Raw genomic sequence first — 144,179 nt, forward strand, 5'->3', positions numbered from 1 at the left:
TATGCGAGGCCGGCCGTTGAGGCCGAGTGGTTCTAGGCGCTTCAGTCCTGAACCGCGCAGTTGCTACGGTCGCAGGTTCGAATCCTGCCTCGGGCATGGATGTGTGTGATGTCCTTAGGTTAGTTACGTTTAAGTAGTCCTAAGTCTAGGGGACTGATGACCTCAGATGTTAAGTCCCATAGTGCTCAGAGCCATTTTGCGAGCATGTAAATGAGGGGAGTTCTGTTTCTTTTAGTCATTTCCACATACGTTCGAGAAGCAAGTCTTTTTTTATTTTTTTGTGGAGAGTCTTTCCCCTTTTATCTCCCCTTACTAAAATCCCTGTGATTTGCTGGTTCTACACCCGGACTAACGAACTCTGTCGCATTTTTTGGTGGCAGCCTATACAGTCAGCCTCTGAATGTGTGCCTTTACCCGGCTGGAATGTCACTGGTGGATGCAAGCCGGTCCACATGGATAGGCTCTCTTGGAAGGAACTGAAAAGTCTCCTACATTAAACGTAGTTTGTCATTTTCAAGACTTACTTTCGATGCAACTATATTTACTAAAAGGTAGCTGTGAAATATGGAAACTGATTATATAGCAGTCAATTTCCATTCACAGCCAACGTGCTTACACTGCCGGAAAAAATCAGCACACGCTTTTAGAGGTTCCCAATTCACTCAAGATTTATTGTTGCAACAGTGCATATGGAGTCCATGAAATGATTGCATTTACAGATCAATACGAAAAGCTGTTCTGATGTACAGGGTATTCAACCATGCAGAAACATCCATATTAGTACGTGGTATAGCCTCCTTGGACGACAATGCAGGCGATCACTCTGGAATCTAGTCGATCGTACAGGTGGTGAATACTGTCCTGCGATACGTTATGCCATGTTTACTCGATCTGTTCACGTAGTTCTATAACAGGTATTGGTTGACGAGTCACACGAGTCGCTTCTCGTCCCAGTATATGCCACACGTGCTCGATTGGAGACAAGTCTAGAAATCGTGCTGGTCAGCGAAGTTGCTCCACGTCTTGCAGGGCACGTTGCGTTTCACAGACAGTGCGCGGGCGAGCATTATCCTTTTGGTACAACAAATCACCTTCCTCTTGCAAGAACGGCAAACGAACGCGACTAACAACATTCTGCACCTACGGAGCACTGGTTAGAGTCCCCTCCAGAAACATCAAAGATCAAAGAGTGTTGTAACTTATCGCACCACAAACCATAAGGCCTTGGATGGGGCCGATGTGTTTTGGACAAATACGCTTTTCGAGATAGCACTCACCAGGTCTACATCGCACGTGTAAACGTCCATCACTTACGTGCAGGCAGAATCTCGTTTCGTCGTTGAAGACCACGGCGCGCCATTCCATCTTCAAAGTGATCCTCCAACGACACCAGTCGAGTTGTGGACGTAGATGTTGTGGCATGAGTGGAAGACGGAATAGAGGTGTGCATGACCATAGCCGCACTACTAATAACCGGTTCGACAGTTCGTGTGGACACGTCTGCGCTCAGAAGCCCTTTTATCTGTGCTGTGGTAGCTCTTCGATCTTGGCGAGCGTCTATGCTGCGTGAAGCAGCTCGGCCAACTTGTGTGGCAATTCTCCGAAAAGACCCTCCGGTCACAAGGAAGGCAAAAATTTCACCCACTCAAATCAGCTCAGATGGCTGTAGGAAGCACGATTGCTTCTCTGTGGCACGGTTTCCTGCTTGCTTCAGACGTTTGCACCACACTGACCCTTCTGGCCGTGAGTGTTCCCCATTAAGCGCTCTGTTAGCTAACCCAATACGCTATCTGCTGGCGGACGACGCTGAAACCATTACCAGTACATCGACTATCCTCCAGGAGGCAGATAATACCATCAAATCAAAATCAACGTCGCCTTTCCAGGTGTACTAATTTTTTTCCAGCAGTGTATAAAGACAAACACTTCCACTAAAATGTTTCTGGTAGCGGGATCACGGGCTCCATGACGCTCCCCCCACTCCTTTCGGTCCAGGGGCACGTGCTCTTATTCTAGCTTTCTGTGTTTTATTGTTCTGGGTCTATCAATGGTGTAGCACTCCTGCTGTAATGTAAATAACCTCGACATATTGCCTGGACATTCATATGATCCTTCCATAACACAGTACACAGTCACCAGCACTGGCGGTGCATGTATGTAGATTGCGTTATCGGCCATCCATTTTGACGTAGGCTATGCCTCTTATTTCAGAGTGGTTTTAGGAGAAATGCGCGGATCGCAGTCTCATTCTGCGTTAACCAGTCTACATTGTGTTTGCTTCAATTACTATTACAATTAGGCATATGGGTTGCATTATGTGCATGGAATTTCGTTCTTAATAACACTAGCAGACTTGTTTGAGGATGTGTGTGGCTTATTAATCAACCATTTTTGTAGCCACAAGCATGTTGTAGCGTCCCAGCTAACATTCCACCAGCTTTTCAAACGACGTGACCATCACAGCTTTACCCGTTGTGTTGTTGTGGTCTTCAGTCCTGAGACTGGTTTGATGCAGCTCTCCATGCTACTCTATCCTATGCAAGCTCCTTCATCTCGCGGTACCTACTGCAGCCTACATCCTTCTGAATCTGCTTGGTATATTCATCTCTTGGTCTCCTTCTACGATTTTTACCCTCCACGCTGCCCTCCAGTACTAAATTGGTGATCCCTTGATGCCTCAGAACATGTCCTACCAACCGATCCCAAGTTGTGCCACAAACTCCTCTTCTCCCCAATTCTATTCAATACCTCCTCATTAGTTATGTGATCTTTACCCGTAAATGTAAATTAAAATGCGAAAAAAAAATCAAAATCTTAAACCTGTGAAATTGTCTCGCGCTATGTTCGAGACAGAGAGCTTTGGCAAGATGCGCTGCTGTTAGCCGATTCTTCCTAGAGGAACTGCTACATATAGCTCAGGCTTTCAGAGTTGCAGATACTACAGACAAACAGCTGCAAGACAAAGTGTCCCAATCATTCACTGATAAGCCAAAACAGAAAACAGTATGATCACTGTCCACCCCATGACTGAAGCCGACTGGTGGCGATTTGGGCACATTACGCATTACGAAAAGTATATAAGCAGAGCAGAGACGAACAGGGAATAACTGTAGTGACAATATGAGCCGCAAATTGGAAAATGCGCTGGCATAAGCGACTTTGACAAAGGGTAGATTGTTAAAGACTGGCACCTGTCATAGTCATCTACGGAAAGTGATTGAAGGATGGTGAAATCACCAGTAGGCATCAAGGTGTTGGACGTTCATACCTCACTACAGAATGTGGAACTCGGAGGCTTGCCTACTCCCATAAGGAGGGTAGGTGCCGACCTGTGACAAATGTGACGATGGAGTTCAATACTGGCGCAGCACAAGTGTTTCAGAGTACACTGTTCAGCACCCGTTGTCAAACAGTGGACTTTGCATCAGACAGCTCGTACAAGTTCCCATTTGACCCACTGACACTGTTAATTACGAAGACAATGGGCATGGGATCATCGAGATTGGACCACGGATCAATGGAAATGTGTTGACTGGTCAGGAGACACACATTTCTTGTTACAGTAGGTTGATGGTCGTGTCCAGATACACCATCATCCAGGTCAATGGCTGCTTCAGACATGCGCCACACCATGGATACAGCAGACTGATTGGGGCAGTACCATGCTATGGAGGACATTCATACGGACTTCTAATGGGACCTTTGCTAATAATCAAAGGCACCATGACAGCTGTGGTCAACATGAACATTCAGGACCATCTGGAATCCTTCATACTTCGTCTTCTCTGATGGACATGGCATGTTCCAGCAGGATAACTGTCATCTGTGTTACAAGGCTCGAATCATACTACAGTGAGTTGAGGATGATGACAGTGAACCCATGCTTCTGTTGATGATCATCATCGTCATATGCCGCGTGCCATTCTCGTGAAGCAAGGGTAACGGGGGGGGGGGGGGGGGGGCGGGGAGCAAAGGCTGTGCCCATATTAGTCAATGCAGTAAAGTCCGCTTCCCCTATACAGCACTTTAGGGTTGAGGTTGGACAGTTCACAAAACTGCAAAACCTGTGTAACACTGGTGTCAGTATCAGTGAGGATGGTGGGCAGAGTTCCACCGAGGGCTGCCCTGATGTTGGCATATATGACACTCATAACGAAAATATTCTGAATTGAAGGTGGCACACCACAAACTTCACAGAGTGGTGTATCCTCTTGCTGGAGGAGGAAACTGTGTTAAAAGAGCCTATTCTATGCGCAGCCTGGTGAGCAGCACTTCCTTCCATTAGTGAGGTTGTGAAAAGTCTGTCATGCCTCTGTGGTTGATTTCAGTGACTACAATCTGTTTTCTGCCACTTTCAGTACTTACATTTCCATTCTGACAAATGATTTGTCTGTCAGATAATGAGATGACTGCTTGGAAGGGGATGGTACAGCGATGTACAACACCCTCCTGGCATGCTTCCTTGGCTGCTATCCCAATGAACCCAGGTACCCAGCAGAAGACCATCTTCTTGCCATGCTGTTGGAGCCACTGTAAGGAGCCATGGATGAGATGAAAAAACTGGTCAACTGCATACGTTTGGTGAACCACTTTCAGTGCACTGAGTGAGTCAGAACAGACAAGAAACCTTGTACTGTGATGCCTATGAACCCACTCCAGTGCCGTCTTACTGCCATATAACTCTGCATCATAATTTGTAAATACTCCAGAAGGAGACTTTGAAAACCCTATCAGGGAAAACTGAGCAACTGAACGCATTCTCCTGCTGGAATCCAACTGTATAAACAACTATTAAAATGTGATACGCATTTAAAATTGAAGGAAACAGAGATGTGCCCATATTAGTAATGCTGTAATCGGGAGCACACGTTTTCTTGTACTGTATCAAGCTTAAAATCACTTTGAACCTCTAAAGGTGCCAAGGCGGCAATTTCTTCCATCTCTGACTATGTATTTAGAGGTCTGATATATCCAGATCCTTCAGATAATCAGCAGTATGTATCCCACATGGCTTGGTCACATAGGGCCGTTTGCTCAACAGCTGCTAAAAGTTGCGTTGGAATACGGCACTAAACGCCAATTACAAGTAAATGCTGAGATTTTCTTGAGGTAAGAAATACAGGCTGATCCACAAACTACGCTGCCATAATCAATTTGTGATATGTAAATGCACTATTAAACTGCAGAGAGTGGGACCTGTCAGCTCCACATGCCTTTACACTTACGCATTTCAATAATAAGAAGGTCAATAATTAGAAGCTCTTTCATGTGAGGCAGCCAGGTTAATTTGGAGTCAAATAGCAGGCTCAGAGGCCTTAAAATGTAAAATATCATCTCCCACTGTGAGCTCTTATTGGTTAAAACTTCGACGACCACCCCGTATATGAGAGAAACAATTTGTCTAACGGTTTAAATGCCCTACTATCATATTTAAATCTAACTGCGAGAAAGAAAACAAAACTACACATTTTTCACAGCACCATATTTTTTTCTCGTAGTCGATTTTAACAGAATACGTCTACATTATTGTTTAAAAAAGTACACCACTAGCCATTAAAATTGCTACACCAAGAAGAAATGCAGATGATAAACGGGTATTCATTGGCCAAATATATTATACTAGAACTTACATTTAATTACATTTTCACGCAGTTTGGGTGCATAGATCCTGAGAAATCAGTACCCAGAACACGACACCACAGTTCATCAAGAGTGGTGACTGGCGTATTGTGACGAGCCAGTTGTTCGGCCACCATCAACCAGACGTTTCCAATTGGTGAGAGATCTGGAGAATGTGCTGGCCAGGGCAGCAGTCGAACATTTTCTGTATCCAGAAAGGCCCGTACAGGACCTGCAACACGCGGTCGTGCATTATCCTGCTGAAATGTAGGGTTTCGCAGGAATCGAATGAAGGGTAGAGCCACAGGTCGTAAAACATCTTAAATATAACGTCCACTGTTCAAAGTGCCGTCAATGCGAACAAGATGTGACCGAGAAGTGTAACCAATGGCACCCCATACCATCACGCCGGGTGATACGCCAGTATAGCGATGACGAATACACGCTTCCAAAGTACGTTCACCGCGATGTTGCCAAACACGGATGCGACCATCATGATGCTGTAAACAGAACCTGATTTCATCCGAAAAAATGACGGTTTGCCATTCGTGCACCCAGGTTCGTCGTTGAGTACACCATCGCAGGCGCTCCTGTCTGTGATGCAGCGTCAAGGGTAACCGCAGCCATGGTCTCTGAGCTGATAGTCCATGTTGGTGCAAACGTCATCGAACTGTTCGTCCAGATTGTTGTTGTCTTGCAAACGTCCCCATCTGTTGACTCAGGGATCGAGACGTGGCTGCACCTTCCGTTACAGCCATGCGGATAAGATGCCTGTCATCTCGACTGCTAGTGATACGAGGCCGTTGGGATCCAGCACGGCGTTCAGTATTACCCTCCTGAACCCACCGATTCCATATTCTGCTAACAGTCATTGGATCTCGACCAACGCGAACAGCAATGTCGCGATACGATAAACCGCAATCGCGAAAGGCTACAATCCGACCTTTATCAAAGTCGGAAACGTGATGGTACGCATTTCTTCTCCTTACACGAGGCATCACAACAACGTTTCACCAGGCAACACCGGTCAACTGCTGTTTGTGTATGAGAAATCGGTTGGAAACTGACGTCATGTCAGCACGTTGTAGGTGTCGCCACCGGCGCCAACCTTGTGTGAATGTTCTGAAAAGCTAATCGTTTGCATATCACAGCATCTTCTTCCTGTCGGTTAAATTTCGCGTCTGTAGCACGTCATCTTCGTGGTGTAGCAATTTTAATAGCCAGTAGTGTATTTCGGGTTCCCTGATTAACATAAAGACTGAAAAAAGAATGTAAAATAAAAACATGAAATAAACATTGTATTTCAGTCGATCCCCAAATGGGGATCATGGCACATATCACTCTATTTTTAAGTTTTCTTTTATTTTTGTGCCATACAAAGCATTCCATGTGGAATCCCACATTGCATACAGATCACTGCTTCTCTGCATTTTCCGCAAATTCTGCATTTTCTTTGTTTCCCAAATGTCTTGGGTTCAATCACGTGTCCAGTTAGAGAAGTCCTTAGTTTAAGTTGTACACATGACGTGGATGTTTACGGGTAAATGGATGCCCTGACCGTTTTGGATCAGTAGCAGCGGATGATTGAGGAAGATATGCACTTGCCACGATGTTTCCGAATTGGAATAGGGGAATATTTTTATTCGTCAGGCAATAGATTTGGGAAACGCACATGATCCACTGTTTGAATCCAGAACTCACTGGTTTCCCATGAAAACTGTTTTACATAATGGTGTCTGTAATACTGAAACGTTTGCTCGTCAATCCTCCAGCTATCAGAGAGAACCTGAAATTTCATGGATTCTTATTCAGCAAGTCCATCATGGTACGAATTTTGAAAACTTTATCTTGTTTGTCAGCTGAGACTATGTTCAGACGTGTGTTATCACTGAGGTGAAGGTAACACTTGATTTCCAGGTATCTGTTGCGGCTCATACACTATTGTACACATCTTATATCAGTGTTCTCATCACCATTCAAATATAATTGTTTCTTTGGCAGACCACGGTCTCCAGTGAGGAGCAGTTGGTTGGTTGGTTTGGGGGAAGGAGACCAGACAGTGTGGTCATCGGTCTCATCGGATTAGGGAAGGATGGGGAAGGAAGTCGGCCGTGCCCTTTCAGAGGAACCATCCCGGCATTTACCTGGAGTGATTTAGGGAAATCACGGAAAACCTAAATCTGGATGGCCGGACGCGGGATTGAACCGTCGTCCTCCCGAATGCGAGTCCAGTGTCTAACCACTGCGCCACCTCGCTCGGTATGAGGAGCAGTATATCAAAGAACTTTTTTATGCATTCAAAGGATAACTCAAAGCTGTGATTATTCTTCTGTGTAACATATCGGACACTTTCACCAGCAGTCAAGTTCAGTACTTGTCCATCAAAAAATTAGCTTTCATTTTCTTCTTGTGATGGTCTGCATTTTCCTCGTTCTCCCTTTGTTCATTAGCATGAACTTACAAGGTACCTGGCACATCAGCTGGAAGAGTATCTACCAATATATTCTTCCCAACATAGGACTTGTCATCTACGCGATCTGGAGGGAGCTTCACAATGTCAATGGTCTCATTTACTTCACCCTCGTCATACAAGAAGCCAAGATATTGGGGTCATTTACAGTTTCTTCAATTTCCCTTATAGACAGTGCTTTATAGCCACTCATTGTACCTGAGGAGAAAAGAAAAGCAAAATGTTTTAGGCAGTACCTGCCATGAGCCCAAAATGGGGATCAAAATTCAGAGAACCCTCCTGAGAAAATAAAATTAGACTCGGAAATAAATAACCGATAAACATCTTCTAAGGTCATTACAGAACATGTCAGTACACATGTGTTGAAAATTATTTATACAATAATTTAACTTATGCTGTTTTGAAAATGTTCAACTCTTGTAACTCTGAAAAATTTTACTTCTTCACACAAATAATCCCATAAAATTCACTTGTTTAACAACAACTGATTAATAATAAGGACACAAGTTTGCAAAGATCTAGACGACTATGCAATATAGTAACAAATGCTGACAAAATAATTACAAACACAAAATTTCTGTTACAAAGACAAGTCGCCAAATGGGAATCATGGCAATGAATGGGTTAAATTCTCCAAGGGTAGTGCTGTCAGTAGCAGGGCTGCCTACGGCGTGCCAAACTTTATACGTGCAGGGCGTGCGGGCCACATGCAGGGCAAGACCTGGCCTGTCTCGACTTTGCTCGGTCCTTCTCGGAAACATCCAGAAGAGCATGATAGTTCTTGAGTAATGTGGTGTGGCTTTTTCGGTCGGCACGACTCTCTTCAGCTCGGCAGAATCATAGTATCAGCAATTTTTACCCTTCGCTATTTGTTCATGGTATGGAGGACATTCACAGGTCCAGTTGCTGTTTGCACAAAAAGAGGCAATCTAGTCATCTATCGGAACAAGCATTTAAAAATGAATGGCAGTGACAGAAGAGAGGGATGAGAATTCTCGATCTATATTATGTAGTTGTATAGGCGATGGGTACCGTGAATTTGCCTTGAAACATTACAGTACCATGCAAAAAGAATTTAAATATTAGTTGACAATGAAAGAGCAAAAAATTACAACGATCGATAGGCGGGACTCATAGTTCTGTACATCAAGAAACACGTTGTGCTTATTTTTCAGGCTTGGAGCACGTGATGAAATTGATGGTATAAAAGGTAAATTTCTGATGTCACACGTATCATTCCATTGTCAGTTGCAACAGTTTTCGATGGAACTGAACGAAGTATATGGAGCCTTTGTATATTATTGCAAAGTACATTGATTAAATAGCATGCCAGGAACAAATTCTTGATTTAAAACTCGCTATTATTGAGTTTATGAAGGAAAAAGGAATGTAGGGACGAAAATTAGAATATCCGGACTGGATCGCGCAGACCTTGCGTTTTAAGTGGACTTGACTGCACACTGCCCATAGTAAGACACTGCAAGCTGAGAAACATCTTCTTTGATGGTGGTGCATTAAAAAAGAAAATGGCGCTGTAGAAGGGACACATTCTGACAAAGACAATCCAGTTCCCTAAGCTCACTGGCGTTAAAGAAAACGGAAGATTTAAAGAGTTCATTGTTGGCTTGAAAGGTATTACTCAGATAGTTTCCCAAACGTTTCACACCTGTTTTCGAGCTGTTTTCAATACTGTTTCCCGTTTCAGTTGAAAACACCCCTTTGCATGTGCAGATGTAACTGACATATCTACAATATTATTCCCATTTTAAAGACAAATCCCTTTAGCATTAAAACTATAGAAGAATTCTTCATTGCTTCCCTCAGGCAATGTGTCCACGACTCCATAATGAGGTTACAAAGTGTTACAATATATCAATCAACATGTATACTGAAGAGCCAAAGAAACTGGTACACCTACCTAATATCGTGTAGGTCCCCACGAACACCCAGAAGTGCCATAACACAACGTGGCACGGACTCGACTAAATGTCTGAAGTACTACTGGAGGGAACTGACAACATGAATCCTGCAGGGGTGTCCATAAATCCGTAAGAGTATGAGGGGGTGGAGATCTCTTCTGTACAGCACGTTGCAAGGCATCCTAGATATGCTCAATAATGTTCAACTCATTGGAGTTCGGTGGCCAGTGGAAGCGTTTAAACTCAGAAGTGTGTTCCTGGAGCCACTATGTAGCAATTCTGAACGTGTGGGGTGTCGCATTGTCCTGCTGGAATTGCCCAGGTCCGTCGGAAAGCTCAATGGACATGAATGGATGCAGATGATCAAACAGGATGCTTACGTAGATGTCACCTGTCAGAGTCGTATCTAGATGTATTAGGGGTCCCATATCATTCCAACTGCACATCCCTCACACCATTACAGAGCTTCCATCAGCTTGAACAGTCTGCTGCTGACCTGCAGGGTCTATGAATTCATGAGGTTGTCTCCATACCCGTACATGTCTATCCGCTGGATACAATTTGAAGCGTGACACGTCTGGCCAGGCAATATGTTTCCAGTCATCAACAGTCCAATGTCACTGTCGACGGACCCAGGCGAGGCATAAAGCTTTGTGTCACGCAGTCATCAAGAGTACACGCGTGGGCTTTTGGCTCCGAAAGCCCATGTCAATGATGTTTCACTGAATGGTTGGCATGCTGATACTTGTTGATGGTCCAGCATTGAAATCTGTAGCAATTTGTGGAAGGGTTGCACTTCTGTTCAAAAATGGCTCTGAGCACTATGGGACTCAACATCTGAGGTCATCAGTCCCCTAGAACTTAGAACTACTTAAACCTAACTAACCTAAGGACATCACACACATCCATGCCCGAGGCAGGATTCGAACCTGCGACCGTAGCGGTCACGCGGTTCCAAACTGAAGCGCCTCGAACCGCACGGCCACACCGACCGGCAGGTTGCACTTCTGTCATGTTGAACGATCTCTTCAGTCATTGTTGGTCCTGTTCTTGCAGGATCTTTTTCCGGCCGCAGCAATGTCAGAGACCTGATGTTTTACAAGTGTCCTGATGTTCACAGTTCACTCGTGAATGGTCATACAGGAAAATCCCCATTTCATTGGTACCTCGGCGATGCTGTGTCCCATCGCTCGTGTCCTGACTATAACACCATGTTGAAATTCACTTAAATCTTGATAAGCTGCCATTGTGGCAGCAGTAACTGATCTAACAACCGTGCCAGACAGTTCTTGTCTTATATAGGCGTAGCTGACCGCAGTGCCGTATTCTGCCTGTTTACATATCTCTGTATTTGATTATGCATGCCTGTACCAGTTTCTTTGGCACTTCAGCGTGTGTATGTGTGCGTGTGTGTGTGTGTGTGTGTGTGTGTGTGTGTGTGTGTGTGTGTGTGTGTGTGTGTGTGTTGGGGGGGGGGAGGGAGAGCGTGTGTGTGTGAGAGAGAGAGGGAGAGAGAGAGAGAGAGACAGCACATTCCATTCTGGCACACTTTTAATATCAAATTAACTAATTAATTAAATTGATCAATTAATTACCCTCCCAATCTCCCTCCCACACCTGGAAAAAAGGAAGGAAATTCAAATTTTCCTGGTAAATTCGATTTTTTGTGGTAAATTTGAATGCTAATGACACTGAATTGCAGAGGACACACTAATAATTGTAATAATAATAATAATAATAAATTCATTATTTATAAAAATTCAGTTTGATTATCGCTGGTGCAGAAAGATATAGGGTACTCTCTTAGGACTCCATCAGGAACCAAAAATGAGTTTAGTGCTCTAGTCCTGTCATACAAGATGTAACAGATAGTTGACAAGAACAGATTTTTTAACGACTGAGAGAATACTTATGGGAAATACAGCCTATTCCATGCTTTTGTACTGGATTTTCACATCAAGAATCAGCAAGTAACGATACTTTATCAAAATGAAAATGCGTGTAGTCTCCAATTTCTTCTGTCTTCCAAAATAGCTCACTTGAAAGGGAGGAATCTACATTTTGTGTGAGACATTCGAGGTGTATGGACAACATCCCTGTCTTGGATTAGGTAAAGTGGATTTTTAAACTAGGGAGTCTATGTTAGAGTTTGAATTACAGTTATAGCTCTACAGCCAAACTGCACCTAGCTGTCTCGCAGTGTACTAGAAGTTAGCGACATTGGCAGGCATGGTCACGAGGGCTTGGTTGACTGGAAGTCACAGCTAAGCATGTTGCAACTGGAAAGGAACAAAGAAGGGCTCCAGCCAGTCAGCCCTTCACATACATAGCACACACGTTAGATGGCACTGGACTAGACTGGAGGTGACTGGTCAGTTTTTTAGTCTTGAGAAGCTGTGTTCCAGTAAGTGGCGATGTATTTCCCATGTTACTGTTGGCTAGTATATGACATGCATCTTGTTAATAGATACAACTGTGTTTCATTCCCCAGTGCTGTCGCCACACGACTCCTACATATAGGGAGTATGGATTTGTAGCAGCACTCTCTTCTCCATAACGACCGCTCCCTTCCCGACAACCTCAGTAAGGCCAACCACTTCGCTTCCCACCTTTCCGAGGTCTTCTCCATCCCTGATGATCCCCACTTTGATTATTCTCTTTTCCCCACCATCATGGAATGCGCTGATACCTCGGTCACTCCACTTGCCCCTAGTCTCCAGTACTTGGGGCAGTTGCCACCCTCTGACATCAACACTCCAATCACAGCACAAGACATTAAACTTATCCTCCGGTCAAAACGCAACACGGCCCCTGGTCATGACTGTGTCCCCTACCGCCACCTTAGACAAAGTCCCTTCTCCTTCCTGACAGTCCTTGCCAATCTCTATAACGTCATCCTCTCTACCAGCTTCTATCCCAACCTGTGTAAGACTCCCGCGTCCTCTTATTCCTCAAACCCAATAAACCCCCTCCCCTCATCTCCATCTTCGAATCCATCCTCTCCTTTCGTATCCATCAGCACCTTAATCAACACCACCACCCCCCCTTACCCAATGTGGCTTCCGACCCTCCTTCTTCATCGAAGACCAACTCCTTAACCTCATCGACCTTCTCTCCCTCCAGCTTAACTCCCGTCGCTCCCCCATTTTTGTTTCCCTCGACCTCCAAAATGCCTACGACCACATATGGCATCCCGGTCTCCTCTTTAAACTCCAAACCTATTAACTGCCTATCAGTTTTGTCCGTCTGGTCACTTCCTTCCTCTCACGCCGTCCTTCTTATGTCACAGTCCACAACATCAACTCCCGTATCTTTTAGCCCACTGCTGGCATCCTCCAGGGCTCCGTCCTCTCTCCTCTCCTCTATCTCCTGTACACCAGCGATATGCCCGTGCCATCCTCACCTGTCCACCTTCTCCAATATGCTGATGACACCGCCTTCCTGCCTCTCTCTCCCACCCTTCAACGATCCCAATGTACCCTCCAAACCCTCCTTGACCCACTCACCACTTGGTGTAACCAATGGTTCCTTCGTCTCAACCCCTCCAACACCCATGCAATCATCATAGGCCGCGCCACCTGCTCCTTCCGTCTCCATGACTTCTACCTTACCATTTACGGTCGTCCCATCCAGCCCAGCTCCACCCTGAGATACCTAGGCCTCACCTTCGACCATCAGCTCACCTGGACCCCTCACTTCCTGACCATCCAGCAGAAAGCCTATTCCCGCCTCCACCTCCTGAAACTCCTATCTGGCCAGACATGGGGATTGCATCCTTCCACCATCCTCCACAACTACAAATCCCTCATCCATCCTATCCTCTGGTATGCCAGCGTTGCCTGTATCTCCGCACCCACCCACTTTTACAAGGTCCTCCAACTCCTCAAACGCCATGTGCTCCCCCTTGCCTTCTGTATCCGCCTCCCTTCCCCCACATGACTCCTGTATGACCTCATCCCCTTCCCCCACGTCAACATCTCCGCATCCTTTACACTGTCCGCAGGCTTGATCCCCCCCACCTCCTGGTTTCCTCCTTCCCCTCCACCCCCACCCATTGCCGCGCCTCTATCGCTGTATCTGTCCCTCTCTCCACCTCCATACCCTCCATCTCCATCATCAGGGCAATTTTCAGCACCTCCCCCGCCCAGATGTTGAACTTCGCTGTGACATCTACCTTTCCTTCCTACTGTAACCTGACCTTGATCCCCCCTCCCCAGGGCCCCCTTTTTCCTCTCTCCTCCTTCCCCCAGAGTGGATTTTTCCTGAGTCCCTGAGTCCCTGCACCCCCTCCTCGACTGCTTCCCTCCCACGTTCTTCCCTACCAGGTCCTCTTCAGTGCGCCTCTCGCCAGTCTCCCCCAACTCCTCCTTTCCCTCCCTTCTTCCTTTCTCCCTCCTCTCCTCCCCTCCCTCCCTTCTTCACTCCACCCCCTCTCCATCCCTCCTTCTTCCCTCCTCCTTCGTCTCTACGCCCCTGGCAGATCCTCTCTGTTTGCTGATCGTCATCAGTGCACTACGTCAGTGTTGTGTTTGGTGCTGTTCTCCTGTGCATCAAGAGCTGTGGTTTTAATTGTGTGTTGGACTTATACATAGTGTTATTGTCAGTGATATGACTAATGACTTTCGGCTGAAGAGCAGCGCATATGCTGCTGCCAGCCTGCCCCAGATGGGGCACTGAAATACAATAAAGGAAAAAACAAAAAATAGCAGCACTGGGACAGTGGGTACTGTCCTAATATTGTTATTCATCCTTACATCCCTCCCAGCAGCTATTTACTTGTTAACTGGCACGAACCTACTCCCCTGCACTTAAGTGATAGTTTGCTGTCCTATTGTTACTCATCATTCCCACATGTTGTTGTTGTGGTCTTCAGTCCTGAGACTGGTTTGTTGCAGCTCTCCATGCTACTCTATCCTGTGCAGGCTTCTTCATCTCCCAGTACTTACTGCAACCTACATCCTTCTGAATCTGCTTAGTGTATTCATCTCTTGGTTTCCCTCTACGATTTTTACCCTCCACGCTGCCCTCCAATGCTAAATTTGTGATTCCTTGATGCCTCAGAACATGCCCTACCAACCGGTCCCTTCTTCTTGTCAAGTTGTGCCACTAACTCCTCTTCTCCCCTATTCTATTCAATACTTCCTCATTAGTTATGTGATCTACCCATCTAATCTTCAGCATTCTTCTGTAGCACCACGTTTCGAAAGCTTCTATTCTCTTCTTGTCCATACTATTTATCGTCCATGTTCCACTTCCATACATGGCTACACTCCATATAAATACTTTCAGAAACGACTTCCTGACACTTAAACCTATACTCGATGTTAACAAATTCCTCTTCTTCAGAAACGCTTTCCTTGCCATTGCCAGTCTACATTTTATATCCTCTCTACTTCGACCATCATGTTATTTTGCTCCCCAAATAGCAAAACTCCTTTACTACTTTAAGTGTCTCATTTCCTAATCTAATTCCCTCAGTATCACACGACTTAATTCGACTACATTCCATGATCCTCGTTTTGCTTTTGTTGATGTTCATCTTATACCCTCCTTTCAAGACACTGTCCATTCCGTTCAACTGCTCTTCCAAGTCCTTTGCTGTTTCTGACAGAATTACAATGTCATCGGCGAACCTCAAAGTTGTTATTTCTTCCCCATGGATTTTAATACCTACTCCGAATTTTTCTTTTTTTCTCCTTTACTGCTTGCTCAATATAGAGATTAAATAACATCGGGGAGAGGCTACAACCCTGTCTCACTCCCTTCCCAACCACTGCTTCCCTTTCATGCCCCTCGACTCTTATAACTGCCATCTGGTTTCTGTAAAAATTGTAAATAGCCTTTCGCTCCCTGTGTTTTACCCCTGCCACCTTCAGAATTTGAAAGAGAGTATTCCAATCAACATTGTCAAAATCTTTCTCTAAGTCTACAAATGCTAGAAACGTAGGTTTGCCTTACCTTAATCTTTCTTCTAAGATAAGTGGTAAGGTCAGTATTGCCTCACGTGTTCCAGTATTTCCACGGAATCCAAACTGAACTTCCCCGAGATCGGCTTCTACTAGTTTTTCCATTCGTCTGTAAAGAATTCGTGTTAGTATTTTGCAGCTGTGGCTTATTAAACTGATTGTTCGGTAATTTTCACATCTGTCAACACCTGCTTTCTTTGGGATTGGAATTATTATATTCTTCTTGAAGTCTGAGGGTATTTCGCCTGTCTCATACATCTTGCTCACCAGACGGTAGAGTTTTGTCAGGACTGGCTCTCCCAAGGCCGTCAGTAGTTCCAATGGAATGTTGTCTACTCCGGGGGCCTTGTTTCGACTCAGGTCTTTCAGTGCTCTGTCAAACTCTTCACGCGGTATCGGATCTCCCATTTCATCTTCATCTACATCCTCTTCCATTTACATAATATTGTCTTCAAGTACATCGCCCTTGTATAGACCCTCTATATACTCCTTCCACCTTTCTGCTTTCACTTCTTTGCTTAGAACTGGGTTCCCATCTGAGCTCTTGATGTTCATACAAGTGGTTCTCTTATCTCCAAAGGTCTCTTTAATTTTCCTGTAGGCAGTATCTATCTTACCCCTAGTGAGATAAGCCACTACATCCTTACATTTGTCCTCTAGCCATGCCTGCTTAGCCATTTTGCACTTCCTGTCGATCTAATTTTTGAGACGTTTGTATTCCTTTTTGCCTGCTTCATTTACTGCAGTTTTATATTTTCACCTTTCATCAATTAAATTCAATATTTCTTCTGTTACCCAAGGATTTCTACGAGCCCTCCTCTTTTTACCTACTTGATCGTCTGCTGCCTTCACAACTTCATCCCTCAGAGCTATCCATTCTTCTTCTACTGTATTTCTTTCCCCCATTCCTGTCAATTGTTCCCTTATGCTCTCGCTGAAACTCTCTATAACCTCTGGTTTAGTCAGTTTATCAAAGTCCCATCTCCTTAAATTCCCACCTTTTTGCAGGTTCTTCAGTTTTAATCTACAGTTCATAACCAATAGATTGTGGTCAGAGTCCACATCTGCCCCTGGAAATGTCTTACAATTTAAAACCTAGTTCCTAAATCTCTGTTGTAAATAGGCTGTTTAAGTTTTTATGTTGGTAACTCCACGTAGCGCTCTGTATGAAAATCACTGACTGTGCTGTATGCAGTCTGTGACTGGTTTGCATTTTTGGAATATTCGCTATTGTACTGTTGGGCAGTTGGATGTGAACAGCGCGTAGCGTTGGGCAGTTGGAGATGAGTCGCCAGCAGTGGTGGATGTGGAGAGAGAGAGAGAGAGAGAGAGATGCCAGAGTTTTGAGAGGTTACTATAAGCGGCCGATCTGGACGTGTGTACGCCTGAAAAAGGAAATTTGTAAAGATGGAGGTCGAACATTATTAAGGTAAATACATTGTTTGTTCTCTATCAAAATCTTTCATTTGCTAACTATGCCTATCAGTAGTTAGTGCCTTCGGTAGTTAGAATCTTTTATTTAGCTGTCAGTATTGGCGCTCACTGTATTGCAGTAGTTCGAGTAGCGAAGATTTTGTGAGGTAAGTGATTCATGAAAGGTATAGGTTATTGTTTGTCAGGGGCATTCTTTTGTAGGGATTATTGAAAGTCGGATAGCGTTGCGCTAAAAATATTGTGTGTCATTTTAGTGATAATCATAATAAGTAAAGAGAGAAGTGTCTGAGTACATTCAGTTTTGCTCAGCTGTTAGAAAATCAAATAACGTAAGAGGTTTTCCAGCACTATCATTTTTAATTTTTTCTAAGGGGACGTTTCATATGTCGACCATTAGCCGAGGATACCTCACTGGCATCTTCTGATTTTTTCTTGTGGTTTGAGTAATTAGTGTAGTTATTGTTTATCGCTAGCGCGTAATTGTAGAGAGAATTTCCTTTGTAGTTGTAGTTTTTCATTGTTGTACTGTGAAACAGGTGGCACGCATGTAGATTTGCACCTAGTATTTCGCAGCCGTGCTTGCAATTAATTAGATATTATTTTCAGTGCTATGTTAATGTGTTTTCTTATTTTGCTCTTCAAATTGTGCCTTTCTGTGTTATCGTGTGAAATATTTTCATAATTATGGCGTGTGAAAAACGTAACACTAGGCTGCAAAATAAATTGAGAAATGACAGTGAAGACGAGAGTAGTGTGTTAGCGCCACCGTGTAATGAATTAACAAATATTCAGAATAGTAATTCGGTAATTGTGCATAGGGAAATGGACCAGGCAATAAGTAATGGTGTAGACAGTGAAACAGCTAGTGAACAGGGTAGTATTGTCGATCGATCGGTCGTCAACAGCTCGCCCCAGGAACCCGAAATGACAGGACATAATCTTGCAAATTCCGTAGATTCAGGTTTTGCGTCCTCACCTTCTTCTCAATTAAGTCCAGACACATTTTCTGCTTTTCAAAATGCGAATGCTGCCGGTGGAAATGTACTGCCGAACATCACAGAGGAACAGGTTCCAGACAGTACTACATTATTATTGCAATTAATGTAACAAATGAAACAAAATCAAAAACAAATGGAACAAAATCAGATACAAACACAACAACAGCTTCAGAAGTTAGACACCACGCTTGAACAAACACGTGAACGTTTAGCTGCTGCGTTACTTAAAATCGAATCGAAATGTCAAAAAGGTTGTAATCACGTAAAAACACCAATTTGTGAGCATTTTCAGCCTATTTTTTCGCGTCATGAAAATGCATTACAGAATCATGAAGCAGCTATAAAAAGAACTGCAAACTATTGTTCATGAAAATCATGACACCTTGCAAGCTAAAATTGACTCAGTTGCATGTACCAATTCGGTTACGCAACTTGCAAAAACTCAGGACACAGTAGACGCTCTAAAACTTGGTTCAGAAAAACACACGGAGGAAATCAGTTCATTATCGTAGAAAGTAGCCGAACTTTCGGATCAGTTCACTGATTTATCTACAATGGTAGATGATCTGAGTCCGCAGCTCGTGGTCTCGCGGTAGCGTTCTCGCTTCCCGAGCACGGGGTCCCGGGTTCGATTCCCGGCGGGGTCAGGGATTTTCTCTGCCTCGTGATGACTGGGTGTTGTGTGCTGTCCTTAGGTTAGTTAGGTTTAAGTAGTTCTAAGTTCTAGGGGACTGATGACCATAGATGTTAAGTCCCATAGTGCTCAGAGCCATTTGATGATCTGAATGACACAAGACCGATAGCCATCACTGACACATAAAGGCGGGTCCACACAGCGCGTCGTGCCGCGCCGCGCAGTTTTCCGGCTGTTGTCGGTACATCAAAGGAAGTGGCGCTCAGTTTAGACGGGGCTTCGGCTCGCTCCATCTTCAGACCATGCGCGAGCTCCAACTGGAACGGCTCACTCCTCTCTGTTATACAAGAATTACATATTTCAGAGGAGACTCGCGCTCCAACACGGGAAGAGGGACATAGAAACACGGAAACGCCACAAAATAATAACACAGGGCATTTCGGAAATTATGAAAGAAACTGGCAATGTGCACCGAATTTTGAGATGGAACCACCGACACGACATAACAATGACCGATATGCGACTCGCCGCCATGATGATTCTGACTATAAGCTGTTCATTACTACACGTAAATTCAAAACATTTAAGAATTCTGGCAACGACATTCATCCACAAGCGTGGCTTCATCAATTCTCTCATTGTTTTCCTCCCAACTGGTCATCAGAGCACAGATTGGAATTTATGTGTGGGTATTTGGAAAATGAACCTGCTGTAAGAATGTGTATGGTCATTTGCGATTGTCGCACGGAAGGAGAATTTTATCCTGCCTTCCTCTCAGCATATTGGTCTCAAGCTACTCAATGATGAAACACTTTGAACAATCTGAATTTTCCAATCTTGTCAAATATTTCGAAGACATGTTGCACAAGAATCAGTACCTGTCAAACCCATACAGCCCCTCAGAACTCGTCCGCATTTGCTTAATCAAATTGCCTGAACATTTACGACATATTATTTTGGCAGGACGTCGCAAAGACGACATTGAAGTTTTTCAGGGACTCTTACAAGAATTGGAAATTGACACTGACAATCGCAGGACGCGAAACCAGGGGAACAACAATCACAGGTCACATCCGTCACAATACCGTGACGACAAAAATAATAACTGGACACGACAAGGCTATTCTTACAACGCAAATCGTAACCAAAACAGACTCCACCCGTATGACAACCGTTGGCAGAATAATAATAATTACAGGGAAATATCACCTCTCCGCAGTAATTACTATAACAGAGACAATCAGAGAAACAGACAATATGGGAACCAGAATAATTATTATCAAGGGAGACAGAATAACTTCAGACGCAACGGTCCACCACGCAGTTACGACTCGGAGAAATTCTCTACCACGTGACCGACAAGAAAGAAATTACAGAAACTACTGACATGACGACAGACGATATAATCTTAACAATAGACCAGACTTTAATCAGAACTGATGGACACACATCCAGATCATCTGCTTAAAGTAACCTCTCAAAACTCCGGCATCTCTCTCTCCACATCCACCACTGTTGGCGGCTCACCTCCAACTGCCCAACGCTATGCGCTGTCCACATCCAACTGCCCAACAGTACAATAGCGAATATTCCAACAATGCAAACTAGCCACAGACTGCACACAGCACAGTCAGTGATTTTTATACAGAGCGCTACGTGGAGTTACCAGCATAAAAACTTAAACAGCCTACTTACAGGCTATAGGCTAGACTGGCTTTAGCAACTCTCCAGTGCTTTACTAATAGTGAAAATATCCTCTCTACATCCAGCAGTTATTGACAAAACTGGCTAGAGCTATTCTCTAGCACTCAATCAATAGGAGCGACCCCTCTCCAACTCCTATGCTTCACAGCCAGAGGAAAAAAAATTAATTGTCCCAGTGATTTTTGAATTACCCGCCAGTAGCAGGAGGAGGGGAGATAGACTGCCCCAGTATTCTGGGTCGGCCATCTTGTATTGTGACAGCATAATCAGATGGCGAAATAAAGAGAGAAACCTACATCCTCCCAAACCAGCAAAATGCATATTGTATCATTACTATTATTATTATTGTTTCTTCTGCAAATGGTTCAAATGGCTCTAAGCACTATGGGACTTAACATCTGAGACCATCAGCCTCCTACACTTAGAAGTACTGAAACCGAACTAACCTAAGGACATCACACACATCCATGCCCGAGGCAGGATTCGAATCTGAGACCGTAGCAGCAGTGCAGTTCCGGACTGAAGTGCCTAGAACTTCTCGGCCACCGCGGCCGGCACTTTCTTCTACAATGTAATGCAGTTGCATTTGAATTTACCAAGAAGATTTCAATTTTCTGCCTATTCTGAATTTCCTGCTATTTTTCCAGATGGGGGAGGAATGGTGGGAGGGAGTAATTAATTGATCAATTTAATTAATTTAGTCAGTTAATTTGATATCAAAAGTGTGCCAAAACGACCTTTGCTCCACTTCTTGTGTGAAATGCGTTTTTTCGATTATGAAACTAGATAAGTCACGATTACGTAGGAACCTGAGTGCGAAAACATATTAAATTATCTGTCTGTCCATATACTGAGTGTTTGTACCAGATAAAAATTATAATATGTCTTCAGTGTGCCAAAAGCAATTAAATAATATGGCAAATTTGTTTTGCTTTTTATCTATGCTACTGTGAAATGTGAAACTATATCATATGTAGTGTGACTGCGTTGTCATTCAAATGTAGTGTGTGCACAGTTTTCCCCTCCTCACACTCATACAGCATGGTGTGGTAATGGGGGAAATGTGCCAGCCAGGCTGAGCACTATGACACTTGCGCCAGGGCACGGCTCATGAACCAAATTCTTGGGCACCCTTGGATATAGTCAAAAGCAGAAACAATTGGTCTATCTGTAATCCAAAATGAATCTGACTCAAAAATGATTGTGACAAGACTAATAGTGGTTGCTGGACTAATAATAGTATGTTTTGACGTATCACCTGACACATCCGTTTTAAAGTCTTTCGAACATAGCCTAAACTCTGTAGCAGGAAATACTCTGAGAATAGAGTAGCAGATAATAGTGACTTTGACCCAGATAAATCACCTGGGGAAACATACATGTAATGTGAATGGCTATTAGGATGAACTGCCTTGTGAGGTAACACCGAATACATTATCTGACAACTCCTTTGAACAATTATTTGATGTATCACAAAACCAGCCCCTGCCCTGACATCATAAACATGGTAGGCAGCCTGCCTAAGGATCCCCCGATAAAGCCCATAGTCAAGCCAGAGTCCCACTACCTGCCAAGTATATCAATGTGAAGAAACAAATACAGCAGAAGTCCAAAATTACAACAAAGTTGAATGCCGCACAATGTAATCGAGAATCATCAGCAAAGAACAGCATGGTCTAAAATGATTGTGCCCTGCCAAATGGCGAACTATGTCACTTGTGTGACATCAATGGCGACACCCTTCTCATACAGTCTCACAGGCTTATGTGACCAGCAGAAGCGTCCAACAGGCGCGACAGGTCCATGCAACAAACACAACCGCCGTTGTAGCTATAGAAGCATCCTACGTTGGCGACAACCGTTTTAAAGTTGCTTGTCGTCTGCTATAATTGGTGACATTCAAATTCAAATGTGTCTGAATCTTGTCACTACAGCATGTGTGACAGTGACACCTACAAGTCTTCTCAGCAAAGCACTTGAGAGGGCATCCTGGCTGCTATGAAAAACTTATCATCTGATTTTAACAATACCATTAGGTGCATAAATTTTCTTCTTTCGCCTCTTACAACTTGGTATCTTCGCTCGATGATGGATTAAATTTCTTTTAGTTATTCACCATAGTTCCTGAGCTGCATAAAACTATGTACATGGCTCCAAGAACTTTTTAGGGAAAACGATTGTAGGAACTTTGCATATGGTTCATTTTAGGTCACAAATTTCTGCATAGTAAATTTAGCTAACATATCGAAATTTTGAAACTTCCTGGCAGATTAAAACTGTGTGCCGGACCGAGACTCGAACTCGGGACCTTTGCCTTTTGCGGGCAAGTGCTCTACCAACTGAGCTACCCAAGCACGACTCACGCCCCGTCCTCACAGCTTTACTTCTGCCAGTACCTCATCTCCTACCTTCCAAACTTAACAGAAGCTCTCCTGCGAACCTTGCAGAACTAGCACTCCTGAAAGAAAGGATATTGCGGAGACATGGCTTAGCCACAGCCTGGGGGATGTTTCCAGAATGAGATTTTCACTCTGCAGCGGAGTGTGCGCTGATATGAAACTTCCTGGCAGATTAAAACTCTGTGCCGGACCGAGACTCGAACTCGGGACATTTGCCTTTTGCGGGCAAGTGCTCTACCAACTGAGCTACCCAAGCATGACTCACGCCCCGTCCTCACAGCTTTACTTCTGCCAGTACCTCCTCTCCAACCTTCCAAACTTACTGGCAGAAGTAGAGCTGTGAGGACGGGGCGTGAGTCGTGCTTGGGTAGCTCAGTTGGTAGAGCACTTTCCCGTGAAAGGCAAAGGTCCCGAGTTCGAGTCTCGATCCGGCACACAGTTTTAATCCTCCAGGAAGTTTCATATCAGCGCACACTCCGCTGCAGATAGAAAATCTCATTATCTAAATTTTATTTAAAGTTGAGATCAGAATTATATCTCTCTCAGTTCTGGAGAGTTTGGTTGTTATATCTGGCGAACAGGTCAGGCATGGCGCTCCCTATTCTGTCCCTGCACATCAGGAATCGTGGGGTTGTGAAAATCATCATATTTCGCAAACGGTTCAAGATAAAGAAATGATCACAATCAAAGAGGCACATATTTCAACTATGATTAACACTTGAAACGTTTTGTTCAAATGTTTGAGCGGAGCAGGAAAGGACTCCCAATAAACTATACAATTGGTTTTTGTCCACATTTTCACAGCTGACCAAAGTGTGGGAAATGAACAAATAGGGTATAAAATTGACCAACATGAGTTCTAGTTTTGCAAAAAAAAAGTTAATTATTTGGAAGTAACCAGGGTAATTAAAAAACTTAGTCAGCTGAGGGAACATTGAAATGTTTCATGAACAGCCACTGCTAGCTATTTAAATGAAGTGTCAAAAAGTTCATTTCTTCAAGGCCTAGCTATTTTGTGCACAAAAAAATACATTAGGGTGATATTTAACTGTCAAAAAGGCTTCCTTCGAATCATATAATAAATTTAGGACATTTTGAGAACAGAAGACACTTGCAACACAAAGTAGGTTTCAATGGTTTCAATAAGATCATTCTTTCTGAATTAAACTTGGGGAAAAAAAAAAAAGAAAGAAAGAAAGAAAGAAAGAAAAAGAAAAGATATCTGCCAATATTTAGTGGAATTACTTGTCTAAAAGTAAGAAATAAAACAGTTTAGGCAACTATTTTACATCCCTTTGAATGACATTCTAAGTCATGTACAGTAAATTAGGTGTATCAAATGTGTCTCTAATCTATTTTATTCCCCACTTTTAGACAAATTACTTCAGAAAACGTTTGACCTTTTTCTTCAAAAAAAAATTTTCTGTTTCATTTATGCAGACTATTTAGATTAACAGAAACACTTGGCATTAACATTGATTGCTGATGAATTGTGTTCCCAAAAATCAAAGATCAGTTAGATTTCTTTGTTGTTCACTGTGTTTTATTAGGAATTTAATGTGTGTGATGTATTGGGATAAGTGCATATACACTTATTGATAATAATGTCCTATGTTAGATAACGTACTTTGAGATTCTGGGTAATTCTGTGTAAAGAGTGTAGAGAAAATTATGTAGACACAACAGGTGATAGGATTGCATTTCAGGTAGTTTAAATTTAAGTAGTTGCTGCATCCAAACCTGGGATGAACAATGAAGTAGATTAATAGTCAAAAATGCTAGTACAAAACTACAGACCCCACTTTGCTACAGCGAGTCATTTTATCCCTTCTTACAGTCATATTCATTCTTCGGTACTTATTGGTCACATAAGAAACACTCGTTTTCAGTTCATTGATGAGATAGTCAAACATATCAGTGCTCATCCTTGTATATTCTTTATATGTAAATTGAAGATGGAGAGGGCAAGTAAGGAAAGGGAAGGGAAGAGAGGGGATCACTATTGTCACCTGCTTCGGGCATTACGCGGAATCGGCAGTGACGAGTGAAAAGGTGTACCGGGCCGGGATTCAAACCTGGGATCTCCTGCGTACTAGGCAGGTGTTGTAGCCAATGCGCCATCCAGGACTCAGCATTATTGCAACAGTGTAGACTGTCTTGGCACGCCTCACAGCCAATACACATTCCCATTGAGAGATATCTGTTGCCTTACTCTCGAGCTACAACTTTCTGCCCTTTATGTGTGCCATTTTATAGAAACATATCTAAAAACAAAGATGATGTGACTTACCGAATGAAAGCGCTGGCAGGTCGATAGACACACAAACAAACACAAACACACACACAAAATTCAAGCTTTCGCAACAAACTGTTGCGCTTTCGTTCGGTAAGTCACATCATCTTTGTTTTTAGATATATTTTTCCCACATGGAATGTTTCCCTCTATTATATTTTATAGAAACAGCTTGACAGCTCTAGAAGCCACCTTCAGCAGGAGTTTTTCACTCACACACAGAACACCAGGGCATGTTGAGCACTGTCAGTCGCTTCTGTTGCTTACGTAGGCCGCAGCCTTAGGGCCAACATGCAAAGCTAAAGCTCTTATTCTATGTTAACCAGTCACACCTAACCCAATATAACGTTTCCTAAGTTGGCTCCTATCAGTCAAACACAGCAAAGGACCTGTGAGGTGACACAAACATCTTTCTGGAGATGACACACAACACTGACTATTCTTATATTTTATTATTTTTTTAATTAAATTTATGTTGACATATTAATTTGTAATGTAGCACAGTGTCTATGTTAGGTTGGAGGGTGATAGTTTCCTTGTAATGTGGCCATGCCAGGAAATGCAACATCATGAGAAACTACCATACAATTCATGCAGCATGAATTAAATTATCCCATCAGGCATGTATAATGTCTGCATGCTATATCCTGTGCTGCGATTGACGTGTATTAACTGAACACACATACTTTGAATCAATTACTCATCATGGCATAATCTTCTGGGGATAATTCAACAAATGTCACCAGGCAACTAGTGTGGCAAAAGAAAATAAATAACATCATGTGTTTCACACTGCTGGAAGTATCATGTCAGCCACTGCTAAAAGTTTTTGGAAATACTATCCATTCCATCACTGTACCTTATGTCTTTATTTTCTTACACAAAAAGAAATATACATTTGAAACTTTATTTTCAGCTCAACTACAACACTTATTACAGAGAGAATTTTAAACTTCATACACAGCATTTAAAACTCTATGCCCAAACTCCAGAGTATATGAGGTTAAAAACTTACAATGAACTAAATTTCAGGAACAACTCTTTGTTGCTATAGTGGAAAAGTGTGGTTTTTGAGATTTCATGTACCATAACTCACATTGTGAGTATTGTGTATCGTTTTCAGTAACTGAGTAAATCTTGACATCACAAAACAAATGATTTGAAAATTGTACGTAATGGTTTGACTAAATCGCACCTCGAAATATTAAATACTTTTAATATAATACTTCAATCATGACAAGGTGATATTCCCTCTGGTAGTATATAAATTGTTTTAATCATTTAGTGGTCTGGTCTACATTAAACATTTCATCATTTTCACAGCATTTCCAACAGACTCACTCTCTAACTATAAGCGAAATGAAGAAATCACAAAAAAATAATACGTTTTCTTAATTACTCTGCTGCACATATCTAATGACATTGTTTTGATTAAAATGCCACATTTCCATATTTTCCTCATTCTGCTATTCCTTCATCTATATGATCATAATACCACTTGAATAAGTTAAGTGTTAAAGTGAAACTTGTCAATGATTTTTATTATTATTATTATTATTATTATTATTATTATTATGACACGATTTTTTTGTGTAGTTGACATCTTGCTCTTCAACACCCTGCTAAAACAATTAGAGAGGAGTGTCCTCAAAGCTGAATAACACTCATCTTGGCATCAGTTAAAATTAAAGGGAAAAGGGGGTGGGGAGAGTATTTTCCCACATAATTCACCCTTGTCAGAATACAAAACTTGTCTCATTTCAAAACTTACAAAATCCTTATTAATTATATTTCTGCATTCATCATTAAGACAGTTGAGCAACCAGCAAGAACATTCTGTGGAGCTTATTTAAATGACATTCCACACAGTTACAGAACATCAGAACATCTGCCAACAAATTAAAAGACCACATGGCAATACTGAACACTGAACTACATTTTTTTTCTTTTTTTTTCCCCAAAAATTAACACCTCAGGGAACAGTTTGTGATTCAAACCATAACTAAGTATGCGACATTTTCTCTGAGACACACTTTACCTATGTAAAATGGGAAATCATTGTTCCAAACTACTGACAAGATTAAGCAGCTGTCTATGAACTACATGAGCTTAAGTAACCACAGTTCTCCTTGTTTGGACATAATACATTCTCACAGCCATGGCGTCAAAGAAGTAAAAAAGACGTTTTGTTCCAAAATTCTGAATCGAATCGTCTACTTACCATAATTATCTACACAGTGTATGCAAACATATATGTCTGTTCTTCATTCAAAGATGCCAGCAATGTAAGTAATACAGTGCACATCCTCCATTTGTTGCTATTACAGCATGTCATTTTCAGGGACAGCTTCTAACTAACTATAATACGTTGAACTGGGAATTTTTTCTACAGTCTCTCAAGCATTCACAGTTAAAATTATATACATGTAAGTGGATCCTAAAATCAGTATTCCAAGACAAGACACCAATGGTCAGAAATATGTATCTTGAAGTATGAGGTCTTGAATGAGCAACAAGTGTGAGGCACATGTAGGTAACTACTTATGTTTTATAACAAACAACTGTCTGCATCAGTGTGGTAGTACTACTTTGAAAGATCTGTTTACCACTATTTGTAGCAGTTCATGACTGGTTCTCGAGATGTGGCATTACTCATTACAGGCATGCAGCAACTGACAGGCACATATTTATTGTATGGTAGAGCAAAAGGAGAAATGTACAAAGAAATGTTTTATAATAGGTATCATCAAAATTGGAAAAAATAATTAATGCTGTGGATAGAAACTGTGTCATTCAACCACAGTGGACTGGCCAAGATTCTCAACATGGAATTTTTCACTCAGGGGGATTTGGGATACCAGTACTGGATTGTGAGAGAGACAATTGACCAATAAGCCCAAACAAGATGTTGTTTTCAACTATCAAAATCCATGCATCACTCTCATCTCAGATTATCAGCAATGATTCTCTATAAATGTAATTTTAGAAGATCAACAGGACATCATTACCTGTTGCCCCGTTTGGATGGTGCACATACCTGGTGTTCCTTTGACATGTGCTGCCACAGCTGGAGACTGCACCTTTGTCATTAGTGAGAGGTGTGATTTCCACATGGCTGTGTTCCATTTCGGTGTTAATGTTGCATTCTACTTGCTTTTTTACTGTACAGATATGTGAATCTATAGATATCATAAAAGTGTATGTATGTACGAGGCCTGTTCAGAAAGTAAGCTCCGATTGATTGCCAAATTGAAACCACAGTGAACATCAGAAATGTTTTACTTGTAACAATTAGCTACACCTTTCAGCTACTTCTCTACGTAGTCGCCGTTCTGACTTAGACTTTTGTCATAGCGTTGTACCAACTTTTCAATAGCCTCATCATAGAAGGCAGCCGCCAGTGCTTTCCGCCAATTCTCCACGCTGGCCTACACCTCGTTGTCTGTGTCAAAATGTTGTCTTCAAAGACAGCGGTTCATGTGACCAGAGATGAAACTCAGGGGGAGACAATTGCGGACTGTATTGTGGGTAATCTCACATTTCCATTTGAAAACGATGCAGGAGCATCTTCATTGCCCCTGCAGAATGCAGCTGAGAATTGTCTTGAAGAAGAAACAGCACGACAGTTATGTAATGTTAGCTGCATAGCTTCAGGCGAAATTTCTCACCAGGCCCTCGTACTTGGCGGCAGACACTATTTTCTAGACATCTTTACGCACTCACTGCGAGCTCAGAAATGAGAAGAGCGACGTGATGCTAACTGGGGTTATACTAGAGACACTACCCAACACATCTGTGCAAAGCTTTATCGGATTTTCATAGTCGTTTCCATTTCGCGACCGATCGGAGCTTACTTTCTGAACGCCCCTCGTATGTATGTATGAATGAATGCAGTATGTTTGCAAGTTCCACATCCCCTCCTACATCACTTTTTTTTTTGGTGGGGGGGGGGGGATGGGGGGAGGCATGCAGTTGGATGGTAGTATAAACTGGGATAGACAGGGTTCAATGTTGATATTAGGTTGGCTTTTGCTGGAGAGAATGGTGGCAAAGAAGTGTTTGCATTGCAGGTGTCAGGAGAACGAGAGTAGGCCTTGGACAAGTGCAACATGATTAAATTTGGGTTTAACGCTAAAGATAAGGCATTTGGTTAGGACTGGTGCTCAGGATTTTGGTGGAAAGGATTCACTCTGGATTTAGTGGAGTGTTGGTAGGTGACAGTTATGAAGGAATCATAAATAAATTAGCAAGGTCTGTTTTATAAATAAGTGGAATATATTGTTAGGAAATCATCCAGTGTGGTCACATTCTGATGAAAAAGTGAAAGACTTCTGGGTTATATAAACATAGATTACGGTAAATCTTACTACAAAACAATAATGTAGGACTTAAACATGGAAGTAGGACAAAAAAAGAAAAATTTGTCGGTTTGAAACTTTGGGTAAAACTGCAGAAATGACACATGTTAAATGTTTATTGAATTTGCGAAGAACAGCAGCATATTAACACTTAACATATTCACCCAGAAGAAAACAAACTTGACAAGGGCCAAATGGAATAAAAATTAAATTGATTTTGTGTTGTTGAACAATAAAGATATACAGGATATAACAACTTTAAACAAATTTACATTTACATATGTATTCTGGAAGACACTGCACGAGAACTGAGTCACCTTCTTTCCAAGTATTCACATCTAATTTTCCAGTGTAAGGGCTATACTGCCCTGTTACATTCCTAGTGACATTTTTCTGAATTTACTCCATGTGTATGGTAATGCCTGCTGGTAAAGACTCCGAATGCCATCATATTGTACGCAGTTTCCTTTATAGATGGACCGTACATTCCTAGTACCTTTCCAACATACGTAATTTCTTCCATTTGCCTTTCCTGTAAATGATTTTGTGTTATTGTCCCAGTTCACATTAATTCTTAATATTACCTCTAAATACTTGGCCAATGTGAAATGCTCAAGATGTTTAACACTAACCTTATAATTGGATTATTTCTCTTTCTCATAGGCATTAAGTTGTATTCTCCACATTTAAAAGCTACAGTTCATTACATGTAGTGGAAATTTTGTCCAAATCATTTTGCACTTCCTTATCACCCATCAACAATAGTTTCCTGTAGATTACAGCATCATTAATGAACAATTGTACTGTGTTGCTGGCCCTGCCTGGTAAATTGTTTACACATATTGAGAACATTAGAGGCTCTGTTATGTTTCTTTGGGGCACACTCATCATTACTTTCATTTTTTCAACATTCTGCATAGGTGTAACATGCTGAATTCTGTTAGTGTAATATTCATCGGTCTGATATTATTATTATTATTTCTTTACTTTCTCAGACGTTAAGTCCGGTTAAAAATGGAAAGTGACGCGGACCTTGATCAAGCGTCACTTCCTTTTAACTGTACGGAATATGTTATATTGCATTTAGGAACTTTCGGGTAATTGAACATGTATGAATAATTACAGATTTCTGTAGTTGTATATATGAGTTTGGATGTAGCTGTATTGCATTGATGTACTGGTGGATATTGTGTGGTATGACTCCTGTAGTTGATAGTATAATTGGTATAATGTCAACTTTATCCTGATGCCACATGTCCTTGACTTCCTCAGCCAGTTGGATGTATTTTTCAATTTTTTCTCCTGTTTTCTTTTGTATATTTGTTGTATTGGGTATGGATATTTCGATTAGTTGTGTTAATTTCTTCTTTTTATTGGTGAGTATGATGTCAGGTTTGTTATGTGGTGTTGTTTTATCTGTTATAATGGTTCTGTTCCAGTATAATTTGTATTCATCATTCTCCAGTACATTTTGTGGTGCATACTTGTATGTGGGAACGTGTTGTTTTATAAGTTTATGTTGTAAGGCAAGCTGTTGATGTATTATTTTTGCTACATTGTCATGTCTTCTGGGGTATTCCGTATTTGCTAGTTTTGTACATCCGCTTGTGATGTGATCTACTGTTTCTATTTGTTGTTTGCAAAGTGTGCATTTATCTGTTGTGATATTGGGATCTTTAATAATATGCTTACTGTAATATCTGGTGTTTATTGTTTGATCCTGTATTGCAATCATGAATCCTTCCGTCTCACTGTATATATTGCCTTTTCTTAGCCATGTGTTGGATGCGTCTTGATCGATGTGTGGCTGTGTTAGATGATACGGGTGCTTGCCATGTAGTGCCTTCCCCTTCCAATTTACTTTCTTCGTATTTGTTGATGTTATGTGATCTAAAGGGTTGTAGAAGTGGTTATGAAATTGCAGTGGTGTAGCCAATGTATTTATATGAGTGATTGCTTTGTGTATTTTGCTAGTTTCTGCTCGTTCTAGAATTTTCTTAAATTGTCTACCTGTCCATAATGTAGGTTTTTTATGTCGATGAATCCCCTTCCTCCTTCCTTTCTGCTTAATGTGAATCTGTCTGTTGCTGAATGTATGTGATGTATTCTATATTTGTGGCATTGTGAACGTGTAAGTGTATTTAGTGCTTCTAGGTCTGTGTTACTCCATTTCACTACTCCAAATGAGTAGGTCAATATTGGTATAGCATAAGTATTTATAGCTTTTGTCTTGTTTCTTGCTGTCAATTCTGTTTTCAGTATTTTCGTTAGTCTTTGTCTATATTTTTCTTTTAGTTCTTCTTTAATATTTGTATTATCTATTCCTATCTTTTGTCTGTGTCCTAGGTATTTATAGGCATCTGTTTTTTCCATCGCTTCTATGGAGTCACTGTGGTTATTCAATATGTAATCTTCTTGTTTAGTGTGTTTTCCCTTGATTATGCTATTTTTCTTACATTTGTCTGTTCCAAAAGCCATATTTATATCATTGCTGAATACTTCTGTTATCTTTAGTAATTGGTTGAGTTGTTGATTGGTTGCTGCCAGTAGTTTTAGATCATCCATGTATAGCAAATGTGTGATTTTGTGTGGGTATGTTCCAGTAATATTATATCCATAATTTGTATTATTTAGCATGTTGGATAGTGGGTTCAGAGCAAGACAGAACCAGAAAGGACTTAATGAGTCTCCTTGGTATATTCCACGCTTAATCTGTATTGGCTGTGATGTGATATTATCTGAATTTGTTTGGATATTAAGTGTGGTTTTCCAGTTTTTCATTACTATGTTTAGAAACTGTATCAATTTAGGATCTACTTTGTATATTTCCAATATCTGTAGTAACCATGAGTGGAGTACACTATCAAAAGCTTTTTGGTAATCAATGTATGCATAGTGTAGCGACCTTTGTTTAGTTTTAGCTTGATATGTCACCTCTGCATCTATTATCAGTTGCTCTTTACATCCTCGTGCTCCTTTGCAGCAGCCTTTTTGTTCTTCATTTATAATTTTGTTCTGTGTTGTATGTGTCATTAATTTCTGTGTAATGACTGAAGTTAATATTTTGTAGATTGTTGGTAGGCATGTTATGGGGCGATATTTAGCTGGGTTTGCTGTGTCTGCTTGATCTTTAGGTTTCAGATAAGTTATTCCATGTGTAAGTGTATCAGGTAATATGTATGGGTCTGCAATGTTACTGTTAAATAATTTAGTTAGATGTGAATGTGTTGAGGTGAACTTCTTTAGCCAGAAATTTGCTATTTTATCATTTCCAGGGGCTTTCCAATTGTGCGTAGAATTAATTGCTCGGGTGACTTCATGTTGCAAAATTATCACTTCAGGCATTTGTGGTATCATCTTCTATGAGTCTGTTTCTGCTTGTATCCACCGTGCATGCCTGTTATGTTGTACCGGGTTTGACCATATGTTGCTCCAGAAGTGTTCCATGTCTGTTATGTTTGGTGGATTGTCTATTTTTATGTGTGTGTTATCTATTGTCTGGTAAAATTTCTTTTGGTTTGTGTTGAATGTTTGGTTTTGTTTCCTTCTATTTTCACTTATTATTATTATTATTATTATTATTATTATTATTTTGTACATTTCTGCAACTACTGAAACGATACAGGATTTGGGATGGACATAATTAAAGCAAAGGTGTTTTTCGTTGCAGCGGATTCTTCTCACGAAATTCCAATCACCAACTTGCAAAAATGCAAAAATATTTTGTTGACACCGGTCTACATAGGGAGAAATGATCACCGTGATGAAATAAGGGAAATCAGAGCTCATACAGAAAGACATAGGTGTTCGTTCTTTCCACACGCTATACGAGATTAGGATAATAGAGAATTGTGAAGGTGGTTCGATGAACCCTCTGCCAGGCACTTAAATGTGAGTTGCAGAGTATTGACGTAGATGTAGATGTAGACTGATTTCAAGCAAACTTGGTACACATATTACCTACTACTTGGGAAGTATAGTTTGGAATATCAACAATTATGAAAAGGACAGATTGACACTCACCATAAAAATGACACAATGAGTTGCAAACAGACAAAACCAGTTGTCCAAAGTCTAGCCTCCAGTGACAGATATTCCTAGAGCACTCCAGGGCAGCACCCTCCCAATAATATCCATCACATGAAAGGTCGCAGTATGTACGAAAAGTGTATCACAAACTGGCTCATTTAATTTTTGTATACCACGAGCCCCTGAACGCGAATGATAAATGCTTCTAGAATGGGTAGACTATCTGCCCCTGAAAGCGAATAATGAATGATTTTTGAATTGGTTGACTGTCTGACTCTCGGTGAACTGTCCCAGCAGTATAAAAGCAGACAATGGACGTGTGTGGAAGAGTGGAGGTACTCAAGGGTCGGGTGGTGGAAGTGCATTGTGTAGGTATGCTTGGGACAGCATCTGTGCAAAGCAGGCGAAGTTAACAAGTAGTCCTGTGCCTGTGGTAGTACTTTAGTTGTTCCATTGTGAATCAGATTGTTTGAAAGAGTGACAGTAACTAATGTGCTAGTTTTCTGCTTAAAATGAATTGTGTAAACAGTGTTTTTACTAGTGGTAGTAAACACTGTATTTAGGTGTAAGAAAGAAATAGCTGGGTGCCTTGGGATCATTGAGGACAATTGTAGCAATGATTACTCAACAACCAAGAAAGCAGTTGGACTTCAGGAACTTCTCAATAATGACCAAAAGTCTCTCTTTCGGCTTGAGTTTTTCAATAAGGTCCTGTCTCACTGACATTTTGTTTAATCAGCTTCAATGTAGAGATATTGATAATGTGAAAGCTCTTAAGAACGTCTCTGATTTTAAGTCAGCAATACAACTGACAAGAAATTCTCTTGATCTCAATCATCATTGGGGTAACAGGAATAGAAGTGAAGAAATTGTCAGCCAAAAACACTTCCCTTTTGTAGACTCACGTAAAAATGTTGGAAAGGAAGTCTGCGATCTTGTTGTGGCTAACACTGATGAGCGTTTTGCATTTAGCAGTCACCTGTCAGTAGCTATTATTCCAGTCCAGTACTCTGTAGAAAATACACTTTCTAATGTGAATAATTTTAATGAGCTTGTAATTCAGCACTTTGCTGAAAGGAAGGAGGGGAGAATGCACTTCATCTACAGATCCATTAATTAAAGTAAGAACATCGTTTTAATTTTATTCTGTATATTACTGTCTTGCCTGCAGAAAATATTAAGAACTACATTTGTGTGTCAATTTTTATATTTTGGTATCAGAGTAAAAAATTGTGTTAGATGAAGGTTTAAATATGTCACTTGCTAATACATTAAATGCTATATTTTCCCTGTTCCAGAAATATTCTGAAGAGATGAAAGATTGCATCAGCGGCCACTATTAGCCTTCCACATCAAAGATACCAACCACTTCCTTCTCTAGCTCTCTACCACTCCCACCCCTTTACCTCCTGGAATCCCACTCGTCATTCCCTACATATCAAAATCCCTAATACCTATGGTCTTGCCACTTTTGAACACTACGTCTCCCAGTGTCCTTCAGATTCCAAACCCACAACCTCATTTCTCATACACCTTACTAACTTTATCGTAACACAGCTACTTCTCCTTTGAAGGGAGGGTAAACAAACAAATTGTATTTCAGCCATGGGCACTACTATGCCATCTTCTTTATGGAACATCTAGTGGAAACTTTCCTAGCCTCCCAAAACTCCAAATGCCTGGTCTGGTTACAGTTCACTGATGATATCATCACAATCTGAACTCAGGGCCAAGACATCTTATTCACATTCCTTCACAACCTCAACACCTACTCTCTGATCTGCTTTCCTCCTCCTCCTCTCCAATAGCTCCCTTCATACGTCCATCCACTTTATACCCACCAAGAACCAGCTGTAGCTGCATTTCAACAGCTTCCATGTGTATCTGCAGTTACAAAAACTCCCTTGCCCAGTATGCTGAATGTCTCACAAAGGCCTTTCATAGACAGGCACTATCCCCCACACCTAGCCTGCAAACAGATTTCCTGAGCCATACCCCCACACACCCCTAATGTTCTCACCTCCCCCAACAACCAGCTACACTGAAGCACCTCCTTCGGCACCCAATACCGCTCAGACTGGAACTGAACCACATCTTTCATCAAGTCTTTGCGCTGAAATGAGAATTCTCCTACACCAGATCCTTCCCATCCCTCCTGAAGTGGTGTTCCATTGCCTACCCAAGCATCACACCCTAGTCCATATCTATCCCACCCAGTCCCAGACACTGTAGAAGATCAGGGTGCAAGACTTGTCCAATCCACCCAACCAGCACTTCCTATTTCTGTCCTGTCACAGTCTTGTCATCCTATACCATCAGAGGCTTTGCCACCAATTAAAGTAGCCATCTCATATACCAGTTCTGCTGCAATCATTGGACCAATCAGCTGTCCACCAGAATGAATAGCCACTGCCAAACTGTGGTCAACAGTAAAGTGGACCACCCTATGGCACAACATCCAGCTGAACGTAACATGCTTGATTTCAATGTCTGCTTCACACAACTCGGGCCATCTGGATCCGCCCCTCCACCACGAGATTTTCATAACCCCGCAGATGGTAGCTATCATCATAGCATATTCTCTGCTCCCAAAAGTATCCCAGTCTCGACCTACAATAACTTACTGCCCCACACCCTCCACCCAAAAGCTTCTGCCCCTCTGTCCTATCACTTCCTCACAATTCACATCCCATAAGCCTCATTGTTCTCCAGTCTCTGCTAATGCACCCACCAACTTTACCCCTCTCTGCTCCTTTCCTTTTCAGCTCTGTTTCCCCCTTAGCCCGGCAACTTTGCCCTGCCACCTTCTAGTCCCTGCATGCTCCACCAGGCGGTGGTCTTCTGTCCGCCCATCCACACCTGCTATCCCTCCCCCTTCCCTGCCACACACCAGATTGCTGCTTTCATTCAATGCAACAGTTGCAGTCTGGCCAGAGATAGTGGTCATGTATGGCATGAGGTGTGCCTGCTTTTGTGCATGTGTGTGCATTTTCCTCTTTTCTAAAGAAGGCTTTGGCCAAAAGCTGTGTGTAATAGTCTTTCCTTTGTGTCTGTCTGCTACTCAGTGTGTCATGTTTAGGGTCAGTAGAAATCTGTCCTTTTCAGAAGTGTTGTTACTATCTGGAAATAAATACTGTGGGGGTAAAGAACCAGAAGCATAGAGAGAATGGTGGGAGCAGCAAATGGACTGGCAGAGGGGTGAGGAGGAGGAGATGGACAGAGACGGGGAGGAGATGGATAGATATGGAGAGAAGGAGATAAACATTTACATACATACTCCACAAGCCTCTGTCTGATGCATGGCAGAGGTTACACTGTACCACTTCTAGTCATTTCCTTTCCTGCTCCACTCGCAGATAGCCCTAATTTCTCATATCTTATCTTCATGGTCCTTATGTTAAATGTATGTTGGCAGCAATATAATCACTCTGGAATCAGCATCAAATTCTGGTTCTCTAAATTCTCACAGGTATTCCTCAAAAAGAACTCCGCCTTCCCTCCAGGGATTTGCATTGGAGTTCCCAAAGCATCTCCGAAACACTTGGATGTTGTTTGAAGCTACTGATAACAAATCTAACAGCCTGCCTTTGAATTGCTTTGATGTCTTCCTTCAATCACGCCTTGTATGGATCCCAAACACTTCAAACACTTGAGCAGTACTCAGTAATAGGTCATATCAGGATCCTATATGAGGTGTGTGCTTGTTCCCATCCACTCAGGGAGGAGTAGACGGGACAGAGAGGGAGGGGGGGAGGAGAGGAGGAGGAGGAGGAGGAGGAGGAGGTGGTGGTATACAAACAGAGGGCAAATGATGATGAGGAGCTGGGAAAGGACAAGGAGGAGATGGGAAGAGAGGGGAAAGGACAAGGAGGGGATGGGAAGAGAGGGGAAAGGACAAGATGAACTAATAGAAAACTGAATTAAACCCACACCGGGGCTGTGCCGTGTACTCAGTTACTAATTAAGAAAGTGTGACAATACTTTGTGTGTCATTGTAATGGATACATTGAGACTGGCATTCATTACTTTGACCAGTAGTAGTAGTAGTAGATGTCGTCGGACTTCTGCCATTTTTTAAATTTGACCTAAAGTTTTGCATAACTTGCATTTTTAAAGTGTGATGACAGAGTTGTCACCAGCTTTTTGAATGAACTGATATTGCACACAACTGGAGCTCTAGCCCATTCCAAAGAAATTCAATGTGCTTAATATTGGGTTCTGATCAAGCATGACCAACAAACTGACCTAATTTTCTTCAAATAATTCAATGATCCTTGGTTTGTGCCTCAAAGGATTATCATGCTCATATGGGAGGGTCTAATTCTGAGTTCTCTGCACTCCATTCATCCTCCTGATCAGCACCACAATCATAAAAACCGAGTATTTCACCTCTCTGATATTTCTATGAAATTATTCTGCAATATCTGTCAAGTATGTTAAGCAACTGGTTTATATGGTGCGGATTTCAGCTCACTGGTGTCTTTCAGAAAATTTCTTATATCTGCTTAGGCAACAATTGGGTTTAGTGCTTCCCTGATATTTACACTTCACAATAACATTGCTAATGGTATACAGGTAGGTAAAGCTCTGCATTCTGGCCCTATACAGGCCAATCAGGCCCGGCCAACCGCTGTGTCATCCTCCGCCAATGGAGTCATTAGACATGGTAGAGGGGGCAGGTGGTCAGGACACCCATCACCCTGTTGTTGAGGCGTTCCTTGACTGTGGAGCTGCTACTAATCATGATACAACTATGGAGGTGGATTTGCTAATTTAATTTCTAGGATATCTCACTGATGAAATGTCTGAGCTTGAAGGATCTTCCAGAAAAGAACTACTTCAAAATTCCTAATATCTCTCCAATGAGTCATTTTGACAAAAATATGTCTATAACATTGGTGATACTATGCCTGCAACATAGCACGTAGTTCTTGTAACAGTACATTCAATGTAGTGTCCTCGGGCCTGGCTGCATGGGGTACAACAGAGAGAGAGAGAGAGAGAGAGAGAGTGTGTGGTTTTAATCATCAGGGACGTTCTGATGCAGTTTCCAAGTGACACTGACAAGGTTTCTCATCCAGCTAGTGATTCCCTGTTCCTGCTTCCTTAGCCTCTATCTTCTGCTGTCTTACTTTCATTGACTATATAAATATAAACTTAAAACACAACTTCCCATTCTGTCCTTGCGGTCATAGTTTCCTGGGCATCTTCATGTCCTTTCTGTGGTAATGCATTCATTGAATAATATCAATAAAATAGACTACACTGTGTACACAAAATTTCTGACAACATTCTCAGGTTTGCATGAATAAAGTGAGTCAGAGAATATTCTTCACCCGAGAATGTACTTAGTGTGAGGGAAGTTGCCCGAAACAAAGAACCTTCTCTGACTTCGTATGAATAAAACTAGAGGAGCTTCTAACAAGTGGACAACATTCTCCATTTTTTGGAGTGAGTTCTGTAGCGTACTTCAAGCTGAGTAAGTTCTGTCGAGGATAAGTAGTATCAAGTTCTTTTTATTGAAAATGGCAGAATTTATGTTGCTTGGTAATAAAAAAAATTATGTACCCCATAGATATGGTGAAGAGAGAACCTGGAGAAATTTATACTGGTTTAACTATAAAAAATTATTTTACTGATGACCTTTCTTCCCAAATATCTTCAAAGAGAGGGCAACCTTTCAAATGGAGTCAAAATTAAAACATTTTTGTTGCTATTTAGCAGACTAAGGTTTTCAGATTGATGTACAACAAGATTTTGTTATACACCAGACAACCGTGTCACTGACTTTTTCAGATGTTCATTGTCAGTTTTTTTTCTAAAAGCATAATCATACGTTTTGTTATGTTAGAAGTAAGTAGGCAGCTTAGAAAAATTACTAAAAGGTTTACTACGGGAAACGGATCGCTGGGTTTATAACGAACTGCATGGATGACTGCTTACATCCTTGATGCACGAGCAGACCATTATGAGTCGTATTTAATGAAAATTATCTTGCATTAGCAAACCCTGACTCAGTTCCATTTTGGAGTAGGTGGAAATGTCATGTAATCTTAAGATTGCCATTCGCGTAATGTGTTCACCTAACTTCAATAACAAAAAAGTTTTGTGCAAGTCGAAAATTCGGTAACATTGCAAGAAAATATATTTTCGTGAAGTGTCTGTAATTGTCTTATAAATTGTTGGCGCACATAAAAGCAAAATCTAAATGTGGAGCAGTTTCCTATATGTACACTGAACAGTTCGCCTGTTTGAGCAAGCTGAATGAAACGTAACATTATGCACGAGTTCTGTGCCAGGTATGGCAAAATACACACACCGAGAACCTTCTCAAGGAGGGGAGGTACTGAGAAGGAACCCCCCCCCCCCCCCCCAATCAGAGAAAATGCTTTGAATTTTTTATTTATATGAAGAGAACTTTCTCAGAGAATGTTTTTTGCTCTGAGATTCTTCACCACAGAATGTTCTCTTTTTTTTTTTTTATTTATAAGACTCATCATTTCTCCTAGACTGTGTACCATAGTTACAATGGTCAAATTTGTTGATGCTGTTCCTCACCTTTGGTAATGCTTAAAAGCTTTTTATTTTTTTTATCACGAAACATGAATTTTATGTTAAAAATTACAGAGATTTGGAGTTTGTTTCTATTATGCCAGTTGCACCACATGGTCCTGAAGAGTTCTTGCAGTCTTTTGTTGTGTCTGTCTGCAACTTAACATTTCCTCGATACGATGAGTGCCAATCTATCTTTTTCTTAATACCTGGATTTTCCATTGTTTGATTTTGTGTCTGAAACTTAGCATTCACATAACAAAAATAACAAACAGCGTCTGAAACAACTAAAAATGTAATCCCATTGCCAGCATACACATCCTCCTTCCACTTTACCTGTTCTCTGGCTGACACAAAGGAGGCCTTTGAAATCAATGATTCTTTTAAAATGTTGATACATGATCAATAACTAAAGTCGAGAACCATTTCGATATGTAGAACTGTTTTATTTTTACTTATTTTTAAAGTAATTGCATTTTGTGGTTTTTTCCAAAGGAAAAACTAGAATATCACATAATCACAAATGCTTCCTCATTTTCAATGGTTTATTGCTGTTGGAAATTGATGAGGTTTTATAAAGCCTGTTTATCCATTTTCAACACTTAGCAAATGTGTGGCCAAATTTAAGCCTACTGTACTTCAATGTACGATGATCCATGTGAAAGATAATTAAAATTTGCAATTGTTGATGAAAACATCAATATGATACTGGAAAATCAGCTATTGATGGTGTGTAGAACAGATAATACCACAGACATATCAGAACAAAGATTACAGTACTTTTCGCTTGGAGAACTAGCTAAGAGAAAACTTTGGAGGGAAACTGCCCTGCAATTGTTTAATTCTGTCCAATAGAAGATGATACAAAAATGAATATTTGGGTGTTTTAGAAGGAATACAACTGATTTTGTTTGCTAATTTGTTACTGAAGACGCATAAGCGTAAGTTGGTGGTAGAAGTGATTTAGGGGTTAATATCCCACCAATCACATGACTCTTTAGAGGTGGAGTGCAAACTTGAATGCAACAAGAAGTCACAATTTTCCTTTTCAAGGGAACCATCTACATGTTTGCCATCAGTAACATATGGAAAACATTGAAGACCTAAATGTTTATTTTGGACAGTGTCTCCTGGTACATATGAGATTTTTCATATTTTCTTTCACAGGATAAACAACAACTGGTCAATACTAAGCAAGTGTTCTGTAACAGCTGGACAAAATAAATACACGATGAGAGGTCTAAATTGTAATAGATGAAAAGACACATATTTCAAGACAATGTGCTTACTCATAAATGTACTCACACAATGGGAAAAACTGAGTGGAAATACACTTGTCTTGGCACCCTCCAACTACTTCCTGTTTCCACATCTGAGCGAGAGAGAGAGAGAGAGAGAGAGAGAGAGAGAGAGAGAGAGTGTGTGTGTGTGTGTGTGTGTGTGTGTGTGTGTGTGTGTGTGTGTGTGTGTGTGAGTGTCAATCTAATCTACTGAAAAGATACAACCATTACCCATTACATGTGGGTATTTTGCAGGGTCAAGGATGAAACTTTACACATGCAATCTACACACTGGAAAAACGTTGGATAGCTTATAGTGATCTTAGGAGGTAACAAATTTAAAACAGAGTGCAATTTTGCCCTTAAAAAAAATGTCATTCACTGCAAGGTTGAGAAAGTTTTACCTTGCTATCAAATTGTCCAAGTATTTAATCTGAGAGTAACACTTTTTTGAATGTGCTCTTAGAGTGATTCCATAGATTTACCTTCATCACTCTTCACCCTTACCTCATCATCAAGTACCTTGTATGTTCTTTAAAAACAGAAGCATTGTCAGTTAAGGAAAAAGCATATTACATTCACATTCCTTTTATTTCGATAGGTTATAGACATTTAATAAAACACGTACAGACAATATAATGATGTATATGGCCATTATGCCAGACAAAGCATCATATCATAAATTGCAAATAGCTTAAAACAACAGCCAATGAAGACAACAGTGTAAAAACAAATCACAAAACTTAGGACAGGATCATTTGAATAAAAGAACAAGCTTATCTACACACCAATGTACACTACAGACATCATAGACACAGTGTGATCCTGAAGAACAGTTTTGCATGGAGAGCAACAATTCATTACAAAAATGGGTTTCACTTTTGACACATAACAAAACATTTATCTCTTGTATCTGACAACTAAACACAGAGTAAATATTCAGTTGCTGAAATTACCTTGTATGTTCTTTTTTTTTTTAAAAAAAAAAAAAAAGAACCATGACTGTCAGCACAGAAAAGGGCATATTACTGTCAAATTCCTCTTAATTTCAGTAGGTTAAACAGTCTGAAAACAAATCATGAAACATATGGCAGGATCACATGAATAATAGAACAAGCTTATCTACACACCAATGTACACTACAGACATCATGGGCACAATATGATACTGAAGGAAAGTTTTGCATGAAGAGCAAAAAACTGGTTTTACTTTAGACAACACACAATTACATCTTGTATCTGACAGCTAAACACAGAGTAAATATTCAGTTGCTAACATTATCTTGTATGTTCTTTAAACAAAGCATGACTGTCAGTTAAGAAAAGAATATATTACTGTCACATTCATTTTCATTTCCGTACATTAAACAGTTTAAAAAAACAAATCATGAAATGTAGGACAGGATCAGTTTAATAAGAGAGCAAGCTTATCTACACACCAATGTACACTACAGATATCATAAACACAATATGATCCTGACGGAAAGCTATGCATGACAAGCAACAATTCATTATGAAACTGGGTTTTACTTTTAACACACAACATGTATATCTCGTATTTTACAGTTAAACACAGGGTAAATATTCAGTTCCTAACACTACCTTGTATGTTCTTAAAAAGGGAAGAAAAAAAAAGGAAAAAAAGAAAGAGCATATTACAGTAGCATTTCTTTTCATTTCGGTATGTAAATGATCTAAAAACAAATCATCAAACTTAAAGACAGGATCACTGAGTAAAAGAACAAGTGTATCTACACATCAATGTACACTACAGACATCATGGACACAGTATGATACTGAAGGAAAGTTTTGCATGAAGAGCAAAAAACTGGTTTTACTTTAGACAACACACAATTACATCTTGTATCTGAAAGCTAAATACAGAATAAATCTTCCGTTGCTGACATTACAAGATGGTATAATTATTCTGGTATTCTGGCAAATTTGACATTTCCTGATAACGTAACGTTAACAGGACTGTTTGGGTTTCCAACTTTTGCTATGGCCCTAGACATTTATGCCCAGCTTACACATAAACTCAGTCTTCTCATGAGTACATCACTTTTCCTTACTATAGTCATAACCATGTTTGCTTTTTCTTTTTTCTTTTCTTTTTTTTTTTTTTTTTCTCGTGTTACACAGAAATATCTTCATTTTAATACTGAAACAGGTACAACTGACTACATAAATTTTACATAACACACATAAAATAGAAGAAACTGTTGTATGTTCCCATGTGACAAGCCAAACACATGCACATAGAAGAAAATCACAGAACTCTTGCTTCATATTAAGTTAACTAACATATCATACACAGATTTTCCCTACTTGCCAGTTAACAGTCTTATAATAGTAAACAGCAAAAATAACCATTTACTGTAAGCTCTTTGGAAGATCTAAATTAAGGATATACAAATGCACTGCCTGAAATGCAATAAAGAATGTGGTAGCAAAAGTCAATGCTATTACTTAGTGTCAGGTCAAGAAAAACTTTCTTTGGAAGAGGGGAAAATAATATTAGTGAAGGCAGGTAGAAAAGGTGGCAAACAGGAAAGTTAAAGTGAGGAAAAACTAAGAACAGGACAAAGACATGTAGTAAAAGCAGAAGACAAACTGAACATCACAAAGAAACTAAGAAAAGGGAGCTAGTTAGGCAGATACACCAGTAGCTTACTCGGAAAACACATGCCTATTAAGTAAGTGTTTTGTTTGATTTCCCACAATTTCTCAGCTAGCTTCTTTCCACATCAACCACACCACCTCCACTGTTTTTCCATTATCCATCCAAATCAACAAGAAATACATTTCTTAGTTACAGATCTTCATAGTCAGAATTTGTTTTCTGATGCTGAAGATGAAGATAGCAAGAATAATTACTTTCTGTGTGTCTTATAACATTTCTTTAATAAATTCTTAGCTGGAATTTCAATTTTTTGCCTATTAGTACATCGGGAAAAATCATCAGAATTAGCCTCAGAACATTATGCAGAAAATTATACATGCAAATTCCTCCAAACAAATCTTTGGCAAAGTAGGCTTCAGCAGCTATGTATTAAGTATATCAAATTATTTTGATCGATCTTCATGTCCATCCATGTGTCAACTGAATGCAAACTACAAACAGGAAAGAGGCATGAAATAAAAACAGAAGACAAACCAAACATAACTAAGAAATTAAGAGAAAGCAGCAAGTTATGCAGAGGCAGGTTGATTTGCAATTTTCTTAGAGAACACATGACCATTAAGTAAATGATTTTGTTTGTTCATCTGCCACATTCCTCAGCTTATTTTTTATATTTCTACCCCCCACACCCACTCCACCACCCTTCCAAATCTAAAAAAAACTGATTTCTTAATTAAAGACCTCCATATTCAGAGTTTGCTCTATGATGCTGATGAGCTTAAAACCAGTTATTACTTTCAGTGTGTCATAATTTTTTGTATTCTACCTAAACTTGCATTTCCAAACTTTAGTCTACTGGTATACCAGGGAAAATTATCAGAATTACGCATACAACATTTGCTAGTAACTTAGACATGTTAATTCCTTCACAATAAACATTTGGCATACCAGTCTTCTACAGGTTTTGATAAATCTTCATGTGCATCCATGTGTTTACCGAATCTCAGAAAATTTCTCTTTCCTGGACTACATAGTACAAAAGAACACACAGTATTTAACATTGTCTGAAATATCCATTTGGTATCAGTGTGGGTCCCCTCATCCATATGACAGCATGGCTGTGCATCTCAAGTAGCCCATAACTCTTGGTGGGCTTGAAAGACTTACAATCAGGAGAAACATCTAGACATATTCTGGGCTGAATCATGGAAACTGAACAGAAGCAACATGTTTCCCATACCTTGTAATAGTTGGAATGTAAATCAACATTAATAAATTTCAACATGCAAAATCACGTTTCAAATTATGGTGAATATTGTTCAACCACAAAGAAATGATAACTTTGTAAATATGTAACACAAAATTTGTACCGTAACACATAAAAATAAAATTTGTACCATGTTGTAGTGCAGGTACTAAATACCTTCACTAATGTGTTATCTAATAAATTCCTTGCTGTTGCACTTTTCACTGTAATCAGTTTTACACAATACTTAACACATACAGTGAATAGTCCATTTTTAATACTGTAACAGGTAAAATAAGATTATAAATTATGATATCACAAATAGGAAACAAAATATTGCAGAGAAACTACATTTCAGTAACATAGATATGACACATTAGGCACAGATGCCATCACGACACGCGCGCACACCCACACACGCACTCACACGCGACACTCACTCTCTCTCTCTCTCTCTCTCTCTCTCTCTCTCTCTCTCTCTCTCGCTAACACACACACACACACACACACACACACACACACACACACACACACACACACACACACACACACACAGAATGAGACACACATCTGTTAACTGATTTCTTCACATGTAGAATTCATCACAAACCCAGATTACTGGATTAGTTGTTGTGGATGTCTCTCTCAAGGTCTGTTATGAATGGGCGACCTGAAAGAAATGCAAGTACTTTGTTCAAATTTGCATTATTCAAATACAAAGCACAGTAAGTCCATCATACAGTACACTAACTGTAACAATAAACAGCATCACACCAGCTTTCGTAGGCTAGTGAAATATTATTATGAATACATTAAAATACTCTGGTTCTCATGCAATCCTGTACATTTGCACTACTTGTATTATTTGAATTTTATCTTCCTTTGGTATGGATTAACTAAACATGAAATTAGGCTGCCCACTAAGATGACAATTTAGTAACATTTTGCAACACTAAATGAAACTGATGACAGTAAAGCTTGCAAAGTCATAGCATAACTGTAGTGTCCTGCAGTCGGCAGGAAAGAACTAACAGTCAATTTGAACACAACTTACTACAATTAAAGAAAAATGCCTTCTTGGCATACACTAAGTTTTAAACGCAAGGAACAATCAGAAAAGCCCACAACTCTTGTGGTGGCAGTCCAGTTAAGGAAACAAGACAATGGAAGAAAATACTGACCAAAATCTACTCTACAAAATACAAGGTGCTACTACAATGCTACAGCGAGTGAATACTATGCTAGGGCTGGCATAAGTACTGGCTGGAGCTGTTCCTAGCGGTTGGTAAACACTGCCGGTCTGACGGTCTAAACGTGCTTATAGAGCCAGGTCGGCGGAGTGCTACACAAATCATAGGAGTTCCGATTGGTGGAACATTGTCACATGTTGTCTGGCGAAGTAGTTCTGTGTTTATTTGGAAAGTCTGTTATTGTTTCTGTCCGCTGGCAATGCTTCTCTCTCGGCTGTGCGGAACCTCTAATAAGGGGCCACTAAGACAACAACCATAGCTTTAATGATGAAATACAACTTCATTTTTGACCAAGAAGGCAAATTTGTGAAAGTTATTCATACATGATATCACATCAAGCTTTTATCGTCTGAAGGAAATTAGACTCAGGGAAATATTATTTAGTATGAAACGAAAGTTTTTTTTCTGTAAAAAACACAAAATACCTTGTAAGACCACAATTTCAAATTACCATATATTTGGCTGCAGCAAATGTGTGTGATCAGGAAAATACACATGCCATGTTCACATTAAAACTACCAATAATGTAAGCCATGGACCTCAAAATATTTATCAACCACATTCATACTTTCCTACCTTATAGCCAACCACAGTATTTCAGATATAGCGATGACTAACCAACTTCCATAACTAACTAGACTTCGCTGAGATAATCAAGTTTTATCTGTTATTTCTCAAATTCCTGTATATTCTCCCCTTCCTACAACCCATTCCCCATAAATAATTAAATTTTCTTTGGTGCCAATCCTCTTTCTCACTTTTCACTGCCTTTTTACTATAATGGGAGAGGTGCTGTACTCATTAACAATGAAATATTCTTCCACTGAAGAAATTCTGGCATTCTGTAACAACCCTCAAATATTTTTCATTATAGAATTACTTCTTGGTACATTTCTAAATTCAACACTTTTTTGTTAAATATCAGATACGGTGATTTCCTTCATTGCGCAGTTATTTGGCACACTGATACTTTCACAAGGGTACCTTAAGTGTCTTCTATAACTATATCATGAACTGCTAAACATGAGAAGCTTCATTTCATCAAGCCAGGTTTCATGAATTAAATGAATGTTTCCCCATTAGCATGAAAAATAAAATACAACCAGATTATGATTCTTTACAATTTATTTCGCACCTGATATCCATACAGAAAGAAAGCCTTGCAATTCTCAGTTTTCCTACTGCTACCTGTTAATGCCATTTATGCAAATACAGGAAGTTTCCATAATTTTAACCCAGCAGATTGAGAGTATACCCAAAATTTAACTGTTTCAAAACTTTAAAATACATGGGAAAGTGTTCACTATTACACCAAACGCTAATGTAAGTTGCTGCCAGTGACTTTTTCCTAACAGCACAGGAATAAGGAAACAATTTTATCATCATTTTACAGCCAATGATCTCTGAATGGCATGTTTCTGAATAATGAACTATCATACAAAACCGTTTTACAACTGAACCTTCCTGTAACTCTATTATTTTTATTACTTATAATATTTTGTGTGCCACTACATTGTCCTTGAAAAATTTATGGATATCCCAAGGCTGATATGATTGGTTATCAGAAATACTATGCAATTACTGTTTGGAAGAGAGAGAGAGAGAGAGAGAGAGAGAGAGAGAGAGAGAGAGAGAGAGAGAGAGAGAATGGGGCAGGAGTGTATGTGGGGGAGGGTTATGCATGTGTGCACGGCATAATCATGAATTGATAAAATCTTTTTCCAGAATAAACTCACAAAGGACGATTTACTTTCCAAACTGGTGCAGCAGCAGAATTTTTATTTCAACACTTAAATGCTAATGACTGTCAATGTCCACCTTTTATTCTGTATGTTTTCATCAGGATTGGCGAGACAGGAAAAAGCATTATCATAATTCTTCCTCTCATCATTAGTCAGAAAACAATTTATCCAAAAATGTCCTGTGATGTTACGTTACATTACATTACATTACATTAAAGATTGTAACAAGATCCCCTTGATATTTTGTAGCCAGTATATGAATTTTTAAAAGACTAATTGAACTACATCAATGTGACTTGTTTCAGACAGCGTACATCCAAATTTGGGATTGTCATCATTCAATATTTTAGCTCTTGCCAAATGATTGAAGCATCCTTACATTATATTAAAGGTGGTAACAAGATCCTTGCAAGATCAGGCAACTGTAGCCAGACTGTGTGTGTGTGTGTGTGTGTGTGTGTGTGTGTGTGTGTGTGTGTGTGTGTGTGTGTGTGTGTGTCCATCCTGGTCTTTCTATTGTTTGTATGAACTGAAAAGTAGAGCAAGTTTGACCGTGTCTAGGACACGCGTTCTTGCGTCAATAAAATCTTTCACTGTACCTGCACAATCAGAGCAGTTTTTAAGGTGCTTCACAATCTGTTCACCATCACACTTTCACAATTGAACTTTTCTCCTGGCCATGGTTTTTTAAGTAGTCATAATCTGACTGAATTCAGAAAGTAGTCTGTTGGTGTGCTCCATTCTCCTGTTAATACTTTGAATTCAGGCAAACTATTTCTTCGTACTGGTTGTTATGGGAGTGCTCACAGTTCCAGCAGTAAGGCACATCATCTAGACGAGGTTCTTTTCAGAGGAGGCTGTTGCCCATCCAGCGGGTGATGAATATTGGTCTGGATTTTGTGGACTTCAACTGCTTTTTTCCCTTTTTTTATTGCAGTAGGAGTTAACCTGGTGTAGGCCTTAAATATCCAGTGATGACAAAATATGACTCACTTAAAGTGGCATCTTCGTCCTTTGCATACACACAATGTCACCAGTTTGGTGTGGCACATACTTCATCAAAGTAATAGAGTATAACAATAATCAAATGTAAAGTACTGGTTCTTATTCTCCTTCAGAAACTAACTAGTTGGAGGTACCCAGCATTGCCCATGCCATTGATAGCATATGAGATTAAGTGGTAGCTTGAGTAAAAGGATAAACTATAAAATTATACAAGGTAAAAAAAATATTGAAAACCTATTTTAAGTAAAAAAAAAAAACAAAACAAAAAATACTGAAAACATATTCTAACTATTTACAAAACTTTTTAAAGTATAAGAGGTAAAAACTTTTAAGCAGAACGTATTCTAATGACTTACAATATTTTTCCATTTTGTTATCTGGGGTATATATGTACAAATTTTTCAAATTTCTTACTTGAGAGCAAGCTACGTGTAGTTGACAGTGAGAGAAGCAGGAGTCTAAGGTTGATGCCAGAATATTCTAATGTTTGTTCTTGTGCTTTCTTAATTTTAAAATTGTCGGTTAATTTCATAGGAAATTGCAGTCTTTTAAATGGGAATGACAGTTTAGTGGAGATCAGTGGTATCCTGAGGATAAACAGAGTGTGTCCTCTGTACTTTCCGTCATAAGTTTTGCTTCGATGATGTTATTCGACAGCTGTTTTACGATCATACTTATTCCATTACATAGCTTTAGTGAGTTGAGATTTCCGAGTAGTCTGATCAGGGATCCAATTTTAAGTCAAAGGCAGCGTAATGGCATTCCTGGTACCCGCAAAGAGCTCAGAAATTCCATAGGGAAGTTCACACTTCAGAGTTTACCATTGTTTCAATCCATTTGGATATTCTCTCTTTAGAAGTTCACTCCATCCAGACACTCTTGAAATTTTACATACCAGGAATTGTTCTTCAGCTGTATTCAATAATAGTTGTAGGGCGGAATGGGCAGTAGTTCATCCTTCCATACGCACGGCTACAGTGCTGGATGATGCAAGTGCAATGTGGTGTTTAGCACGTTTCCACCAGCAATAGATTTATAAGAAATGATTTCCCAGTGCCGCTTGGTGCGTCCAAGGGAATAATTCCACCAGGACTGGTCAATCTGGTCCATGATTATTGTAAATTTCCTCTTGATTGTCATTGAGGAGTGGTGTGCTGTGAACAATGTATTGACATAGTTTGTTGATTTGGCTTTTTCCTTTGTAATTTCAGAGTTTAGCACACTGATAGCATCTTTTTGTGGTGCTTGCATCCCAAGTTTTACTACGGTCTGGTTGTTTCTCTCTAAACAATTATCTTCCACACAAATGAGTGTTTCATTCAAGATGTTTTCACTGAATTTAATGGTCATTTCAGAATGAGTTTTTTCCAGATTTGGTACAGTATGTCATCACTCATACCCTCTTTGAAGGGGTCCCATAGCTGTTTTGGATTCGATAGGTTACATGTTAGAATTATGGTGTTCAGCCGAGGCTGCAGTTGAGGCTTCTTGCAGTGTTAATTCCCAGTGGTTGTCGTTTTCCGGTAGTACTAAGTGTTTGCATGCTTCTCTGTACATCTGGCATAAGTAACCGTCAACAGTCTAGAGATCTGTGAAACTTGGTGGGGCCCATATTTAATTTAGCAACATCCGGAGATATAAACATTCAGCATTGCTCAGATGTACGGTGTATACTCTACCTAGTACACCCATTTTCAAGATTCATTTATAATCATCTACAGGAATTCACTGTTTTCGCCAATGGAAGATTTTTCTTGTGTACCACCTATAATGTGTAGGGATATCGAGATATAGTAATGTTTTCACGAATGAATCGGTTTGGCACACTTGCTAAAAAGCTGTTAATGTGTTCTGAGATGGTTCACTTGCAATTTTTCTAGCGGTGTCTTTTGTGAATAAACTGTCCATTCTCCAAACGTATTGCTACATGTTGCGCAGTTGGTTTGCGTTTATGAACGGGAAAACCGAAAATCTGCACACTGCTTCGTTACTGTTGATGTATCTTCCCATTAGGTACACGAGGACCACTGTTTCACTGTCTTTGGCTATTTGAAATACGTCATGTCACTGCCTTTGTTCACATACTTACAGACATATTTGATGGATTTCACTGACTTCCAGTAGTCTGCATTTGTGTGCGTTTAGAACATTTTGAAAATTAGTGTATGATATGGTACTACCCACTGATTATCTATTTCCAGTTCATCACTGCCTTCTTATCATATTTTTGCTGTGAAGCCACACTTTTTGGGTGATCATCTATCTTTGGAATTGCCATCAACTCCAGCTTGTGTGCTGTCCAAGTAAAGTTTTGGGTATTTTTTTTTTTTACATTTTACTTCACTCATACATGGCGAATTGGCGTTTAATGGCCCATGAATCACATTTTTCGCTACTATGTCATACAGTTCCAGTTCTTCTTGTGGATTTGGAAATTCAGTTTGGATGATTTTGTCAATATCTATGTGATGAATTCTGTCATGTAGCCGTATGAGATTGTGTGAATGAGGCAGCCTTAGTTTTGTCATTCGACTGTGTATGTCCAGCATCTAACAGTTCCAAAGATGTATTTTGTGATGACTTCAATAAATCTCATTTGTTTTCATTGGAAATCTCAGAATATTATGTCGTGCCATTGCATTGGGGCTTGTCTGTATTTTAGTTGTTCTTCGAATTCTGGCCACACCGAGTAGCATGTGAATGTTATGAAGAGGTCAGGTCGTCCATATTTTTTTATGTAGGTCATGGCATCTTGAGCGTATTCGTGCATGTGTCTCAGACTTCCTACATGTGACGAGGGTAAGATTACCATTGTTCTAATGTCATCGATGTTTCTGTCATTTATGATTGTGTCTCTAAGGTAAATGTATTCTTCATATGTATTTCTTCTGATTCAGTCATACATAAAGCATCTGTCCCACTTCTATTTTTGCATACATATCCACTGGAAATTGTTGGAATAAACTAAGAGAGTTGAGAATGTGACGGTATGTTTCTGATCATTAAGTGGTAAGCATAGAATTCCTTGGAAATGGCTTGTTTCTAGGTCTGTTTCAAGTTGGATTTGTTTCAAACTAAAATGATATCCGTCCTCTCAATGCAGAAATATTTATCGATATTAGAGGGCATCAATACAAACAGTGTGTGTCTGCAATGCATTTTAGTCCTTCCCTTCTTCGTTGTACAATTGTCACAGTGTTTTCATTGTTCACAATTACAATGGCTACCTTGTCTGTCAGGTACATTAAATCAACATTTGTTTTCTCCAGGTGGTCTTTTGTTGGCTTGAATTATAACTTTACAATTATCACAAATCATTAGGTCTAGTGCAGCTTTGAATACGTGAACCACTTGACTGTACTTGTGCCCTCTGTGCATCTTTGACTACTACTCGCCTCAATCCTCTGATACCTGTGCATCGTTAATTTCTGTTTCTTCATTTCTGATGAAATATACTTGCAGAAATTTGTGGTTTCGTTCGGTAGTGGTACTGATGATCCCATGTTATAGATTTGTTTATGGCTGGAAACAAACATAACTGATTTCATCTATGCTAGTGTTTATCAAAGTGACACCAAAAGAAGTCTTTAGGAAGCAGATGTCTGCTTTTATATTTTAAAAAAATGTTTTGATTCTGGAGTTTGCCCGGTCATGTAATGTAAAAATTCCTGCGGATGTGCGTCAAATGGTGGTAATCGAATTTTTCAATTCATGCAACAGAATCCTGGTGATCCTCTACTGAATTTTTTTCATGTTGCAAAATTGGCAGATGTTATCCATTCTTCCAATTACTATGTGCTGTGTTTGTTGTATTCTTTCGTCAGGTTGTAGTGGAATGTTTCATCTGTTAGCTTCCACTGTTTACTTGTCCTCATCCACACTACTTGTAGTGTGATATTTTCATGGCTGGCTTGAGTTTACAGGCTTTTACTGTAAGATTGTGTCACAATTTTTGATTCTTCAATCTATTCATTTCATTGTTCTTCGGTTTCTCTGCTTATCACGGTGCTCATTATCATTCGTTGGTAACCTAAATTTGCCTTCATCACTGATAATAAAATGACATTCAAACCCACAAAGGGTCTTGTCTCATATACACCCACCAAAGGGTGGCCCCACCAATGGAGAATTCCAGAACATACCAAAAAGGCTTTGAATGGTCCACAACGTTCCAGAACTTTCCACAACATTTGAGTGTGTTCTAGAATGTTCCACAACGATCTGCGATGTTCCTGAACATTCTGGAATCTTCCTACATGTTCCAGACTATTGTTGAACATTTCAGATCATTGTGGAACATTACAGGACGTTCTGGAATAATGTGGCATGTTCTCGAATACTCTCAAGTGTTCCAGAAATTTCTACAGATCGAAATTGCCCAGCCCTTCTATCTTCAAAAACATGCTTTTCAGGTAAAAACAGAAACCTGCTTCATGAACGGGGGACAGAGAGTTACCACATCATGTAATTCCTTTGATTGTACTGGGGCTCGTTTCAGAGTTTTAGTTGCACACACATTGTACATTTACTTTTACACTCTAATACTGATTATTGTATTCAGAAGATTGGTAACAGCATCATCCAATATTGTTCAAATATATTCTGATAGTAAGTACTCTGTCAAATGATATAGTAAGATATCTAATCAAATTACTGTGTTACTGCTGAATGATCACATGTTATATTTATGGGTTAAGTTTAAAAATTCTGAGAGATTGCCTTTGTTGTTCTCAGTTTTTGTTCTCTTGTTCTGTAAATCCTTGACTGTGAACATAAATAATCTGCCATGAGAAGGAATAGGTTTCATAACTGATATGAGAACAAAGATACTGCCTTGTGGTTGGCCACTTCTCTGTAGTCTTGGTCTGTTTCACCTGATCTGAAATTTGGTAATGGATCTTTTTCAATAGTAAGTATGCTTACAATCTTCCATAACTATTAATAATTTGTTGTGTTTTATAAATTCACATGAATGTCTCTGCAACTTACACACAGTGAAAAGAACAGCAAAGGCGACTCATCACTTCCTCAAAGTTAGAAAACAATCTTCAATATGTTCAAAATTATCAGCCTTCAGCGTGTTAAGCACTCATCTGGGGATTTCTTCAGAAGTTTGAGGTGGAGCAACAGCAGGTGTAAGTTAATTCAGTCAAACTCTGATACTGTGCATATGACAGCAGAATGAAATTGGGCTACAGGTCTTTGGGGGCACTTCTGCCTTCCACCTTGAAGGTATATTGCTAGTGTTTCTTCAGTTGATGGACAATTAGAATATCTAAGTTCTTGCTTGTGATTCAAAATTATGTACAATTCTTCATTTCCTCCCTACTGCTGATTCATAGTGTGTGTACTATAATTTAGAAATCAGTGCACACCAGAAGGCACATTTTGGCAGCCAAAGAGGCAAATGATTCAGTGTCTGTGGTCAGCAATACCCAATGGAGCACACCATAGGGTCACTGCAATCGTTTCTTTGGCCACCAACATGTGCCCATGGACACAGACCATTCTGTGGTGTTCGTCCTACATGCAAATAAAAAATATAGATGCTCCATTTGCATGTAAAGTTCGAATAATTCAACCATTATTTACATCCCAACAGATGTGTACCACACACGTTTCACATTGTCCGAAACACTTTCATTTACTGAATTCGTTAGCATGTCAGTTTCATTTATTCCTTGATTTTTCTGACTTATCACTGCACACACCTCGTCACATGTTCTAGAAAGCTGTACAATTGTTGCTTGCATCCCCTTATGCCTCAAAGCTTACTTTAAAGCTGTTCGAACGGAGTAGGGTATCATCTATTACATCCAATTATTTGTTCTCACTAAAAACATCAAGCAACTCTCAACTTTTCAATTGCTGTAGTCATATAATATCTGTTTCCATGGCATTCAATTATACCCAGCAAACTATGTTTTTGCATGGTTCAAAGTTAAATATTGGTTTAAATTATGTTTTATGCATCCATGGAAGGTATCAATTTTATTGTACTCCATGAATAATTACACATTTCACATGTAAAAGTGTCCTTTCTGCATAAGTGTAATCTATATGTGCTGTAACATGAAGTGCCAAATTTCACTGCTTGGTACAAAATATAGTCTGGAAAATTTTGGAATAATGCCATAGTCCTTGTACCATAATAAAAAGCTGAAGAACTAAATAATCTCACTCTCAAAAGTCAGAATGTGAACACACAGAAACATCTCCTCCTGGTGCCTTGAAAAGTAAGTTTGGAAAAAAATTGCATTTTTGTAATGATGTGCTTGTGCTAATTTCTCTGCAAGTAATGTTAGCACTTAGTGGTGCCTTTCAGCAGCCAACATGGTTTGACATGCCCTACTACTATTGTGCATCTTCATCTTCATATTTTGTGGAGTACATCTACATCATACTCGGCAAGCCACCTAATGGTGTGTGGCGGAGGGAACTTTCAGTGCCACTATCTGATCTCTCCAACCCTGTTCCACTCGAGAATAGTGCATGGGAAGAATGATTGTCAGTAAGCCCCTGTATTGGCTCTAATTTCTTGAATTTTCTCCTTGTGGTCAATACACAAGATGTATGTGGGGGAAGTAACGTGTTGTCCGACTCCTCCTGAAAAGTGCTGTCCCGAAATTTCAATAGTAAACCTCGGCTTCGTGTACAAAAGATCTCTTGTAATTTTGGCCAGTGGAGTTTTTTTAGCATCTTCGTAATGCTCTCTTACCAGCTAAACATAAATAATCCCACGACGAAACATGCCGCTCTTCATTGGATCTTCTTTATATCGTCTATGAGTCTTATCTGATAGGGATCCCAGAACAATACTCAAGAATCGGGCGAACAAGCGCCTTCTTTCGTGGACGAGTTACATTTTCTTAAGATTCGTCCAATGAACCTGAGTCTGGTGCCTGCTTTTCCCACTATCTGTTTCATGTGGCTATTCCACTGAAGGTCGCTCTGGATAGTTATGCCTAAATATTTTACGGCAGACACTGTAGCCAGCTGTTTGTCATCAATAGTGTAGCTGTACAGTAGTGGATTTCTTTTCCTATGTAAGCGCAATATGCTACATTTATTTACGTTCGGGGTCAGCTGCCAGAGCCTGCAGCATTCATCAATTCACTGCAGGTCATTCTGCAAATTCTTACTATCTTCTGGTGTTGCTACTTTGGTATAGACAACTGCATCATCTGTGAATGGCCTTAAAGAGCATCCAACACTTTCTACTATATCAATTATTTATACTGTAACCAGCAACAGTCCTATCACACTTCCCTGTGGTACTCCGGATATTACCTTCACACATGTCGATTTAGTTCTGTTAAGAGCGACATGTTGAGTAATGAATGATCCCTTATGATTTGGGCATACAGCTGCAGAACTCCGATTTATATACAACTGATATTTTGGCACAGCACTCATATCTTTAATTTTAAACAGAAGAGCCATGTCACTTTATTCACAGCCACAGAATACACAAGAGCCCGTGTTGATGTTTGGCAACTACTGAGGCACTGATATCCCAGCACGGATAGTGTGTCTAACAGGAGATTCAGTTCATGCAATGCTTTCTGCAGCTACATGCCCAAAACATCTGATTAATCAACATGCCGAGACAATATGAAGGTGCACATCAAGTACCTCTTCAGGGAGGAGATGGTTCTGTGTGTTTACATTCGAGCACTTGAGAATGATATTACTGAGTTCTTTAGCTTTTTATTATCGTGCAAGGACTATGGCATTAATCCAACATTTGCGAGGCTAGTACATTTTACATCATCAACCACGTTGAATTAAATATTATGAAATGCTGGTGTTGCTGTTGTTTTAGAGGATATTTGAATTACCTATTGAAAACTTATCAATTTTGTCTGCAGCTGAAGATGTCTTTGGAGTTGTCTTACAACTTGTGGAACTGAGTACATGGTATGACATGGTCTACATCTGATTTGGTTCACGAGGTGGCCTCAGCCAGACAGTGAAATTTATCTTATGTGTTCACGGCAAAACAATATTCTGCACACTCCATCATAAATATGATGGGTAGTGATCTGGGTGACACTTCAGTGATGGTTCTAGGTGAAGGAGAGTTAAAGAGTGGTTCTCCCAGCTGATTAAGTTAATGCTGCTGATTCAATGTCTCTCAATAGCTTTCACTGATAACATGTACAGTTCACAGTGTGATGGCTCATATCAGAAGACTGGAGAAAGCCCACTAACCAGTTGGTAAGAAAGATTGCTTTGCTTCTGATTCTCTCTGGAGATTGTGATAAGATTGAAACCAAGATGTGCTGTTCCTCCGAGGTTGTACTACATCCAAAAATCCGTATGAAAAATGATGATATGCAACCAATAGTGAGTAACATTAGCTCCCAAAATTACAACATTGCGAAGTACTTAGTCTTGTTATTAAGAACTCTGGTGGGGGAAATGTGTTCAACACATATGAAAATATTCAATCTTTAATGGCAAACTTCCACAACTCAGACTGAACACCTGTGATCACTTAACACTTCTGGCGTGAGATGCCATGGTCCATACATAATACTCTCCCCTGACGTTTTGCCTTCGACTGCGGAAGGCATGCTCCGATGACAATCAGTGAACTGCAACGAGAGCACGAGTGAGCGACGTATATATAAGCCATCCAGAGGGCGCCACTGTCAATCACATGACTTCGGCTGCGCTATGATCTCTGATATTGCCAACTTTCTCAATTGAAATTAATCGATTGTCATGCTGTTGCTGCAATGTTGACATCCATATCTTATCCAGCTTAATGCTTTCATCTTTTCTATTGAAATTATTGCAGTGTTTGGCAATCTCAATGGCCTCTGTACATTCACGCATAATAATGCGTGAATGTACAGGTGTCTATAAAATTCCGTGCAGTTGTGGAAAGGTCTATATAGGCACAACAAAAAGAAGTGTCAACACCCATGTGGGTGAACATAAAAGGAACTGCCACCTCAGACATATTGATAAATCGGCTGTAGCGGAACATGTGTTTCAGGAAGGTGATCATGAAATAAAGTTCAGTGAGATCATAGCAAAGACATCTCATTATTATGTGTGAATGTACAGAGGCCATTGAGATTGCCAAACACTGCAATAATTTTAATAGAAAAGATGAAAGCATTAAGCTGGATAAGATATGGATGTCAACATTGCAGCAACAGCGTGACAATGTATTAATTTCAATTGAGAAAGTTGGCAGTATCAGAGATCATAGCACAGCCGACATCACGTGATTAACCGTGGTGCCCCCTGGATGGCTTATATACATGGTGTTCACTCGCGCTCTCGTTGCAGTTCACCAATTGTCCTCAGAGGATGCCTTCCACAGTTGAAGGTGAAACGTCAGGGGAGAGTATTATGTATGAACCATGGCATCTCAGCCCAGAAATGTTAAGTGATGACAACACCTGCTGTGAAAGCCTTCATTCTATGATGAACACCTGTGATTTATCAATCCGCTTTGACACAGGTTCCTTATTCACCAAAATTTTCATTTCAGATTTTTTATCTCCTATTGGCTGAAGTTCTGATAAAGAGGTTACAGCTTCATTCAAAGGTGTTCTAATCTTGAGTTAATTTTTATTTAATAACCAATTGTTTGAGCAATTTCATGGTATTGTCAGAGCACAGTTCTTTGTCATCCTGGGTGTCCAATTTGTTGGTGGATGGAGGGAGATTGGGGTTTAACACCCCATCAACAATGAGGTCATTTTAGATGGATCACAAGCTACGATTGTTTCAAGGATGAGAAAGGAAATCAGTTGTGCGGAGAACCATCCGAGCATTTGCCTGGAGTGATTTAGAGAAACCACAACAAATCTGAATCAGGATGGCCGGATACAGATTTGAACAGTCATCCTCACAAATGCGAGTTCAGTATACTAACCACTGTGATGCTTCACTCAGTTTGTCTACAGGGGGCTTCCAAGAGAAAAGAGCTGAAATCTACTAGTTTAAAACCCACAGTATTTTGGAGATATGTTGAGACTTTTGAAGTGATGGCCCCATGGTGACAACGAATTGCAGGAACTCTTATTAAAACACCCACATTAAATACATAGGAATATTCAATTTACAACAAAGCCTGCCTTCCATTCTTACATGTTTTGATGCATCAAAAAGATGATGGCACCTTGGGGCACACAGTTGATAGCAAGCTGAGTTATACATACTTTTTTTTTACATGCAAATAGCAACCACCATGCTTCACAGATAGTGGGTGTTCTTAAAACCTCAGTTCTCTATCTACATCTATACTTTGCAGGCCACCTTATGGTGTGTGGCAAAAGGTACTACGCATACCACTGTCACTCCCACTTTCCTGTTCCAGTCACTACAGTCTGCAAAAAGAATGACAGGTGGTAAGCTTTAACTCTTTAATTTTACATTCATTGTTTTTTCGAAATATACATGGGAGGAAGCCAAATATTGACTGACTCTTCAAGGAAGACACACTCTTGAAATTTTAACAGTAAACCAGAATGTGACGCAGAACACCTTTCATGCAGTGTCTGCCATAGGAGTTGGCTGAGCATCACTGTGACGTTTTAACTCTTACTAAACGAACCTGTATTGAAATGTGCTGCTCTTTTTGATCTTATCTATTCCCTCTCTAAACCTTATCTGGTACATATCCCAGACTGATGAACAATATTCAAGTATTGGTCCCTCGAAGGTTTGTAATCTATTTTATTTCTGGGTGACCTACATTTCTCTTAGTCTGGCAATTGCCTTACCTGTGATTAATTTTATGTGGTCATTCTACTTTTAGTCACTCCATATGCATACTCCCAGATGTTTAATGGAAGTGACTGCTCTCAGTGATTGTTCTGCAATCACATAATCATACGATAATGTGTCTTTCTGTTTATTTATGCACAATATGTTACATTTCTTAATGTTGCCAATCCTGCACCAAGTGTCAATCCTCTGCGGGTCTTTCTGTATGTCGCTGCGGTTTTCTAGCCTCAAGCAACTTCTGATATTCCCTATATCATTTATGTATATTTTGAAAAGTAATAATAGTACAACACTCCCTTTGGGTAGGCCCAAAGTTACTTTTATGTCTTAAGATTTCTCTCTGATGAGAATGACATGTTCAGTTTAATGGGAACTCTTGAATCCAGTCCCAAAGCTGATCCGATACTGCGTATTTCCAGGAATCAAGGAACACAGCATTAACCTGGGCACCAGCATCTACTGCTTTCTGTGTCTTGTGGGTGAACCGAACAAGCTGGGTTTCATACAATTACAGTTTTCAGAACCCATGTTGATTAGTACACATGTGGTTTTCAATTTCCATCAGTGTCATAATACAAAAGCACAAAACATGTTTCAGAAGCCTACAACAGACCTACAGCAAAGATACAGGCCTATAGTTTTGTGGATCAGTTCAATGATCCACCTTGGAAAGAGGAATGAGCAGCACTTTTTCCCGATCATAGAAATGTTTCATTCCTTCAGTGACCTACATTACACTGCTGGTAGAATATGAGCAAGTACTCTTGCATCCTCTATATAGAACGGTTTTTGCATACCAATATGCCTGGTGACCTTTCCTCTGTTGAGCAATTTCAGCTGCTTTTCCATCCCTCCATTTCAAAGCCATTATCGTTACAGTGCCTGGACAACTGGGTTCCACTTGTTTACTGGTTTAACGTAAGATCAAAATTTCTTACAATTTTCTATCAAGGGAGGGAGGGAGATTTGGGTTTAACAACCCATCAACAATGGGGTCACTGGAGACAGAACACAAGCTTGGAAACTTTTAAGGATGGGGAAGGAAATTGGCCATGGCCTTTCAAAGGAATCATCATGGTTTTTGCCTGGAGCAGGTTAGGAAAATCACAGAAGATCTATTTCTGGATGGTCAGTTGGTAGATAGAATTTTACTTTCACAGCTTTTGAACATTTCATGCATGTTTCTTCTTGCAATACGCTCAGCTTTGTTCAAACTTCTTTTCCTTTTTCCTCTTTATGGGGTTCTGGCTATATTTAAATTTGCAGTGAAGCTATATTCGCTTTTGTAGCAACTTTCTAACATGGCTGTCAAATTATGGCATGTCTTTCCAATCTCGCACAACTCCGCTCTATCCATACCTATCTACGGTGTATTGTGAAATACTCTTGAAATTTGTCAATTAATACCCAGCAATTTCAGTCCTGGATACGAATTTTTCATGTTTATTGCTCTAGTAATTTAAAATCTGTTCTTATCGCTCATGCTAAACAAAACTATTTTCCTATTCTTCTTCACATTCAAATTTACAGCTCTAATCAATGATGCTGTAATGGCATTACGAGCAGCGATTCTCTGTTCTATGCCGAGTCGTGAAGTTCAGATCTGTCGCTGACCACATCTAATACGTTGCTTCACGAGTTTGTTCCATGATTAGCTGCTCAGCAGAGTTTTCAGATAGCGCATTCAGACAATTTCACATGGTTCCCTTTCCCTCCTACTTGCCTTATTCACTCCCAGTCTATAGTTGGTAAGTTGAAATCTCCACCTAATACTGGAACATGAACAGGAAATTTATGTTACATCTTTAAGTTTTCTGTCAAACATTCTGCCAATTCTGCTACTTATGCAGGGTGTCTAGAAAAAGCTTCTGATTGCCATCTTTTAAAACTCCTGTAACACTTACCTTCACACAAATTACTTTGCATTGAAAATCTGTACTAACGTCAGCAGATATAAATCTTATTTTTCGACAGCTATAAGCATGTCTCCTCCTCCTCCACCACCACCACCACCACCACCACCACCACCACCACCACCACCGTATCATTGCGATATGCATTCCAAATGGAATTTAGAATTTCACTGCTATTAATGACTGGCTTCAGCCAGCTTTCTGTCTCTAGTACTATGTGGGCATTATTAGCAATTATAAGCGAGGCTAGTTCTAGGAACTTTCCACAGATGGCATAGGGAATATAGTGTTGCTGAAGACAGCAGTACTCAGGATGAGCTTTCACACTTAAAAAAAGTTTTTGAAGCAAATGGGTACTCTTCACAGCAAATAGGCAAGGTCCTATGGATTAAACCAAAGGCAGGCTCACATATCAAGGAAGATAAAGTAGATACATACGGCTTTCCTGCCACATGTGGGAAGTCTGCCATAAAAAAGCGGTTGGATCCTCACCAAGTACAAAGTTAAATTTATCTTCATCCCTTCACTGAAGAAAGCGGCACTTTTGTGCTCCGTTAAGAATGGCTTTATGCTCCACACAGCTGCCACTTACAAGACCCCCATAAGTACGTCCCTCCATACAATGGGCGAACATACATACAGTGCACAAGAGAAGCGTAGAAGTAGAAGAAGTAGTAGTAGTAGCAGTAGTAGTAGTAGTGGCAGCTGTGAAAATCAATCTCTCTCTCTCTCTCTCTCTCTCTCTCTCTCTCTCTCTCTCTCTCTCAGAACTGAACCTCTAGATGTGGTGTGTAGCGGCTAAAGATTTTAACACTGTTCCCTCTTTTGCAAGAACATTTGCAGATAAATGTTTAAACAGCTTCATCTGATTGGGATTAGACTGAAAAATTCTGCTCCCCACTGGCTTTTTTCTCATTCTGTTTCTTCTTTTACTATAGAATTGAAATATTTTCTTGGTTTTGGACATATAATTTGCTTTGTAATTATATCTCTCATATCTCCAGCGTAGTAATTTATGTACATAAACTGACAGGAAAAAGTATCACAACACCAAAAATATAATTATTGCAGAGTAATGAAATTCGGAAATACATTTGTCCACGTCACATATCTAAGTGATAAACTTGCAATATCACAGGTTAATGTAAGTGTGAAATAACCCATTGCAAATGTGAAATGCTGGTACATTAGTAACTGGTGTACCAACCAGAATGCTGAATGCAAGCAAGCTGATGTGCATGCATTGTGTTGTACAGTGGCCAGATGTCAGTTTATGGGATGGAGTTCTATGGCTGTTGCAATTGGTCGGTCAATACAGGGATTGTTAATGCTGTTTGTGGATGACACAGGAGTAGTTGTCCCACGATGTCCCATATGTTCTCGACTGGAGACAGATCTGGTGATCAAATGGGCTAAGGCAACACGTCGACACACTGTACATCGCAGTATGTGGGTGAGTATTATCCAATAGGAAAATGTACCCAGGAATGCTGTTCGGGAACAGCTGCTTACCTGGTTGAATCACCGGAATGATATACAAATCTTCAGTAAGGGTGTGTGTGTGTGTGTGTGTGTGTGTGTGTGTGTGTGTGTGTGTGTGTGAAATAACCATGAGAGTGCTCCTGCTGTCATATGAAATTGCACCCCAGATCTAACTTCCAGGTATAGTTCTAGTGTATCTAGCATGCAGACAGATTGGTTCCAGGCCTTCAACTGGCATCCTAACCGACACAAAGCCATTACTGACACTGAGGCAGAAGCAACTTTCATCAGAAAACACAAGCCATCCACCCTGCCCCTCCAATGATCTCTCACTTGACTTCACCAGTCACAAATGGCGGTGGTTTGGGTTCATTGGAATATACGTTACAGGACATCTGGCTCACAGCTGTCCTTGAGGTAACCAATTTGTAACAGTTCATTATGTCACTGTGGTGGCAACTGCTGCTGCAGATGAAGTATGATATGCCAGAGCCATACACAGAACATGATGGTCTTCCCTCTCGGTAGTGCCACGTGGCCATCCAGAGCCCTGTCTACTTGTGATCATACATTCTCATGACCACTGCTGCTAGCAATCATGTACGGAGCCTACATTCCTGCCAAGTATTTCAGTAATATCCAGCTTCTCATAGCCCTATAATAATACCTCGTTCAAACTCAGCGAGGTGATGTTAATGGCATCTTTATAGCGTTACGGGCATTCCTGACTATCATCATCTCACCACATCTCATGTCAAAGGTAACTAACGCTGAAAACCATTACAGTGTGTATTTAAAGCAAACGTTATTTGCATCCTCATAGGAGCACTATGAGTGCCACTCTTATGCAGCTGGTGCCAAATATGAACAGACACTATGTTTCACATGTAGAAACACACCTACCAACTTTCGTTTATGACACACAACCCCTTCTTTGTGTTGAGACTTTTTTCATCAGTGTATTTGACTTTACACAAAATACCACCCATCAACAAGGATCATTTGCAGCTAGGACTTCCTAAAGGTGGCCCCTCTCTCTCACAAAATGGTTGTGTACCCATGTGTTGACACTTTAAGTACTGAATTATATTAGAGGCATAAAGTCTCACTGCAAGACTAGTGTAACTGGGTGTTATGTATTTAAGTGAAGTCAATGAATTAAATGCCAGCATAACAGATTTAGCATGGAAAGATTGACTGTTTGTATGCCTCTATGTCCGCTGCTTTTTTACCTAATTTTATCCATACACTCAGTACATTATAGATTCATAGGTCTTGCCCTTGAAGCGAGTTCATGAAGTTTTTGTAAGCAGCTTCACAGGAGATGTACCACCGCTTTCTTCAATCATACGTGGATCTCTCTCACTTTTTAAACACTGAAGTACACCCGTTTCATGTGCAGTCTCTTTGGTACATAAACAATAATAACCAAGCTATGAACTGTCTCTTACCATTTGCTTTACTTATAACTTGCCTAGGTGGTTATTCCATTTCATATCTGTACAAAATTGTTACTCCCAAGGCTTTAATGACATGGCTGACAGTAGATGTGATTCATTAATCATGAAATTAAATGTTACCATATTTTTAAATTTCATTAAGTGGACAACTTAGCATTTATCTACATTAACAGAAAGTTGCCAGTCGTTGCTAAAGGCTGACATTTCATCCACATCTGTATGGTAATAAGCTACCTACTACCTGTCAAGAAATTTTTGATCCAATTGCAAACCTGGTTGGATATCCCATAGGAATATATTCTCTTTAAGAGAGATTTATGCAGTACTGAATCAATAGCTTTTTAAAATTCTAAAAAAGGAAAAAAAAATTAACTGATTTCCTCTACTCATGGCACTGAAGATAGTGTGTGAAGAGCGTGAACTGAATTCGCACGATTAATGTTTTTTGAACTGACTATTTTTCTTGAGCATGTAATAATATTTTGCTATGATAGTCTGTGGAGGCTTCAGATAGTGCCCTTCTGGTAGCTAAGAGCATTTCAATCACCAACTGCTCAACTGCAAAATTTTGTTATCATTAGTACCTATTATACAGTAGCTAGTGTTTCTAAAACTTCCTTATATTGTCTGTGTACCAAGTGCGATCTCCACCACCACTATCTTCAACTGTTCTGCTACGTATGTGTTTTTGGAGAGCATGGTCAACTACATATTGGATGTTGAGCCTAGCTCTTTTACTTGTTCACTACCTGAATCAACTAAGTAACTCCTGTCCAAGACATGAGATAACCTTGTATTATTCATTTTAGTGACCATGTTACACCTGTCTGCTTACTTTTCTTACCCTTGTACCTCGTTACCCATTGTTGCTATAACTACATCATGTTCACTGTTCTCCCTCTTTAGATGAGCATCCTCAAAGAGGTCCAGTCTTTCTGTGTCAATAAGTCTTCTACATTTCCAACATGGGTAGGATGCCTGCACTTCCAAGATGAATACAGAGCCAAACTATTTGTTTCATGAAATTAACAGACACAGCCTTTATAACTGTGTAACTGTTTTGCAGAAAGTTTTCTCTCGTCGTCTTCTTTTTATGTAATTCTAACTCAGTCATGGAGAAATTAAAATTTCCTCTATCTAGCAACTAAAGTAGAGTAGAGATTTTCTGTAGGTGACTGATAAAATGCTCCAACTATAATCATGGAATCTGTGACTGTTGTTTGTGTCCACACCATTTTGCAAGAAGATTCTTTATATTATGATTTCTTACACTAAGTGATCAGCGGAATTCAGGAAAGTAGTTAACACAGTCAGTCATCAGGTAGAGCTACTGAAGAGGACTTCCGCAGTACAAGCACAGAGATGAGTGACAGAACAGTCTGAGGTTTCGAATATTCTGCTATGGCACTCATCACAAGAACAAATGTCACGCATGTCAAAGGGGTACTAACAATGACATCATAGGGTAACGGACCAACAGAAAAAAGTTTTATGGAGTAATGAGTCCGATGTGCATGTTCACGTGCACATTTGTGGGCTGGATGCCTGGTAAATGGTATTTTACGCAAGTGTGTTGTGTCGATTTGTGATTTGAGTACAGTTTATGCGATGGCTCAGATTTGTTTTTTCTAGTTTGGGCTGAGACCATCAGATCTGGTCGTTGGGAAAGTGAACACCGGTATTCATATACGCATATTAAACAGCATGCTTCCCACACTAACAACAATTCAGAAACTGACCTTTTCAATATCAGTACAATAGTACTAGTAGCCACAAGCAAGGATGACTGCATTTTGGTTTGCTTGCTGATGATGCTGTGACGTACAGAAAGTCATCATCATTGAGTGACTTTAGGAGGATACAAGATGACTTAGACAAAATTTCTAGTTGGTGTGATAAATGGCATCTCACTAACTGTACATGTTCAAGTACAGCATTAGTAGTGTGCAGCTTGACACAGTCACCTTGATTTAACATCTACGCAAAATGTTTTAAAGCAATAGTAAATGGAATGGAATGAGTATGTAAGGATTGTAGGAGGGAAAAGGAAGGCAAATGGTCTATTCAGTTTATTGGGAGAGTTTTAGGAGAGAGTAGTTCATGTGTAAAGGAAACTGCATATAGGGCACTAGAGCAACCCATTGTTGAGTATTGTTGGAGTGTTTGGGATCCGCATCAGGTTGGATTCAAGGAAGATATCGAATAAATTCAGATTCAGACGCGCGCGCACACACACAACTAGCACCACCACACAACTACCGAAAATGACCAACATCAGAAGTTATCAATAGCAAGTATTTATTATCAACAGTGATCAAGTAGCATTAACTCTGTCCCTCTGTTGTTTGACCATTGAGAAAGCAGGATTCCAAGTAGAATTTAAGCAAAAACTCCCTCTCTATTTATAAGAACACTCGCTAATTTCACCTCAACTGCTTCCTTAATAACACTGTCCCAATAGCTGGAAGTGAACATCAGAATCTCTGTGTTGTTATATTCCATAGAATGATGAGTGCCAAGACAATGTTCTGCAATAACATACTTGCTTGGCTGTTTTAAGCCAATACAACAGTTCTCCATGGTCCTGACGGGCTGAGCAACGTATGACATACAACGACTGCACGTGATACGGTAGACACCCACCTTACGCAACCCACAATCATCCTTAATGGATCCTACAAGAGTCCTAAGCATAGATGGTGGTCGAAAAACACACTTCACACAATGTTTCGCAGAGTATGACCAATAATGTTGGAAATACTACCTGCGTAAGGCAGACAGTCCGTAGATTTAGGTGTCACCTCACGGTTTTCATCATTCACCTGGTTCATCATTGGTCAATATTGCAACACACAACTCCTCCAGACTAACACATCAAGGAAGTGAAGGCACTCGCCCTTTTCCATCATGACATGAAAATTTCAGTGAATTGAACAGACAGATTGAGCTGTGATGGCTGTAACGGGGGGCACTTCGTCACATGTTACTGCCAATCTCTTTTTGGGAGATTACAAGGAACGTCCCCTGTAGTCAGCAACACTTTATCCTGTGTGCTTTTTTAGACATTTAGACAATACTTCTGTTCTTTAGCCTCAAGAAAGTGACAATTTAAATAGCTTCTTAGAACACCTGAATTGAAGTGTATTTTCAAGCTGGTAGTTTTTACCACCTGGTTCAGCGTAATGCAGTACTTCATACATTGGTACACAGGGCCATCGTCTTCTCATACCCTGGAAGGTTGTCAGCTGAATTAGACCACCTAAAAGTCACCTTTCACCAGAATGGTAATAGTGACAGGCAGATCACATGCAAGTTGCACTATTGGCCAACTGTGAATCAGGTGAATGATGAAAAGAAGGTAGCACCCAAGTCTACAGCACTTTTGCCTTCTACACACAGTATTTCCTAAAAGATTGGTTGTATTCTGCGGATACATGGTGCAAAATGTGTTTTTCGATCACCATCTAAGATTGGGCCCTTTCAGGGTCTGTAATGGATGGTTTGCATGTGACATGTGACCACTGTACCCCTTGCAGCTGCAGCATGGGACACTGGTCACACCATCAGATTGGGGACCGGTGAACTGACATAAGAACCACAAAGTGAAAATAGCTGAGAAAATCCACTATTGCACAACAGTTTCTTGGCACCAATCATCCTATGCTGCATAACAACACCAAGATTATGGTGTCCACTTTCTTTGTCTGTGAGCAAATTCATACAACATGGAGGTACAAGTATGGATGAGGAACTTCTGAACATTGAACTAAGTAGCAGAATGCATTGAGATAAGTGGAAAAAAAAACTGACATCATCGCTCACAGTAGCACGCAGAACAAACTCTAGCGCTACACTGAGCGACAGAAGAAAACGTTTACAAGGTGATTCCCAACATGCCAGGCACAGTGGTCAACCTCACTCAATGACAACTGACCAAAGAGAAAGAGTATGTCTTTCAAACAGGAGGGAATTTTGCTGTCATCCCAAGAACTATACCTACGGAGGATATCATTGCTAATACCGAAGCAACCATTCGGACCCTTTGCTATGAAAGAACAGAGGAAACACACACCGAAACAGCCAGGATACTGCCCTGAGCAAAACCACCATCTCGCAACCCGAAGAAAGAAGAGGTACAAGCTATTAAGAATCTTAATCCCGACAACAGTATATTGGTACTGCCTGCTGACAAGTGAAACGCGACTGTCATAATGAAGACTAAACATTATGAGCATAAGATCTGGGATCTATTAGATCCAACGATTTATCAAAAACTAAGCACAGATCCAACACATTTTATTACACGGAATACAAATCAGCGAATCAAGGTGTCTTCTCTACCGGTGGACATACAGAGGAAAATGCACAACACAGAAGCCCTACCACCTTGGCTGTATGAATTACCAAAGATCCATATGAATAACGTTCCACTAAAACCAACTGTTAGTGTTCCTGGCTCACTGATGTATAAACTGCCTCTCTGCTCCAGCCCCACATGGGAAAGATTGACACATACATAAAGGACTCTGGACATTTCTTTGAGAAGCTGAAGACACAAACTTGCATCAAATGACATTCAGGCCAGCTTTGATCTTGTTTTTTTTTGTTTACGAAAGTGCCACTTAGTGACTCTCTGGGCATAAGACATCACAGAGCTCTTTCATCATCGTCTCACCACAAGCTATTTCACACGGAATGGAAAATTCTATGAACAGCTGAAAGGAGTTGCCATGGGTAGTCCACGTAGTCCAGTGGTGTCAAACTTCTTCATGGAACATTTCGAAGCACAGGCACTGCACTTGGAACCTTGTAAACCTAAGATGTGGTACAGATATGCCAATGATACCTTCATTGTGTGGAGTTATGGTGAGGAACAGTTCGGTGGCTCCCTAATACACTTGAACAGCCTCCTTGCCAACATGAAATTTACCATGGAAGTAGGAAAGGACAAAAAACTACCACTTCTAGAAATGTTGGTCACGAGGGATGGTGAAAACATGGGACACAGTGCGTGTCAAAAACTGACCCATACCTGCAAAAACTATCAACCACCACCGAAGCCAGAAAAGAGGTACGATTAATATGCTCGTAATGCAAGCAAGACAAATAAATGAGCCGCAGCAACTCAGATGCAAAATGCAACACCTCAAAAGTTTTTGAGCAGCAATGGGTACTCCACAAGTTATATTAGAAGTATACAAAGAGTCAAACACTCAGCGAAGTGACACATTAGGAAAAGAAATGTTGGATACGGCCTTTCTGCTGTACATTCCCAGAGTGACAGACCGAACTGGCTGTCTATTGTGCAAACATGGCATAAACACAATTTACAAACTGACAAAGAAGATTAAAAGCGTCTCAGATTGGTAAAGGATAAAAGGGACCCACTTGCAATGTCTGGATTGTACTGCATACCATGGACATGTGGGAAAGTTTACGTTGGAATGACTCAACGATCAATCAACACCACAATCACAGAGCATCAGTAACATTGCAGGTTGGGACAGGTGCAGAAATCAGCCGCTGTGAGAGGCTGACCACATAGTGAAATTCATCGAAACAGAAGTTCTGACTGTAGGGAAGAGCTATCACACCCACTTGTTCAGAGAAGCTATAGAAATAAACTTTTGTAAACAAAGAAACAACATCAAAGCTGGCCAGGATGTCGTTTGATGCAAGTTTGTGCCTTCAGCTTCTCACAAGAATGTAGTCCTCTATGTATGTGTCAATCTTTCCATGAGCGGCTGGAGCAGAGAGGTACTTTATGCATCGGTGAGCAAGGAGCACTAACAATCGGTTTTAGTGGAACGTTATTCATATGGATCTTTGGTAATCTATACAGCCGAGGTGGTAGGGCTTCTGTGTTGCACATGTTCCTCTGTATGTCCATTGGCAGAGAAGACACCTTCATTCACTGATTTGTATTCCGTGTGATACACTTTTTTTTTTTTTTTTTTTTTTGGGTTTTAAGGGCACTCAACTACTGAGGTCATTAGCGCCCAGTCACTGTTGTTAGAGCACATGGAATCTAGTAAAACTCAAGGGGATGGGGGGACACCAGAAAGACCTGACAAAGATGCAGATAAAATAAGTAAAAAGTTAGATGTCTTTGGACAAGCCAGTCAAAGTTATAAAACGCAGAACACGAGCAGCTGCTCGAGCGTCATCAGCTAAAATATCTGGTAAAGTAGATGGCAGGGACAGGACAACACGAGATTGACTAAAGCGGGGACACGACAATAAAACGTGGTGCACTGTTAATGCCTGACCACAAGGGCACTGCGGGGCTGGGTCACCGGAGAGCAGGTAGCGGTGGCTAAACCGGCAATGCCCAATCCGCAACCTGGTCAGAAGGACCTCCTCTCGCCGAGATGGTCGGGAGGAGGTTGTCCAAGCAGTTGGGAGCGGTTTTACTGCCCAGAGCTTGTTTCCTTGGAGGGATGACCAAGTATCCCACCACAACGACACAAGCCTCTTACAAACATCCCCACGAACGTCAGATGACGGGACACAATGGGAGGCTGGCCGAGGCAGGAGGACTGCAGCCTTGGCTGCAGCATCCGCAGCCCCATTCCCAGGCACTCCTACATGTCCGGGAACCCACAGAAAGCTGACAGGAGAACCATTATCAGCGAAAGAATGGAGGGGCTGCTGTATCCGTTGAATCAAGGGATGGACCGGATATGGAGCTCCAAGGCTCTGAAGAGCACTGAGTGAGTCAGAGCAGAGTACATACGATGAATGGCGGTGGCGGCGGGCATACTGAACGGCCTGATGGAGAGCAAAAAGCTCGGCCGTAACGCTCGAACATTGGTCGAGGAGCCGGTATTTAAAGGTGGTGGCCCCGACGACAAAGGCACAGCCGACACCATCGTCAGTTTTGGAGCCATCGGTGTAAATAAAGGTGTGACCGGCAAGTCAAGCACGAAGTTCGACAAACCGTGAGCAATACACTGCAGCCGGAGTACCCTCCTTCGGGAGTGAGCTGAGGTCGAGATAAATATGAACCGGAGCCTGGAGCCAAGGTGGTGTCTGGCTCTCACCCTCTCTGAAGGTGGTAGGGAGGGCAAAATCCAATTGTCGAAGCAGGCGACGGAAGCGGACTCCGGGGGGCAGCAGGGCAGACACATACAACCCATACTGACGGTCGAGAGAATCGGCGAAGGAGGACTGGTAAGAGGGGTGGTCGGGCATAGACAACAGCCGGCAGGCATACCGACACAGCAGTATGTCGCGCCGGTAGGTCAATGGTAATTCGGCAGCTTCAGCATGAAGACTCTCGACAGGACTAGTTTAGAAGGCTCCGGTCGCAAGACGTAACCCCCAATGGTGGATGGAGTTGAGACGGCGTAAGAGGGATGGCCGAGCAGACGAGAAGACGAAGCTCCCATAATCCAGCTTCGATCGGACTATGGACCGATACAAGCGAAGCAGGACAGTGCGATCCGCTCCCCAAGATGAACCACTAAGAACTCTGAGGACATTAAGGGAATGTGTACAACGGGCCGCCAAATAAGAGACATGCGGAGACCAACACAGTTTCCTGTCGAACGTGAGCCCTAGAAACTTAGTTGTTTCCACGAATGGGAGAACAACCGGACCGAGATGTAAGGATGGCGGAAGGAACGCTTTATATCGCCAAAAGTTGATACAAACCGTCTTCTCTTCAGAGAACCGGAAGCCATTTGCCACGCTCCACGAGTAGAAGCTGTCTAGACAACGCTGAAGGCAGCGCTCCAGGAGGCATGTTCTCCGGGCACTGCAGTAGATCGCGAAGTCATCGACAAAGAGAGAGCCTGAGACATTAGGTGGAATGCAATCCATAATTGGATTGATCGCAATGGCAAAAAGGGCTACGCTCAAGACGGAGCCCTGAGGCACTCCGTTCTCCTGGAGGAAGACATTGGACAATACGGAACCCACGCGTACCCTAAACTTTCGATCCGTTAAAAAGGAATCAATAAAAAGGGGCAGGCGACCGCGTAGGCCCCACCCGTGCATAGTGCGGAGGATACCTCCTCTCCAACAGGTATCATAAGCCTTCTCCAAATCGAAGAACACGGCTACCGTTTGGCGCCTTCGCAAAAAGTTGTTCATGATGAATGTCGACAAGGTCACAAGGTGGTCAACAGCGGAGCGGCGGCGACGAAAGCCGCATTGGACATTAGTTAGTAGCCGTCGAGATTCAAGAATCCAAACTAACCGAGCATGAACCATGCGCTCCATCACCTTACAGACACAGCTTGTAAGAGAAATGGGGCGGTAACTAGAAGGAAGGTGTCTATCCTTCCCGGATTTGGGTATAGGAACAACGACGGCGTCACGCCAACGCATGGGGACCTGACCTTCGGTCCAGACGCGATTGTAGGTACGAAGAAGGAAGCTTTTGCTCGCCGGAGAAAGGTGTGCCAGCATCTGAACGTGAATGGCATCTGGCCCCGAAGCAGAGGACCGGGACAGTGCAAGCGCACGTTCGAGTTCCCGCATAGTAAAGGGGGCATTATAAGTTTCCAGATTCAGCGAGTGGAAGGAAGGTCGCCGAGTCTCTTCTGCCTCTTTCCTGGGAAGGAAGGCAGGGTGGTAATGGGCGGAGCTTGAAACCTCTGCGAAAAACCGGCCGAAGGCGTTGGAGACAGCCACAGGATCAACGAGGACCGCATTACCTGAGGTCAGGCCAGGTACCGAGGAGTGGGCCTTAATGCCCGACAGCCGGCGCAGGCCACCCCGTACGACAGAAGAGGGAGTAAAACTGTTAAAGGAGCTGGTGAAAGAGGCCCAACAAGCTTTTTTGATGTCTTTGATGACTACGGCATTGCGCTCGGAGTCGTTTGTATCCAATAGAATTCGCGAACGTACGATGGCGGCGAAAGGTGCGTAAAGCACGTCGTCGAGCACGGATAGCGTCCCTACAAGCCTCGTTCCACCAGGGGACGGAAACGCGACGTGAAGAAGAAGTAGTACGAGGAATGGAACGTTCGGCAGCATTGATGATAACAGCCATGAGGTATTCAACCTGACTGTCACAACTGAGAAAATCGTGGTCCGGAAAGGTCGCCAGGGAGGAGTAAAGTCCCCAGTCAGCTTTCGGTATGTTCCAGCTCGAAGGACGTGGGGATGGGGTGTGGTGCAGGAGACGAACGACACAGGGGAAGTGGTCGCTCGAATAGGTGTCAGAAAGGACATACCACTCGAACCGACAGGCAAGAGTGGTAGAACAGATCGAGAGGTCCAAGTGGGAGTAGGTATGAGTAGAGTCCGAGAGGAAAGTCGGGGCGCCAGTATTGAGGCAGACAAGATTGAGATGGTTGAAGACATCCGCAAAGAGTGAGCCTCTTTGACAGGATGCAGGAGAGCCCCAAAGGGGATGATGGGCATTGAAGTAGCCAAACAATAAAAACGGCGGGGGAAGCTGAACGATCAGGTGCATCATGTCAGCCCGACTAACAGCAGATGACGAGTGTAGATGGTACAAACTGAAGAAGTAAAAGCAGAAAGAGTAATACGGACAGCTATTACTTGGAGTGGGGTGGTCAATGGGATGGGATGGTAATAAACATCGTCCCGAACGAGCAACATGACCCCACCATGAGCTGGGATACCATCCACAGGGGTGAGGTCATACCGCTCCAAGGTATAGTGGGTAAAGGCAATATGGTCAGTCGGGCGCAACTTGGTTTCCTGGAGACCAAGGACGAGCGGACAGTGCAGGCGGAGGAGCAGTTGTAATTCCTCTCGATTAGATCGAATACCTATTATGTTCCAATGTAACAAGGCCATCGCTAGTCAAAAAGGGGGAGAACGAGACGGGGGAAGAGCTGGTCACCTCGACGGCCGCGGAGGGCCAGGTTGCGAGGCAACAACGCTACAACCGGCGGGAGGCGGATCCGGTTCCATCAAGTCGTCGCCAGCTGCGGCCGCTGTCCCTGGTTGTGTAGGAGGGGCAGCATCATTTGCCGACGAGAGGCCAGCTGAGCGCCTGGCAACAGAGCGTCCCGGCGAAACTGAGGAAGGCCGGGAGCAGCGACTCACGGATGGAGCGTCAGACGAAACGCGCCGGGGTGGAGAGGGGGATAGAGACTTCTTCTTGGAGGCCTTCTTGGAAAGCCGAGGAGGCACAGGGATGGTGGGCTGGACCCGAAGAAGGTCCTCACGTGCGGGGTCTGTTTTGGAACGCCGGACCTCGGAAGCTGGGGTCCGGAACGTTTCCCCGATGGATGCCTGAGAAGAGGACCGCTTCTCAGGCAGCGGGGGGGGAGGAGGAGGAGGAGGAGGAGGAAGGGTGGCCCCTGGGGCAGAGGGGGCAGGGGCCACGGGGGAGGAGGATTTGGAAGGGAGGGATTTGGGAGGCGGAGGCAGAGACCCCGGATGGGGGGGAGGAGACGGAGGGGGGACAGGATAGCCTCACACCATGACGACATGTGCCCAAAGCGCAAACACCGAAAACAGCGCATAGGAGGCGGGACGTGAGGTCGCACGTCGCACTGGTAGCACATCACCTTTACCTTCTCCGGGAGAACGTCCCCCTCGAAGGCGAGGATAAAGGCCCCGGTGTCGATGCGACGGTCTTTGGGGCCGCGCTGGACTCGCCGGACGAAATGCACGCCTCGGCGCTCCAGGTTGGCCCTGAGCTCCTCATCAGATTGCAGCAGGAGGTCCCGATGAAAAATAACCCCCTGCGTCCTATTTAGTGCCAGATGCGGGACGATGGACACTGGGATGTCCCCTAGGCGGTCGCACGCCTGGAGCGCCGCCGACTGTGTGGCGGAGGTGGTCTTTATAAGAACGGACCCCGAACGCATCTTACTGAGAGCCTCGATTTCCCCGAAGATGTCCTCAATGTGCTGAACAAAGAACATGGGCTTGGAGGTGGCGAACGTCCCCCCATCGGTTCGAGAACAGACCAAATAGCGGGGGAAGTACTTCGCCCCAAGCCGGCGGGCCTGTCCCTCCTCCCAGGGAGTGGCCACGGGGGAAAGGGCAGGAGAACCAGAACTAGAAACAGTACCTTTCCTTTTGAAAGACTCGGCCGCAGAGCGACCTGATACGTGTTGACGTTTCATCTGCGAAACGTCCGCCCCAATACCACCCACTCCGACCAGGGGCTCTCCCCACGGGCGCCACCCAGCCTCAGCAAGGGCCACCTGGCAGGATGACCGTTGCCGGGAGTCCTGATGCCCCAAGGAGACGGGCATCTACTCCTTGGCCGACGTGGGGAGGGTGCAGCTCAGGTATCGGCAGTACGATCCCTGTGTTGTCAGGGGGCTACAACCTAGAGGGTACATGACGACCCCACCACAACGGGCTGGCTACCGTGCTGGATTTCTGGTGCCATGGAAAGTCCATCATGATCGTAGGTGCAGATGGGGACGGACTATGGGCGTAACTTGTACAACCCTTCAGGCGTTTAGGCCCAATTTGAGGAATAGTGGGTATGGTTACAATGCCGGTACAATGCTGAGTGCCAAGGTCTTAGTGCACTGAGGACCAGTGGTACACCACGTAAGGCGTCCTTCCCCAAAAGGCTCATACTTCTGTAGAATTTTGAAAAATGGAGGTCAAACCCCAAGGGGGACCATCACATGGAAGGCCGAAACGGTTGAAACTCCTTTTAGTCGCCTCTTACTACAGGCAGGAATACCTCGGGCCTATTCTTACCCCGGACCCGCAGGGGGGTGTGATACACTGTTGGATCTGTGCTTAGTTTTTGGTAAATCGTTTTGTGTAATAAGTCCCAGATCTTCTACTCACAATGTTTGGTCTTCATTACAACAGTCTCATTTCACTTATCAACAGGCAGTACCAATATACTCTTGTCGAGATTAAGATTATTAATAGCTTGTACCACCTCTTCTTCAGGTTGCAAGATGGTGGATTTGCTCATTGCAGTATCCTTGGCTGTTTCGGTATTTCCTCTGCTCTTTCATTGGGAAGGGACTGAATAGCTGCTTCGTATTAGCAATGATGTCCTCCGTAGGTATAGCTTCAAAAAGAAAGAAGAAATCCTCAAGGTAAATGGATCCTGGCTTCCTGTGCTGCAGCAAATGACCGTTGCAGGTAGCAAGAGGAGACCTGCACCAGAAATGAGTGCAGAGAAGCCCTTGGATGTTGGTGCACCAGGTACATATAGTCTGGCCCCAAGCTCGCCTCCAGTCTACCACCAGCAATGCCAGCCACTCATGCTAGCAAAACATCAGAAAAATCATCAGATGAACATTGACCAGAGCCAACCATCAGTTTATAAATTTAGGTAGTCAGAAAGGGATTCGAACTGCCATACTCCCTAATATGAGTCTCATGTCTTACCACAGGACTACATCACTTGGTCTGTATTTCAAGAAAACCAAAGTGACACTTCAGAATGAAATCTGTAAATGAAACATACTATTTCACAATTATTTTATTTTTGTTTGACAAGTAACTGTTATACAGGAACAATTATGTCACTAAACTAAATAAACAGTAATAAAACACTTATTGAAATCAAACACTCAAGTTGTCTGTTATTTGGTATGCTCTTTATGCATTTCCCAGTGTAAATAATGGGAATAAGGACGAGGAAATTCGTATAATACTGTGAATGTTTCAACAGGTAACACACCGTCTACACACCCACAATTTTTGATGCCCAAAGCTGGTGACACTCCACGATATAAGCTCACAAAGGACAGGGTGGAGCTGCACAGGCCAAGACCAGGAAAATATACTATACATAATCAACACTAATGCCACTGCCAGCCAGACAGAACTACCACCATTATGTACTGACAGCACAAAGATGAAGGAGTGAGACAAACTAACCCTATGCTCTTTTACTAGAGAAAAAGCAGACTGACCAATATAGACAAGGTGGCAACTCAAGGGATCTGATAGACTTCTACATTTTGTAGACTCAGATTGTCCTTTGCATACCTTGAAATAGTTCTTACCTTGGGAGAAAATCTGATCACACATTGAACACCATATTTCTTCAAAATAAGACCAAGCTTGTATAAAATGCTCCCTGCAGAGGGTAGAAAAGAGTTTGACTTAGGAGACTCCTTCACTTTCCTCACCCTCCCGACTGACACTACTACCGACCTCTTGTAATGTTTGGAAGTACAAAATTATATGTAGTACAACTAAATTGTGAACAGTGCAGTCTTATAAAGCATGCCCAGGTATTAGCTCCTACTACTCTGATACACTGACAGTGAGTAATTGCTGTGTTGATTTTCATATTGGCTAAACGTTGCATACCTGTACAGAGGAAAGGTGGTTAAAATATCATACCTGTACAGAGGAAAGGTGGTTAAAATCGGATTAATATCTGCAGGTGAGGACGTTAGATCCTGAGAATCTAAGAATTTCAGGTTGTTTGTTTCTCTTGTACAACCGGTCAACAGATACCTCAAGAATGGTCAAAAATATAGAGGAAGTAGTAGTTTCTTGTGAACGTGCCCTCCTTATCATGTGCATGTCAGGGGCTGAATGCCATCCTGTCACTATGGCATCACAGTGAACCAGCTTGCATGCACATTTCTGTGAAGATAGCTGATCTTACACGTAGAACACAACTCCTTCTGAGGCTTAAAAAAACATTAAAATAAAACTGTTCCGAATCAGCAACAAAGATGAATGACTGACTTCAGTGAAGCACTAAGTATGCACTAAGTCCTGCTTTGCTGATGTCTAAAATTTGCATTGCTTGTGGCCATTTTTTGAAGTTTCACTCAACTTGTAGGTAATCAATGACATGGAATACTGATGACAGGGAGAACAACAGTATACTGCGTGAATGACACATCAAAAGAAACTGCCACTAGCTGCCAAGTGATGGGGTATCAGCATCAAAGCCTCATCATAAAGGCCAAATAGCTGGTTTATTTAAAGCCTTCTGTGCCCTTTTTGGTATCTGGCGAGCATTGTTTTAGTTTAATTGCATAGACAAACCCTAAACTGAGATGGTATATCCAGGCCCAAAAAGCAGATACATTCCACTTGCTTCCCATGACCTGTGACATACATTTCAAGATATTGAGACACCTTGAGCCTTCGGCCTTCAAATTCTTTAGTTATAGGAACTGCATAATATTAACTGTTAAGATAGCTACTGTGATATTTTTTTACTACCAGAAGAGTGTTGTTCAAAACTGGAAGATAACACCTTTAACAGAATACTATAGTATTGTTGTCGATATTAGTCTTTTATAGTAACATAGACGGGAGAGGTAATGCCAGCATAAGTTTGACAGAGATATGGTATATTACGTACTTTTCAAGAACCACATTACAAAAATGGAAATTGAGCTCAACAGGCCTACTGTGCAACACAGTCTAACAAACACTATTCTTAAGGAGATTTTATCAAATATACCTCTTCTGTGTTGTTTACTCATAATTAAAATTGCTTGGAAAATTACTTTAACTACAACTAAATAAACCAACACTAAAAAAGCAATCTCATTTTTATTAAATCAAATTACTTAATAAACAGTTAAAAGTGTACAATTCTCATGCAGTTATGGTAATTTTACTGGTTCAAGTTATCACTGCCCAAATAAGATAACATAAAATCACAAACCTGGCACTCCATAGATGCGCAACGTCCTTACATCAGTCAGTTGCCGCAACTCTGTGATGTCTGGTGAGAGACGAGGGCAATGAGACATGTTCAAACAGCGCAAGCTGTGGCATTTTGTGACAAAAAACAAGTCACCAATTGTTTGTATGCAAGATAGATCTAGTTTCTTTAGGTTTGGCATTTTCTGTAGTATGCCACACAAGAGATTACTGCTCAGAGAACAGTTTCGAAGATTGAGGTTTCTCAGTTTCCTCAACTCTGCCAGAACAGAAAATGATGTAGCTGGGACTTGGCACAAGCCAGACAGATTCAAGTCAACTAACTCTGGGCAGTGCTCAAGAAAAGATACAGATGATATACACACACAACCACCCAGATTGAGTGTTTCCAGCATTGGCAGTCGCTTCAAAATATGATCCATATGTTCCTCACGCACTGTTGTATTCATCATCGACAGATGTCGCAGACCTGAGGGCAGCAGAGCAAGATCAAAATAGAAATACTTCTCATCAGGTGCCCATTTGTTCAGTTCAAAATGTTGCAGATTGAAGCAATGGCGAACAAATGATGTAAATGTTATTTTAGGGCAAGACTGAATAACAAGTACATCAAGCCCAGGTGCAGCTTTACACACATACTCCAGCACCTCTGAATTTACGCTGGTGTTGCAGATGCGCAGCGACTGCAAATTCAAACTATGGTGCTTAGCCCAGAACTGTATTTTTTTCAAGAAGGGGCAATGCTCAAGTGTGATATCTCTCAAATTTTGACATTCTTCATGGATTAAGAATTCCTTCATTTTTGAATGAACAACAGACAAAACACGTAACTCGTCTCTGCGACCAACCATTTTCCAAGACACACAAGTACATCCAGAGATTCTTAGCTGCTTCAGTTCTGGACATGATCTCAATGACAGAATAACCTCACTACCAGCACAGCTGTCATACTTAGCATCTGCTGCACTCTCACTACTAATTCGCAAAGAGCGAAGAGATGGAACAGCGCCTATGGAAAATGTGTGAGCCAATGCTTTCAAGCTGGACTCTGTACGCCTGATCATGTCTCGGTTCAATGGACCAGGAGGTATTGTCACTGAAAGCCTAAGTAAATTCTGAGTCTGAATTGCAAGACAATTCTCTAGCCCTTCATCAAGAAGGCGAACATCAACTGACAAAGTTTTTGTCATAAGGGTACCAACTATGGAATGTATTGTCTTGTCTGTCAAGTTTGGAAGCTCAACAGATGCCCCAGCCACATTCAATGACATCCTGAAACGATCTCCTTTAACAAGATTAAGATAAATTAATGCAGGCCAGACCCCTGCAACTAATAAAATGTCATCCTTTTTCTCAATTTCCTCAACATCGTATCTCTTCCCTTTCCACAGTCTTGTGTCCTGCAGCAATTCTGCCCAGCGGCTGCATACATTTGCAGCTCGAGCCAGCTCATAAACTGACAAGTGGGAAAATATTTTCTCCAGTATTTCATTCGGTAAATGATGCACTGTTTTCTGAGTTGAGAACATTTCTAACACCTGTAATCAAGAAGAAAAAGTTATTTTAGAACCTGTGCCAAAACATTACAGTAATACTGAATGTTACAAATACAAAAGGCAGAACATTGTGTATGTTCTGTACTGCAGAACATATACAATATTGTGCTTTTCATCTATAATTATGAAGTTGTTCTACAAAATAGTGATGGAAGAATCAGTTATTATAAATACATTGTACATACAATACTTTAGTTGCAACAACAATAAAATTGTAACTGCAAAACTTTATTATTTTCCCAACAATTTCAGTGCAGCACCTCAGTATACAGCTAATCCATAATAGCTTCTTTTTTCTTGACTGTCAAATAATTGCATACTTTTTCAGTAAGTTCTTTCGCTGCTGGATCATATTACGCACTAAAAACTGCATTTAAATAAATACAAGATTTCACAAAAAAGATCTTTTGTCACTAATGTGATTCTGTAGAGAAACAGAAACAAACAAACAAGGAAGAAGAAGAAGAAGAGTGAAAAGTAGTAGTTTAACTCTCAGTTTCACAGAAAATATTTTATACCATTCAGGGCAGATAACAATGACATACATTTACTGAGCAACTATGAGTGAACCAGCAAGACAAAACACAGGCTTCAATATCAATAAACTTTTTTCCACCTCGTCAGGGTTGCCGCAAGTTTCCCCAAGTGAAATTCCTTGGTTTCCAGAAAAGTTTTAGCATTTTTCCTTAACAAATTTTGAGATCTCAAGGGTAAGAAAAGACATAAGTTGGCAAAAAAATGAACGGACTTCTGTATTTCTAAACAAGTGAAAAAATCTTAAGTACTAACATCAACATCTTTTTTAATGAACTGTTTTTGGATGGACAAAGCAAGCCAAATGGTATATATGTTTCATTAAGACCACAGTTGTTATTTTATTTAAATAAAGCACAACACATTTTGTTGTCACAAGGCAGATTTAAAATACCTTCACTGCTTTCACAAACAGCCACAGAAAAAAGTAGGCCTCTTGAAAGAAATATATAAGGTGTGGAAGAATTGTGTAAACCAACACTATAGGTGACTGCCAATAAAATGTTGGTTCTACTATGTCCATTACTATCAGTTATTACCCACTGTGTTATGTCTATTATTCTACAGGTACACAGGTACTGTGTGATTTTTCTTTCAAGAAATACATGAGTACATAGCATACAAACTGCCAGTGACTGCCATAATTTTCTTCCTCTTATCATCCATACTTATTAACATATAAACTACTTTCGAAGTGCCAAAATGTGCTAGAATAAATAAAATATCTATAAAATGCCACACTGTTCAATGTACTTGTGGTAAGACAGTCGCAATTCCTGAAATCCATTGCCCATGGCCTCTGGCCTGTCGAGGAGCACCACAATTCTGGGTCCATGGATAAACCACAAAAATCCGCCAATTACACCACACACAGACAGACCCGGCCTGCGGGCAGATTGGTGAGACCAGATCTGACAGGCAGGGCCCGCACATTAGTGGGAAACTATGGGCTTCAGATCGGCAAGCCCGATCCATTAGAGATACCCACACAAATGGTCTGCGGTTTTGGCCAGTCATGGAAGTCCACTCGTGTGGCCAGCTATTCACATGTCACAGAGACCATATTGATGAAATGAGACCACAGTGATCACCCATGAAGCAGATAACTTGTGCAAATACTCTGAGAATCAATGAGGATAGGTAGAAACTCACCGTGAAGATGATCACTGAGCCACATAGAGGCACACGGAAAAGACAATCACTCTCTCACAACTAAATTTTTGGCCATAGCCTTTAACAGAAAATGAGCGCGCAAACACGTTCACAGAATCACTCAGACACAAGTCATGGATACATGACCATTGTCTCTGGCTGCTGTGTCAACTACCTCAGATAATAAGAACCAAACAAACCACCCCTCACGCCTCCCTGCCTGTCATCAGCAGCTGCTAGGATAGTAGCAAGTAGCAGTAGCAGCACTGACTGCTAGTTGAGGGGAGGGGTAGTAAGGAGAAAAGCAGTAAGAATGAGTGAGTAGGGAAGTGGCGCACTTACTCAACTGCGCCTAGCCAGCAACAAAGCACGACACCTCAGTAAACAAACAATTTCATACTACTGAGACAAAAATGAGATTTTTCCAGTTTTTCTTTCAAATTTCCCTGATACGTTTGAAATTCCCTGATTTCCAAAACTTGTGCCAACCCTGCTCGTCCACAGAGTCCTTTCATTGCAAAGTACTATAGAATTGGGCTGCACCAATTTTATCCATTTCCCGAAAAGTAGAGATTTAATTTATTCCACATAAACTAATGAGGAACTGAATTAAAAATGGTTGTGGTGTTCAGAGTTAGTAGGATTAAAACACGACAGTAGTCCACTACAATTTCCCACACGAAGAACGAGCAGTCACATATTTCATTATTTATTTAAATTTATGATGAACTACAGTTTCAAATATTTAAATTTATTCCTGAAATTCAACTTAACCACAATAGATACAAATGTACCACCTAAGTTTGTTTCAGTCCCAGGAGTGTGCTCAGACAACCTAAGCAGTGCAGCAATCACTTATGGTAAGTTGGAAAACCAGGTTACAGTCTCAGTCTGGCACAAATTTTAATTTGTCACTTTAGGTAGAATATCTACCATGGACCTTGCCGTTGGGGGAGGGGGGGGGCGTCTTGCATGCCTCAGCGATACAGATAGCCATACCGTAGGTGCAACCAGAATAGAGGGGTATCTGTTGAAAGGCCAGACGAACGCGTGGTTCCTGAAGAGGGGCAGCAGCCTTTTCAGTAGTTGCAGGGCAACAGTCTGGATGACTGACTGATCTGGCTGGCCTTTTAACACTAACCAAAATGGCTTTGCCGTGCTGGTACTGCGAACAGCTGAAAGCAAGGGGAAACTACAGCCGTAATTTTTCCCGAGGGCATGCAGCCTTTACTGTATGGTTAAATGATGGTGTTCTCTTGGGTAAAGTAGTCCCCCATTCGGATCTCCGGGTGGGGACTACTCAGGACGACGACGTTATCAGGAGAAAGAACACTGGCGTTCTACGGATCGGAGCGTGGAATGTAGATCCCTTAACCAGGCAAGTAGGTTAGAAAATTTAAAAAGGGAAATGGATCGATTAAAGTTAGTTATAGTGGGAATTAGTGAAGTTCAGTGGCAGGAGGAACAAGACTTCTGGTCAGGTGAATACAGGGTTTCAAATAGGGGTAATGCAGGGGTAGGTTTAGTAATGAATAGGAAAATAGGAATGTGGGTAACCTACTACAAACAGCATGGTGAACGCATTATTGTGGCCAAGATAGATACGAAGCCCACGCCTACCACAGTTGTACAAGTTTATATGCCTACTAGCTCAGCAGATGACGAAGAAATTGCAGAAATGTATGATGAAAGAAAAAATAAAATAATTCAGATAGTGAAGGGAGACGGAAATTTAATAGTCATGGGTGACTGGAATTTGATAGTAGGAAAAGGGAGAGAAGGAAACGTAGTAGGTGAATATGGACTGGGGCTAAGAAATGAAAGAAGAAGCCGCCTGGTAGAATTTTGCACTGAGCACAACCTAATCATAGCTAACACTTGGTTCAAGAATCATAAAAGAAGGTTGTATACATGGAAGAAGCCTGGAGATACTAAAAGGTATCAGATAGATTATATAATGATAAGACAGAGATTTAGGAACCAGGTTTAAAATTGTAAGACATTTCCAGGGGCAGATGTGGACTCTGACCACAATCTATTGGTTATGAACTGTAGATTAAAACTGAAGAAACTGCAAAAAGGTGGGAATTTGAGGAGATGGGACCTGGATAAACTGAAAGAACCAGAAGTTGTTGAGAGATTCAGGGAGAGCATTAGGGAACGATTAACAAGAATGGGGAGAAAGAAATGCAGTAGAGGACAAATGGGTAGCTTTGAGAAATGAAATAGTGAAGGTAGCAAAGGATCAAGTAGGTAAAAAGATGAGGGCTAATAGAAATCCTTGGGTAACAGAAGAGATATTGAATTTAATTGATGAAAGGAGAAAATATAAAAATGGAGTAAATGAAGCAGGCAAAAAGAAATACAAATGTCTCAAAAATGAGATCGACAGGAAGTGCAAAATGGCTAAGCAGGGATGGCTAGAGGACAAATGTAAGGATGTGGAGGTGCATATCACTAGGGATAAGATAGATATTGCCTACAGGAAAATTAGAGAGACCTTTGCAGAAAAGAGAACCACTTGCATGAATATCAAGAGCTCAGATGGCAACCCAGTTCTAAGCAAAGAAGGGAAGGCAGAAGGAGTATGTAGAGGGTCTATACAAGGGCGATATTCTTGAGGACAATATTATAGTAATGGAAGAGAATGTAGATGAAGATAAAATAGGAGATATGATACTGTGTGAAGAGTTTGACAAAGCACTGAAATACCCAAGTCCAAACAAGTCCCTGGGAGTAGACAACATTCCATTAGAACTATTGATAGCCTTGGGAGAGTCAGGCCTAACGAAACTCTACCATCTAGTGAGCAAGATGTATAAGACAGGTGAAATACCCTCAGATTTCAAGAAGAATATAATAATTCCAATCCCAATGAAAGCAGTTGTTGACAGATGTGAAAATTACCTAACTATCAGTTTAATAAGCCACGGCTGCAAAATACTAACATGAATTCTTTGCAGATGAATGGAAAAACTGATAGAAGCCGACCTCAGGGAAGATCAGTTTGGATTCCGTAGAAATGTTGGAACACGTGAGGCAATACTGACCCTACGACTTATCTTAGAAGATAGATTAAGGAAAGGCAAACCTACATTTCTAGCATTTGTAGACTTGGAGAAAGCTTTTGACAATGTTGACTGGAATACTCTCTTTCAAATTCTGAAGGTGGCAGGGGTAAAATACAGAGAGCTAAAGGCTATTTACAATTTGTACAGAAACCAGATGGCAGTTATAAAGAGTCGAGGGGCATGAAAGGGAAGCAGTGGTTGGGAAGGGAGTGAGACAGGGTTGTAGCCTCTCCCCGATGTTATTCAATTTGTATATTGAGCAAGCAGTAAAGGAAACAAAAGAAAAATTTGGAGTAGGAATTAAGATCCATGCAGAAGAAATAAAAACGTTGAGGTTCGTCGATGATATTGTAATTCTGTCAGAGACAGCAAAGGACCTGGAAGAGCAGCTGAATGGAATGGAGTGTCCTGAAAGGAGGATGTAAGATGAACATCAACAGAAGCAAAATGAGGATAATGGAATGTAGTCGAATTAAATCGGGTGATGAAGGAATTAGATAAGGAAATGAGACGCTTAAAGTAGTAAATGAGTTTTGCTATTTGGGGAACAAAATAACTGATGATGGTCTAAGTAGAGAGGATATAAAATATAGACTGGCAATGGCAAGGGAAGTGTTTCTGAAGAAGAGAAATTTGTTAACATTGAGTATAGATTTAAATGTCAGGAAGCCGTTTCTGAAAGTATTTGTATGGAGTGTAGCCATGTGTGGAAGTGAAATGTGGATGATAAATAGTTTGGACAAGAAGAGAATAGAAGCTTTTGAAATGTGGTGCTACAGAAGAATGCTGAAGATTAGATGGGTAGATCACATAACTAATGAGGAGGTATTGAATAGAATTGGGGAGAAGAGGAGTTTGTGGCACAACTTGACTAGAAGAAGGGCTCGGTTGGTAGGACATGTTCTGAGGCATCAAGGGATCACCAATTTAGTATTGGAGGGCAGTGTGGAGGGTAAAAATCTTAGACCAAGAGATGAATACACTAAACACATTCAGAAGTATGTAGGTTGCAGTAGGTACGGGGAGATGAAGAACCTTGCGCAGGATAGAGTAGCATGGAGAGCTGCATCAAACCAGTCTCTGGACTGAAGATGACAACAACAACAACATCTATACTTACTACAGTCAAGTTGAATTTCAGGAAAAAATTGCAATATTTCATTGATGTTGGAACTGGACGGAAAGAAGATTGTTGCTGAACACTTGCCAACAACATTGTTGTTATCGATGGACTGTGAATTCCAACTGGAGGACGACAGGGTAGGAATGCATTCCTGCATTTTGAAAAGCAATAACTCGACATCTGTATTTGTAAGTTAAGAAATGATAGAAAACCTAAATGTGTGGGGCTGGATGGTGATTCAAACACTACTCTTCCCGAATAATATGTCTTAACCACTATACCACCTGGTTTGGCTTAGCTGAAATTCCAACCACCTCTATCAATGATTGCATGGTGGATCTTGGCTGATGGTAGCTTGGGCAAAATGGTGTTCAGTCTTTCCACTGAAGTACTCATGTGTTTGTAGACACTTCTGTCTCAGTACAATTGCTATGAGCAGCTTAATGTATATACTTTAAGTCCTCCTGTGATGTCCCATATGCCTAATTATGTAAAACTAGTGGGACTGAGCTCAGGGATCAATTGCAGTGGCTTTTTCTTGCTCTTGGATTGTTCAATTGAGTCTTACCCTCAAAATCTGAAAGGTTGAAAGTGTTTCTGTGGTAGTTTGAGACTTTTGCTGTTGCTGTACCACATGCTTACCTGAATTACTGCATGACGTATGAACTATAAAAGGAATTGCTTAAAGGTATGCGACAACAGGGACAAATGATGTGTGGTACATCATTTGCAAATAATACGATTCCACTGATGGCTTTGTCCCTTGTAGGATACTTCCCGAAGATGCTAAAATTCCTTAAACAAGTGGCCTCAAAACATTTCGACCAGAAAATGCAAGGAATTTCAGTCACTCTGTATGTGCACATGGACCTAATAATGTTTCACTACAGTACGTGGATCACGTACACAGTGAGGTTCCTCTGTGTTGGGTTCGCCTAAACCCACTGCTTATCTCATTGTTCCACCTCAACAGGTTTTGTTAATAGATAATACTCTGTGCTGTAATGCAGAAATAGATCCACATGTCCTCACAGCTAAAGCCTTTTTCTATTTCTGCCCTAGAATACACAGTAAATGTTACCGAGTTAAACAAACCTCTGAAAAACAATAGAACATGTGCAACTTTTCTAATATCCCTTCTAAGAGGAAGGTGTCAAATGAATCGCAGTTATTAGACAACAATGCTATAAATACATATGAATATCCTTATCTCCATTACTGACACCATTATCAAGTCTACTGCTTACAAATTGGTGATGGCTGAGTCCAAGATAATACAGATTTCTATTTCATTAGTACTACTTCTAGTACCACCACCACTGTTTCTGCCATTTTCGCATATTGTATTACTTCACTGCTCATTAATTTGAAGTTTGTTTCTTGGTCTTTAGTTTTATCGGTAGATTACCTGGGCTCTGGAAGTCACCACAATCACAAACTCTGGACATTCTGATCAATAGCTTTCAACAACATAGATGCATAGCATTCTCAAATATACTCTTTTTTTATATGACAATGCATTTAGAGCCCAGTGCAGTCAATAGTGGCATCCTAACAATTCAATCGGCTTAACATAGGTAGCCAAGGGAAAACATCTCCACTCACCAAGAGCTCTTACATGGATCAATTTGCTTCTGTCTATTGCCTTAAGGGATTCTCCTGGTATGATTTCCCCCAATCAACATCATCTCTTTAGTTTCTTTACATCCTGTTTTATGACACTCATATGGTTTCTCAGTTTTATTACAACTGACTGATCAATGTCCTTTAAACTATCTATGTAAGTTTTCTTTACTGAAAGAATGTTGTTTGAACTTTGCAGATGGGAGAGCACAACTCTCCCCCCCCCCCCCCTCCTCGTGTGTGTGTGTGTGTGTGTGTGTGTGTGTGTGTGTGTGTGTGCGCACGCACGCACGCACGCACGCACGCACACACACACACACACACACAAGGGGCAGTGAGAGGGGGGGGGGGGGGGGGAATTTAAGAATGCTGGCTTCAGACATTCTGAATGGTAGCTTCTCTTTTATTAATTTGTTAGCAGTGATCTTCAAAACTGTAAATATGCCACCCTTGCCCAGAACCATACAGATACCACAGGGGCTCAAACTCATGATAGCATGATGGTAAAGTTTTCTCAATTCCATTTTAATGGTATCAAGTAGCCTAGCACGAGGCATGTAACTGTTACCCCTGACTGGGAAGTACTGAGCTACTCTGTCAAAAACTAACAACAAATGCCTACCGCATGCAGTAGCTGTTCACAATTCGCAAAACTCGTTTTTTGTAGATGTCAAGTTTGTCCAAACTTCACAGTTTTCTCAACTGTATGTTCTACACTAATATGAATATACTTCACCTTAAACTTCCTACATTATTCATTACACAACTCCTGAATTTACAAATCTTTTTTAAATGGATCATGGAACGTTTCCTCTGTATGTAACATTTTTCACTTCCGATTGTTTTTTTATGAACACATTCTTTCTAATGAAATCACTTCAATGTGGAGCCTTCATAAGATGAATGCTAAGTTTAGTACATTATAAAGCTTCAGCTGCTTTGTGTTTCTATTGAGCATCACCATCGTCATCAGCAAATCATCATCCAGTGCTGGCTAGAGTGCTCTTCCACCTTCAGCTTTTCTCATCCAAGCTTATTCTGCTTATTTGTGTGTGCAACCTATTCTTCCATTAGCTCATCCTCTAAGTCATTTCTCGTGATGAGGAATCTAACACAACGTTCTTAGTCCATTTCTTGTAATATCATGTAGAACTTCCTTTTGCCGACATAGCACAGCAACTCAACATGGCATGGAGTCAACTAGTCGTTGGAAGTCCCCCCGAAGAAATACTGAGCCATGCTGCCTCTAGACGAGGGGCGTTTGAAAAGTCCGTGCAAAAATAAAAACTACTTACGTGTTTGGTGTATACTTTTTTTATTTTTCAACAGTCTCCTTTTAGACTTATACACTTTGTCCAACACTGTTCTAATTTGTTGATCCCTTCCAAATAATAGGAATTGTCTAAGTCTGCAAAATCGCTGTTAGTTGCTGCGATCACCACCTCGTTTGTATAAAATCTTTGTCCCACCAGCCATTTCTGCAAATTGGCTAACAAATAGTAGCCCGAGGGAGCCAAGTCTGGAGAATAGGGAGGATGTGAAATGAGCTGGAATCTTATTTCCATTAACTTTGCGACCACAACTGCTGAGGTGTGTGCTGGTGCATTTTCGTGATGGAAAAGGACTTTTTTGTAGTCCAATCACCGGCATTTTTCTTGCATCTTGGTTTTTCAAATGGTCCAATAATGATGAATAATATGCACCTTTAATAGTTTTACTCTCTTCCAAATAGTTAATGAGGATTATCCCTTCCGAATCCCAAAATACAGTCACCATATTCTTTCCAGCTGAAGGAATGGTGGTCTCCTTTTTTTGGTGCATATTCTCCCTTGGTAACCCATTGTTTAGATTGTTGGATGGTCTCAGGAGTATAGTAATGTATCCATGTTTCATCCAGTGACGAAATGATGCTTAAAGTCCTGCAGATTCTTCCTGAACAGCTGCAAACCATCCTTGCAACACTTCACACGATTCCGGTTTTGGTCAAGTGTGAGCAATCGCGGAACCCATCTTGCAAATAGCTTTCTTATGTCCAGTTTATGCAAATATCATGTACCCATTCATTCTAGATGCCCACAGCACTAGCAATCTCGTGCACCATAACTCTTCTGTCATTCATCACCCTATCATGGATTTTATCAATGATTTCTGGAGTCTTAACCTCCACAGGACATCCAGAACGTTCAGCATCACTTGGGCCCAAATGGCCACTCCGAAAATTTTGAAACCACTTATAAACTGTTCTAACCGAAGATGCAGAGTCACCGTAATGTTTATCAAGCTTCTCTTTTATCTCCTCAGGCCTTCTGCCTTTCATACAGTAATGTTTAATCACCACGTGAAATTCTTTTTCGTCCATTTTTTGATATTCACTTGACTTCCTTGATTCACACGAATGCCAAACACAAAGAAATAGAACAATATGGTTGAAACTTGGTGTGCATTCTTCCCAAAGATGCTACTAACTAAACATGACCCCGATACGCGCCGGTGTTGCCATTTCTTGGACTTTGCGTGGACTTTTCAAATGCCATCGTAGATGTCTATAATTGCAAAAGTGCTGGTGCAGGATTTTGTGGATGAACTGGCCTCTCAATTATGTCCCATAAATGTTCGATAGGATTCATGTTGCATGATCTGGGTGGTAAATTATTCACTCAAATTGTCCAAAACGTTCTTCAAACCATTTGGGAACAATTGTAGCCCAGTGAAATGGTGCACCATCATCCTCAGAAATTCTATCTTTGTTTGGAACATGAAGTCCATGAATAGTTCAATGTGACCTCCAAGTAGCCAAACATAACCATTTCCACTAATTGATTGGTTCAGTTGGACCAAAGAACTCAAGTCACTTCCATGTAAAAACAGCCCACACCATTATGGAGCCACCACCAGCTTGCACAGTGTCTTGTTACCTTTGTGAAGTCTGCGCCATACTTGAGCCCTACCATCAGCTCTTACCAACATAAAATGGGATTCATCTGAGCAGGCCACTGCTTTTCAGTCGTCTAGGATCCAACCGATATGGTTACGAGCCCAGGTCAGGCGCTGCAGGCAATGCCATGCTATGTTGGTCGTCTGCTGCCATACCCCATTAATGTCAAATTTGCCATTCGTTGTACATTCCGCATTTGATTTCTGTTGTTATTTCAGGTAGTGTTGCTTGTCTGTTACCAATGACAACTATGCAAACACTACTGTTCTCTGTCACTACTTGAAGGCCATCAGCCACTGCATTGTACACAGTCAGATGTAATACCTGATATTTGGTATTCTCAGCACACTCTTGACACTGTGGATCTTTGAATACTATTAACAATTTCCAAAATGGAATGTCCCATGCATGTAACTCCAACTACCATTACCCATTCAGAGTCTCCCGTTCTGTAGCCATAAACATGTTGGAAACCTTTCTACATGTATCACCTGAGTATAAATGACAGCTGCAGCGATGCACTCCTTTTTTACCTTGTGTATGTAAAACTACTACCATCTGTGTATGTGCATATCGCTATCCCATGACTTTTGTCACCTCAGTGTTTATAGCTTTTCAGCGATGGATGACTGAAGTCTAACATCCAGAGTATACAACAGATCCCTCTACAATCCTTTAAAAACACAAAGTTTCGCCATTTAATGTCACCAATGGAAGAACACCGACAAGTGCCCTAAACACATTTCATGCAAGTCTCACCGCTTAGCATTAGAATTGCAGACAGCGTCAGGACTGTGTTCCAGTGGAAAATGTGTCTGAAGATCACGGCATGTTGAATGCAAACTGTAACAATTCAATGAAAAAACTTCACGAGAAATTTAGCAGACGTCATGCTAATAGCTTTAACACCAAATTAAAGATGTTAAGAAAAATTCCGAATCTTTTTTAACACCAGTGAATACATGGTAAAGAAATAATGGTTTTACTAAATGAAGATGGTATTTTGTCAAAAGGAACCTATAAACTGGTAAACAAAATAGATAAGCACATGGAAAAATATGTCCAGGCTTTTTACTATTTCAGTGGTGTAAGGTGAATTTCTGGTAACAAATGAGATTGTCTGTCTGCCCCTTCAGAAAATAACAAAAGATAGATAAGCAAAGGACATATTTTGCATAATCTGAAGATGTGTACTTACTTTCACAGAAAAATATCCTTCTGATAAAATTGATTTTACATAGTTTTGTGAACTTCCCCCAAAACAATGTGTTACTGTAAACAGTAGTGGAGTGCACAATGTATGTTTAAGCATTTATCAAAATTGTAAAACTGATAATGCAAGCTGCACATGTAAGAGAACCACACACTGAACTTTTACAGAAACTTCTTTGCAATCCAGGAGATTCATCATTTTTGTACCATTACAAGCGAGATAACAGGGTCACTGTAGAATGGAATTTTTTTGCCACTAGTCATGGCAAAAATGCATGTCAGGGAGTTGGTGGTAATATTACCATTTAGCCACAAGAGCAAGTTTACAGTGTCCATATGAAAATCACCTTTTTAAGTCCAAAAGGTCTGCTTACATTTGCCTATACTCATGTTCAAGGAATACAAACATCCTATCTTATGAAAGATGAGATATAATAATTCACAAATATGTTACAAAAACAATATGAATCTGGTTTTACCATACCTGGGACAGTGTTTCATAATCTACTTAACTCATACAATTTAATCTTTGAGCTCACAGCATGGCCCGTATCACTATTAAAGAAGAACATTCATCACAGTTATCTATGATAACAAATGGTGGCTTGGAAAATGTTTTTGAGATCAGTGAAGAACTTAGATATACAAAAGGTCAAATTCATGACAGCAAGCGCACCTATCTCAGTTTTTCATTGTCACTTCATGCTGAGGTTTAGTGCATCCCATATGAAAATATTCATATGACTTCAACTCCTCTTAGTGCAAGCACAAGCACATACCTATTACATACTTTTGAACTGGACACAATATTTGCCAGTGACAACTTGTCTAAGGAAATAAACACTTTTTAGAATGTTCGAGATGTATTTTACAAACTGAAATTTGTATATTTTTACTTATCTTCCAGTTATAAATCACTAAACATAATGTACATCCTTCTGATTTTTTTATGTGTAGAAATATGATAGTAGGCATTATGTGAAAAAAAAATTAAGATGGTGAAACTCATGATGTCTGTGAAAAGAATTTCTGAAATTTACAAATAAAAATTTGTAGAAATGAATTACATTACAGAATTGTAAACATTTGTCTGCATAATTCCTGCATTTTAATAACTGTCTATCATAGTTGATCCTTTTATATTTCCAGTGACACTTAACTGAATAAAACTGATTCACTAATAAAAAGGTTGATATGGTTCCAACTTGTCACTCAATGCCAGTGGGTCAATCCATGCCAAGTGGTCCAAGGAAAAAAAAAAAAAAAGGGTTGCTTGACCATCTCAGAAAAATTTTATATTTGCTGGGTGAACTCCCCAATGTTAACTAGCCACAAAAATATTTTTTAAAAAAATTGTTTATTATTTTGAAGTGGCAGCCATATTTGTTCCAGGTTGCTTGCATTTTTCACATTTGCAAGCATCTACATTTTTTACAATTATTCAGTAGTGGATTGTCCTAAGCCTATCAGATAAAATGCATTTAGTTCAACACACACTGGGCTACAAATCAGCATCATTATCAATTAGCTGAATGTATTCTTTAATATATTTTTAATAGTTGTAAGTTATCAGCCACAAATTAAAAAAACTCAATTTTTGAACACCAGTTTTCCAAAGAAAGATTAATTTCTCAGCCTTAATATTTTTTGTGCTATTACACTGTATAGTATATTTACTTTTTACACAGTATCAATGATGAGCAGCTTACACTTAAAAAAATACACTATTTTAAAAATGGATTTTTTTTTCATTTTGTGGCCTGAAATATCTTTGTTGCGGGACCAGATAAAAATCTTAAAATTTCACAGTTAAGAGACCTTTATGATATCAAACTTCAGTATAAATTTCAACTTTGAGATTCAATTGGAAGATATGGGAAAAAAATTACAAACACAAGTCAAAAATACATTTTTTAACATCTGCTATATCTAGGCTTATGGAATAAAATGTATCAGTTACAGTATATAATTTAATTACATCTATGATTACTTACTTTTTTTAAAATGAAAATAAGACTACTAATTACATTATATTGTTCTCGTTATTTGTTTTTAGTACATTGAGAAATTTGTTCACTCAGTTTGGGTGTTAGATTGTAAGTTCACCCAGTCACAGCTGTAAATTCCATGGGAGACAGCTTCCTTAGTACATTTTTAAGTGGCATCCAAACTTCATGTTTCTCAGTTTTTTTAAAAGATGTCCTTGGTCATGGAGGGCGATAAAATACAACATGTACATCTTGGATTTGACAGTCAATATTACCAACTTTGCCAATCCACCACTGTCCATAGTAAACATGAGACACTATGTCTTTACTTTGAAGAACCAGTTGTACAAGTTTTTCACACTAATGAAGTTCACTATCAGGCGAAGTTGGTGTGATCTTACACTTCAGTAAGTTGTGTGAATGGGGTACTAAACAATGAAAAGATTGAGTGCCTTTAATCTTCTGACAAGAGTTGGACCTTTTCTTCAAGAAACTGTCAGACTTCTTGTATTTCCTCACATTGTACAAAAACATAGGTACTTCCTTTGATATATTTTTTTACAGAATTCAAACATTTCTTGATGTGTTATGATTGTCATCGGTCCGCAGCAGACTTGCTTTTGTGACAGCTCGCTTTGTTGTACCCCCGACATCATCACAAGCATTCTTCCCATGGCACAAAGCGAAAAAGTGCCATTCTACATCAAACCCAATTTTTTTTTTTTTAAGGGCACTCAACTACTGAGGTCATTAGCGCCCAGTCACAATTGTTAAAGCACATAAAATCTAGTAAAACTCAGTCGTTGGGCAATGCGTTCAAAGTAATGAAACGAAGAACACGAGCAGCTGCTCAAGCGTCATCCGCTAAAATACCCTGTAAAGTAGATGGCAGAGACAGGACAACACGAGATCGACTAAAACGGGGACACGACAATAAAACATGGCGCACTGTTAATGCATGACCACAAGGGCACTGCGGGGCTGGGTCACCGGAGAGCAGGTAGCAGTGGCTAAACCGGCAATGCCAAATCTGCAACTTGGTCAGAAGGACCTCTTCTCGCCGAGATGGTCGGGAGGAGGTTGTCCAAGCAGTTGGGAACGGTTTTACTGCCCGGAGCTTGTTTCCTTGAAGTGAGGACTAAGTATCCCACCACTGAGTGAGTCAGAGCAGAGTACATACGATGAATGGCAGTGGCGGCGGGCATACTGAACGGCCTGATGGAGAGCAAAAAGCTCGGCCGTAAGGCTCGAACGTTGGTCGAGGATCCGGTATTTAAAGGTGACGGCCCCGACGACAAAGGCACAGCCGACACCATCGTCCGTTTTGGAGCCATCAGTGTAAATAAAGGTGTGACTGGCAAGTCGCGCACGAAGTTCGACAAACCGTGAGCAATACACTGCAGCCGGAGTACCCTCCTTCGGGAGCGAGCTGAGATCGAGATAAACATGAACTGGAGCCTGGAGCTAAGGTGGTGTCGGGCTCTCACCCTCTCTGAAGGTGGTAGGGAGGGCAAAATCCAATTGTCAAAGCAGGCGACGAAATCAGACTCCAGGGGGCACCAGGGCAGAGACATACAACCCATACTGACGGTCGAAAGAATCGGCGTAGAAGGACTGATAACAAGGGGTGGTCGGGCATTGAAAACAGCCGGCAGGCATACCAACAAAGCAGTATGTCGCGCCGGTAGGTCAATGGTAATTCGGCAGCTTCAGCGTAAACACTCTCGACGGGACTAGTGTAGAAAGCTCCGGTCGCAAGACGTAACACCCTATGGTGGATGGAGTTGAGACGGCGTAAGAGGGATGGCCGAGCAGACGAGGCTCCCATAATCCAGCTTTGATCGGACTATGGACCGATACAATCGAAGCAGGACAGTGCGATCCGCTCCCAAAGATGAACCACTAAGAACTCTGAGGACATTAAGGGAACGTGTACAACGGGCAGCCAAATAAGAGACATGCGGAGACCAACAAAGTTTCCTTTCCAGTGTGAGCCCTAGAAACTTAGTTGTTTCCACGAATGGGAGAATGGGACCGAGATGTAAGGATGGCGGAAGGAACGCTTTATATCGCCAAAAGTTGATGCAAACTGTCTTCTCTTCAGAGAACCGGAAGTCATTTGCCACACTCCACGAGTATAGGCTGTCTAGACAACGCTGAAGGCAGCGGTCCAGGAGGAAAATATTCTTTATGAAAGGCGATGTTAATAATTTTGTTTTTGTTTTTATATTGACTTGCTGCCAATCCGAAAAAGTAAATCAGCTTTTTATGGAAGGGTGGTGCTGTTTAATGTAGTTTGTTAACTTGAGTTGAAAAATGTGCACTGCTGCAGTGTTGTGTTCAATGTAGTCACTTATGACACAAAAGCTGTGGCTTAGTAGTTTATCTTCATCTTTATAATAGAATGCAAATGGATGAACTGTGGCCTGTTTGTTTACCCAGTGGTGCCCTTGTACTTCATCTTGAACAACAAAGGAATAATTTTCCAAACAGTCAGCAAGAACTAAGCATTCATCAGCTGCCAAGGTTTGCTTTTTGTCTTTAAAAATTTACCTTGAGATTTTGCAATAAAATGATGCATTTTCAGATTTTCAAGGTTAGCCACTAACACTTCAAAAAACTCTTCTCGTGATTTTATGACTGTCACCATTTCAGTTCTGTCTTGTGTCACCCATTTTGTAAGGCTTGTTTGGCTGGACAATCTTCACATTTTACCTTGATCATAGAATTGCAACTGTCAATATTGCATACCGTAACTTCCAAAAGGTCAGTTCTAAGATTGGCCCCATCTATTGTCAACTTTACGTTCTGATGATACAAACAAACAAACAAACATTATGGGTGCCACATGCCCCTGCAACAATACACCATCTTGGTCTCACTCGCAAAACTTTGATATTCCAGTTTTAATGTGAGGATTTTTCTTAATTCAGTGAATAGTTCATTAAAATCACACAATATTAACCTTTTTTGTCTTGTGTATGTTAGAACTAATTTCTTTCACAGAAAAACAGTCTTTTTGCCAGACATCAAATAGCTCTTATTGTCATCATCATAATACTTAATAACTTTATCGATTGTGTTTTCATCTGCCAAATTAGATTCACTTTTCTTTTGTAATGCTGGTAAAATTCCGTTCTTTTACTAATTGCCTTGTTAACTTAACAAGACGTTCTGACGCATTAAATTCATCACTAACTTTTGTTCGACTCCAAGAATTCAGCAGTAAACTGATAATTTTATCCTCTTTGTTTGAAGTACTGCATTTAATTTTTGGTTTTTCTATCAAATCATTATATTCTGTTGGTCAAGTTTTAGAACTTCCATCTGTTTTAGTACAAATTGCATTTTGAAATGAAACTTCCATATTCTTTTTGACTGTAGCTGCCACTTTCTCAATTTTTGTATTCAAGGCACTTTGTCTTTTATCTTGACTCAGTTTTCTAATTTTACTAGCAGGCGATATACCCAGGATTTCACAAGTTGTATCTACTTTCTTAATGGTTGCTGATAAGTCACAAAATTCTGTATCTGAGGTTCCACTATTCTTTCTCTTGTGAATTACAAATATCATCCCTAACATGTTGGAGACAATGATTTTCCTGGTATGAGATTGACAAAAGGGCTTTTATTTTTAGAATAATGATCAAATGTTATTTCTCGCAGTCCTTTTGTTATAGGCTAGTACTTTTCCTATAGGTTTCTAATGTTTCTCAGAAGGGTCCATGCAAGACTGACCAAGAAAGTGATGAATTTTTTTAAGTATTTCATTTCATGATACTTCCATGTTGATTTGACCTCTGGGCAGTCTCTTAAGTAAAACAACACATTTCCTTCTTCACTGTAATCTTCGATTAAAGTAATGTCTTTAGGATACACTTCACACACACTTATGACATGCCTCATTAATGATAACACCAACAGAACACTGAGACACCATTTTTCAAGTGCACACTTCAACAACTTCTACCTAAGAAATTGTGAGTAGACAAATGTTGGTGTAAGGGGGAAGACAACAATCTGACTTGTATATGTTTGCAGATGCCACTGTTAGCCTGCTGAAACAATTACCACACCATTGTTTCAACAAATAATCATTAGCTAGTGTAATGTGGTGTGTTACATTATGCAATTGGTATACTTTATTTGATTAGCCTACCAGATATCGCAGATGTTAAAAACATATTTTTGACTCGTGTTTGTAATCTGTTTTCCATAACTTCCAATTGAATCTCAAAGTAGAAATTTATACTGAAGTTTGATATCAAAAAGGTCTATTACCTGTGAAATTTTCAGATTTTTATCTGGTCCCCCAACAAAGATACTGTAGGCCGCAAAATGGAAAAATAAAAAAAAAAACATTTTTTAAAATAGTTTATTTTTTTAAGTGTATGTTGTTCACCATTGATACTGTATAAAAAGTAACTATACTATACAGTGTAATAGCACAAAAAATATTAAGGCTGAGAAATTTATCTTTCTTTAGAAAACTACTTTTCAAAAATTGAGTTTTTAATTTGTGGCTGATAACTTTGAACTATTAAAAATATATTAAATAATGCATTCAGCTAAGTGATAATAATGTTAATTTGTAGCCCAGTGTGTGTTGAACTAAATGCATTTTATCTGAAAGGCTTAGGACAATCCACTACTCAATAATTGTAAAAAATGTAGATGCTTGCAAATATGAAAAATGCATGCAGCCTGGAACAAATATGGCTGCCACTTCAAAATAAAAAACAATTTTTTTTAATATTTTAGTGATTACTAAACATTGGGGAATTCACCCAGCAAATATAACATTTTTCTGAGATGGTCAAGCAACCAGTACTGGACCACTCTGTATGGATTGATCCCAGTTTGTGAAAATGACATTTTAAAATGGCCTCCTAACTGTAGTTTTGGTTAAAAATTCTAGAAAAATTATTTTAAACATGTTTCATTATGTATTCCCTTACACCAAATTTCCACAAATATTCATGACACGAGGGCAACAAGATTTTTTTTAAATTTCTGTAGCTGTTGGAAAGCTCTAAAACTGACTGTGAAGCACTCTGCCTGTAAATACAATGGTGCTTCAACTGCTAGATTGTGCAATTTGAGGGCATATGAAATGAAACCAGTGGAAAGTTACAATGAATTGGGTTTGAACCCCTATCAGACCTAGGATTTGTGTGCGTCACCAGTTCTTTCACCTTTCGCAATGTTTGCTTCTGTGGGAATTGCCAAGCTGCACTATGGTTCTCAGTCCACGTTAAACTGCAGATCCCCCCCTGTAATGGCTGGATGAGTCAGTACAAATGCCAGTGGAAGGCAATAACATAACACATCAAATAGGAACATGCCTAGTACAGCACGATGCAGTTCAAATCAGTCTTCAGATTGATGACAACTCCTTCCCCTACTTTAATTACAGAATCATCAAACTGCAATAGAGGGTTATACTGTCCGAAGTGTTGCAGAATGGAACGGCAAGTAGCAGCTGAGTACTGATGCTGACACATATGACTCCATACTTTATATGAAGACTGTTTTTCTTTGGTGCATCAGCTTTTTAAGAATTCTTTGCAACACCTTTGGTAAATTCATTCTGATTGACTTTCATCAATTGTGCTTGTGTTTATAGCTCTTTACTTTTCTTTGGTAGATCTGATGATGGGCAGTGCCCAAAAGGTTTTGGTAAGTAACAATTTTTTAACAGCAAGTGACGAGTTGATGTGGCAACCTATTCATCATTGACGTAAGTATCCTCAACACTGCGGAATATCTACATCCAGATGGTGAAATAAAGATCTGAAAATACCTCCTAAATAAGAGTCCTGTGCCATCATCACTGCACCACCTCACCTGGTAAATGATTAATAAAGAAGTAAAAATATCTGGGTTTAGATAGTATCAAAATTGAGAGGGTCAAAGACAGGAATCTGGAGAAGCTGTATACATGATTAGAAGTGGTGACAGAGTGAATTAACAGGGCGGGCTGCTTTTAATTATCTGAGGTATGTTTGTGTTTGGCATCGATATAAGGCAGGAAATTATACCTACCAAATGCAACTGATTCAATTTGGAATAAAACCAAGTCTAATCAAGAACTCTGAAGACAGTTAAATTATGCAGCTTGATTTGTTTTAGCAATCTAATTTCTCTCAGCTCTATCCAATCAGATTTAAATTCACAATACTGAAGCAGAGAAAGAGGGAAGAAAACCTTACCTGAAAATGGTTTTAAAGGTTGCAGTGAAACACTCATTTTTCAGGACAATTTGGAGGACAGTGTTTGCTGGTAAATTCAGTGTTATGTTTTTAGAAGGTCAATTCCAGGACAGTACCTTAAAAGAAGACATGGTCAATTTCCTACATTATTCTTGTCCCACTGGAGATGCTGCTCCATTTCTTACATGAGCTACAGGATATTAAGCCATCAACTTTGTTTCCCTTTGATTAAGCATAAATGTCTCTGTAAGTTTCTGGTGTATTCTGTCCTTCATTTGATTAACTCTCTTACAATCATTTGGTGATTCCAATTTATCACAAACCATTTTTCAATTAATAACTTTACTACAAAGCATTAATGTTCCACAATAATATTTATTAGTTTGCTATGAACTGGCTTTTGGCTTCTTAGACCATCGTTACATAACAGAGTCCATACAAGTTAGTGAGAATTCATAACTGGGCAAAAAATTCTGTATAAAAATTTGTGACATTTTATGACTATATCGATACAATTCCCATGCATATCTAAAGAGATTCTGAACAAGTAGATCTTGTATTAAAACTATGTGAATGTGTGTGCCAAAAATGTTCAAGAGAACTGAGTAATGGCACAGGCTGCTATGTCATATAGACAAACTGGTGAATGTGATGAACAGACCGAATGAAGGGAGGGCCAGCAACAAGTCTATGGAATGTGTGTGGAACATTTAAAACAAGTTTACTATCTAATGATGAAAGAAATAATGACTGGCTGCTACTTTTATAGTGTTAAAAGCTGAAGTATATTTCCTGGCTTTTTGTTTCCTGGAAAGAACATGTGAAGTCCTAGGCTGGGAGCCCACTTGTTATCAGTGTCGTTTTGTGCTGTCTGAGGTGGACAATGGAGTCCTGTTATCCTGTCTCATTTTTATTGACTGTGTGGTCAATTAGTGTAGAACTATAACCATTGTTCAATGTTATTTCTTTAATTATTTTGAATTCATTTTCAAAATCTGGTTTGGTTGGTGGTACAGATAGTAGGTGGTGCGCCATGGAGTCAAGGCTGCATGATTGTGTGTTATGGGATGCTGTGAACTGGGTAGTATTATTGTCTGTTGATGTTACTTTACTGTATATCTTAAATAAATACTGTTGCTTACTGATGTCAAACAGAGAGGTCTGAAATGTTGACAGCCGTCTACCAACTCCATTGTAAACTTAGGTAACTCTACAAGTTTGAGAAATGTGAACACTTTTTCAACATATTCTGACTTACAAAGTTAGTTTTGTCAGACGATGTGTCTACAAAACATCTGTTAGCTCATGAAACTAAAAATTATAACTACAGATATGTTCAATGATAGTTGTAGGGAGCAAAGAGTGTTGCCCACATTAAAGAAAAAACTGTCTTGTCAAGATGTGATTGCTACCAATGGTGACAAAGGGAACATTTTAGTTTTACTTAGTAAGTAGAATATATTGAAAAGTATTTACATTCCTCAAACCTTTTGAGTTCCCAGAGTTACCCAAAGATTCCACAATGAAATGAAGAACCTTATTAAAACCTGTAAATCCATATTTACCGATAGTGATGCCAACCACACATGAATCCAATAGCATCAAAGTTATATGGATTACCTAAGCTTCACAAAGAAGCTGTTCCAATAAGACCCGTTTCTTTAGTTTCAGCACCTTGCCATAAATTAGCAGAAGAGTTTCATTCACTAATTAAAACAAAATCTAAATTTCAACCAAAAAACTAATATGTAGCCATTCCATCTAGTGCAATACATGTCTCATTTGTTGTTAGCAGCCTGTTTCCTAATATTCTTGTTGCAGAGGAAATGGAAATTTTAGCACAATGGCTACATAAAAACACAACAAATCCAGTGGAGACACAAGATATAAGAATGAGAACTGAAACAAAGCTTAGAGCAAAATTACTTCCAATTTTGACAAGCTCTGTAGTCGGTCAGATGGATTAGTAATGAGGTCCCTACTGACTCCGTTACTACCCGAAATGTTAAGGGATAATTTAGAGCAAACATCTTTAGGTAAAAAGCCGCTAAGTTCGAAAATACAGTATTCGGCTAGGTATAGGGAGCATGTACGGTGCTTGTGGACAGGTACCACCAGAAAAAATTTTTCAACATCTCAATTCATGACACAGTAACATAAGTTTACAACACAATTGGGAGAAGACCTCTCCATTTGATATCAGTAAGATATAGCATTTATTTAAGATGTAACCTCAGACAAACATAGTAATACTAACCACTTCCCAGCATCCCACAACACACAAACACGCAGCCTTCGACTCCACAGTGCATCGCCTACTATCTATACCACAAACCAAATCATATTTTTAAAATGAATTCAAAATAATTAAAGAAATAGCATTCAACAATGGTTGTAGTCCTACAGTAACAAGACAACATACTCAGCAAACCTTAGGTAGCACAAAACACTGACAACAGGTGGGCTCCCATGCTATATGGGGGTAGGACTTCACAGGATTTTGCCAGGAAACAAAAATCCAAGAAATATACTCCAGCTTTTAACACTATAAAAGTAACAGTCAGTCATTATTTCTCTCATCATTAGATAACAAGTTTGTTATAACTGTTCCATACCCACATTCCACAGATTTCTTGCTCCCCATCTCTTTATTCGGTCTATTCGTCACATTCGCCAGTCTGTCCACATGACATAGTAGCCTGTGTCATTACTCACTTGTAGAGCGTTTTTCGTTTATACATTTATATAATTTTAATATCTAAATATACTTACAGTAAAATTTATTTGTTCAGAGGCTCTTCAGATATTACATTATGCTTGTTTTACATATCAATGTGGTCACTAAATGTCTCGCATCTTTGTACAGCAATTTTTGTACAGTTATTAATTCTCTTGGAAGTTGTGTGGACTATCCATTTCATATTAAGTTACCTCACAATGGCCAAAAAAATCTAAAGCCAGCCCATAACAAACTAATAAATATTATTGTTGAACATTAATACTTCTTATTCAAATTATTAGCATGTCTGTGTTCTTCCAAGAACCAACTGAATGTCTCATAAGTATCATTTACCGATCCCTTATACTTCAATTAATTTCTATTTGTGCTCTTCTAACCCTTCACACACTAATTATGGTAACTAACTACCATCTGATATCATAAGGCACGTGTCAAGGTAATGTGATGTAAGCATTAAGATAGTCAGATGCTACACAAAGCATTTTCTACATGTGAGCCTTCCTGTTACCTACCATGACATACTCTCTCCTGCATGAAATCTTGAAGACTTGTCATTTTCACAAAACATCACTATGTCTTGTTTCACAGTTTCAGGTTACACCTTTAGACCACACCTGCATTCAAGAGACGCAATTATACCACTACTGTCTAACTTTTCTTGCTACAATACCACGTGCTCTGCAATACCAAAAGTACTCTGACAATGCTCCAATGAAGGTGGAGCATTTGTTAAAAACCTGAATCTTCTCACTGCAAGTGTAACTTCTACATTTCTGAATGAGGAGCTCCAGTACATCAGAAAAATGTCCGAGCTGTTCATATGGGTACTCCACAGAGTACAGGGCATTAATAGTTCTCCATTTCTTCCCAGGAGATCAAATCGTATGAAGGTTTTTTTGGAACACATGTACAGTACAGGTAGGACAGTTCGAGGAACACAACCGCACCAGCACACATTTATAGTCAGTGCTACTAGCACCTTTACAATGAAGAAACTTTCAACAGATTCAAATAGGACCACTGTTGCTATGGCAACTTATGAAAATGCTTTGTTGAAACAGCAGCACCAGGGAAAATATGTGGCTTTCAAATATGACAAAAACTGGTAAATAGGGTAAATTTCCCAGATATCAAATGAATTTAGAGATGCTGCGATTGACTGTACATATCCAACTGAATCAAAATTCCTTACACGGCACAGTAGGAAAAATGCTGCTTAGGTCCCCTATTCCAATGTCTTATATAAGGTGGTGTCCCATCATTAAAAGTGTCACAGTTCACTGCTGTAAAAATGTGACAAGTGCTGTAAGATAATTCTCTCATCCTTAACAGAATTTATTTTATTTTTGGATTAACATTTCAAAGATAACAATGCTACATGCAAAGTGGAAGAGTTTTAAAAATACACTTTCCTTCTTTAAATTTTAATTTGTTTATGAAACTGTTCTTTTCAGAATCTTTATGTCAATAGATACCAGTGTACATGCAAAAAATTATTGATGTCTCATTATTGCTTCCCTCTTTTCATTTATTTAACTAAAGTGGTCTTTTTTTAATTTACAGTAACAGAATAAGAATACATCACCATATTTGTGTACCCAACCTGTCTTGCATTTCTTTACACTGAAGACATTCGGCAGTGAAATAAAATATATATATATTAGGAAAAATGTTTGATAACTGTTTTCAGTTTTCACCTGTTCACAGTTCTTATCTACAGGTGAAACACAAATATTTAAGGACAATTATACAAGCAAATACACTTAGTTTTTATTTGCCCATTCCATGTAGCACTGAATGTGAATGGCATGCCAATGAATAAAATGAGTTAGGATATTTTTCTTTACACTTACAATTGCTGCCAGATATGTGAACATGTCAGCAAAAATTCAAGTTGAGAGCCAGTTGTCTACATAACACCCCCAAACACCCCCACCCCCAGGGCTTTGAAGTTAATCAAATTTGACTTTTTTTTCCAAAGGAGCCACCTCTAAGTGCAGGTAGTAACTGTTAATTGCAAGGCCAAATGCTTTTCATCATTACTTACACTTACTACCAGTACTAAAGATTTACAGTGCACATGCAGAGGTCTGTGCTGTTTCCCTGGGCAAAGTACCTCTTTTTAATCCAGATTTTGAAGCATGGCATGGAAAAAGTGTGTTTCAACATTTTTCATAAAAAGTCTGAATGATGTATCCTACTTTCCATTCGTCAACATAGTGGTCTACATACTAGACGTATAGAAAATTGATGCCTGTAAGTCAGCTCATTACCAAGTACCAATCTCTGAGATTAGGGAAACTGTTGCCTGATCAATGACTCTGCACACATCCTTGTGTATTCAAACCTGAATTTATCAAAAGTGGTTCGAGTTAGCACAGTGCTATTTGGCAGTTTTACTATTAAGACTTATAGGTATCCACATACCAAATATGACTAAATCCCCCCCCCCCCCAAATGAGATTTCACGGAATGACCCCCTTGCCTCAGATGCTAATGCAATATTCCAGTACACCTCACAGATCGAAAGTTCAATTCCTGGTCTACCACACAGTTTCAATCTGTCGGGAAATTTCAGGCTTTACAGATTATTCATACAGTAGTCCCAGTAGTGTAATAAGTCTACTGTTGAAATCGATTATCTGTTGTCAAAGTCTTATTTATTTTTGTATTGGCTAATGTGCCATTTTATTTCTATATACGTACTACTAGTCCCACGGAATAAGGATTAAGGAAACATCTATTAGGACTTCATAATGACTATCAGTTTATATTACATGTGGAAACAAAAAAAAACCTAAACCACGAATGACAAAAAGGAATTGAACAACATATTTTCATACTAACGCAAGATTTCAACTGTCACAAACCGACAAAAACGAACAAGCTTCAACACGGCAGTTCCTATGAAAGTATACAATGTTTACACAGGATGTTCACACGTTACTTGATATATTTCATAATTTAAATATTTCCGAAGTATAAGTTGTATCCCACGAATTAAATCAGAGGAAACAATTCAACAAATGAAAATGTGTTACTCTGATGAATTCCAGAAATAAATTTATATTTAATAAGCGATGCAGATGACAACTCAATCTTATTCTGTAGTAGAAAATGTAGGAAGCTAGAACATTTTGATATTAGTGATGTAACAGAATTAATAAAATACTTCATCCATCAGGGCCTCTAGGTAAATGTCATCAAATCACAATTACTGGTATTTAAAACAGGCAGCCCTCAATATAACACTGTAAATAATGTATGTAACATCTCAGAAACACAAAGCATATAGACTTTTTAAGAGGAAAAATCTGTAGCGGCGTATATCTCCTTAGCCAGTTGGAAAAGATAGTTACTAGACGACATTAAAAACACTGTACTTTCAAATGATTTAACCCCTTTTGTAACAATGAAATTGAGTTGTAGTAATGTATTGCTGATGTACACGTAACAATGTTTGTGTTAAATTGGAGAGCAATGAGACTTAACACATATGGGACAGGCTGTAGTAGAGAAACATGTCATGAAGTGTTCCTGCAGCACAAGTACTTGATGTATTTGTATGCATATTAAAATTCGTTGCATTTTCATGTTTTTCCCAAATGAAGTTAACAGGTACAATGTAGTACATGATCACAACACCTGGACAAAATGTAACTGCACTCCCAGAAGGGGAAAAAATTAAAAATGAGACTGAAGCCTACACATCAATGGTTTGATATGGTTTAACAAACCATAAAGGTCTCTGAGAACATGTAAGGGGAATGACTAACACAAAACTGAAATCTTTCCTGATAGAAAAATATTTATTTATATTCAATGTATGAATTCAATGCTTGTGATATGAATTAGAACCATATCAGCTATAAAGTAATTAATGTTATAAAATAGATATAATATGTAACAATTGGAATATGTAACATACTTTGTAAGTGCAATTTTCATATTATTATTTCTAACATTTGCAAAAACAATCATTGTGATAGCCCCAAGCAAAGAAAATGTAAATAAATAAAAGTTCCTTAAATGAAAGTCATATTTTAAAATAGGATTGCTTAGAACAAAACCAGAAAACTGTTTCAAAAACTACAGGCAACATTCCACAAGTTGACCAAGTCTTCAAATTTGTCATCACAGTCAACTGAGAATAAAATTAAATATATCGAACACAATATGCAGACACATTTAATTATTGGGAACACAAAGTTTGTTCACTTGAAACCAAAAAAACTGGTAATAACAAATATAGCACTACTGTGAAAACTGCCCACAAAGTAGACATCAGAAAATCTGTATTAGAGGAACAAAAGGTTTAAAAAATGTGGTGAAAGGAATACATTATTATATCAAAAATTACTTCTAGGGCAATTAGTCACAGTAAAAGCAAAAATGGAATGAAAAAAGGGAGCTGCATGGTATAATTTTTAACAGAAAAATCTTGTAATCTTTACTAACACTTTGTTCAAGAATCATGAAAGAAAGCTGTGTATGTCGAAGGGACCTGAGGACACGAAGATTTCAGACTGATTACATAACAGCGTGACAGATTTTGAAACCAGATTTTAAAATATAAGAAATTTCCACAAATGTGGACTCTTACCACAATTAACAGATCGGAAATGAAGGAGATAGACCTGGATAAACTGAGTTTCGAAGTAGTATTGGAAACAGTGTGACTTAGACAGTGGAAAGTAACACAACAGAAAACAAATGGTAGCTTTGAGAGATGAAATACTGAGGGCAGCCGGGGATCCCATACATAAAAACACAAGGTCTTGAAGAAATTCTTGCATTACAAAATTGCATCAAATGAAGCAGCTAAAAAGAATACCAACATCTAAAAACTGAGAATCATATAAATTGTAAAATAGCTAGCTAAGCATGCACTGCTGGTGTATAAGTGCAAGGTTGTAGAAGCATGAATGACTATGAGAAAGACATACCACCTATTTCGAAAACTAGAGAGATCTTTTGAGGAAAGAGAAACAGCTGTATGAATATCAAGAGCTCTGATGGAAAGCCAGTACTAAGAAACTGAGGTTAAACTGAAAGGTGGAAGGAATACAAAAATAGCCTATACAAAGTAAATGAACTTCAAAAATTGTTATGGAAAAAGAAGAGAATTCCTCCAAATTACTGAGATATTTGGAGGAGCCAGCAATATCAGAACTATTCACCAGGTGTGCAAGGTATACAAGTGAAGCAAAATACTCTCTGACTTCAAGAAAGATGTAATAGTTCCAATTCCAAAGTAGGCAGGTGCTGATAGGTGTGAATATTACCAAACTGACACTTTAGTAAGTCGTGGCTGCAGATCACCAATAGCAATTATTTACAAAAAGATTGGAAAGACATAAAGCTGAACTCGGGGAAGATCAGTTTCGGTTCTGAAGAAATTTCGGAACTGATGTAGTAACAGTGACCCTATGAGAAGATACACAACAAAAATGCAAACCAACATTTATGGCATTTTTAGATTTAGAGAGAGCTTTTGACAGAGTTGACGGGAACACACTCTTCGAAATTCTGGAGGCAGCCGGCACAAAATACAGATAATGAAAGGTTATGTACAATATGTTGTACGAGGTCAATGACAAGAAGGTAGGCCAAGTTGAGAATGGAGTGAGACAGGGTTGTACCCTAGTCCTCGCACAATTCAATTTGTGCAATGAGCAATCAGAAAAGAGAGCCAAGGTGAAATTTGGGAAATGGATTTAAATTAGGGAAAAAGAAATAAAAACTTTATGAGGTTTGCCAGTGACACCGTAGTTGAACAGAATGGACAGTGTCTTGAAAACAGACTATAACAAATAATAACAAAAATAGAACAGGGGTGTTGACGTGTATTCTAGTTAACTCAGGTGATGCTGAGAAAATTCTATTAAGAAATGAGACACTGAAAAGTAGTCGACGGTTTTTGCTGTTTGGGCAGCAAAATACCAATGAAGGAGAAAGCAGAGAGGATTAAAAAAATGCAGATGCAATAGCAAGAAATGCATACCTGAAAAAGAGAAATTTATTATCATCTAATAAAAATTTGAGGGAGAGCTGGTACAGGATAATTTCATTTGTTTTTTATTGTAGTAAACATGAAGTTCACACATTACAATTAGTCTAGTAACAATAATGAGGTGAATCTTGACATAGGGCAAATAAGATACAACTAAAAAGTCATACAGTGCCCACAATTAAATTATGAAAGGTATCAAATACAGACTAATAACAATACTTACAATTAGAAGTCATCAAGGCAATAGGTACATTTTAATATAAACCAGCTCTTGAGCTTGGCTTTAAATTTTTAACATTCAACGTCTTTCAGGTTTTTTGGTAATTTATTATAAAAGATTGCACCTTTCACGTATGTGCTGTTTACATTTCAGGTAAAATTACTTCTTATTCTAAAACAATCATTCTTATGCCTATTGTTTTATTAATGTACTTGATTAATGACAAGAAGATATTTTTGGTTCTCTTATCAGCATAAGGGTTTGATAAACATTGAGTGCATATAATGAGATCAAATTATGTTCAATGAATAATTCTTTACATAGCCTTCTTGTATCCACATTGGCAACCAGCCATATTGTTCTTTTCTGCATCAAGAAAAATAGTTGTGAATCTGTGAAAAGTAGTTCCCCACAACACCCAAACCAGTCATACTGTAGAGATAAATTACCCCAAAATATATCACCCTAAGTATGTGTGTCCAAATAATGGGAAAATCTTAGCAGATACGCACCACTTAACATCCTTGACCATACATGATCAATACATTTGTTCCAAGTAAAATCTATATTAAAAAATCCTAAAAACTTACAAAAATTTTTGCTATCAAAACTTACACCATTATTTACATCTGACTAGGAACATTAATTTCTATGCCAAAGTTAACAACCTCACTTCTGCTTATGTTAAGTTTAAAATCTATTTCCGTGAAGAAATCACATGCCTTTCATAGGCCCATGCACATACCCTCTACCTTACAACCGAAGCCACACTTGTCAAGTGCTACATGCACGAACTCCACAGCTGCGGATACTGTGCTTCGACCCACACGAAAGCCATGTTGGAAATCAGCCATTGAGTCCCCTACATGTAAACCGATCATCTAATTTAAGAATTAATATTTTTTATAATCACTGAACTCAATGTAAGTGATATTAGCCTATAGTTTTGAACGCCGGTTCTGGTTACCTATGTGTAAAGCATACGAGGCAGGTTAATAACAAATGAGTGGGGTACTGTGCTGAACCTGCCCATCATCAGCACCTCAATTATCACATCTGGAGATTTCAATAAGCAGATGATGCTGGCCATAATCGAGACGTAAGTCAGTGAAGTGGTAATCAAACCACCATGCTATGACAATACTTCTTGCTAATATCTGTGATTCACATGGTAAAAATATATATATCTACATTTTAGCAACACTGAAATGTAAAATGGTTAGAGAATTACCATGGCGATAACTTACCTGCACAACAACCCGGATTGTGGATTTGGCAGATCGAAGCTCCGGGTATCGGCGTTCTTCTGATGGCGTCAAGCTTTAAAATACATTATGCATATCAGCTTAAATAGCTGAGCGTGCAGCTAAGCGCCGCACAGTTTCATTGTAAACGTCTCTCCCATGAAGAATTTCCCATGGAAACCCCAGCTCGCTGGCGAACGTAAACCAATCTGCCTACGGCCCAGCCCCAGCTTCCAATGGCGCCGAACCAACTTTGTAACTGAAAACACACCCTCTGGTTTCAGGAAATTTCCGTTAGCGACATTGAGTAGCAATGTCTCTGGAGCGAGTAGATATTGATTTTGTGTTGTCAACATTCGATACCAACGTGGTCACGTGAACCCGGGACGACAATGCGTCCTAAAAATGTTGAATGTCATAATATCGATAGGACAGACAGATTCCCTTCATAGATGCTGTGGTTTTGCTATAGGCTCTTGTAGAAACGATAACAATTTGCATTTGATACCTGGAATAAACTAGGCAGGTTTAAAGAGCAAAATGAGCGGACATTTCAGTTTTATGGACGTATCACAGCTCAGATGTCCCTAATTCCATTTTTTTTTCTTGAGGTAAGCCACAGCTAGTTTTGGTCTGTTCGAATATATTTTTTGTGACCGCAAAACAAAATGACAACAGTAAACCAGTGCATTTGACACTGTCTCGAAAACACTGAATTTGGCCACAATGCGTGGTGATGATACATCCTACTTCTTCATTACCTTTTTTCGATTTTTTGTGTATTTTTTTCGTCGACTAAGTCATAATTTTGCCTATTGGTAGCACTCTGATGTATATATTTAGCGCACTCTGTCTACAGGGTTCGACTACTCGGTAGAATAAGTAACAAATGGAGAAAAATCAAGCGGCCGCAACAGTATGCTACGAATATTAAAAATATGTATGACATGTTTCACTCGCCAGGGCACACGTACACGGATAGAGAGAGAAAGAGAAAATAGTTTACATGAATTTGCAATACAGTTGTCCCTTATAAAATTTATGTTGAGTGGGCAGTATGATATGATACATGAAGAAGTTAGCTGCCATCTATTGTATTCGTATTTTATGTTTGTTAATCAATAATGGTAGCCACAGTAAACAGAAGGCAAAACCCAACAAAGCAGCTAAATCAGCACTAAACTGTGTGCACTATGTGTTTGTGTGTTGTTTGCTTCTTTCTGTTCCCCACTGTTATAAAACATATTTAATCTGTTGACTTCCTACTGACTTATCTGCAAAACAGAATATACAACCTAGGTCTGTGGCTGTTAGTGTTGTAACACAAATAAACAAATGCAGTAATCTGTACCATTATCGTACAGAAAATGTATTTAATATAAATGCTCTAATTTCACTCAACACTGCAGTTCATATTTTGTATCTTTATACACTTCATTTCGCATAGCAATTAGCACATATTTCTTATTTACTTTCAGTTCTCTGTAGTGTAAAGGATATACACACAGAATTGTGCAATTTTTCTTTTTTATTGTGAAAACCATCCCTTCAGACAAGAGTGAAACATTTCCTTTTTGCATAAAATATATAACAGATTCTTCGTATTACACAGTACCATTGACACGAATATTTCAGTGTCAAACAAACTGGCCGCACATCACGCAGACGTGAGCTACTACCTAAATAATTTTTTTTCAGATATCTGACCTCATTTGTGCAAGAACAGTCAATGGAAACAATATCCAAGTCATCGAAAATCTGCCACGAAAACAAAGTATAATAATAAAATAAAAATTAAGAATACAAAAAAGCATAAAATCCACAAGTATAACTGGAGTGGACGCATCGAAAATGGATTAACTTTGCAACCTTCTTCCCCAGAAATCTTGACGTGCCGTGACGTGACGGTAGTTGACGGCTTCTGTAAATGCTACCATTTGAAATGCATTTTGGAATGCTTGGCGTGACGTGATTTGGCGTGTGATGTGACGTGACGTGACGACCAATGTGAATTGGCCTTGCAAACAGCTTCATCTTAGCGACAAAGATCCTTCAAAAACAACAGTTAGCGAAGAACAAGTTCTATGATTAGCTCAATTTATACTCCACTAAATATTTTTAATTCGTCACTACAAACATACCATGAGTGTCAAAGCTAAAACTTAGTTACGTTTCAGAATTATTCTAATTTTGACTATTTAACACGTCACAAATGTTTATGGGTAAAATTAGACAATAATGAAAAAATGTTTGATCGTGAACCAAATGGTGCAGGCCAGTGATAAAAGTATAAATAACATTAGGGAGAAGCAGGAGGTACTAAACTGGAAAAATGTAATATATACTTTCAGCAATGGTGAGGAAGCGTTTGGCAGCTTTATTACTCCGCTAACTGAGATACCTCCTGATAAATTGTTACCAAACGAAAAGAAACTAAGCAAGCAAACATGGTCAGACCATTCTACATAGGTGGTTCACACCGCACTTACAGAAGCTAGGATTGATGGTTTTGATCAGCCATGATAAGCAAAAAGTGGAAGAGTTGATAAAACGGCATATACACAGAAGGAAAAAAATCCCAACATCTACATCTGAAAAACGATGTCTATTTAAACTTCACGACACTCGCATAAGAGTGGCGCTAGTAGTGCCACTATGAGGATACAAATCAGGTTTGGTTTAAATACACACTGTCATATGAGCGTTAATTACCTTTGAGATTGATGTTGTTGAGTTGACGTTAGTCAAGAATCGCTTTAAGGCGACAAAGACGCCATTATCAATACCTCACTGAGTTTGAACGAGGACTCTGTGCAGAAGGATGTTCCTTGTGTGAAACTGCAGAAAGACTTGGAAGGAATGTAGCCACCCTACATGACTGCTGGTAACAGTGATCACGAGAATGTACGATCGCTAGAAGGCAGGGCTCCAGACGGCACTACTGAGAGGGAAGACCATTGTGGTCGGTATGTGGCTCGAGAGCATCGCACTGCGCCTACAGCAGCAATTTGAGCAGCAGTTATCACAAAAGTGACGCAACGAACTGTTACAAATCGGTTGCTTCAAGGACAGCTCCGAGCTAGACAGCCAGTAGCGTACATTCCACTGACCCGAAATCACCGCCATTTGCGACGTTAGTGATGACAAGCGAGAGGTCATTGGAGCGCAGGGTGGAGGTCTGTTGTGTTTTCTGATGAAAACTGGTTCTGCCTCAGTGCCAGTGATGGCTATGTGTTGGTCAGAAGGAGGCCAGTTGAAGGTCTGCAATCAACCTGTCTACATGCTAGACACCCTGGACCTACACCTGGAGTTACAGTCTGTGGTGCAATTTCATTTGACAGAAGGAGCACTTTCATAGTTATCACACACACACACACACACACAACACACACACTGATTGCAAGTCTGTATATCAGTCTGGTGATTCAACCTGTTGTGCTGCCATTCATGAACAATATTCCAGGGGGTGTTTCCAAATAGGATAATGGTCGCCTACGTACCGCTGCTGTAACCCAACATGGTCTACAAAGTGTCAACATGTTACCTTGGCCAGCTCAATGACCATATCCGTATCCCACTGAGCACATATGGGACAAGATCTGAAGATAACTGCAGCGTCATCCACGAACAGTATTAGCTGTCCCTGCATTGACCAACTACTAAGTACAACAGCCATGGAACTCCATCCCACAAACCGACATCTGGCACCTATACAAAGCAATGCAAGCATGTTTACATGCTTCCATTCAACTTTCTGGCGGTTGCACTGCTTATTAAAGAACCAGCATTTCACTTTTGCAATAGCTTATCTCATGCTTACATTAACCTATGATCTTGCAAAGTTAATCACCTATGTATGTCACCTAGACAAATGCATTCCGAAATTTAATTACTCTATACTAATTAGTTTTTGGTGTTGTGATATTTTTTCCACCAATGTATTAGCCTTAAAAGACAATACAGGTCAGAAATCAGAACAGTCAAATGTAGAGCAAATGATAACTGCATCAGAAACTCCAATAATAAATGTAAAGTTGTGTGGAGTGCTTTTAAAGCAGAGTCAGGCATGAGAAGACACTGTGCAAAAATTACAAATAATGTTAATATCTCTTCACATGAATTTATCAGTACCGTGAAACATAAATCCTCATCTCCTCATAAAAAGAGTTCGAAAACTGATTCACACTCTGTTTATATGAACCAGTGTCTACAAAACTACGCTAATACAGTGTCAACCTTTAAGGGGAGAAAAGTGGAAGTATGTCATGTAATTAAATCAGAAGCAAAATTAAATAACTCAAGATCAAAGGACATAGGTACCGTCTCAAATTTTGTGATTAAAAATGTATTGGACTTAATATCAATATCTCTCTGCAATATTGTAAACTGTGTGTTTGTTTGTGGCATTTTTCCTGAATGTTTGAAACAGACAGTAGTTATTCTATTACACAAAAGGGTGAGACATTTTAGTCTGAGAATTATAGTCCAGTTTCATTGATACTTATATTCTCCAAAATATTTGAACATCGTATAAAAAAGCGAATTTAAAGCATTTCTCAGAAAACAATATGTTGACTAAGTCTTAACGTGGTTTTAGGTTCCACTTATCAAGAGTTCCAACTGTTGGAAATGTTATTTCTTTTGTGCAGCCTCCTTCTGAATCAAAATTATCTCCTGAGGACACACTAGTCGACTTGAGCAAGGCATTTCATTCTTCCTATCAAAGTATTGTACAATATTATTGGAGAAACTATGGTGACATAACATTAAGAACCTGGAACTCTTCCTCACTAAATCCTATCTCAATAATAGGCAGCAAATCATAAGCTACAATGATCAAAAGCCACAGCTTCTGAATGTTACCAAAGGGTCAGTTCTTGGACCATTACTGTTTATAATATATATAAATAGCCTGCTCAGCAACATGTTTTGCAAATCTGTGTTTTATACAGATGATACAACTTTCATCAGTTGTGGAAAGAACACATGCAAACTGAAGGAGGAAAATTAAACTACTGTTTATAATATTTTTAAAGGACTTGCTCAGGAATATGTCTTGCAAATCTGTGCTTTATGTATATGATACAGCTTTCATCAATTTTGGAAAGGAAACAAACAAACAGGAGGAGCAATGTAAGTACTACCTCAAATTACCCAGTATATGATTTCAAAACAATGAGTTAGTTATTAATTACTGAGTAATTGTGAATATTTCTTTCAGATTGTCCGATGTTTATGTTAAGTCTAATTCCACCAAACTCCTTGCTGTGCACCTAAAAGTTAACTGGAATTTCTTGTCTGCATGGCAGCATTGCCTTGCTCACACTGCTTAGTGTGCTTTGCTCCCATGCACGTAACACTGTTGCTAGAATTTCTCCTAATGGTAAATCTGCACACTGCTGGATTCCAGATGCGGCTCGCTTTGTGCTGGCTGTAACTAGTTCTGCTGTACACACATTTTTGTAGCACAGGTGCCACACAGATCCTCTCTTGGGTAGCAGAGCTTGAGAGCTGCAAGAAAGTTCAGGCATGTGGGCAAGCTTGGCAACATGGAGGGCGATTCCAGAGCTCAACAGGAAAGCAGACATGAAAACTAGCACAGAAGTTAGTCCAGCATCAACGCCCCACACAGACATGAACGTAAGTCCAGGAGCTGTAACACACCAGTTACTGGTTAATGTGACGTGGTTGGTGGTGTCCAGAGCTTGACTGGAAACGATTTCTCAATGACGTGTCCCACTGGAGACAGTGTCTCTACAGCAGGCAGTGACTGGGGCACCTAATTCTTGTCCTTTGCTAGCGAGGGTCACAAGCGGGCTGTGTCACATGACAGGACGATGTTATGATACAGCTCGGGCGTTTGAGCATATGTGGCAGCCAGGGCACATGACTACACTGGCAGCTGTGGTGGGGGTGGCCTGGGCACCTGGTGTGTCCACAGTCTGAGCTGCTGTGCTGGCTGGCAGGGCGAGGCGGGGTGGGGCTGACGTGTATATGGCAGTGAGATGGAAGCTGATGATTTGCGTATGTCATTGGCAGCTACAGGTGTGGGCTCTGCCTGACCAGTTCGACATGTCGAACTAATGAATGGTTGCTGACCAGTCAGGACATTCGACGCCTTGACTTGGTTGATTGAGACATAGACTGGCTTGATGTTGCACTCAATGCTGAGCATTATCTCATCATGGGTGATCACAATGAGTGGCACTAAGGAGAGCAGCTAAAGTGGTGGCTGTACTACTTGTGTGTGACATGACATGTGTACATTGCTGTAGACTGGCATATGCAAACACTTTGTCAGTGTCATGCCATGTCGACGTGTGCAGTCAGAAGCCAGATGTTCTGCCAGTAGTGGGACTGAGGCATCAGAAGGCAGTGGTTCTTCCTCCACAAAATCGCCAGAGATGATGAGAGATTGGTAGGTGAGGTGCTGATCTCTTTTGTTGGTGTTGGTTGTTGGGCAAGGAGTACCACCAGGAGTGCTTTCACCCAGGTGGTGTCATGGCAAGTTAGGGAGGCATTCACTGTCTGACTGAGCTGCTCAACCATGCCATTAGATGCCAGGTGGTAGTTGGCAGTCCTGTGCAACTGCATACCACAAAGTTGGGCGATGTGTGTAAAGAGCACGCAATATAAATGACAGCTAAAGAGTGTTTTTACATGACTGGGGCAGCCAATGCGCGCCACTTGGGTGTCAACGAAGGTGGTAGCGACAGTCAAAGCTATAATTTCCACTATGGGCATCACCTCCACCCAGTGAGTGAAGTAGTTCACCATCGTGAGCATGTAACCCTTCCCATGGGAAAGGGGCAGTGGGTCCACAATGTTCAACATAGACATGTGCAAAGTGGTGCGTCACATCTGAAAAGGAGTTGATGGGTGTGTGAGTGTATCTTCCAACTTTGAGTTGCTGACAGTGAGTGCAACTACGTGCTCACTGATGGCAGCCCTTTTGTAGCCCTGCCCAGAGAAAAGCGTGGCCATGAGCGACACAGTGTTGTTGACCCCAGAATATGACAGTCAATGGATGTGTTTGGAAACAATGGACTAGAAATTCTTCACAAGGAATGGGCAGTGTGTACCCATTGAAATGTCTCACCAGATCTTATGGGCAGGACTGGGAATTGGCAGTAGCTCGAGTTGTAGACTGCTGGAGATGTTGTGGTGGAGTGTTTCCTGTTATTGATCACTCCCTTGGCCTTGGGCGATGTCCTGAAAGTTCACAGAAGAAGAGATAATGGTACAAGCACGGGGTAAACAGTTAATGATGATGTTGTCTATTCCAGAAATTTCGTGGATGCCCATGGAAAACTGTGACGCATACTCGAATTGCTAGAATTGGAGTACTGAAAATTTTGTGTGGTTGTTCCAAAACGTATAAGTGATAGGCTTGTGATCAATGAATATAATGAAGAGACAGGCTTCCACAGATGGGCGGAAGTATTTCACCTATTGAAATACCACAAGTCACAACCATAAATACTCCAAGCACGTTGCAACTCTGACAACTCCTGCAGGAAGAATCAAAATGCCAGCCAGCTACTGCTTATGCATTGTTAAAGCACTGCACCTATGGCGGTCTGACTGACATCCACAATCCTGGCTAATTTGGTGTCATGCTCCACGTAAGTGGGCAGTGTTGCTTCTGCAAGTCTCTGTTTGACCTCTTTGAAACTTTTCTCCAGTGCATCTGTTCAGATCACTGGATTCCTTCCCTTGGAGGTGGAGCTGTGTAGAGTTGCGATCAAAGACGCTAGTGTAGCAGTGGCATTAGGCAGATGGTGCTGATAAAAGTTTATCATCATGAGGTGTAATTTTTTGTGTGTCTGTGGACACTAAGCCTGTCCCTTGTCCGGTAGTGGCGAAGATCCGGTTTGGGCGATTAAATGCCCAAGAAAATCAATTTCAGTCACCTTAAATATGCTCTTCAAGGGGTTAATGATGATACCTGCTCTGTTCAGGTAGTGGAAGATGGTCGTTAGGTTGTGGTGATGGAGCTTGGATGACTTTGAACATACCAGGATGTACATGAAATGTTTTATGATTTGCGAATATGGACAACCATCAGCTGTGTAATGGAAAGGTGACAATGAAAATTTGTGCTGGAACAGGAGTTGAACCCAGATTTCCTACTTATTGGAAACGATCACCTTACCACTAGGCTATCCGAGCGTGACTCACAGCGAGACCCAAACTTCCATATTTTGTCAACCATGTGTCTACATTCTGCACTTGTACAGTCATTAAATATATTCTTGTACAGGGGAGACGTAATCCAAAGTCACTTGCCTGGTGTTGACAGGTCAATATGATATTACAGAGCCAGTGTTGTTCAGAAGTACAATGCAAAGTTACTTCGGACATGCATGAATGCACACATGATTGCACGAGTGAAAGTTGTAGACACATGGTTGACAACATATGGAAGTTTGGATCTGGCCATGATGCATGCTCAGATAGTCTAGTCGTAAGATGACTGCTCACAATAAGCAGGAAATCTGGGTTCGAGTACCAGTCCAGTACACATTTTCACTGTCGTCATTTCATTACACAGCTGATGCTTGTCCACATTCACAAATGCAAATACATTTCATTTATTTCACAATGGATGTTGTCGCCACAGTGTCTATACCTTCAGACGTGCATGCATGTTCAAGGAAACTTTGTATCGTATATCTGAGCAACACGGCTGTTGCAATATCGTAATATTGTACAAGGATGTGGTTGATGTATGCAAAACACCGAGGTAGGCTACACATGATGCCATGCAGGAAATGCTGCCAGGTCTGGGCACCATTCCAAATGCCGGATATCACATACATGCTCCCAAAAAGCCCAAAAGGGTATGATAATGGCCATTTTATGTATGTCATCAAACGCCACATGAATCTTAGTGACTCCCTCGTGCAGTGTATTTTGTTAAATATGACTGAGTCTGCCAAAGTGTGGCTGCAGGTGCGGTATCAGGAACTTATATTGGTCCAGTACTGTTTGTGCATTTAAGGTACAATAGATCCCATATGTGTGCCACAAATTGTCTTTCTTGGGGGAATAAGTGCAAGGCAGAGGAACATGGGATGCTTGATAATTGAATAATGGCATGTCACTGCATGGCCTCAAACTCAGTCTTTGCTACTGAAAATCACTCAGGCGCAAGTAGACGTGGAGCGCATGAAATGGGTGGGCCAGTTGTAGTCATGATGTGGTGGACCTTGATGCACCAGGTGGGCAAGTGAGTTCTAGAAGTTTGCCCACAACAGTGCAGGGCACTCCAGGAGCTATACTGTAGAAAATGGCTTGCCGTTGAAGTCTCACTGTTTTCTAAGTTGTTACTGAATTGATCAGCTGAATGTTTGTGATATCGGCTAGCAGCTTGTAGTAGCTGAGAAAATCCACACCCAGGATTGGTTCATTGATGTCAGCCACCGTGAATGTCTACAAGTATGTGCAGTGTAGTCCGAGGTCCAGATTTCAGTGATGTGTGCCATAAGTTATTGTGGTGGGGTTGTTTGCAGCTGAAAGAGACAGTGCCTCAGTGGTCCTGTGGTCCCTCAGCATGGTGTACGGCAATACTGAGAGGACAGAAAGTGTATCAACAAGGTAACTGACTCTGCCAGCCTGTTCTGCCATGAAGAGACGCTATGGTACAGCACTGCAGCTGGGTGCATCTAGGTGCAGTTGCAGCTGGCATTTGAGTGTGCACAGTGTAGCCGGCAATTAGCCATGTCATTGCTAAAGCGGGCATGGTACCAGCAGAATTGATGGCTGCTCTGACAATGGTGGAGTATCAGAATGGCTGATGATGCATTGCAAGTTGTGAACACTTGGCCACCTGTAGCTGGATAATCTGCTGCTATGGTGCCACCTGTTCCCTGTCCATGAGTGCACCAGCTGGTTGGCCCTGTGTGCTGCCACCTAGGTAGCCTTGCAGTAATATATAGTCTAAAGATATATTGAATAGTAAGCTACATGCTACCACACTTTTCAATACAAGATCTGTAAATCAATTGCAAATGCTTGAGAAGCACATCATTTCACAATGTCTACATTATTATGAACTATGAAAAGGTAGATGGTCTATTAAGAAGTTAAGATGTTACAGTACCATGTGTACAAAATCAGAGTTTTTAAAGACATAATTTCTTCCAAATCGAGTGAGAAACGTAATGGAACCAAAAACTCATGACAACTGGTAAGTAGGTGCTTCTTTTTTTCACAAGGAAGGTATGGATTTTAAGGAAAATGTAAGTTCATAAAAATGATATGCGTAACCTAATATGTCCTCAAGTGATTTTACAGTGTGAAAATTAGAGAAATGGATTTTCCCACTTTACCCCATCCTGGACTACAGTATCAACAACCTGGACAGCAACTTCAGCTGGCTACACATGCACCAGTTCAGTACGCCCCATCCTGGTGTGCAGTGTGAATGCAGCCTAAGGGTACATTTATGCTGCAGCCTCGCTACTGCCACATCGCTGCTCATATCTACATCTGCATATACAAGGATACTCTACAAATCACACTTAAGTCCCTACAGAGGGTTCATCGAACCACCTTCACAATAATTCGCTATTATTCCACTTTCGAACAACGCACAGGAAAAACAAACAACTGTATCTTTCCGTGCAGGATCTGGTTTCCATTATTTTATTATGACGACTGTTTCTCTCTATGTAGGTCAGAATCAACAAAATATTTTCGCATTTGGAAGAGAAAGCTGGTGATTGAAATTTCATAAGAAGATCCCGTCGCAACGAGAAACACCTTTATTTGTCCAACCCTAATCCTGTATCTTGTCCGTTACACTCACTCCCCTATTTATTGACAATACAGAACATGCTGCGCTTCGTTGAACTTTCCCTGTGTACTCCGTTAACTTTATCTGGTAAGGATCCCACACTGTGAAGCGGAACTCCAAAAGAGGACAGACAGGGGCAGTGTAGGAAGTCTCTTTAGTGGATCTGTTGCATCTTCTAAGTGTCCTGACAATGAAATACAGACTTTGGTTCACCTTCCCCATAACATTTTCTGTGTGTTCTTTCCAGTTTAAGTTGTGAGCCTTTTTACATATATGCAGCAGCCTCACCGCAGGCCAGGAGTAATTACTCTGCAGCATAGCCAGTGGGATGTTAGCAGAGTCAAACATGGCACAGCTGGAGTGACCTTGAAGCAGCCAATTATGACTGAAGTTTCAGGATGTATGGTGATGGTTGTGGCATGAAACAAGAACCAGCTTGATATCATCACCTAGTGAGGATCACAATTGGCAGTGGGGCAAGCAGTGATGGTGCAGATTAAATCAGCCTGTAATACTTAGTGTGCTTCTTTCATCATCAGCAGGCCATGCCAGTGAGCAGTGAGGTGGCAGCTCGTAACAAAGAAAGCGGTATTCCCACACATATATTCGATCTGATGGAGACACTCAACAAAACCACTTTGCCCAACATAACTGCACTTTGCAGTAATCTTACAGGCAATGTCGTAATGGATGTGGAATATGGGCATGTGGTGAATGTTTGGCAGAAGCTTAACAGCTCTGACTTTAGGGGGCTATGCAAGAACTGTTATGAAAATGGCTGCGTGCTTACTTGAGACATTTTGGAGAAATTCCGGAATGTACGCATGGAAACATACATGCTGAATCCTGTGCTCTACTGCACCATACCTGGGCTTTCGTGGGACACAATCTTGAAGAGCACAGATGCGAAATTGAACTTTTAACAGACATGGATATGCTGCTGTTTTTTGAGTACAGGGACTTTGGCAATGTTTCAGTAGTTACACTAAGGGAAATAAACAGACAGTTCAGTGGATCCAGCAATTTGAGTTACATCCTATATTTGGATGCACCCAATTTTAGTGGCATGTCATACAAAAATCCTATCAATTGCAGGGTTCCAGTGACTTTCCAACAAGGAAATCGCCAGATTAAGTGATTTCAGTGATGTGGCAGTGGATTCTGATGTAGGATATGTAATGGAGGCGGACATGCATATCCTAATAGTCTGCATGCACACAGCGATTTGCAGCTATGTTCAGAGCTCCAAGTTCTACAAAATGGTTCAATCTTCAAGCTGATGAGGACACTGGGAGATAAAAAGGATAGATACTGCTTTATAAAAACCTCCAGCAGTGTTGCAGTTTGGGAACAAAACAGATTAGAGACACCCATACAATTAAATTCGATCAGTCAGTATGGTTGAGGAAATACATGAAGTTCATTGAGAAGGCTTCCATGAAGTGTGATCTTGAGAAAGATTTTTACAAACTTATGAATAATGCAGTTTTCGGGACAGCAATGGAGAATGTTAGAAACCACTGTGAAATTCACTTAACTGGGTGGGTTGGATGGCGCAAAAAGTTATGTCGCTATGCCAAATTTTAAATAGCCCGCAGTCTTCACCAAAGAAATCCTCACTCAGGAGATGGCCAAGTTTGTGGTAGAGAACACAAAATCAGTTTATGTCAGTATGTATATATTTGACCTGTCCAAGCTCCTAAGGTACCAGTTTCGTTACGAGTTTGCAAAATTACATTTTGCACACCCAAAATTACTTTAGATGGCTACAAACAGCTTCATCTACTGGGTGAAAGTTTGGAATTCATAAAAAGTAATAGGGCGCCATTCCAATACATTTGATATGTCTGGATATATAGTTGATGATCCTTATGACATATTTCCAGCAAACAACAATGTTATTGGTGTAATGAAAGGTGAATGGATTGCGGATTGAGGTAGGCCTTAGATCGAAAATGTACGCATACCATACAGTGAGAGGTGCCACCCAAAGATGGGTGAAAGGTGTGTGGCATGTGGGCTCATTTGATCTCACCACTAACAATTACTTGAGCAATGGTGTTGGCAGTGCTCCAACTCCTCTTTCACACATGACTCACTAAGCTGAATATTCTACATTTACATAATTACTCTGCAATTCGCACTTAAGTGCCTGGCAGAGGGTTCATTGACCCATTTTCATACTACTTTGTTACCATTCCACTCTCGAATGGCACGTGGGAAAAAGGAATATCTAAATCTTTCCGTTCGAGCTCTAATTTATTTTATTATGATGATCCTTTCTCCTTACGTAGGTGGGTGCCAACAAAATATTTTCGTTTTTTGGAAGAGGAAGTTGGTGGTTGAAATTTCGTAAATAGATCTTGCCACAAAGAAAACCACCTTTGTTTCAGTGACTGCCACCCCAACTCACGTACCATATCATATCAATGACACTCTCACCCCTATTGCGCGATAACATGAAACGAGCTGCCCTTCTTTGCACTTTTTCGATGTCCTCTGTCAATCCTACCTGGTAAGGATCCCATACCACGCAGCAATATTCCAGCAGAGGATAACCAATGGAATGTAAGCTGTCTCTTTAGTGGGTTTGGCGCATCTTCTAAGTGTTCTGCCAACAAAGCGCAGTCTTTGTTTCGCCTTCCCCACAATATTATCTATGTGGTCTTTCCAATTTAAGTTGCTCGTAATTGTAATTCCTAGATATTTAGTCGAATTGACAGCCCTTAGATTTGTGCGATTTATAATACACCCAAAATTTATCTGATTTCTTTTAGTACCCATGTGGATGACTTCGCACTTTTCTTTGTTTAGTGCCAATTGCCACTTTTCGCACCATACAGAAATTCTCTCTAGATCACTTTGTAATTGGAATTGACCGTCTGATGATTTTACTAGACAGTAAATTACAGCATCATCTGCAAACAATCTAAGGGGGCTGCTCCGATTATCGCCTAGATCATTTATGTAAATCAGGAACAGCAGAAGGCCTATCACACTTCTGTTCTACTTGATGATTTACTGTGTATCACTACGAACTGTGACCTCTCTGAAAGGAAATCACGAATCCAGTCACACTACTGAGACGATTCTCCATATGCACGCAGTTAGATTAATAGTCGCTTGTGAGGAATTGTTTCAAAAGCCTTCTGGAAATCTAGGAATATGGAATCGATGTGAGATCCCTTTTCGACATCATTCATTACTTCATGGGAATAAAGAGCTATCTGCGTTCCACAAGAACAATATTTTCTGAATCCTTGTTGGTTACGTATCAATAAATCAGTTTCTTCAAGGTGATTCATAATGTTCGAGTACAGTATATGCTCCAAAATCCTGCTGAAAATTGAGGTCAGTGATATGGGTCTGTAATTCAATGGGTTACTCCTATTTCCTTTCTTGAATATTGGCGTGTCCTGTGCTACTTTCCAGTCTTAAGGAACAGACCTTTCGTCAAGTGAGCGGTTGTATATGATTGCTAAGAAAGGCACTATTGTGTCTGCATACTCTGAAAGGAACCTGAATGGTATACCATCTGGACCGGAAGACTTGCCTTTCTTAAGGGATTTAAGTTGTTTTGCAACACCTAACATATCTTCCTTCATGTCACTCATGCTAACAGCTGTTCTGGTTTCGAATTCTGGAATATTTACTTCGTCTTCTTTCGTGAAGGAATTACAGAAAACTGTATTTAGTAACTCCGCTTTAGTGGCACCATCATCGGAAACATTTCCATCGCTATCGCTCAGTGACAGTATTGACTGTTTTTTGCACAGGTGTACTTTACATATGACCAGAATATCTTTGGGTTTTCTACCATATTTTGAGACAATCTCATGAAGCCATGTCGATAAGTAGGTCATTTGTGAGGATAGTGTAGTGGGTTGGGGATGCCGTGACTCCTACTAGTTGGTGGGTTGTGTTGATTCATTGGGAGACAGGAGTGACATTGTGGGAAGCTGCAGTGAATATAAACAGTCCTTTATTAATCAGCTCAACGGTAGTAGTCATTGGAGTATTCCCTCATATCTGATGTTTCACGTTGCCGTGAATGAGACAGGCAACCACTGGTCCTATGCAAGCAGCTGAGAGACAAGCTGGTTCCATGGGAAGGGAACGTGCTGACTCAGCAGTGGCATCTGGCCACAGGGTGCGACTTTCGGGATGGACATGAGGTGTCAGTGACAGCCTCTAATGTTGTGGCATGGAGGTGAAAGCCCATCATTTCGTGCATCAGACCAAGGGGTGGCGGCAGATATATCGGTGAACAGTCTTGTGGAGACAGCAGTATAGTGTTGGCTGTCACAGGCCTCGGCAGTTGGGCAGTGGCCGTTGGGTGAAACCATGGTTTGGTGATGGTGGCTGCCTTGTAGTTACAGCATAAGCTCCAGGGCAGCGACCGACGCTGTCTGGGTGCAACAGAATTGCCCAGCCAGTCAAGCACCAGACCTGACAGATAGCTTTTATACACACTTTAGCATACCTCGTTGCAGTGATCATGTATGTGGCCTGCCAAGTGCCATCACCATGTCGTAAAATACCAGTATTGCCTCAGCAATGGTGTAAGTGCTAAGCTTGCAGTGTCAGCAAGAGTTCAGATTTCGCCATTGGGACCAAGCTTGTGGCCCTGCTACTACATTCCTCCCCTCCAGGGGTATTTTTGGCCCACTGAATTCTTGAATTGCTAAAATTTGGCTGCAACAAAGGAGCTGCTCCTACAGTTCATATTTTAATACACACTGGTCTGGAGTACAAGTTCTGTCAGCTTCCTGTATGCATGTTTTCTTTGTTTACCTAATTACATTTATACTGTTTTCACTGTTCCAACTCCTTGGTCTGAAATACAGTTATTAATGGTAACAAGTCTCTCTATATTTCGTGTCAATGGCTGGTTCTGTAAACTATAGACAAATGTCTGTGGCTACGACACTGCTATATCTGACTTTACTTGTTCCTCTTGTCCACACTATTCATGCTGCAGTTCCGTTTTCAGAGGCAACTCACTAGTTACTGCAAACTTTTCTATGCTGTCCCACTGAGTCTCTACGTGAAGCTAGTTTATAAAACACGCATGACCCATGACATTCACTTGTTAATTCTACAGCAGTGTTAAACTATCTCATACGGATAAGAGTATGGGGATGTGGGAGGCGTCCTAATGCTTTAAGAAACTATGTACCCACTCTTCTTCATGTGCTGTCCTCTTTGACTCTTATACTTAACCTTGAAAACTTACCACTTATCCTGATCTCCCAACATCACACTCCTAACATAACCAATATGTTACAATACACAACATCAATGCTTCCCTACCAAACTAAACTGAACATGCTAAGTTTCCACTACATACTACACAAGACATATCACTTGGAAGTTCATTTGACATACTACCTAATCACTTCCTTTAAATACAGCAAACTGTCTCCTTTGTACTCCTATGCAAACCTCTCACTTCACTGCAACAATTTCTATGATTTGAGCATTGACACTCCTAAACACACAGATATACAAGTAAAACACACACACACAGAATTATATGTTCGAAAGAAGAGGTGAACCCAGACTATTCACAAGAAATAAGTAATTCATGGTAGAGTCACTACAATTACATTATAATGCTCATTGGAGCTGGAGAACTATCACTTAAACCTTAAATTGTATCTCTCAATCTCTCATCCTGGGATACCCATCCAGTGTATCATGTTCTATGAGCCTTGCAATCTCTCTGACACATTTCACTACAGGCACTTTCCAAACTATAAACTGTGACCCTTAATACTACTCAACAATACTCGATAATCCTTCTTCGTCATAACTCCCAAATAACCACCTTCACTGTCAGTCCTGAATACTTCACAATAAACCTCAATGTCTCAACTCACATTTACGTGAGAGACTAGCCCAGCATATTGTGATGCATGAGCTCCTCTTAATACACCCACGACAGTCCAAAAACGTCTTAGTACTTAATACAATCTCCCACACACTAATTCTAACAGCTATCCTACGCGGATTTTCTGTTATTGTGTGCACAGTTTCTTGCCACACATAGAGTGGTTTTATTTATGAACTAAGAGCCATTGTTTTGTCTCGCATTCATGTGCTGCCTTCTGTATATTGCTGCTTTGAGTCAGTGCCACATGATGCAAAGACAAAAAACCTAAACCATAAGATACTGTTGTGACACTGATCTATGTTTCACCTTGCCGGTGATGTTGTTTACAACTATCTAACTAGAAAATGAAATAATCAATATGAGTGTGGCACAGGAACAAAAAGGAAAATGAATTCTGCACATGACTCAGGCACTCTGTCGATGTGAACCACATATCTACTGGTGTAGACCACTGGACAAACCTTTACCTTGTAACCTACAAGGACATGCTGAAAAGTAATGCCTCCAAATTTCTTATGTGAAAATTCTTAAAGCTTTTCAAATAGAACAAATTTTATTAACATTATTCATCTTTATGCTTCATGTCAACAAATTTATTTCTCAATATAGTCACCCTGGTGACCAACACATTTCTCTCAATGAGAGACCAGTTTGTTGATACTGTCACTGTAGAATGTTTGACTCTGTTGACAAAGCCACGATGACACCTCTGCTTGCACTGCTTTGTCATTATCAAAGTGATGTCCTAGTAGGTGTTCATTAAGTTTTGGGAACAGATGAAAATCGGATGGAGCCAAGTTGGCACTGTATGTAGGATGATCAATGACAGTGAACCCAAGCTGTCAGATTGTTGCAGGTGTTGCAGCACTTGTGTGTGATTTGGAAATGTCATGCGGAAAATGAGGGTGTTCCATGTATGGATGAACTCTTCGAATTCGAAACTCCATTACAGCACGCTGTTTCTCATGCACTGAAATAGTTACGTTACACACCGCCATGTTACACAGTACAATTTGAAGCCTTCTAGCAGTAGAGGTCTGCAAATATGTAGACGTGAATAATAAAGACATAGGATATTAATAACATTTGTTTTATTTAAGAAGCTTTTAAAAGTTTTCACATAAGAAGTTCAGTGGCATTACTTTTCATGACGCCCTGATACATGACAACAATAAATAACATCTCCGCAAGCCTGCTATTTACATGGTACTCTCCTACTTACACTTAGGTATACTTCATCAACATACCCTTACCTTAATTCACACCATATTATACACAGAAAGGAACAAAAAGGAATGGATACAAAACTAAGAAAAATGGAAACATGAATCTCATGAGTGATTACAATAAACACATGCTTGTACTTAGTTGTGGTGCCAATGATCATAGCACTTTTTCCTGGCCCGCGGCTGTCACCAAATGTAGCGGTGCAGCAATATGGATAGTTGTGTGTGCGTGTATGCCCCATATTGTGTGCCAAAATGTAGCAGGTCATGTTTGCAATGATCACTTGTGGTTGGTAGGTTCTCTTGATGGCTTGGGAGGCAGGAGTGACATTGTGGAAAACTGCAGGCAAACAATCAGTGAACAAAAACAGTTTGTTATTAATGCATTAAGCCCAAAAATCATTTGGGTGTATCCTCATCTCTGGCACAGTTCGTCACTGCCTCATAACATCTCCACTCAGTGTGGCATATGAGGCAGGTGGCCAGTAGCACTTTGAACACAATATGGAGGTGAGCTGTTTAAACAGGAATGTGCTGATTTGGCAGTGACGTTTGAGTATTGGACATGACTTTACTACAGACACAAGGTGACCAGTGGCCTCTTCTGATGCTGTGGTAGGCCACAGCACAGAGTTGAATACCCATCTGTTCATGCCTCAGGCCAGGAGATAGTGGTAGATGCATCAGCGAGCTGTCCCATGCATACAATGGTATAGTGGTGGCTACCCTGGGCCAGACAGTCAGGTAATGGTTGTTGGCTCGGAGCAGTGTGTGTGTGTGTGTGTGTGTGTGTGTGTGTGTCACTTAGTTCTCACCCAAATTAATAATAGTTTTACATTATCTTAAGTACACAAAAAAGTTTGAACAAATATTTTTGTCTACTTTTTCATACTTCTGCTTAAGTCAACTGAGGGATTGGCACCCGTACGATTCCAAAGTACAGCATGATTGTAAATATTATCTATCTGTAAAGCCTTCTAGATGCCTTTCATGTAAACAATTGTGTCTATATGATCAAATATATCTCACAAGGGAACCTCCCCATCGCACCCCCCTCAGATTTAGTTATAAGTTGGCACAGTGGATAGGCCTTGAAAAACTGAACACAGATCAATTGAGAAAACAGGAAGAAGTTGTGTCGAACCGTGAAAAAATAAGCAAAATATACAAACTGAGTAGTTCATGGGAAGATATGCAACATCAAGGAGACTGGGAATGCGGGAGCGCTGTGGTCTCGTGGTAACCTGAGCAACTGCAGAACTGAAGATCCTTGGTTCAAATCTTCCATCGAGTGAAAAGTTTAATTTTTTATTTTGAGTTTATGTGACAAACTCTTCTGTTTTCATCACTTTTTTGGGAGTGATTATCACATCCACAAGAAAACCTAAATCGGGCAAGGTAGAAGAATATTTTTACCCATTCGCCAAGTGTACAAGTTACGTGGGTCGACAATATATTCCTGTCATGTGACGCACATGCCGTCACCAGTGTCGTATAGAATATATCAGATCTGCTTTCCTGTGGAGGAATCGGTTGACCTATGACCTTGCGATCAAATGTTTTCGGTTCCCATTGGAGAGGCACGTCCTTTCGTCTACTAATCGCACGGTTTTGCGATGCGGTCGCTAAACACAGACACTAAACTTATTACAGTGAACAGAGACGTCAATGAATGAACGGACAGATAATAACTATGCAAAAATAAAGAAAGTAAAATTTCCACTCCAGGGAAGACTTGAACCAAGGACCTCCCGTTCTGCAGCTGATCATGCTACCACGGGACTACGGCGCTCCTGAGCTCAGATATTCCATGATGTTGCCTATGTGACCCATGGACTACTCAGTTTGTATATTTTGCTTATTTTTTTACAGTTCCACACAGCTTCTTCCTGTTTTCGCAAATGATCTGTGTTCAGTTTATCAAGGCCTATCCACCGTGCCAACTTACAACTAAATCTGAGGGGGGTGTGATGGGGAGGTTCCCTTGTCAGTAATTTATCCTGGAATCATTCCAATGTATTCCATGAAAATTATGCATCAACCGTAATGCAGTTTCTTGTGTCTTGGCACACTTCATTTCTCTGTATGGTTACTGTCAGGTAATTATTTGGGGAGAATGTTATGATAACATGTCAAAAATTTGTGAATTCGATCAAGGCTGTATCCTTAAATACAAACTGGCTGCATTCATCACAGAAACCTTCATTGTCTGTAATGATGATTGCACCTTGAGAAATCATCTTGAAATGCTTCAGATGTGACGCAACACCTGTTCCTTCACTCAACTGGTTGCACAATTCCAGTGAGATGTGAATAATTATTCACACTGGCATTTACTATTAATGTGTACACTCCAATGTCATTTTGGGGGAAATTTTCTGAAGATTCAAATTATCTATGGAAATCTATCAGTCCTGATTTCAGTTTTATTCTGCTTTGAGCAATCCATGACAGCAATAGGTGGTAATACCTTAAATTTCTGTGGTCTCAGGATGCAGCCAGGTTGGTCTTCAGTAACACTCTCACAGTAAGAAGGGTGAAACCTTGCATACATCTCAAACAATAAGCTGTAAACGTTATTACCACAGTTCACCAATTAATAATCATATGGGTAGGCCTCTGAATTAAGGTAAATTTGAGTACTGATTTGACTACAATAGTCGAATTTCCTTGAATCACATTTCGAGCTCAACTTCCTGTCAGTCTGCAGGGCCAGTATAATGAATCGATGCATTTCTAATTGAACAGCTGTTCTAATAGCCCATGTCTCTAGGGCTGTAGGCGGTAGTGTGGGCTATCCAAACACTTCCTATGAATTAAAAGTTAATGGCTGTTGAATGCCAGCATTCAAAACCTTTTAAAATTTTAAACAAAGTTTGCCAACTACAGAAACAGGAGGTATTTTCCATACTGGTTTGGCAAGCACAATTGTATTTTCTTCAGGATCACTTTGTTGTATCTGTATGTATGAATTATTATCTGAAGTGGACGCAGAAACATTTGTTTTATGGGTTGATGTGATTCCAACATTTCTCACATGGTCAATGTCGACACCATTCACGTGGTATCTTACTTTTTGAACAGGGAGATGAAAGGATTATGAGTCAGTTGTGATGTCACTGTAGGGTGTCAATCCATTTTCGCAAATTATCCTCCCAAGTATGGAAAACTACTGCTTGGAATTGTTAAAGCATCCTGGTGCTGAATGAGAATCCTAATCTCATCATTATTATTAAATATCATAGAACCAAAAGGCTTCTGGGAGAAATATTCCTGATGTATAATTAGCTCATCATATTGAACTGGGGCAGTTATATTGACTGATGTCGATATGTGGCTTCAAATCTATCAATTTAAGAAATTTGTAATTCTCCTCTGTTACCACATTGTGTGTTCACTGCAAAGTGATGTACTGATGGCTGTGTGCATTTACATCCATTCTGATCATGCTTTTTATGTAGATGTATAGTGATTTTTTCGCCCCCAAAAGTCAACTACAAGCCCATCCTGCTGTACAATATTCAACTTAAGTTGGTTTACTGTCTGGACAGTCACGAGTATGTGCATCAATGAGCCAAAACATTATGACCACCTATTCAATAGTGTATCGTTACACTTCTCAAACTCAGTGCAACAGAGATTTTGCTTGGCATGGATTCTGCAAGTCCTTGACAGGATTCTAGAAGCATGTGGCAACAGATGTCTATGCCTAAGTCAAGCAATTCCTGCAAATTACAGGATGGTGGTTTAAGGGAACGCAGCTGGCGCCCAATATGTGTTCCAGTGGGTACAGATCAGGCACATTTGCTGGCCAAGACATTTATTTATTTATTTACATTTTCTTTACGTGGAGCCATCGTAATGATGGCTTTTGCAAAAGTCAGACTTAATACTATGGTTATATTTACACTTATAAAATACACTTAATTCTGTAGCTGTTGCTTCTTATGTCTATTTTCTACACTTATCACATTACAACTGATATGCTAATGCCTCATGTTACAATCACTATCTTAAAATTCGTTGAAAGAATATAAATATTTTTCTACTAGAGAAGATTTTAATTTTGTTTTGAAAACATTTCCCGTGTACGTTCTTAGAGAGTTTGGTAGCTTGTTATACCAAATCAAACCACTGATATATGGACTTCTATCAGTCATTTTTAACATTGTTCTGTTACGGAAATAGTTACACTTTGTTCTAGTGTTGTGATCATGTACATCACTGCCCTTGATAGCTTCTGTATTTTGACTAATAAAAAATACAACTATTTTGAAGATGTTCAGAGAATATATTGTCAGATATTTGTACTGCACAAACACTTCACGACATGAATCTCTATGTCCCATCCCATGTATATGTCTTATTGCTCTTTTCTGTAGTAGTAGTAGTAGTATTCTTTTTAAATGTACATCAGCTGCACAGCCCCACAGTTCAATTCCGTAATTGAGAAAGGGGTAAAGTGTTCCATAATATACTAATTTCAGTGCTTGGCTAGGAATTATCTTTGCGAGCTAGCTGAGGAGATATATGGCACTACTGCCTTTTCCGCATACGAAATTAATGTGGTTTGTCCACTGCAAATTTCCATCAACATACACACCAAGGAATTTACAGTTACCATTTTCTGTTGCAGAGATAGTACACACACTACTCATATTGTTGTGGTGAGAACTGCCTGTTTCAAATGTCAGTAGTTGAGATTTGGTGACATTCACGTTGAGCCCCTGATCATTGAAGTACTTTGTTACTTCTGTTACACCACTAGTTGCAAGAGATTCTAGCTCATTAGATTCACTCCCATAGAATAAGATTGATGTGTCATCTGCATAGCTTACACTATGGGAGTTATGGGTTGTGCAATGTCGTTAATATATATAAGGAAGAGGAAGTGTCCAAGGATAGAGCCCTGTGGTACACCTTGTAATGCAGGTTCACTGGAGGACTGGGAGTTCATGATTTTATATCTAGTTTGTATGACAATTTAGTGCTTTGCTTATGATTCAGCAGGTATGTGGTTAGAAGATTCATGGCTTGATCCCCAATACTATAAGATTTTAGCTTTTTAAGAAGTACCCTATGGTTTACCGTATCAAATGCTCTTGTCAGGTCCAAAAATATACCTGCAGTCTGCATCTTCTGGTCCAACAGACAGTAAACTTCATGGATGAACTGTATAACTGCTATGGTTGTACTTAGCTCTTTTCTGAAGCTGTGCTTCGAATCTACAAGCAGTTTATGTTTTGTGAAAAAGGAATTTAAATGAGAAAGGATAATGCTTTCGAATATCTTACTAAAAGTGGGAATTAATGATATTGGTCTATAGTTGGAGACAGCTTCCTTACTTTCCTTTTTACACACTGGTTTAACTACACTCATTTTTAGAACCGTTGGATACATGTTTTCTCTAATGCTGCAGTTAACCAGCTGAGTAAGATGTTTAGAGATTTCTTTTAAGCACGCTTTAGTAATGGCACTGGATATGCCATCGCATCCAGATGAAAATTTTTTCTTTTCCATGTATATTGCCCTGCAAACCTCCTGCTCATTCACTTCCACAAATTCAAATTCGGTGAGATGGCATCGGGTCTCTACCTGTGAATCTATAATATGGGTTGATTGTTCACCAGAAATGTAGTAGTTATTAAAAATATTACATATTGTATCTGGGTTTTTTATAATGTTACCAAGTGGTTCCATGTTCATCTTGTGGGACCTTTTCAGTATTTGTCAATCAGCTTCCAAGATGCTTTGCTTATGTTGTCAGACTGTTCTACTGTTAATCTGCTTCCTTAGGTTAACAATTTCCGTTTTAAAAGTTTCCTTAGCCCTATTGTATTTTTCCTTGAAAACCTGCATAGTAATAGCTTTGTAAAGCTGGTTTAGATCATGTACTTGCTGCCTGAGCCTAATCAGGTTTGTTGGGAGTTTTAGTCTAGGATTACTTCCATTTTGACATTGTTTAACTACCTTCTGGATTTCTCTGACTGGACAAGTATATTCATAATGATGCAGTAGGGTTGAGTAGAATTCATTCCAGTTCTCATTCGACCCTTTTACCTGGTACACAGAATCCCATTTCTCCTTTGCTAGTTTGTCTTTAAGAGCATTAATATTTGAGATATTTAGCATTCGTTTCTGTAGCACAATTTTTGTTAATTTAGACACAACTGAATTTATGTATTCTATCAGCTGACAGAAGTGGCCAGAATAAAGAAAATCTAAGTTACTGTAATTTACCTTATCTATAACATATTTGTTGATTATAGCATAAACTATTCTAGTGGAACATATGTCCTTCACTCTGGTGTCAGAGTTCACTATATTTACAAGATTGTATGAGGTCAGTACATCACTGAGTTTCAAGTTTACGATACAATTTGAGTTTGCATCTGTGTTAAAGTCGCCTAATATAGTAAGGTCATTAGAACCGGCCTGACCAATAACACCACAAAGTTTATCCATAAACAGCATTTGGTGGCCTATATACTCCAATCACTTTATGCTTTGGTAACTTAAGTCATTACTGTGGAGTACAATACCTGTCATTTCAATTGATCCTTCTTTGGTGTGGTGTTCAAGAAAGGAAATATCCTTATTAACATAAACTGCCACGCCACCACCTTTATGGTTTTGCCTACAATAATTATTTGCTAGTATGTAACCTTCTAATCTATAATATATTATTTCACTGCATTTTAGCCCATGTTCCGTTATTACTAGTACATCTGGCAAGTGTTCCTCTATGAATATTTGTAGAATGTCTAGTCTGTCTCTCAGATATTGCACATTTATGTGCATTAACTTTAAGGGTGTTATCCATTCTTGGTTATTTACCATCTTGCACGAATAAAAATTGTTTGAGTTACAATTTTTACGACATTTTGCATACACTGTTTTTTTAGAACTGACCTGTATGGCTGATCACTTATTTCACAGCCTGGATTTTCTTTGCGCGAACGGGACTCAGTAATATCCGAAATACATCCCTGAAAACTATTATTATGGTCCTTTATTCTAAAAAAGTCTCGTGGTTGTAGCCCAGAGCAATTGGAGCTTTCTCCACACTGTCTTTCTCGCACAGTTTGCTTATGTGGGAAACTAGCTTGGCCTTCCCTTTCCTATTTAAGTGGAATCCGTGTTTTGTGTGTTCATCACGACTCGTCTTACTTAAGTCTATCAAATGTACATGGCTAAATTTATCACACAGTTTCTTTAGCTCGGAATTGTGTATCGAATCTCTTTGTTTACACACGACCACAGAGGTAAATCATGTCGCACTGGCACGTTTGTGATGAAAATGTTCGTTTGAAGTAGTTTTGGTAATATGTTACGGAAGCATCGCAGGGCTGTCTTGCTTTCGTTTTTGTATACGTCGTTGCCTTCGCCAATAATCACGTGAGCGTCTTTGTTCAATTGACTTGTTTCTGTTGTAATATCCTCCACCACTGCATTTAACATTGCACCAGGCTTGATTTTCGCAAAAACTGAAAGGCTTACTTTCGCGAAAACGTTTGGATAGATCTTTTCCATGACTGTCGGTCGGCATACAGAAGGAGTCGTTTGGGGCATCTTAAGGTTGGCAAGTTCTTTTTTGGTTCTTTAGCGGGAGTTTTGTGATTACTTTCTGGTTCGTTTATGTCTGTTGTGTTACCACAATCCGCTACTAGTGCTGAGAATTTGTTTGAGAATGGTATCACTGAGACTGTACTTACTTGTAGTTTGTTTGTTTTTTTTCAGCACACGCCACATTTTTCTGCGCGGAATGACTATTAACAATGGCGTTGTCTTGAGTTAGGCGATAATTCCGATCCACTGCCTTATGTTTAGTTTCCAGCTCCTGATATTTTGTATTGATTGACACTAAATCTTCTGTTAACACGCTTATTATTTTGTCTTCTGTCTTTAGCGTCTTCGTTATTTTGTTTTCCGCGGCACTTACGAAGCATTGTCGGCATGTCCAGTCATGTTCGTCTTTTATACATGTATGGTGGTACCAGTAATTGCAGTTCGCACACAGGATTCCTCTTTTGACCTTCTTCACGCATATTTTACAAACCTCACTATCAATTTTTAAAGAAACTGAGACATCACTACACGAAAAATGTTCACTCGACGCCATCTTGCTCGAGTCAATGTGACTTCACTATAATGCCCCTCAAACCACTGTAGCACGATTCTGACCTTGCAAACATGGCTATTTATCCGGATGAAAGATGTCATCTCCATATGAGGTGACTTCAAGCAAGAAGCGATACAGGTGGTCCGCAATAATGATCACATAGTTCACTGCTGTCATGATAGCTTCCATCAACCTGGTGTAACAAGAAATGCTGTGCACCGGCCGGTGTAGCCGTGCGGTTCTAGGCGCTTCAGTCTGGAACCGCGTGACCGCTATGGTCGCAGGTTCGAATCCTCCCTTGGGCATGGATGTGTGTGATGTCCTTAGGTTAATTAGGTTTAAGTAGTTCTAAGTTCTAGGGGACTGATGACCACAGATGTTAAGTCCCATAGTGCTCAGAGCCATTTGAGCCAACAAGAAATGCCATACATTCGACAGGCAATGTGTTTCTACTGATCCACAGTGAAAACTCAGTGATGCTTGGCCCACTTCAATCATAACTGACAATGTCATTGGGTCAACACAAGAATACATAGGGGCTGTGTAATGTGGAGCTCCACATTCAACAATGGTCTCTGAACGGTGTTCTGCACAACACTTGTGCCTGCACTAGCATTGCACTCTATCATTAGATCTGCTACAGATCGCTGCCTATACTGGTTTACATAGTGGGGGATCCTCTGACCTCTATGTTTTGTGATGAGACATGGTTGTCTAATACCATACGACCTACTCATTGTTTCACCATCCTTCAACCACTTTCCATAGGTCCCCACAACAGCAGTACACCAACAGATGACCAGCTTCGCCGTAGCAGAAATTCTTGTATCCAGCCACAACATGACAACAATGTGCCCTTTGTCAAAACCACATACATCAGTGGGATTTCTACATCTGTGGTCCATATCTTCACTATAATGACTGCCAATTCATCCCTCTTTCATTCACATTGTTTCTTTATTCCATCACGTGCCAGCAACACCACATCTACCAGTGGGCAGTGGTCATAATGTTTTGGCTCATCAGTATATATGGCATCTCAGTTATTGTATATCCTGGACCCATTACAGGGAAGAATACATATTTTGTATGAGTCAGTTTACCACAGAGAAACCCAGTTGTTGCAATATTACACTTGACATGAGATGTGCTAAGCTGTATCATATCTACTAGTGAAGTTGAATCATAAAATTTATTAGAATTCTTTTGCAAAAGTTGATGCCTTGAGGAACTTAATAGTTGGCCTATTGAATTTTTATATCAAAAGTCAATTGCATGTTCTGCTCTTTTTAAACTCTGTTTTAAATGTACACTGACAAAAAAAAATCGCAGCACCAAGGAGTTGTGAGACATAAATGAAAGTTGGTAGGATGTTTCTACATCTAAAGATGATGTCGATTCATATTTTGCGTCACCCGCATAAGAGTGGCACTAGCAGCGACACTAACTGGATGCAAATCAGGTTTGCTTTAAACACACGCTGCAATGGATATGAGCATTACTTTCAGATTGGACGTAGTGAATTGATGATAGTCAAGAATGTCCTTAAGGCGACAAAGATGCCATTACCAGCACCTCACTGAGTTTGAATGGGGTCATGTAACAGGGCTACAATGATTGCTGGCAGTGGTGGTCATGATAATGTATGATCGCCAGAACATAAAGCTCTAGGTGGCCACATAGCTCTACCGAGAGGGAAGATAATCGTGTTCAGCTTATGGCTCTGGTACATTGTACTGGATCTGTAGTTGCAATTTCATCTGTAGTTTTCACCACAGTGACACAATGAAGTGTTACAAATCAGTTACTTCAAGGACATATCCGAACCAGATGCCCTGTAGTGTGCATTCCACTGATCCCAAACCACTGCAATTTGTGACTTCAGCGGTTTCAAGTGAGAACTCACTGGAGAGGAGGGTGGTCTGTCATGTTTTCTGATGAAAGCTAGTTCTGCCACCCTGCCAGTGATAGCCATGTGCTCATTAGAAGGTCAGCTGAGAGCTTGTACCCAACCTGTCTGTGTGCTAGACACACTGGCATTGCACCTGGAGTTATGATCTGCGGTGCAATTTCATATGACAGCAGGAGCACTCTCGTAATTATCCCACACACCCTGACTGCAAATTGGTATGTAAGTCTGGTGATTCGACCTGTTGAGCTATCATTCACAAACAGCATTCCAGGGGTGTTTTCCAACAGGATAACATTTGTCCATATACCTCTGTTGTAACCCAACATGCTCTACAGAGTGTCAACACATTGCCTTGGCCTGCTCGATGAGCAGAGCTGTCTTCAATCAGTATTGGACATTATTGGACAACAACTCCAGCTTCATCCATGAACAGCATTATTTTTTGTGTATTGATCAACCAAGTGCAACACGTGTAGAATGCCATCTCACAAACTGACATCCAGCACCTATAAAGCACAATGGGTGCACATTTGCATTAAATGTTCTGGTGGTTACACCGGTTATTAACATACCTGCATTCCACATTTGCAATGCCTTTTCTCACACTTACATGAAGCTGTGATCTTGCAACATTAATCACTTAGATGTGTGACCTAGACAAATGTATTCGTGAAATTGCATTACTCTACATTAATTATTTTTGATACACTCCTGGAAATTGAAATAAGAACACCGTGAATTCATTGTCCCAGGAAGGGGAAACTTTATTGACACATTCCTGGGGTCAGATACATCACATGATCACACTGACAGAACCACAGGCACATAGACACAGGCAACAGAGCATGCACAATGTCGGCACTAGTACAGTGTATATCCACCTTTCGCAGCAATGCAGGCTGCTATTCTCCCATGGAGACGATCGTAGACATGCTGGATGTAGTCCTGTGGAACGGCTTGCCATGCCATTTCCACCTGGCGCCTCAGTTGGACCAGCGTTCGTGCTGGACGTGCAGACCGCGTGAGACGACGCTTCATCCAGTCCCAAACATGCTCAATGGGGGAGAGATCCGGAGATCTTGCTGGCCAGGGTAGTTGACTTACACCTTCTAGAGCACGTTGGGTGGCACGGGATACATGCGGACGTGCATTGTCCTGTTGGAACAGCAAGTTCCCTTGCCGGTCTAGGAATGGTAGAACGATGGGTTCGATGACGGTTTGGATGTACCGTGCACTATTCAGTGTCCCCTCGACGATCACCAGTGGTGTACGGCCAGTGTAGGAGATCGCTCCCCACACCATGATGCCGGGTGTTGGCCCTGTGTGCCTCGGTCGTATGCAGTCCTGATTGTGGCGCTCACCTGCACGGTGCCAAACACGCATACGACCATCATTGGCACCAAGGCAGAAGCGACTCTCATCGCTGAAGACGACACGTCTCCATTCGTCCCTCCATTCACGCCTGTCGCGACACCACTGGAGGCGGGCTGCACAATGTTGGGGCGTGAGCGGAAGACGGCCTAACGGTGTGCGGGACCGTAGCCCAGCTTCATGGAGACGGTTGCGAATGGTCCTCGCCGATACCCCAGGAGCAACAGTGTCCCTAATTTGCTGGGAAGTGGCGGTGCGGTCCCCTACGGCACTGCGTAGGATCCTACGGTCTTGGCGTGCATCCGTGCGTCGCTGCGGTCCGGTCCCAGGTCGACGGGCACGTGCACCTTCCGCCGACCACTGGCGACAACATCGATGTACTGTGGAGACCTCACGCCCCACGTGTTGAGCAATTCGGCGGTACGTCCACCCGGCCTCCCGCATGCCCACTATACGCCCTCGCTCAAAGTCCGTCAACTGCACATACGGTTCACGTCCACGCTGTCGCGGCATGCTACCAGTGTTAAAGACTGCGATGGAGCTCCGTATGACACGGCAAACTGGCTGACACTGACGGCGGCGGTGCACAAATGCTGCGCAGCTAGCGCCATTCGACGGCCAACTCCGCGGTTCCTGGTGTGTCCGCTGTGCCGTGCGTGTGATCATTGCTTGTACAGCCCTCTCGCAGTGTCCGGAGCAAGTATGGTGGGTCTGACACACCGGTGTCAATGTGTTCTTTTTTCCATTTCCAGGAGTGTATTTTGATTTTTTCCATCAGTGTATTAACGTTTGCACACAATTCAAACCCTTTTACAGATTGTTTTATAAATTCATTTAAATCATTAATATTTTATCAGCAAGGAGGTATTCCCACAAATTTACCACATTCTAGACTTAGTTTGTTGTTTGCATCAGTGGTATTACGAATGTTTCCAGCCCTATCAGTGCAATACACCATTCCTCTATACCTAAGTCAGCTGATGTAAAGTAATTCACACACAGAACTAATTATTGTTTTTTTAAAAGTCAGTTCGTACGACATCACATCTAATCATCAAATGATGCAGCGACATGTATGGTGCTCGTTTTTATGCACTCATCAGGACGACGACGAGGCATAAATATACACACAGATAATGCTGTGGTTCTTCAGGCAGATATAAGTACCTGAACGAATCATAGTAACTGGCATAAGGCTGTTTTTTTTTGTAATTTTTCAAAAAATAAAATATTCAACCTAGTCAGTTCCAGGTCATCCCACATTCTTAAATTTCCAGAGTCTTAGGCACGTACGAGGGTCAGTCAGTAAGTAATGCCCCATATCTTTTTTTTTTCAGAACACATTTATTGTTAAGAGTCAGAATTTGGTGACAATATACATCAACATGTCTTGTTCATGTCATATTTTTCTATGTAGTCTCCATCACGTTCTATGGTCATACACCAACATTGTGGAATAGCATATATTTCCTGCTGGTAAAAGTTCCTGTCCTGTAGGCATAGCCATATTTTCACTGCATGACTGACACTCTCTTCATCTTCAAAGTGTTTTCGCCATAGAGAATCTTTAAGCGGCCCAAAGACATGGAAGTCCGACGGTGCCAGGTCTGGACTGTAGGATAGATGATGCAATGATGTCCAATCAAATTTGGCTATGTGTTCCCAGGTTCTCATACTTGTGTGTGGGTGTGCATTATCATGTTGGAGCAAGATTTCTGCTGGATTCTTGTCTGATCGAACATGTCATAAACGGTTCTTGAGTTTATTCAGAATCTTCACATATGCCTCTCACTTGATGGCTGACCCTCTCGGCATTACATCCACGAGAATGACGCCATCACAGTCCCAGAAGACTGTCACTATGGCTTTACTGGCAGAGGGGGTTGCTTGAATTTCTTGTTTAGTGGTGAATCGGGATGATGCCACTCCATGGACTGCCTTTTTGTTTCCGGCGCAAAGTTTATATATTCCGTAATGAAATTTGTCATTAAAAATATATCACTTTTTCAAATCAACGGTTCAATTCATGGAATCAATACTAGAAATAAGAATAACCTTTACAAGGATTTAAGTGTGCATTATTCAGGAACACACATTTTCAATAACTTGCCAGCAACCATAAAAAGCTTAACAACCAATGAAATTCAGTTTAAGAGAAGCCTAAAGGATTTATTGGTGGCCAACTACTTCTACTCTATTGATGAATTTCTCAGTAGAACCAACTGTTTTGTGTGTGTGTGTGTGTGTGTAAGTACAATCTAACTTCTGCACCATTTCAGTGCAGTAATGTGTTCATTGTAAATAAGTATTATAGTAGTTCTATTACATGTTTATTACCTTCTAAGTAAAAAATAACTTTTTTAATTATAAATTCAGTGCATTAGTGTTTGTAAAATGATTCTTTCATACAGTGTTCATTAAAAAAAATGACTATCATTCCACTTGGGACCTGTGGAATGGTACATAGCTTATTTGTTTGAGTTGTAAATATTTGTCATGTCTTATTGCTTTTCTGACATGTTCTACATCCTGGAGGACCTCCTCACTATGGATCAATTTGAATGAAAGCAAATCTAATCTAAAAGTAATGCACCCAGTTTTTGTCCACTGTAATGATCGGTGAGAGAAAGGCCTCTCTGTTGGTCTCAAAATGCTCCAACAATTCGGGTGAAATGGCTTTTCTTTGAATCTTGTGGTCTGCTGTGAGCATTCATGGAACACATCGTGAGCACCTCTTTGAATATCTGAGAGTCTCGATCATTACAGGCTTACTTCCAATGCTGATCAACAACTGTAGTGCCAATAGTCGAGTTGTGATGCGCTGGTCGACACGATTCAGTATGTCTAGAGGAGTGGCTGTGACAGGACATCTCGAGCGTGGCTGATCAAGGAGCTCTGTTTCTGCATTTCCTGAGGCTGTAACTTTCTTTAGCTATCACCCAACTGTACTCCTATCAACTGCAACATCGCCATACACTGCACACAAATGTTTATGGATGTTCACCACATTTTCTTTTTCTGCACACAAGGATTCAATAACAGCATGCTGCTTGTAATGTGAGTTGTATGTAGATGCCATTTTGACTCTGTACTATGGCTCTGCCCTCTGCCAGAACAGTTCGAAACTTCACCAGCGCACAGAACAAATATCAAATGTGAAGCACCAACAAGGACAGCTGTCTACATATATTAATGGCTTTTTAAGAAAATGTGGGTCATTACTTTTTGAATGACCCTCATATCCCACAAACAGCCATGAAATCTTGGAAAGCAGAATTTTTGATGAATTTAAGCAGATCACTATTTGCAAGTGATCTGTCAGGTGGTATAGCTAGGAACTTTTTTTTTATGAACAGTCCAAGGCCTTGCCTGTGTGATTTTAAATACAGTCCTTTCCCGATTAACAGCAGACTAAATCATCCCATTTTTTTGGTGCCTTGTCAAGTTGTTCCTTGGTGCTCTGTGCATTTCTTACTATTCAAACAATGGCTGATGCCCCTCTGGTTAATGACCAAATAGCAGAACGTCCAGCCAGTGTAAGA

At 40.5% G+C, this 144,179-nt stretch overlaps 1 protein-coding gene and 1 non-coding gene across 2 annotated transcripts; both read right to left on the bottom strand.

Moving 5' to 3' along the window:
- Nucleotides 1-23,024: 23,024 nt before the first annotated feature.
- Trnal-caa (transfer RNA leucine (anticodon CAA)) lies at nucleotides 23,025-23,099 on the bottom strand. Its single transcript has one exon. It is a non-coding gene; the product is annotated as a tRNA-Leu (tRNA).
- A 19,139-nt stretch (nucleotides 23,100-42,238) lies between these two features.
- On the bottom strand, nucleotides 42,239-111,545 carry LOC126248305 (F-box/LRR-repeat protein 7-like). The gene is made up of 3 exons (XM_049949173.1): nucleotides 111,313-111,545; nucleotides 79,688-81,224; nucleotides 42,239-46,193 (listed from the first exon to the last, which is right to left on the bottom strand). Exons 2-3 carry the CDS (start codon nucleotides 81,213-81,215, stop codon nucleotides 46,147-46,149), a joined length of 1,575 nt encoding a protein of 524 aa, XP_049805130.1. The 5' UTR covers nucleotides 81,216-81,224; nucleotides 111,313-111,545; the 3' UTR covers nucleotides 42,239-46,146.
- Between the last annotated feature and the right edge of the window lie 32,634 nt (nucleotides 111,546-144,179).

The sequence above is a fragment of the Schistocerca nitens genome, chromosome 3 (genome assembly GCF_023898315.1).
Source record: "Schistocerca nitens isolate TAMUIC-IGC-003100 chromosome 3, iqSchNite1.1, whole genome shotgun sequence".
Classification (NCBI taxonomy): Eukaryota; Metazoa; Arthropoda; class Insecta; order Orthoptera; family Acrididae; genus Schistocerca; species Schistocerca nitens.

What these genes read in the sequence shown, in the direction of transcription:
- LOC126248305 (XM_049949173.1), bottom strand. Translation starts at nt 81,215, where the DNA reads ATGTTCTCAACTCAGAAAACAGTGCATCATTTACCGAATGAAATACTG. An exon ending in GCGCATCTATGGAGTGCCAG is followed by an intron (nt 46,194 to 79,687) that starts GTTTGTGATTTT and finishes CATTTCTTTCAG; the next exon opens with GTCGCCCATTCATAACAGAC.